Below are 144,179 nucleotides of genomic sequence, written 5' to 3'. Positions count from 1 at the left end.
CTCTATGACCCACCTCCTAGAGTAGTGGAAGTAAAAACAAAAGTAAACAGGTGGGACTTGATTAAACTTAAAAGCTTTTGCACAGCAAAGGAAACTATAAGCAAGGTGAAAAGACAACCCTCAGAATGGGAGAAAATAATAGCAAATGAAACAACTCGCAAATAGTTAATTTTCAAAATACATAAGCAGCTCATATAACTCAATACCAAAAGAACAAACAACCAAATCAAAAAGTGGAAAAAAGATCTAAACAGACGTTTTTCCATAGAAGACATACAGATAGCTAACAAATACGTGAAAAGATGCTCAATATCGCTCATTATTAGAGAAAAGCAAATCAAAACTACGATGAGATATCACTTCACACCGTTCATAATGGCCATCATCAAAAAGTATACAAACAATAAATGCTGGAGAGGGTGTGGAGAAAAGGGAACCTTCTTGCACTGTTGGTGAGAAAGTAAATTGATATAGCCACTATGGAAGACAGAATGGAGATCCCTTAAAAAACTAGGAATAAAACCACCAGATGACCCAGCAATCTCACTCCTAGGCATGTACTCTGAATAAACCTGAAATGAAAAAGACACATGTACCCCAGTGTTCACTGCGGCACTATTTACAATAGCTAGAACACGGAAACGACTTAGATACCCATCAACAGATGAATGGATAAAGAAGTGGTGGTACATATACACAATGGAATATTACTCAGCCATGAAAAGAAACACATTTGAATCAGTTCTTGAACCTAGAGCCTATTATACAGAGTGAAGTAAGTCAGAAAGAGGAAGATAAATATCATATACTAATGCATATATATGGAGTCTAGAAAAAAGGCACTGAAGCATTTATTCACAAGGCAGCAATGGAGAAACAGACATAGTGAACAGTCTTATGGACATGGGGAAAGGGGAAGAGAGGGTGAGATGTATGGAGAGAGTAACATGGAAACTTACATTACAGTTTGTAAAATAGACAGCCAACGGGAATTTGCTGTAGGGCTAAGGGAACTCAAACAGGGGCTCTGTATCAACCTAGAGGGGTGTGATGGGGAGGGAGATGGGAGGAAGGTGCCAGAGGAAGGGGACGTGTGTCTACCTATGGCTGATTCGTGTTGAGGTAGTGTCCCAACACTCTTGGGATAAAGTTCCACTTCCAAAACGAGGCTCACAAGACCCTTCATTAGCTGGCCCCTGGCTTGCCTCTTTCCCTCTCCTCGGTCCCTGGCTCATTCCCTACCCTCAATCCATATTGGACACAAGTCTCCGGCAGGTATTCCATTCCCCCTCTGGTGCCCACACTTCCCTCCCTGCCTGGACCCCAATAGGACCTTGAGCTTGGAGAAAGCTGCCCACAAGTGTGCAAGGGCGCTCACTCATCGGGGACTTTGTTCACAGATGGGGCCTGACTCAAGAAAGTCTGGGATCCAGGGGTCTGAGCAGGGCTCTGAGCAGGTAGAAACAGGGTCAGAAAGCCTCCCTCCCACCTCCCTCTGCTCCCAGCCAGGTAGCAAGACCGGCTCTCATCTCCTGACCCTTCTTGGCCCCCAGAGAGCTGATGCACTGGGGAGAACTCCAGGTGGGTGTCTGGTGGACTCAGAAGCAAGCAATAGATCCAGGTCCTGAGTCTGCCCTGGCCAGAGAGGGTGAGGGCCCAGTGCCCGGAGTTTCAGACTGTCTGTCATCTGCCAGGTGCCTTGATGGGAACTAGTGCGGGCGATGCCGGCTCCCAGCAGTGATGAAGCCGCTTGCGATTCGGAAGTGCAGACTCCATCTGTAGACTCCAGTAACACGTTCCATCACTTCCTGGTTCCTCCATCCCTAGGCGTCTGCAGAGCCTCACACAGCCCTGACCTCTCGCCAAGCCCCGGGAGGATGTAGGGGTCCAAGTTGAGCAAGCAGGTCACAGTTTAGCAATAGCCATGGCTGAAAGTTTAATGGTTTGTTTGTGGGTTTTTGGCTGAGGTTCAAGGGGCCCTATGCAAATATCTCACCCTCTACTGAGCTCTTATTTACTTTTTCTTTGCTGCTGTGGTTAACTACAGAATATCGAATATAGTTCCCTGTGCGCTACAATAGGACCTTGTGGTTTATCCATCGTTGAACTTTTTTTAGGCTTGACCTTCATGACCACTCAGGTAGGCAGGTGCCTGTCCCATTGCTGGTTCAGAATGTGGAAACAGGAAACAACCTGCTCAGGCCACGTGGTTCTTCAAGAAGGTGCTCAGAAGCCAGCCTGCTCTTGGTGTGTTTGTGACTTGGCAGGTGGATGCAAATTTTGTCACAGAGGAGGCTCCCGAGGTGCCTTCATGCATGAAGAGTATCCGAGCCTTAGCTTGGGCTGTTTCTGCCCCAATAAACAGACTTTGTGTCTTCTGGGGCTTGTGAGTTCTTGCTTCCTGCAGAATCGCCTCCCCAGAGGCAGGTGGTTGACACCGTACAATGAGATATTTACTGAGATAAGATTTCCATGCCTTGCTCATTCCAGTGGCTTTTAGTGAATTCACAGGGTTGTGTAACCATCACTGCCCTCTAATTCCAGATTGCCTGCCTCCCTCCACACCCATTAGCAGTCACTTCCTCCCTACCACCTCTGGAAGCCACTGATTTTCTCTCTGTCTCTAAATTTGTCAGTTCTGGACATTTCATGGAGCTGGAATCACACACTGTGTGCCTTTTGTGCCTGGCTTCTTTTACTGAGCCTACATGGAGATATAATGTTGGATTGTAGGGGAAGAACCGTGCAGGCCAGGCCTCGAGTCCCTGCCATGCCACCTATTCACCATGTGATCCTGGCAAACCATGCAACTCATTTCCCCCACACTGGCCTTTGGCCTCGGTTTTTTCATCTGTGAAGTGGGCAGACAGTACAATAAGTATACCTATGTCATGCAGAGCTACTGACTCCAGAAAGGAGGCTTTGGAAACTGTAAAGGGAGGCCCCAACTTGGCAGAGACTGCTCTGGACTTGGAGTCAGGGCCCTTATCCATGCACCAACCCTGTGATTTCTTGCCTGTGAGGGTTTGGAGAAAATTGGTTAACTTATCTGAGCTTCTGGAGGGTTTTGCCTATAAAATGAGGATTCGGGTGTTGTGAAGGTTAGTGTCTCCTTCTTTCCCCAAGTTCACATCCACTTGGAACTTTAGAATATTATCTTACTGGGGGATAAGGTCTTTGTGGAAGACCCTTCCCTGGTGGCTCAGATGGTAAAGAATCTGCCTGCAATGAGGGAGACCCAGGTTTGATTGCTGGGTCAGAAAGACCCCCTGGAGAAGGAAATGGCAACCCACTCCAGTGTTCTTGCATGGAAAATTCCATGGACAGAGGTGCCTAGCGGGCTGCAGTCCATGAGGTTGAAAAGAGATGGACATGACTGAGCGACTAACACTTTACACTTTCATTCTCATACTGGGTGAGGATGGGCCCTAAATCCAATAACTAGAGTCCTGATCAGGAGAGAAGAGGGTCCACAGAGACACAGAGACGGGAGAGGTTGGAAGCAGAGACTGGAGCAATGGAATGTCAGGATTGCCACCAGAAGCCGGGCAGAGGCAGAGGACAGACTCCCCCTCCAGCCCTCCAGGAGGAACCAAGCCTGCCAATGCCTTGACTGTGGACTTCTGGCCTCCTGCTGTGCAAGAGAACAAATTCCTGCTCCCTTAAGCCTCCCTGCACGTGGTACCTCCCTCCAGCCGCTGTAGGAGACCAGTTGCAGGTGTTTTCACAGCTCTGAGCGAGTGCTCACCATAGAGATGCTGGTCCCCGTCGACACAAAGCCCTTCCCCAGCAATGGAGGCAAGAAGCAGACACTCTCCAGGTTTCCTGCAGGCCAGCAGTGCTAGCTGGTGATAGAAGTTTCCTGAGAACGAAACTTCTCAGGGATGGGATGCAGCATCTCACAGAATTTCAGAGATGTCTTTACGGGGAAGATACTGAGGCCTCCCTCAAGATACTGTAGCGGGCTGGGGGCTGGCCCAGACCCCAGAGCGAGTGTGCCATAGGCCTCCACACCCCGTCACTGCTGACCCACCATCGGGACTGCCCCGTTTCTCTCCTCCTTCCTCAAAAGGCAGGCGATTCCGGGAGCCTCAGCCCAGGTTAAGAAGCAGCCACAGGGCCTGGCTCCCAGCTTCCCGGCAGCTCTGTGGCAAGCCCACCTTGGTGGGAGGTTGTTTATCAACAAGCCTGAAAGATGGCCCAAGACGAGCTCTGAGGCTCCTCTGAACACCTCCCTGCACGCGGAGTCACTGCACGGCCCGCTCAGTGGGCAGCCGGGCACTCCTGCCGGTTCCTCCCCGAGTCCTGGTGGAGACGGTGGACCTTACAAAGCCTTCCCGTTCTCAAGCTACCACTGGCCCGTGCGACAGGCAAGTGATAAAACCAGAGCCGCTCCCACCAGCTCCTGGTCAAGGGCCACGATGTCGCCATCATCTCCTGTGATCCCCAAACTTGGAGAAGAGGCCCACTTCACAGATTAAGAGACTGAGGCTCCAAGGCAGGTGAGGGGGTAGATAAACTAGGAGCTTTGGATTACACATCCCTCTACTGTATATAAAAATAGATAAACAAGGACCTACTGTATAGCACAGGGAACTATATTCAATATCTTATAATAACCTATAATGGAAAAGAATCTAAAAAATAATTATATATGCCTGAATCATATATATATGATATGTGTGATAAAACTGAATCACTTTACTGTACACTTAAAACTAACACAATATTGTAAATTAGTTATACTTTAATTTTTTAAAAATGGTTTTAAAAATCCAGAAAAAATAAAGAGACTGAGCCCCAGGAGGTGGTATAGGAAATGACCCAAGTTCACCCAGTTCAACAGGGATACAGCTGGGATTTAAACCCCTTCGAGGTGACTCGTTGGCCAGACATGCCCACCCAGATTTCCCCACCAGACCTCAAGGACTGGGGTCTTGCTTTGGAATCAGATTCTTTCACAAAGTACTGGTCCCCTTAGAGGAGGATAAAGCAATGAGACCGCTGACATCTTGACTACTGAATGGCCTTCAGGGTAGTCAGAGCCCTCCCCCTTCAGATCCATCATGGAAGAAGAGAAACTCTCGTTTGATGCCCTACCCGCTCCCCATTGGTTGCCCAAATTCTTCCTCTTCCACTCAGTACTGACCCCCACTTTCTCCTATAGCTGCAGGGCTCCCCTTCCAACGTTTAACCTATTTTGATGTTATTATTTATGTACTCATTGGAAAAGACCCTGATGCTGGGAAAGATTGAAGTCAGGAGGAGAAGGGGGTGACGGAGGATCAGATGGTTGGATGGCATCACTGACTCAATGGCATGAGTTTGAGCAAACTCAAGGAGAGAGTGAAGGACAAGGAAGCCTGGCGAGCTGCAGTCCATGGGGTCACAAAGAGTCAGACACGACTGAGCCACTAACACTTTCATTTTCAACTTAAGTCCAAAACCAGCCTTTTGACTGTCTTTGTAAGAACCACATTCCTGCCTTCATCTTCCCCATCTCCATAAGTGGTACCGCCCAGTCACCCCTAGAAAAATCTCTGATGCCCCTCTTCCTCATTCAACGCCAGGTTCTCCTGGTTCTACCTCCAAACAACATCGCAAATCCATCCTCACCTCTGGTTCCTTTTCCAGCCTTAAACCCTTCCAGCCACACAGGAGCATAGACTCAGTAGTTATGGCGCATGGGCCCAGCTGCTCTGAGGCATGTGGGATCCTCCCAAAGCAGGGATCAAACCTGTGTACCCTGCATTGGCAAGCAGACTCCCATCTACTCTACTACCAGGGAAGTCCCTCAAAAACTGTTTAATTTCCTTCTCTGCTCAAACCAAGAGCCTTTAGGGGCCACCTGCACAGGGCCTGCCCCAGCGTAGGACCTATGAGATCTCACAGAAAGAATAAGTAAATGGGGTAGAACAGAGGTAGGGGTTAGAATTGGGTTTTCTGGCTCCAAGTTCCAAGTGAGTCTTCCATAAATACATCTGTGTGCCTGGGCGTTTATGATATGCCTGTGGGTCCTTTCTTCTACAGTGTTTTTCTCAGCTTGCCTGCCATCCAAACTCCTATTCATCTCTCAAAACCCAACTCAAATATCCCTCCGCCATGAATTTTCCCAGCTCTCCCTTGAGCAGAATTAAATCCTTTCAGTCTTGACACTCACGGAACTTTGGCACTTCATTGCCACTTTGAATTCTGCAAAGGATAGTCCCCAGGTGTCTGTCTGTCTTTGTCCTCAGCCAGACCAAGAGCTGTTTATGGGACCAGTGAGGGCTTTGTTCATCTCTGTCTCTCCAGTGCCCACAAAGGGCCTGGCACCCACACGTAGTTTGGGACATATATGTTGATATAGAGGCAAGCTGTTGATATTCTTATATATAAATATTGTGTCATCCAAGAAGTTTATTTGGGTTTTTCCGTGAGATGTTGCAGAAAACTCAAATGAATTTTCTGGCCACACAATAAATAGGTTTATGAAGTCATTCAGCAAATATATATTAAGCACGTGAGCCCTGTTGTAGGAGTTGTGAACATGACTTTAATCAAAAGCAATAAACCCTTTGCTGGACGCAGCTCACGTTCTGGTGAGAGAAAGAGGAAGTAAAAGATAAACAGATGAATTGAACCAGGTAATGATAGCCACTGTAACAAACAGTGAAGCCAGGCACGTGGAGGAGGGATATTTCAGGGAGGGGCTCTCTGATCAGGGTGGGTGTGTGAGGACCACAAGGACCTGAGGGAGTGAGCGCGCAGGTCCTAATGAGAAGGGCACTCCAGCCAGACTGGCCAGTGCAAAGGTCCTGAGGTAGGAGACGAAGTGGCTTATTCAAGGCAGAGTGAGGAAAGAACTTCCCTGGTGGACCAGTGGTTAAGACTTTGCCCTCCAATGCAGGGGTTGTGGATTTGATACCTGGTTGGAGAGCTAAGATCCCATATGCTTCCTGGGCAAAAAGCCAAAACAAAAGAGAATGAATATTGTATCAAATTCAATAAAGAGTTTAAGAAATGGTCCACATTAAAAAAAAAAAAATTCTTAAAAAAAAAAAAACAGAGCAAGGATGCCAGGGAGCAGGCAGAGACAGTGAGAGGGGCGCTGAGAAATGCAGCAGGGGGTGGGCCACCGTGGCCTTGAGGACCTCTGTCCAATCTTAGTGTCCTCCTGGGCCTGAGACAGGACACGCCATGGTCCGACTTCGGCTTTCCAACACACAGGAGCATAGCCGGCCCCCTCTGGCCAGGCCCTTCCGAGTGCTGCCCTGGGAGGCTTCCTGAATGCCAGCACATGCCAGGTCTGGGCTATGTTAGCTCCTGGGATCCTCCCAGCTTCCCTAAGAGGAGGGTCTGGTGAGCCCACTGCCCAGCTAAGAGAACCTGATCTCGAGCAAGGCCAATGTGGGGATGGAGAGTTTTCCGTGGATATTCTTAAACATTCCTGGTCCACGACACTCCTGTCCTGACAGTTTTCTCTGCAGGGTGACCGGTGCCCGAGCCCTTGGCTTCTAAATGGCCACGAACTCAGGCCAGGACAGCGCCTGTGGCTGCCTGAATGCCCAGGACACACAGGTGGGCAGCTGTCTCCCCTGTAGATTTCTGGGTCTTTGTGCTTTGGTAAACCTACATGGAGGATTTTATTTTTATCCCCCTGACATCATGACCCCTTACTCTGACCCCACCCCTCCTGCCCTCCCACCCCTGGTGCTACAGTTGGGTTCTCTCCTACCGTGACGCTTGCCACACTTGGCTGCAAGTGTCTCTTGCACACCTGCCTTGTCCGTGTGAGCATGATCAACCCAGGGTGGACACTGAGCCATCCTCTCTGCCTCTGGCTCCCAGCTTGCACCTGGCTCCAGGGAGCTGCTCCCCACGTGTTTGCAGAACAGGAGGGAACGCGACCAGACCTGTGCTCACAGAGGAGCAAAGGTTTCAGTGGGATTTGAGTGACGGATGGACTTGAAGCAGAGACAGAGGACTGGGATGTGATTTCTAGCGAATGCTCACAGGTAGGCGAGTCCAGATGTATTAGGTCCATGGGACACCCCTGTCAGCTGGAACAAGACCCAGGTCGAGGCTGGCTCCAGGCAATACAGCAGGACCAACAAGGAGCCTGTGCATTCCAAACAGTTGGGCCAGTGAAGTGACAAAATCTAAGTGCTTCTGGAATATTCATCTCTCCCAAGGGTAGACTGAAAGGAGAAGAATCAGAAAGCAAGGAGATTGGTTTGGGGTTCTTTGCTGCAGACTTACCTGTTGCAGGAGTGTTTAAAACTCAGATGGGAAGGAATGCTCGGGCAGGGTGGAGCGCACTAGCTGGACAGAAAGGAGAGCACTGCCTTTCATCCCGGTGGGAAGTTGCTCCGTGGTGCTTTTCCTTTCTTTATCTGCAGTGGAGACAGTCAGAGAGATGCTGAGTGTTGTAAGGACTGAATGGGGACCCCCACCCCAGATGCTTAGCATACAGTTGCCATTCGTAAAGATGTGCTGGGTGAAATATACCAGTCTTTGACCTTGAAGAAGCTGCTGGATGTGACTAGAAAGGAGAAGAGACCAGTGACTCCAAGGTTTAGCTGCTGAAGAGCTGGAAAGTGACACTGAATGTCACAGTGGGAACATGAACTGTGTGTCCCCAACCTTGAACTCCAGCTCGTTCTTTCCTTGAATCTGCTTCGAATGTCTTCTGAGCCCACTGTACCTGCCTGGGGTCCCTCCGTGTTAGCATTAAGGACAATCCCAGGGAAGGTCATCTGACCACCCAGCTGGCTGGGCTATCCTCTGTTTGTGGACTGCAGCCCTGGGTCTTCCACTGGCCGCCTCTTTGTGCCTTAAGATGGTATCTATTGTAATGACTTAAAAAAAAATTATTTATTGGTTGCATCGGGTCTCAGCTGCAGCACGTGGGTTTAGTTGCTCTGCAGCATGTAGGATCTTGGTTTCCCTACCAAGGATCAGACCTGCGTACCCTGCATTGGAAGGCAGATTCTTAACCACTGGTGGTCACTGGACCACCAGGGAAATCCCTTATTGTAATCAATCACTTTAAATTGGTTACAATAATCGTTTTAAACCTGTTAAAATAATTTTAGGGGCTTCCCAGGTGGCATCAGTGGCATCAGTGACCCACCTGCCAATGCAGGAGATGCTAGAGATATGAATTCCATCCCTGGGTCAGGAAGATCCCCTGGAGAATGGCATGGCAACCCATTCTTGCCTGGAGAATCCCATGGACAGAGGAGCCTGGCAGGCTACGGTCCATGGGGTCACAGAGTCGGACATGACTGAGCACATTAAAAGTCAGTTTTATTAATTAATGTATAATAAATTCACAAACAGTGTGAACAAAGCCTTTCACAATCCACTGTGTGATTCTTGATCAGAATACAGACTACAGGAATTCTGAAGCATTCTTTATTCTTCTGATATAATGATCAAAGGATTGTGATTTCTATGGTTTATGAAATGGGGGCTAATTATTTTTTAGTAAACATGGATGTACATTAATTTTATGACCTTTAAGGGACGGGTTACCTATACTTATCTTGGATATCTGTGAGGATGTCTCCATGTCAGCCATGTCAACTAGTATTTATGACTTCTATCTGTTGCTTTTATGAATACCTACACCTATACCCACAAGGTCCCAGTACCCAGGGGGCTTTCACCCCGAGCAGCTCACACTAGGGCCCTGCCACACCACTGTCAGCCTCCTCCCATCTTCTCCACGTCCCAGCAATCTGTGGTCCCTTCCAACACGCGGAGTTCTTGCATCCTGTCCTCAGAATTCAGGCTCCCGCACCCCACAGCCCCAGAGGCAGAAGGAAATCCTGTCTTCCCCGGAAATCCACTTCCCTTTTTGCACTGCAAGCGAGTGACTGTGGGAGCATCCATTTTTTTTTTTAGAAAACTTTTCATCACACACATGGGTGGGGCCCCCAAGGCCTTGGGGCCACAGGGCCACTTACTCGGCCTTCTCTAGCCTGTGGCACACCAACAGTCTCGCCATGTGGCCCTGCCATACACAGGCCACTTCCCGCGGTCCGTCCTCGGCGTGAGATGAAGCCACGTCCGGGCCTGCAAGCCCCACCTCCGGGCAAGACTGGTGTCATCATCTCTTGTGGGTACCCCTGTGCTGGAGCAGGTGGACATCTCCTGAGACCAGATGCCTCTCAGAAACAGTCCTGTCTAAACACATAGCAAAGGGAGAAAAAACTAACCACCCTCTGTGGCTGGGAGGGCTGGCAGGTGAGACCCCGATTTACGTTACTAATCAGGAAGCACTGGGATTTGGGGAACTTCCTCTGGTCAAAATCTACCCCAAAATGATGACAGGCATCCTCAGGACTTTACAGTCTCAAATCTTTCCTGACACGAAAGGTCTTTCCCCAGAGATAGATTCCAGCTTCCTCCCGAAAATACACATCTGCTTCATGGAGTGTCCCTTTAAAAAACAAAACAAAACAAAACAAAACTCAAAACCTGCTTCCACAAGTTTAAGATGTCTGGCAATGTGGGAAAACCGCTGGCAAGTTCACAAGTGCAGTTTGTCCCCACTGAGATGTCATTATCAGAAAAAGGAGATGCGGTGAAAAGGCCAGATTCTGAAGACAAAGGGGATGTTCTCTGCTGCAGACACTCCAGGTTCACGGTCACATCAAGAAACACAAGCAGAGCATCCAAGAGGCAAGACTGGGGTTTGGGGAGCACTAGGGTCTGAGATTTGGGGGTCACTCCCCAGAAGCGGGAATCAAGCCCTGGTGTGGAGGCATTCTCCTGCTGTCAGAGAGGGAGCTTAACAGCATTTTCATTTTTAGGAGCTAAAATAAAAAGTATTTGGCATTTGGCCCAAGACTCTTGAGGTCTGACTCTCAAAGAAAGCCTGAAATTTCTGTCTGAACATGAGGTCCTGAATGGTTCAACTTGGCATCTGCAAATGTACATCAAAAACGGACTTCAGAACTGCTGGGGGGATTAGGGGAAAGTGCATCTGATCTTACTCAGCTCTGCATACCATATGAGTCAAGCTTTCTGTGGCTCGCTGTTTGCTTAATGGGGTCCACAGTGATGGATTCTTGGCAACACACCCTTCATGATCAAAATTCTAAAGGAGGCATTCAAGTCAGCTCCCAAGAAATTTGCTGCAGAACCCCAGGCATTCAGGTCCCCCGTGTGAACAGACCAAGTCATCACTCAGTGTCCATCAGTGCCCGGCGAGGCTTGTGGGGCTCAGTGATACCAAAATATGTTTCCAGGGCTGGTTGACCATTATACCATTCTTGGGCAGGATCGCAGGCCTTTCCAGATGTTGCCAAAGTAGAAATGGAGATGGTAGCTGAGTAATCGCTTGCCAGCCCCTAAGTGCAAAGCAGTTTTCATTTCAAAATCCTAGTTTGCTTCCTCCATCTGAAAGACTCATTTTTTTTAGCAGTCCAGCCAATGACATCATCATCAGAGCAGGGGTTATGTAATTTAAGGCCACCACGCTTCCACGGTGCTTCCCAGAACAGAAAACATCTCCAAAGACAGCTCTCACCATCAGAAAGCCCAGCTGAAGTTGTGATCCCTTTCATTTTGCCTGAGTAAGTAAATGAGCATCTTTTTTTTCTCTCTCTTACAAAAGTAAAATAGAAGATCCATATCTCAGAAGAACGTTTCCTTTTACAAATTATATTGGCAGAGTTTTCAACTTTCTTTGGATGTATTTTTTAAACATAATTTTAAATCAATTTAAGAGAACTGTATCCCATACCTCCTTTGGGTTTTAGCTGCTTTTCCAGAAGAGAGGAGAGAGGACATTTGAAATAGGAGATTATTTTCAGCAGCTCTTTACCGCAAACTCACACGAAACATGTAGAGGCTGAATACAGCCATCAGAGCCCCGTGTGGACTCTGACCAGTTACAGTCTACGAATTCTGATTTATAAAAATCAAATTGGTCTCCAAGGATCACTTACAAAATTTCATAACACTAATAGCTGGTTGGGTTATTTGCGGATTGAAAACAGCATCTTATATTGAACAAGCTATTTTATGTCAGGTAAATATGGGAGGGAAGGGAGATAACTTCACAGGTTCAACTTTATAAGAAATGTTGTGTGTTGGTTACTTTGTTAAAATGGAGATAGCCAGAAACAAACATATAAGGATTTTACAATGTTATAAAATATTAGACAAAATAAGCCTACTTCTCTACTAAGAGAAATTGTGTTATCTGGCCATTTGTGGTGGAACATGATCAAGGTTTTATGATTTTTTAAGTTAGATGAAGCCTTCTTGAAAAATTTAAAAAGGAAAATATAATGAATATTAAATATGTTTACTATTCATAAAATATTTAAACTTTTATTTTTTACGAAAATTGTCCTTTGAAAATATGAGTCTATTGTTATATAGATATTCAAAGATAAGGATTACATCATGTAAAAAAATTGAACAATTTTTTGAAGTTTTGATTCTAGTACATTTTCCCTCAACTTAAACGTTTGAAAAAATCAAAAGGCAGTGGAAGAGAAAAATGCATGAAACTGAGGAATAGTTTTGCTAAGTGATATGCTATGATGTTATTTTTCAAAACTGCTTCTTGCTGAATTAATAGATGAAAATTAAAGAGAAATTCAAAATAAAAAAACAGTATCTGATGATGTCACTGGGTTGACATCCTTTAATATCTGTGTCTGTATTTCAAATGCCTTTATTGTCACCTCACTGTTGAAACTGGAATTAATTTGAAGGAGGCTATTTTGTTGAAAAAGCAGCACATGCCAATATTTTCATGTGGGGAACTCAGAAAATACCAGATGGAAATTACAGAATAAGTCGTCTCTAACATATTTGCCCAGTATCACTTGTGAGTTTTTCAAATAGGATCAAATATGACTAATAATATCAATAGCTGCTGGATTCTGACCACATACTATGTGTCAGGCAAATATCAGAGCTAAAACTCGGAGCAAACAAAAGAAGATTTCTGCTCTCTGGCCAAGTTTACATAAACATGGGCAGCAGCTGGTAAAAACCTTCTGAAAATAAGCTCGGCTTGAGCAGACTCACGTTGTGGCAGCAGCAGCCACAGACACAGCCGGGTCCCCTGGGATGGAGGGGCTTGTCTGCTGAGCCAGTCAGATTCGGGCTGAAGTAAGAGGTCTCTGCAGGTGGCGCAGGTGACAGCCCCTGGTTTTCTGGGCGGGGTGAAGCCTTGCCTCCTGTATTAGTATCCAACTGGGGTTGGAACAAATTAGCACAAACCCAGGGGGCGCCAGTGGTAAAGAACGCGCCTGCCAGTGGCAGGAGACGTAAGAGGCGCAGGTTCGATCCCTGGGTCAGGAAGACTCCCTGGAGAAGGGCATGGCAACCCACTCCAGCATGCTTGCCTGGAGAATCCTATGGACAGAGGAGCCTGGTGGACTACAGTCCAGGGGATCGCGAAGAGTCGGACATGACTAAAGCAACTGAGCACATACGCATGGTGGCTTGAAACAGCACAAAATTATCTTACCGTTCTGCAGGTCAGAACTTTAAAATCAGCTGCGATGGACTCAAGTCAAGGTGTTGGCAGGGCTGGGCTCCCTCTGGAGGCTTTTTCCAGCTTCTAGAGGCCGCCTGTGTTCCTTAGCCCATGGCCCCTTCTCCGTCTTCATAGCATCTTCTAATCTCTTTCTGACTCTGACCCCCTTCCCCACCTCCCTGTTTCACTTATAAATGGAACCACTTTCACCTGTGATGACATCAAGCCCACCTCCATAATCCAGCATCTTCTCCCCATCTCAAGGTTCTTAATCCCATCTGCAAAGTCCCTTCTTCCATGTAAGGGGACATATCTGCAGGTCCCAGGGACCAGGATGTGAACATCTTTGAGGACTGTTGTTCTGCCAACCCCATGTCCCTGGGGTTTGGCCCCAGCTTTGGTCTGGCGGTGCCTGGGCAGCTCCTGCTTCTTGCTACCCTGTGGTCCCTGAGGAGCACACAGGAGCCGGGCCCCATCCACCGCTCCCCAAGGCCACCCTTTCCTGCACTGTCCCACACTTCAGAGGGGACTCAGGCTCCTGTCTCACATGTTCAAGGTGACCTGGAGGAGGAAGGGGAGAGAAGCTAAGCAGAGCGATCAGGGGGCTCTCTCGGTGCCCACAACAAACCCCTTCCCTCCTTCCAGCTCCTTCTTAAACCTCTCGGGGGTGAAGACTCCCAGGCGGGAGACGAATGAGAATCCCACTGCCAAGAAACCAGGCCTCCCAGAGCTCAGCTTTCCGAATTTAGTTGCTTAGTTTCCTAGTGTGCTGGGTGCCAGGTAACCCCTGAACTGGTCCACAGCTCTGAGAAAGCAGAAAAGGGCTCTCTTGATACTTTCTAACCTAGTGTTCCAACAGCAGAGTAGCCCACGTGAAGGAGAGGCTGCTTACACTGAATAGACCAGGATACTCCTCATCATCATTAGTAGTACTGTTATTGCTACTGTACTCATCGCTGTGATTATTGTTGTTGTGCGGTTTATCACTATTCGAGCCCGTATTGGATGGTTTGCAACCTGCAAGGGGATTCTACAGGCTGGATCTCATTCAATCCTCACCATGACGCTTCGTGTAATTGTTGTTACTCCCATTCTACAGATGAACAAACTGAGGCTCAGAGAAGTTACCTGGCTTGCCCCAAATCACAGTTTGGGGGCCCCAGGACCTAAGCCCAGGCTCCCTCACCCCAGGTGTGTTCTCTTTATGGTCACAGCACACTGGGTGAAAGAGGCCTGGACTCTGAGCTGAGCCTGGAAGAAGAGCCGTGCATAAAACAGACTGGCTCCCATCACTGGGTGAACCTGGGCAAGTCACTTCTCTTCATCTCTGTTTGCTCATTTGTACAATGGGCACAGACAGCTGTCCTCCTCCCAGGCAAGTTGTCAGGATTGGGCTACCTAAAGCCCAGCACAGCCCACAGATCACTGGTGTGGCTGCCAGTGAAGGGTCAGGTCTGGTGCCAGGACCTCACTCTGCACCCCAGCGTCTGCGGAGACGGTGGTGAGGCGATATGCGGGCTTTCCATGGCACACAGAGCTTCCTCAGCGTGAACAGAGAAGCACACAGGAAGGAATGGCATGACACCCAGTGGCGGTTTTAGGAGGCAGCTCCCACCCGTGTGTGTGGTAAAGGGGGCTGGAGGTGGGAGACTGTGCTCACCAAGTTCCTGAGAAGTCAGGTTTCCTGGGTGTGCGGCTTTCCTGTGGCTACAATAGCAAATCACTATAAAACACTCCCAATGATCGTATTATATTGATGGAGTTATAAAGCAGTTCAATCAAAAGCTATTTTCAACAAATATGCATATTTAATTACATTGGTTGGGTTGGTCAGAAAGTTCTTTCAGGTTACAGAAAAACTCAAACTTTTTGGCCAATGCAATATATATGTGCATGCATGCAGGCTAAGTCGCTTCAGTCGTGTATGTATATGTATATATACATTCACCAGTGAATTAGTTATATTAATACCGTTATAAAGTGCTTGTGTGCGTGCTCAGTAGCTTCAGTCATGTCTGACTCCGTGTGACCTTATGGAGTGTAGCCCACCAGGCTCCTCTGTCCATGGGATTCTCCAGGCAAGAATACTGGAGTAGGTAGCCATGCCCTCCTCCAGGGATCTTCCCGAGCGGGGACTGAGCCCACATCTGCTGCATTGCAAGTGGATTCTTTACCACCTGAGGCACCAGGGAAGCCAGTTATAAAGTAGTTCTAATTAAAAACTATCTTCAGGGACTTTGCTGGTGATCCAGTGGCTAAGAATTCACGCTCTCTATGCAGGCATCCTAGGCTCAATCTCTTGCCAGGGAACTAGATCCCAGATGCCACAACTGAGACTTGGCACAGCCAAATTTAAAAAGAAAAAAAATCTATTTTCAAAAAAATTATGTATTTAACTATGTATGTATGAATGTATATGCATATATACACACACACCAACAAATTGCTTCAGTCAGTCAGTCAGTCAGTTCAGTTGCTCAGTTGTGTCCGACTCTTTGAGACCCCATGAATCGCAGCACGCCAGGCCTCCCTGTCCATCACCAAAATTCCCGGAGTTCACTCAGACTCACGTCCATCGAGTCGGTGATGCCATCCAGCCATCTCATCCTCTGTCGTCCCCTTCTCCTCCTGCCCCCAATCCCTCCCAGCATCACAGTCTTTTCCAATGAGTCAACTCTTCACATGAGGTGGCCAAAGTACTGGAGTTTCAGTTTCAGCATCATTCCCTCCAAAGAAATCCCAGGGCTGATCTCCTTCAGAATGGACTGGTTGGATCTCCTTGCAGTCCAAGGGACTCTCAAGAGTCTTCTCCAACACCACAGTTCAAAAGCATCAATTCTTCGGTGCTCAGCTTTCTTCACAGTCCAACTCTCACATCCATACATGACCACAGGAAAAACCATAGCCTTGACTAGACAGACCTTTGTTGGCAAAGTAATGTCTCTGCTTTTCAATATGCTATCTAGGTTGGTCATAACTTTTCTTCCAAGGAGTAAGCGTCTTTTAATTTCATGGCTGCAGTCACCATCTGCAGTGATTTTGGAGCCCAAAAAAATAAAGTCTGACACTGTTTCCACTGTTTCCCCATCTATTTCCCATGAAGTGATGGGACCAGATGCCATGATCTTCGTTTTCTGAATGTTGAGTTTTAAGCCAACTTTTTCACTCTCCTCTTTCACTTTCATCAAGAGACTCTTTAGTTCCTCTTCACTTTCTGCTATAAGGGTGGTATCATCTGCATATCTGAGGTTATAAATATTATATTGATGGAGTTATAAAGTAGTTCTAGTAAATGTTTTTCCCCAAAAAAATCTAAATACATACATAAATATAATAGCAAAATGAAACATTTTCTTTATGTTAAAGATTACAAAATATTTTAAGCAAGATAATTAGTTTGGGTACATATCTATGTGCTGCAGTTTCTTAGGCTTGTACCTGACTCTCACATGTCACTGGCATTTTCAAAAGAATGTATTTTTCTTTCACTATGGTCTTATTATTTTAATGGTCTCATATAATTGCCTGAATTTTTTCTTCAAATTTTATGGTTAATAAATTGAAATTAAGCACCTTCAATTGTCTCTTCTCTTGGACCAGAATACATTTAATGAAGATGGTCTCTCTTCAGGTGTTGAGGTATCTGACAAACTCTGAGCAAATTCTGCCAAGCAGAAGCTATTCTCAAGTCTGATACTTTGCATATGGAATTATGTAAATATTTCAACCCAGATATTTTCACAGGTGCTGTCTTTTTGCCTTAATTTGAGCTCCTTCAACAAATATTTTTAGCACATTAGACTCTTCAAATAAGTTGTACCTACTTAAAAGTTTTGAATGCTTTGTCAAATTCAGATACAGCAAATTATGGGCTTTCTCAATTTCATCTCATTTTTGTACAGAATATGAACTTCTCCAATTGAAAAGATTCTTCCCATAAATTGAGATATTCCAAAGCTCATTATAGAACTCAAAAATTAAATTTTCTGTGTCATTTGACCTCTTCTCACTTAGTTTGATCATTTTCTCCTTTCCTCCTTTGGCTATAAATTTCCATTATATTCTGCATAAAGCTTTATTTTCATTAACTACACTCTGCTAAAAGCTCTAGAAGCTGTGGTTTGGTGCTCCATTCCTCATTGATTTAGAACAAATTCAGCAAAAATTCTCAACTCTGCTATAACAAATAGTTTAATAACATTTTAGGGCACTTAGAGTCCACATCTTTCTAAAATTGATTGATGAAGGACAGCAGAGAAAGAAAATACATGCTAAAGTTGTTTTTAATTCCTCATCAACTTCATCACAAAAGTTTGTAGTTCAGTAAGTCTGAACTACAAAACTTATGCTGTAAAACCTTGTAAATCTTGTCAACTATAATGAAATTTGGGGCCTCCCAGGTGGCGCAGAAGAATCCACCTGCTAATGCAGGAAATGCGAGAGATGCGGGTTCGATCTCTGGGTCGGGAAGATCTCCTGAAGGAGGAAATGCCAACCCACTCCAGTATTCTCGCCTGGAAAATTCCATGGACAGAGGAGCCTGGCAGGTTATAATCCATGGGGTCACAAAAAGTCTGACACGACCGAGCAACTGAGCATGTACACACACTTAATGAAACTTATTTATATGCGATTACACACTGGGTCTGCACTGCAGCTTGTTGGAAGTACATTTCTGCTTCACTGGTCTATTATTTTAGCAAGGGTATTGTTGTCTCTGGGACACTGGGCCTCACCAAAATGTGTGTGATCATCAGAAAAGCACAACTTTCTTTCCAATGTGAACAATTTAAACTGAATTTAGAATAGCATTCACAAAAATGTCCATTGTTTCACTTTGCCAGGGTGAACTTTCATAAGTTTTGGCTTTGATTCCATGAACTGGATTAAAAAATTGAATCGTGATTGAAATTGACTGATTTTTCTGTTTGAAGACAGTTATCAAACTGGCTCCGTTTCACTGCCTGTGGATTTCTTATGGGACTTTCTCATGAATCAGCTATCACTTCTGTTGTAGTGTGGGTACAAGATAACATGACGCTAAAAATGAGCTGACTTAAAGAATACTTGTCTGCTCTAAGCGAAAAGTCATCCTTCCAGGGTGACCTATGACAGTATCTTCTGCAGTGATAAAGTGAAATTGATGTTTTCGGGCTGATCTTTGAAAAACAACAGTTTCTGAAGTAGCAGCTTTGTGTCGGGTTTCCTTCCGGTCAGAGAAATTGCTAAAGGCCCCCTTTGTGACCTAAGCATCAATATTTTGTGCAAGTTACACATTCATCATCAATTTCCCAGAGACAGAAGTTCAGGGCTTAAATTGTCATTAAACTTTTCTTGCTCGTTGCTGCCAGAAGGGCTTACTGCTAAATTGAAAAGTATCACCAAATAACAAAATAAATATGTCGCTGTGGATTTATGCCCTGAAATCAGTGATGAAATAAGAGCATTCCTATTATTCTTTATGCTCTAGGTCAGAACTCTTTAAGCCGCAGACATCTTTAAGCCACCTCCTAACCCCTCACTTCCCATGTCCTCTGCTGACGGGTCAACTGGCAGCCTAGCAGCTGGTTCTCTTCTCTGCCTACACTCTCCCTTGGTGATTTCACCCAGTCCTGAGGCTTTAAATACCATCCATGTGATTACAACTCCCAGTGATGGGGACTTCCCTGCTGGTCCAGTGGCTAAGACTCTGAGCTCCTAGTATTTGAGTTTGAGGCGGTTTGAGCTTGATCCCTGGTCAGAAAACTAGATCTCCCAAGCCACAGTTAAGAGTTTGCATGCCATAATTAAGATCGAAGATCGCTCATGCCACAGCTAAGACTCAGTGAATCCAAATAAATATAATAAATATCAAAAACAAAAACAAAAACAAAAACCACCTCCCAAGGATGAGGATGTACCACTCTCTCAGACTTGGTCTCTTAACACCAATCTTGTGTAGCTTACTACCTTGACATCCCCACCTGATGTCCAACAGACAGCTCGTCTCACATGTCCAAAGGTCAAGTCCTGACTGTCCCCCCAAAAAACTTGCCCTGTCTCCACTCCATCATCTCCATCTCAGTTGATGGCAATTTCATATTTCCAGGTTCAGTTCAGTTCAGTCACTCAGTCATGTCTGACTTTTTGCGACCCCATGGACTGCAGCACACCAGGCCTCCCTGTCCATCACCAACTCCTGGAGTTTACCCAAACCCATGTCCATTGAGTCGGTGATGCCATCCAACCATCTCATCCTCTGTCGTCCCCTTCTCCTGCCCTCAATCTTTCCCAGCATCAGGGGCTTATCAAATGAGTCAGCTCTTCGCATCAGGTGGCCAAAGTATTGGAGTTTCAGCTTCAACATCATTTCCTCCAATGAACACTCAGGACTGATCTCCTTCAGGATGGACTGGTTGGATCTCCTTGCAGTCCAAGGGACTCTTAAGAGTCTTCTCCAACACCACAGTTCAAAAGCATTCTTTGGCGCTCAGCTTTCTTCACAGTCCAACTCTCACATCCATACATGACTATTGGAAAAACCATAGCCTTGACTAGATGGACCTTTGTTGTCAAAGTAATGTCTCTGCTTTTTAATATGCTATCTAGGTTGGTCATAACTTTGCTTCCAAGGGGTTAGCATCTTTTAATTTCATGGCTGCAGTCACCATCTGCAGTGATTTTGGAGACCCTAAAAATAAAGTCAGCCACTGTTTCCACTGTTTCCCCATCTATTTGCCATTTCCAGGTTCTCAGGCCCAAAATCTAGGCATCATGCAATCCCTCCTTTCTCATGACACATACACAATTGGAAAATCATGGTGGTCCTACCCTTGGAATATTTCTCAAGCCTGGCCACGGCTCACTGCCTCCACGGCTGCCCGTCCAGGGCTAACGAGTTTATTCACTGAGCTTCCTGTCTCCTCCCACAAGGCTAGAAGCACCTGGAGGGCAGGTGGGTTGGCTGTTTGCTGATACTTGGCCCAGTGCCTAGAACCGTGCCTGGCACGTAGTGGGTGCTCAGTACATACTTGTCCAGTGGATGAATGAGTGGAGGGATCCGTGGTTTTGACCCGATGTGAATGGTACAGCATGTGGTTTTCAGTGTCATAGCGAGAAGGTTGGATGAAGAAAGTCAGGCTCAGAGTCACAAAGCGATTACCTAAGTCTGCAGAGCCAAAGAGACTCTCTGGAGATCAGCTCTCTTATACGGTATCTTATGTTGGATACTGTGAGTTGTGCCCAGCTCAAGATCTCTCAAACATCACTAAGGATAAGCAAGATGATAACAATAGTTAACAGGTAGCAAGTGCCTATGGAGAGCCAGAGAGCATTTGAAGCACTGTGCATATATTAGCTCATCCAAATGGGGGGAGGATTTTTAGGTGTGAAGCCCCAGAAACTCCACATCTTCTACTATTGACTCCACCCTCTCCATCCTACTGGTCCCAGTTCCAATGGACCAACATCTCCACTGGCCAGGTCTCTTCCTTGCTTCATTCTGTCTTCAGCCATCAACCACTGTCTCCTGTCTGCCACTTTCAGGGGGCTGGGCCCTGTATCTCCACTGCCTGGCAAAGTGCTGGCACAAAGGAGGTGCTCATTAAGTATTTGTTGCACTGCTAATCATAATAGTATGGTTGTAAATAAGACTCATCCTCCCCTTCCACTGAGTGCTTCCTCTAAGCCAGGCGACCAGGTCAAGTGTTCCATAGATACAGTTCTAGACATAATCCCACAAGAAGGATACGATTAGCTCCAATTTTCAAAAAGGAAAATAAAACTCAGGGGGTCTAAGTGGCCCACACCACGTGCTTGTGTCAGGATTTGAATTTGGGGTTCAAAGCCTTGGTCATCTTTTCCTTTATATTCAGAGTTGGCAAGCTTTTTCTCTAAGGGAAAAGTAAAGTGTTAGTCATTAGTTGCTCAGTCTTGCCCGACTCTTTGAGACTCCATGAGCTATAGCCACCAGGCTCCTCTGTCCATGGAATTCTCCAGGTAAGAATACTGGAGTGGATAGCCATTCCCTCCTCCAGGGGATATTCCTGACCCAGGGATCAAACCCTGATCTCCTGAATTGCAGGCGGATTCTTTACCATGTGAGTCACTAGCGAAGCTCTAAGGGAATGGATGATTAATATTTGCAGGCCAAATGGCCACTGTGGCAACCACTGAACTCTGTACACCCATGGCTGATTCATGTCAATGTATGGCAAAAACCACTACAATACTGTAAAGTAATTAGCCTCCAATTAAAATTAATTAATTAATTTACAAAAAAAAAAAACAACACTCTGTAACACAAAATGTAAATGAATGGGTGTGGCCGTGTGCCTATAAAACTATTTTCCAAAACCGGAGGCAGACCGGATAGGTCACAGATTAGAGTAGGCTGCCTCCTGCATGATGCTCCGCATGCTGTTCCTTGCAGGTCACCGTGGATGGCGTCCTGGGCCCTCCTGGAGCTCCAGACTCCCAACCAGAGCCAGCCCCTGCCCCCGAATGCCACGTCCTGTGACGAAGCTTGGGAAGCCTGGGCCCTGCTGCACAGAGTGCTGCCCACCTGCATCCTCTCCATCTGCCTCTGCGGGCTGCTGGGGAACCTCTTTGTGTTGTCCGTCTTCCTCGTGGCCCGACGGCGTCTGAACACGGCAGAAATCTACCTGGCCAACCTGGCGGCTTCTGACCTGGTGTTCGTCTTGGGCTTGCCCTTCTGGGCGGAGAACATCCGGAACGAATTCAACTGGCCTTTCGGAGCACTCCTCTGCCGCCTGGTCAACGGCATCATCAAAGCCAACCTCTTCATCAGCGTCTTCCTGGTCGTGGCCATCAGCCAGGACCGCTACTGTGTGCTGGTGCACCCCATGGCCAGCCGGAGGCGACGACGGCGGCGGCGGGCCCAGGGCACCTGTCTGCTCATCTGGGCCATGGGGGCCCTCCTGAGTCTCCCCACGTTCCTGCTGCGCTCCATCAAGGCTATGCCAGAGTTGAATGTCTCTGCCTGCGTGCTGCGGTACCCCCACGACGCCTGGCCCTTTGTAAGGATGGTGGAGTTAACCCTGCTGAGTTTTCTCCTCCCCTTGGCTGCGATCGTTTTCTTCAACTGTCACATCCTGGCAGCCCTGCGGGGGCGGCGGCAGATCAGCAGGGCGAGGTGTGGAGGGCCCAGGGATGGCAGGACCACCGCCCTGATCCTCACCCTCGTGTCTGCCTTCCTGCTCTGCTGGGCGCCCTACCACTTCTTTGCCTTCCTGGAATTTCTGTTCCAGGTGAGGGCTGTCAGAGGCTGCTTCTGGGAGAATTTCATCGATCTGGGCCTGCAATGTGCCAACTTCTTTGCTTTCATCAACAGCTGCCTGAATCCAGTAATTTATGTCTTTTGGGGCCAGCTTTTCAGGACCAAAGTCTGGGAACTTTATAAACAATGCATTCCTAGGAGTCTTACTCCTGTAGCCTCGTCTCATAGGAAAGAGATCCTCCAACTTTTCTGGCGGAATTAACACAGTGGGGAGCCAGGAAGTGTGGCTTCCTGATCCATTATTACTGACATCATAAATACGGAGAAGGGGGCAACAGAGGGTGAGATGGTTGGATGACATCACCAATTCAATGGACATGAGTTTGAGCAAACTCTGGGAGTTGGTGAGGGACGGGGAGGCCTGGTACGCTGCAATCCATTCTGTCACAAAGAGTCGGACTCGACTTAGTGACTGGACAGCAACAGTAGACTGAATGATGCCCCCATCCACCCACCCACATAACCAGGACCTCATCCCTGGAGCCTGGGAATGTTTATGTGGTAATGGGGACTTTGCAGGCGTGATTAAGATAAGGATCTTGAGATGAGGAGGTTACCCTGGGCTATTTGGATGAGTCTAGTATCATCACAAAGGTCCTTACAAAGGGCAGGCAGAAGTGTCCAAGTCAGAGAAGGTTGGGAGGATGCAATGAAGGGGCCACAAGCCAAGGACTGCAGGCGCCCTGTAGAGATGAAATGGCAGGGAAATGGACTCTCCCTGGAGCCTCCAGCAGGAACCAGCTGTGCTGACCTCCTGACTGCAGCCCAGAGACACTACTTTGGAGGCCTGACCTCCAGAACCGGAAGATAATAAATCTGTGCTGTTTTTAATAAGTCACCGAGTTTATGGTTAATTTGTCACAGCGGTCGGAAACAAATTTCCAATAAGCATCTCTTACTGCAATTCCAACTGTCCTTCCAAAATGTTCTGGGTTAACTACCAGGAACAGAGAGATGATATAGCTAGAGATCTTATCTGCAAGGAACTTACAGAGATCAAAATAATTACAGTATAAAAAAAGTAAATGAGAAATCGCATGCAGGTGACACAGACCCGTGCCTGGGGCGTTCAGAGGGAAAGAGGATGGGCTCCTTCCAGGGTTACCAAAATAGAGGTTGCAAAGGCAGTAAACCGTAAGCTGAGTTTGACAAGAGGTAGAATCTGGTACGGGCGTCCCTGGTGACTCAGTGGATGCGGGAGACGCAAGAGATGCAGGTTCGATCCCTGTGTCAGGAAGATCCCCTGGAGGAGAAAATGGCAACCCACTCCAGTATTCTTGCCTGGGGAATTCCATGGATAGAGGAGCCTGGAGGGCTACCAATCCGTGGGGTCACAAAAGAGTCGGACACGACTAATTGACTAAACAACAACAGGAATCTGGTACACGGAGAGAGGGAGGCAGAACCAGGACACACAGGTAGAAAGTGTGGGCTGCGGGTGAAAGAGAATTGAATGCTTCCATGCCTTTCTTGCTGCGAGGGTCCCATTGGTGACCCTGAGAGGGTCTGCCTTCCAGGAGCTCAAGGCAACAGGGATGAGAGTTAGGAGAGCGTCACAGAGCAGGAGCATCCGCTGTCAGGTGAGAACACACAGAAGAGGCGTCCAGCCTCGGGGGCGGGGAGGGAGCCATCCAGAGGGGCTTCCTGGAGGAAGAGACCTAAAATTCCCAAAAGACAAGCAAAACGGGGGAAAGGAGTGCTCTCGAGAAAAGAAACAAATCAGACACAGAGGCAGGAGGGTTCACAGTTTAAGAGGGAGGAAGAAGGAAGGAAGGATGAGGCTGCCAGGAAGGGATTTGAGGTTTGAGGAGAAGCAGGTGTTGGGAGGATCTCTAATGGTCAAGGGCAGGAGGGAAGCATGGAGGTATTTCAGGGGCTGTGAGCACCTGGCTGGAGGTATGCATTTTTTCTAGATGATCATTTTGTTTGTTTTGGCCGTGCTGGTCTTCATTGCTGCTCTAGGGCTCTCTCTAGTTGCAGCAAGCAGGAGCTCCTCGCTAGTTGCAGTGTAAGGCTTCTCGTGGCAGTGGCTCCTCTTGCTGCAGAGCACGGGCTCTGGAGTGAGCGGGCTCTAGTAGCTGTGGTACACGGGCATAGCTACATCTCTGCATGTGGGATCTTCCCGGATCAGGGTTGGAGTCTGTGACCTCTGCGTTGGCACGTGAATTCTTAACCACTGGACCACCAGGGAGCCCGCATGCATTTCTTATGTGAATGAATCACTCTGGCCAAGCTCAGTGGGCCCAGGTATGGTGGACAGTGGACTGCTCCAGGGGTGGGATTTGTCAGATGGGCAGACATCGATTAAGGGTGTTGGGAATTTTGGTGGTACTATGAAAAATGGCTAAATTAGGGAAGTAAATGAACCTAGGAGATGAGGGAAGCAGTGACGCTGATATGGTTAAAGGACAGGGGTTAAAGGGAGCATCCAGAGCAAGATAGAGGCAGGAAAAATAGGAGGTTGTGGCCACAAAGTAGGAAGGTTTGCACTGAACGTTCCACAGGTGGGGCCACCCCAGGATAGCACAAGGATCAAGGGTGGCCATGAGGGCTCCCCTGGTGGCTCAGTGATAAAGAATCCACCTCCCAATGCAGGGGACACTGGTTCGATCCCTGGTCTAGGAAGATCTCACCTACCACGGGACAACAAAGGCGGGGAGCTGCACCTAGGAGCCCACGTGCCCCAGAACCCATACTCTGCGACAACAGAAGCCACCGCAGTGAGGAGCCCGCGCACCACAGCTAGAGAGGAGCCCCTACTCGCTGCAACTAGAGAAAAAGCCCGCACAGCAACAAAGGCCCAGCACAGTCAAAAATTAAATAAATAAATAAACTTTAATGGAATCTATTAATTAAGACTTACCTGGTGGCCCAGAAGGTAAAGCGTCTGCCTACAATGCATGAGACCTGGGTTCAATCCCTGGGTCGGGAAGATCTCCTGGAGAAGGAAATGGCAGCCCACTCCAGAATTCTTGCCTGGAGAATCCCATGGATGGAGGAGCCTTGTAGGCTACAGTCCATGGGGTCGCAAAGAGTCGGACATGACTGAATGACTTCATTTTCACTTTTCACTTTCATTAACTAAGATAAGACAGTCAAAGACCAGTGAGGTGGGGGGTGGGCAGTCAGACAGGCAAGGTGCTGGAAGGACCTGGGGAGGAGAGGTCAGTGGGCCCAGTGCCAAGGACAGTCTCCAAGGAAGGGTTGGGGAGAGGGGAACTCTCCCGCTGCACGAGAAGGACCCATTCTTGTGGGATGTCAAAGAAGACTCAGGTTCAATCAGGAATGGCAAGGAGGAGGTGTTTCTGGGGCCTGGTGATGGAGAGGCAGGCAGGGGGTGGGCCGCCAGACTGCTACGCCATCAGGGACAGTCCTTTCATCAGCAACCCAGCTCCTGTCGGCTTCCTGGAGAGCACAGAGAGAGGTTCAGAGGGCCTGGATTTAGGTCAACAGGCAGGATCCCGCCTCCCCACATATCTACTCTGGACCAGGAGGTGTTTAACAAATATTTAAATTCCATAAAAAGTCCCCAGCCTCGGGCTTCTCTTGAGCACTTGGAAGCTCTTGCAGTGCAGAGTCTGCACTCCTTTGTTCATTCAGCTGATGTCTATTAAGCATCTGCTGTTGCCAGGCGCTTAAGGCGGGATCTGAAGCAGGAGACAAGGCCGAGGCACAAGCCTGGTCCTCTTAGGGCTCACCTCCTGGGGCTTCCCCAGGACATCAGTTCTTTGGAGCTGGGTAGCAGCGCTGCTGCCAAAAGGCAGGCCCCCTCCCCAGGGGTGGAGGCTGGACTCAGCCAGCTTGCTTGACTCCAATGCAGTGCAGTTTCTGAGCCCCTGCATAGGACCCAGTGAGCAAAGCCCCAACAGCATAGTGGCCAGAATGGACAGAAGCATCCAGGCAGGCAGGGAGAGCTGGAAAGAGAAAATAAGACCCAGTCTCTCGTGCACTGACCTCAACATGTCCTCTTCTTTCTCGGGCCCTGATTTAGTTGAGGCTTCAAAAATCCTGACAGGGCTCGCGACAAACAATCCCACATGCTATGGAAGAGCGTGCTGGCCTGAGAAGTTCACGGCATTACTCACTGACCTGAAGTTCAACAGCAGATGGTCAACAGGGGCTCTGATAAGCACAGATGATTTATGGGACGCCTGTCACATTAACCAAAGCACAGCGCTCGCTCCTACAGCTGGGGAGGTGTACGCCAACCCCACCATAAGAATTCTGTTGTCCTTCTGCTGGGAAGGTCAATTACTCATTTGCACGTAGAAAAATTCCTACCTGTGTTAAAAGGATCAATGTTGAGGGAGAAATGAATATTTCTGAGTTCCCACGGCTCTCGTTGACGTGCTCGCCTAAGGTATTTCACACCTGGGTCCAGGCCCAGGCTCACCTTGTAGGGCTCACACATGGCATGGCCGGATGAATAAGCCATTCATCTGATGGGCTTTATCACTGATGGCTCAGTGATAAAGAATCCACCTGCCAATGCAGGGGACACTGGTTCGATCCCTGATCAAGGAAGATCAGGCAACTAGGAGTCCACGTGCCCCAGAACCCATGCTCTGCGACAACAGAAGACACTGCAATGAGAAGCCCGCGCACCGCAGCTAGAGAGGAGCCCCATTCGCTGCAACTAGAGAAAAAGCCTGCACAGCAAAAGACCCAGCATAGTCAAAAATTAATTAAGTAAATAAAAGTTAATGGAACCTATTAATTAAGAAAAGACCCACCCTCCCAGCTCCACGCCCCTGTTTTCTCTCTCTCTCTCTCCTGGGGGGCTGAGTACAGCTTCTTCTCCAGGCCACTTCCAGCTTCAAGCCTGTCCTGTGAATCCACGGCTGCCAGCCGCCCTCCCCCATGGCATCCATCACCCCAACTGTCATGGAAAATGAGCAGCGCTAAGCCCCCCTAAATCCCAGCCTGGGGAGTCTCCCAAGTGTTGCAATGGACACAGACGTTTTCTTGTTCTCTGGAGATGAGTCACGGGTTTGATGAGGGGCAGGTGGGAAGTTTCCTCCTGTGAACTAGAAGAGGCTTTAAATATCATCAAAATGAGTGCATGTCAAACTGGTGCAACCTGAAAAATTATATGGTCAGCTTCCTGGCTGTGATATCATACCATACTCAGATGTTAACCATAGCGGGTACTGAGTAAAGAGTACAAGGGATCTATGAATCTAATAACAATTTTAAAAAAGAAAATATCATCAAGCTCAACCTCATTTCACAGATAAGGATGGGTGGAAATTCACTCAGTGATCGGGAAACACAGCCCCAAGATGGGTGAAAACTCAGTGAGCAGGACTCCTGAAGCAGGGCTCGGTCCAGACCAGGGATGCCCATGGGACTGGGAGGTCAGAGAAGAGGCCTGAGCACCAGGGATCCTACCATCTGAGTTGCCTTGATAGTGGCAGAGCTCCCTGTATCTGGGGTAGGATTTAAGGCAGTGGGCAGGAGGCCAGGCTTACTTTCCAGGAGATCTGGGAGACAGAAGAGATCAGAAGGCCATGCCAGTCAACAGAGATGCTGAACAGGGATGTCACGTTCAGGCCTGCATTTCAGAGACATCATTTCACAAGAACATAGGACAATGGCCGGAAGAATGTATCAGTCATCTACTGCTGCATTAAACAAGAAAAGCCCAAACAAAGATTTAAAGCAAGCACCTCGGCTCACAGTTCTGCAGCTGACCACTTGGGCTGGGTGCAGCTGGGTGGCTCTTCCGCTGGTCTTGGCTAGGTTCACTGGGCCCACCTGTGGTCAGCAGCCAGTCACCTGGTAGCTCTGCTTCTAGGGGTTGAGCAGGGAGGTGCAGTAGACACAGAGCTGACCTCAGATGGAGTCAAAACGCACAATGGATTAGGTGTAATGAATGATGGGGGACTGGGGAATACCCAACTCTGACCTTCTCAAACTCAGACGGAATCAGAGCAGGTAATTCATTCAGTGCTTTGACTACACGAATTCGTGTCCAATATGGACACTTAAAGGAAATCAACCCTGAATACTCACTGGAAGGACTGATATTGAAACTGAAGCTCCAGTATTTGGGCCACCTGATGTGAAGAAACGACTCACTGAAAAAGACCCTGATGCTGGGAAAGACTGAGGGCAGAAGGAGAAGAGGGTGTCAGAGGATGAGCTGGCTAGATGGCATCACTGATGCAATGGACATGAACCTGGGCAAACTCCGGGAGATGGTGAGGGACAGGGAGGCCTGGCATGTTGCAGTCCACGGGGTCGCAAAGAGTCAGACACCCCTGAGCGACTAAACAACAACAACAACAATAATTGTGTGAGATATGGGGTGCAGAGTAAATAAGACCTTTCCTCCCTTCAGAGGGTTCACAGGATGTGGAAAAGACCATCCAGTGCAATCTGTTCAATGTACTGATGGAAAAACTGAGGCCCAGAATGCTTTTCCCATCGCATGGTGACGCCATCCATGCGGCGTCTGGGGTCAGAGCCAGCTCTTCTCCCGGTGACGCCATCCATGCGGCGTCTGGGGTCAGAGCCAGCTCTTCTCCCGGTGACGCCATCCATGCGGCGTCTGGGGTCAGAGCCAGCTCTTCTCCCGGTGACGCCATCCATGCGGTGTCTGGGGTCAGAGCCAGCTCTTCTCCCGGTGATGCCATCCATGCGGCGTCTGGGGTCAGAGCCAGCTCTTCTCCCGCCATGTCTATTCCTCCAGCCCAGGCAAGTGGCTCCCTGGAAAACGCTTCCTGAAAACTCCTTGTCTTTCCAGTGGAATTGGCCTTGCCCGGTGCTGATGGAGGTGGTCGATGGACAGGAAGTCCTTCTTCACTCTCCTGGGAGAGACATGACTGCTGGTCTCCAAAAATGCCAGTTCTACCGTCCTTCTGGGAAGTGGGAGGGTTGAACTTCCTCACCCTGTTGGAGTTAAGTGTGGTCTTCGCACTCCTTTGCCCAGTGTGAAGGCAGCCTGTGTGTCCGTTCTAGGCAAGAGCCTGTCAGAGCACAGCTCTCCTCTCCTCTGCTATAGCAAACCCAGACAGTGGTGTCATTAAGAGGTGGAGCCCATCAGCCCGGACCCCTGAGAGACTACCTACAGACAGCCATGTGTTAAACGCAAGTGCGAAATCTACGCTTGTTGTTTCAAGCCACAGAGTTGGGGGATGTTTGTTACTGGAGCAGAATATAGCCCATCCTCACTGATTCACCAGGTTTCGATGAGGAGGAGTTGCTCCCGACCTCTGGGCCTCTTGCCCACCCCTTAACTCCTCTCTGAGGAAGAAAACTGACTTATCTGATTGACCAGTTTCAAGAAAAAAAGAATTGAACTTGCAGAGCTCAGCGCCCCCGTCCATATTCACTCTTTGGAAAGTGCTGTCTGCAGACGCTGGGCTTCTCTCAGCCATGAGGCTGTGCCCCAGAAGGGGAAACTCAGCATCGCCTGGGCCTGTGTGGGTAAGTCCGCCTGACTCTGGGATTCAGAACTAAGAAGTCCACTGTGGCCACGCACCTGAGCGACACTGTTCGATCGAGGTCTTCTCAGAAACAAAGATAACATGTCAGCCCCACCTGCTGGCTCGTTGCCTCCTTTTGTTCAGAACTGAGACATGAAAATAGGACTGTCCTCAAACCCCAGCTCCTAGTTTCCTGCCCATCCCATACTCCAAGGGACTCAAATTCCAAACATCTTGGATAAAAACATGGACAACTCACAATTCCCTGGTACCATGGATAAGAATCTGTCTACCAATGCAGGGGACATGGGTTCAATCCCTGGTCCAGGAAGATCCCACATGCCGTGGAGCAACTAAGCCTGTGTTCCACAACGGCTGAGCCCATGTTCTAGAGCATGAGAGCCACAACTACTGAACCCCAAGCACCTAGAGCCTGTGCTCGGAAACAAGAGAAGCCACTGCAGTGAGAAGCCTGGGCACTTCAGCTACAGAGTAGCCCCCATTCCCCAAAACTAAAGAAAGCACACTCAAAGAAACGAAGACTCGGGGCTGGTGCACTGGGATGACCCAGAGGGATGGTACTGGAAGGGAGGTAGGAGGGAGGTTCAGGATGGGGAGCACGTGTCCACCCATGGCGGATTCATGTTGATGTATGGCAAAACCAATACAATATTATAATTAGCCTCCAATTAAAAATAAATCTATATTTAAAAAAAAGAAATGAAGACTCAGTGCAATCCCCCCAAAATGAAAGCCTGCTGTGTATGTCACTTCTGTCTTGTCCGACTGTTTGCAACCCCATGGATGGTACCCCTGGAGAAGGAAATGGCAACCCACTCCAGTGTTCTTGCCTGGAGAATCCCAGGGACAGAGGAGCCTGGTGGGCTGCTGTCTATGAGGTCACACAGAGTCGGACATGACGGAAGCGACTTAGCAGCAGCAGGATGGTATCCCACCAGGCTCCTCTGTCCATGGGATTTTCCAGGCAAGAATACTGCAGTGAGTTGCTGTGCCCTCCTCCAGGGGATCTTCCTGACCCAGGGATCAAACCCACATCTCTTACCTCTCCTGCTTTGGCAAGTGGAGAAGGAAATGGCAATCCACTCCAGTACTATAGCCTGGAAAATCCCATGGACAGAGGAGCCTGGTAGGCTACAGTCCATGGGGTCGCAAAGAGTCAGACACGACTGAGCTGCTTCACTTTCACTTTCTTCACCACTAGCGCCACCTGGGAAGACTGATGGTGAAATGCAAATCTGATTCCTGAGAGTTTCCACAAAATTTCTTGGCAAAGTTGGCACAAATGTTCTTGACACTAGACACTTAGGGCAGACAGCTCTTGGTTGAGAGGGCCGTCCTGGGCATTGTAGGCTGTTTGGCAGTGTCTCAGGCCTCTAACAACTAGATGCCAGGAGCACCCGCCGTCCCCAGTATGACAACCTCAGTCTCTGGATGTGACCAAATGTCTTCTGGGAGCAAAATCACCTTCCATCCCCAGCTGAGAACCACATTTTGGCTAATGTGATTCAGTTACATCGACAATGGCCTCAAGGAAAGGCTAGCGATCTGGGGGGACTTCTCGGAGGGGGAGGACTTCAGCCCTGAAGGACTGAACTTAACAAAGGGAAGGGGAGGGCCCATGGTCCTAGGAAAGTGTGTGCAAAGGGAGGCTGGAAGGCCAGCACTCTTGGAGATAAGGGGTTGGCAGACGGGTACCACACATGCCACCGTTGGGACAATTAAATTGCCAAACAGAGAATCACTCAGCTTTGCACACAGGGTCAGTGTTTGCTAATCTCACTCCAGCAGAGGCTCTCCTCCAGTCCAAACAGTGATATCAGTTGATAGCAACTAGCAGTCACTGATTCTGGCATTACTCCCCGGGGTTGAACAGTGAGTCCCCACCCGTGCCTTGTGGCTGCTCCCTGTGTCATTCTCCCTGCATCACATTATAGCCAGCCTTGTGATGGGCAGGGGTGGGTAAGATCGGGAAAGAGGGAGAAAAGGCAGGAATGCGATTCAGTCATAATGAGCAAAATACCACATTTTAAGGAAAGACAGGATCCGGCAGACTCGGCTGAGAGGGAGGCCACTGAGATGAGGAGGGAGGTGCAGGGGCCATGTTGTCTTTATTTAAAATGTTCCTGCTTTGTTCATCATGGGTGTTATGCATGCATTCTGAGTTTTTAAAAACATTGCATTCAGAGGCTTCTCTGGTGGTACAGTGGATAAGGATCCGCCAGCCAATGCAGGGGACACAGGTTAGATCCCTGGTTCAGGAGGATTCCACATGCTGTGAAACAGTTGGGCCATACACCATGGCTACTAAATCTGCGCTCTGGAGCCCACATGCCGCAACTACCGAGGCCCGTGTGCCTGGAGCCTGCGCCCTGCAGGAAGAGAAGCCACCACACCCAGGAGCCCATGCACGGCAGCAAAGAGTGTCTTCCACTCACTGCCACTATAGAAAAGCCTGCACACAACCACGGAGACCCAGCACAGCCTAACTGATTAAAAAAAACACATGGCATTCAGTTACTATCTTGGTCACTGCAGTGCCCCTGTACACGACCCCCTTCTTAAACTTTGTGCCCAAGGGGAGGACCCCGGCCGCCTCAACTTAGTCCCAGCCCTGAGTAGTGGGATTCGGGGACGGGGGTTGCATTTTCCCAGAGGAATGAATCAGCAGAGAAGCTCCTATTTCAGACTCACTTTTACGTACCCGCTCCCCCACCTTGCAAGGAAAACACAACAAAAGATCTTTATCTGAATATAAAGCACGTTTCAATTATCTCAGGTCCCAAATATTCCCTTATCAACTTTCTGTGAACGCTGGCAACTTTCACAAGCCCTGGGGATTGAGAGAGGGGCCAGGTGTACTTTATCACCCAACCTGGTATTTACAGGGAGAAATTAATCGTGACATCAAATGACATTTTTATATTCAATTTGAAGTCATGTCCTGGACTATCAGGAAGCTGCCACAGACTAGCCTTGTGAAACGGTTGGGATAATTAGGACTTTTCCAAAACCTTCCCACCCTTTGTGGGGCCAGGATTTGCTCAGATTCAACTGGGCTGCGGGGGCTTTGTGGGGCAAATTCAAGAAATCAAAGTTCCACTCAGAAAGGGAGCGGGCGCCCCCTGCTGGCCTCCAAGGAGGAGCACTCTTTCCCCAGAAATGTTTCTGCACAAATTTTTAAAGCTAAGTCCTGGAATGGGTTACAGCAGATATGTTCCAAAATGTAACAAAACACGAAATGTGAAGAGACAACAATTTCTCTTGAGCCCTGTTGGTGGATACTTATATAGGTACAACTTCTACAAAACGGAAATTGGCAACAGCCATTCAAATTTTAAATGGATGTCACATATCATTGATTCGGTGTTTCCCCTCGTTAGTGATCCATCTGTGAGATAAAGTAAGATGGTGCAGATCAACTGAGACAGGCTTGGACCTTGGACCTTTTGCTGCAGTGCTGCAAAACTTGCGTGTGTGCTAAGTCACTTCAGGCGTGTCTGACTTTGTCTGACCCTATGGACTGCAGCCTGCCAGGCTCCTCTGTCCATGGGATTCTCCAGGCAAGAATACTGGAGTGGGTTGCCATGCCCTCCTCCAGGGGATCTTTCTGAACCGGCGTCTCTTATGTCTCCTATAGTTGCAAAGCTTACACCAGGAAAAATGTTTCTTGAGCTACAAAATACAAAGAAACTATATGGGACTAAAAATAACTGCTTGGAAAAAAAAACCAAACAAACTGCATGCATGCTGTAGGCGGGGCAAATTCTGGACAAAAGAGAGAAAAGACCAAAAACTCAACTGCCACTTCTGAGCAAAAACAAGGTGTTGGGAGAAAAATCAGGGTCCTGCGATGCCCCTTGCACATACACCTAAGTGGGGGGCAAACCACCTAAACCAACCCTCCAGCTTGATCCCTGGACACACCCCTACCCTTCACCCCATATAAGGAACAAGCTTGCCCCCTCTTGAGAGCAAGCAAGCAAACCTGTTGCATGTTTTCACGCCCTCCTGCGACTGCAGGGGCCCCAATAAAGCCTTGCCTGAATTTCTACTGATTGGGGAAGGCAAGAATCCTTGTCCATGGCATTTTCCAGGCAAGAATACTGGAGTGGGTTGCTATTTCCTCTTCCAGGGGATCTTCCTGACCCACAGATCGAACCTGTGTGTCTTACATCTCCTGCATTGGCAGGCAGATTCTTTACCGCTAGCATCACCTGAGAAGCCCGGTTAGCGTGAAAACCACTGAGAAACGGAGGTGCAGCCAAGTTAGGGGACTAGCTCAAGGTCAGTCTTTGGGGTAGAGAGTGGGCTGAAACCCCAGTTCAGCAAACAGGACATAAAGACTAAAAAGATGACTTTCAAAATGAAATCCAGTATGAACGATTAAGGAGAGTTTTGAAGAAAATAGTATTTAAAAGAAAACAGGTGGGATGAGGTGGAAATAAGTAAAACCAGTTTAAACTTAAATAAAGGGAGGTATTTATTTGGCCTTAGAAATGTTCATTATAACATGTCTGTTACATATATGAAAAGAGAATCTCTAATAATTGAGCTATGATATTGATGAAATGAACTGAAATGAAAGTCACTCAGTTGTGTCCACCTCTTTGCGACCCCATAGATAGTCCATGACAGAGGATGAGAGGGTTGGATGGCATCACCGACTTGATGGACATGAGTTTGAGTAAACTGTGGGAGTTGGTGATGCACAGGGAGGCCTGGGGCGCTGCGGTCCATGGGGTCGCAAAGAGTCGGACACGACAGAGCAACTGAACTGAACTGAACTAAGATAGTCCATGGAATTCTCCAAGCAAGAATACTGGAGTGGGAAGACAGTATTGATGATATTGATAATGCTTTTTAAATAGCATAGCTTTTTGAGGGGTGTGGGGATTGTGCATAACTTTTACTAAATGTTAAGTGCTTTTCGAGTCATAGCCTTGAGGTCTTCATTGCTCTAAAAATAAATAGGTCACATCTGGGCTGACAACGGCTCATGTTAGGTTTTGGAAGCAACGTTAGTACTTGGCAGTGAGCACTCATGTTTTCCTTTATACCTCAACGAAATCTAAATGTAAGAGAATGTTTTGCCCTCTTCTGACAGCCTTAGAAATTCTTACTCTAAAGATGTGCTAATGTTCATTTTCCTCAGAAAACCCAAAACTGCCAAGACTTTGCCTCCAGCACCCTCCTTGACTTTTATTTCCACATGCTACCCAAGATGTACCCTTCAAGTCAAATTTCCCTGGAACCAGTCAATCCTGAACATCAGGCTGAAAAGTGAACTGGCTTCTCTGGCTTTCCCAAGGCTTCCCTGGCTCAGTGTTTAATGCCAGGAAAGCAGATGTCTGGATGGCAGCGAAAGAGGGGACCAGGTGGCATCTTCAAAATTAGGAATTCCAGTTCTAAGACTATTTTGAGTGACTTCTCCTTTCCTTGGCTTCGTAAAATGCCACCTAATTTCTCAGAAGCAAGACAAATTGATTTTATACGGAACAAAAGGCTGGAATAATTAGCCATGCCTAATCTGTCTTATATTAGATTTTGACATCTTCTCGGGGGTTCCAAGTTCCCCAAAGTCGAGGACCATATCTTTCATAGGACTTGCCAGGTGACGCTACTGGTAAGGGATCCACTTGAGAATGCAGGAGACACAAGAGATGCAAGTTCAATCAATCCCTGGGTCGGGAAGATTCCCCTGGAGGAGGAAATGACAACTCACTCCAGTATTTTTGCCTGGAGAATCGCATGGACGGAGGAGCCTGGTGGGCTACAGTCCATGGGGTCATCAGGAGTTGGACACAACAAGCGTGACACACACACACACACACACACACACACACACATGTATCTTTCATATCTACCCCAGGGCATTACTCCTAGTTGGCATTCAGGAAATAGTAACCATTATATCTAACACTTAGATGGTGCTTACTATGTGTCAGACACTATTCTAAGCATTTAGCATACGTGAACTCAGATAATCCTCATAAAATCCTATTATTAGCTCCATTTTATAGAGGAGGAAACTGATGCACAGAAAGGTTCAGCAACTTCCCCAAGGCCACACAGCTAACAAGCAGTGGAGCATGGTTTCATATCCAGACAGTTTGACTCAAAAATATGCATTCTTAGCCACTACCCCGGGGGCCCCCAATGTGTCTTGCACAGCAGTCACCTGGAGAGCTTCAAAAACACACCTTCAAAAAGGACATTTAATACATTAAACCGTGATTTAATTGGTCTTGGGTTTTGGAAGTTTTAAAAGCTCCTCAGGTGATTCCAATATACTGACAAGTTCTGAGAACCATCACATTATACTATCCTGCCTCATCCCGCAGCCCATGTTTGCTGAATTTAATTTGTTTGCTCCATGAGGAACTGCTTTCAGGCGGTAAACAAACAAGCAGGGGAAAAAAAAAAGTCCAACTTTGGTTGTATCAAATTACCTTGGAGTGTAACGAATTGTAGTTCCAGCAGATCATGTGCTAAGAGCACGGGTCTGGAGTCAGACATTGTCTGATTAAAATCTCTGCATGTAGCAGGGTGTGAGTGGAAAATGTTGCCTGCCGATCAGTAAACAAACGGTGTTACAGCCACCTAGTCGCTGCAGCTGCCCTGGTGGTGAGGAAATGCAGGATGCAGACAAAGGGGTTGCCTGTTGCCTTGCCTGTTGCCTTGCCTGCAGCCACTGTGGCTGCCCCTACCGTGTGTACCCCGAGGGAACTCAGGATGAGAAAACACCAGGCACTGACCCCAGACAGCTGAGGCGCACACCAAAGGAGTGACTGGAAGGAGTCTAGACTCTCGCACCTTTCCACCCCATACACAGAAAACTGCTAAAGTCCTTAACTTCAGACGTTTGTCTTCAATTAACAGCTATCTTTAGACGTCCAACCACCTGGTATTTGCAAAAACTTCTGTTTACCTTGGCTCCTTCCATACCTCTTTAGAGAAGTTGCTCAGAGCTATCTGAGAGGCTGTCTTCTAGGCTTGAAATGCTCAGAAAGGCTACAAAATAAAAAATAATTCTTGACTTTGAGGTTGTGTATTTTTTTTTTTTTCGGACAGGAGTCTTGCTAGCTTCTTAACAACCCCCATTTCCTTCCTGGGCACGCACGCAGCAAGACTACATTCCCCAGCTTCCCTTGCAGCTGGATGGGATCACATGATAGGATTCTGATCAATAGAACGTGGGCAAAAGTCTCCAGCCCAAGTCTCCTCTCTCTCCTGTGAGGCAGAGCCACAAGGTGGAAGGAGCCAGGGCTCCTCCATCACCACTTAGAGGAGGGCTGCCAGATGATATTCAGGAACACTAACTGGACTTGATGTAAATGAGAAATAAACTTTTTTTGTTAAACTGCTAGGATTTGGGGGTTTATCTGTCATCAGCATATTAAAAAGCCGAGACATTACTTTGTCAGCAAAGGTCTGTCTAGTCAAGGCTACGGTTTTTCCAGTGGTCATGTATGGATTTGAGAGTTGGACTATAAAGAAAGCTGAGTGCTGAAGAATTGATGCTTTTGAACTGTGGTGTTGGAGAAGACTCTTGAGAGTCCCTTGGACTGCAAGGAGATCCAACCAGTCCATCCTTAAGGAGATCAGTCCTGGGTGTTCATTGGAAGGACTGATGTTGAAGCTGAAACTCAATACTTTGGCCACCTGATGCGAAGAGCTGACTCATTTGAAAAGACCCTGATGCTGGGAAAGATTGAGGGCAGGAGAAGGGACGACAGAGAATAAGATGGTTGGATGGCATCACCGACTCAATGGACATGAATTTGGGTAAACTCCGGGAGTTGGTGATGGACAGGGAGGACTGGCATGCTGCGGTTCATGGGGTTGTGAAGAGTAGGACATGACTGAGTGACTGAACTGAACTGAACTGTTATCAGTGACTAATGTTTGTTAACTAGCACGTTGTATGGCTTTGGGTAGGTTACTTATCCTAAGCCTCTTGTGTTGTCATGTGCAGAATGAAGACAACAGTATAAATGCAAATTGTGTCTGAATGCTGGACAGCTTTCATTTGCCCCCCTCCAGATCCATTCTCCACCCCTCTGCTCTGTCTTCCACTGTGCTTTCTGCCAGGATAAGCTTGAGATACTGGACTATAGGCTCAACCTATGAGAAGCTCCAGCAGGAGATGGGAGGGCGTGAGCCTAAGGAGGTCAAATAGTTGTCAGACCCCTCTGGCTCCTTGGCTCCACCTAAGGCCACAGCCACTGCCCGGCAGCCCTGTCCTTCAGCTACAGGTTCTGTGAGTCACTGCTTTGTCCCTCAGGCCTGCGAGGAGGCTTAGCCTCAGTAACCCGAAGGATGGAATAGAGGAGGAGAAGGAGCCTCACATTCCTGCAGCCAAGGGGAGCAGGAAAACGTCAGCCATCACCTGAGTCACAGACCTGAGGCCCGGGGAAGACCCAGAGTCAGCTCTCAAGGTGCTTCGGGTCTCCTGTGCCCCTGTTCACCTATGCTAAGTCCCTTCCTTACACTGCCCTCGGTCACCTCAGTAGCCGTCTGCTCCCTGCCAGGACTCCAGCTGATAGTAAATGTGAATGCCATGTTGTTGAGGGCTGAACAAAGTAGTAGTCACATAGCAAATACTTAACACTCGTTGACTTTAAAATGAGAGATGTGCCACAAAGTGTCTTGACAGGAGTGTGTGCTATCGTAAAGAGGTGAGGGTGGCTGGGCCTATCTGAAAAATATAATCTTTAAGATGAGATAAGAGGAACCAGGCAGAATATTCTAGAACGTAATGTGGGGAAGCTCTTAGGCACTGTTCTCACTCCAGGTTGCACGTGATTTTCACCAGGGAAGCTTTTAACCCAGCGATTTGCACCAGGGTTTTTTTGCCAACCAGGGGACATTTGGCCATGTCTGGAGACCTTTTGGTTCACACAGCTGGGGAGGAGCTGCTACCTGCATGTACTGAGTAAGCCCAAAGGACGCTGTGAAACATCTCACAATGTGCAGGACAGACCCACAGAACGTAACCAGCCCCAAGGGCAAGATTCTTTAACTGGAAGGACTCTAATTTAGCCCCATTCCCAGACTTATGACTGTGACTGGAGCCCAACCAGGGGAGGGGAGAGAGGTGAAGATGCAGGATAAGCAACTTTGTCAGACTCAAGTATTCAAAGAGCCTTTAACCTCAACTTTTTAGCAAAACTTCTTTCTTGGTTTCCTTATTAGTGAAGAGTTTTCACTAATTTAGACAACTGCACCTCTTAAATGAAATCCTAGAATGAGCATGGGCTTTGGGAGTCAAACCATGAGACTGTGAGCAACTACCTTGACCTCTCTGAACCTCAGTCTCCTCCTCTGGAAAACAGACTATTATAACCACCCCTCAGAGGGGCTACGAGGTTATGCAAATAATACAATACCTGGCTCACAGCAGGCACCTCACAAAGCTTCGCTCCCCTCTCTCTCACAAGAGTCTGGGGGAGAATGGATACATGTATATGTATGGCTGAGTCCCTTTGCTGTCTACCTGAAACTCTCACAACATTGTGTGTTAATTGGCTATACCCCAATATAAAATAAAAAGTTTAAAAAAAAAAGTCATGTGTGAGGTGTGTTGTGACCCATGACTTTTCTCTGATGGTGCAAAGTCAACAGTCATGTAATGAGATCTGTCATCAAAGCATCTTTCAAAGTATTGTCTTTAAATATTTCTTTAAAATATTCCTAAGTAATAAGATTCCTCCAAAAAGAACAGATTTTTTCAAGTATTTATCTAGGTCCCTAAGACCAAAACTATGTGTTTGCTGCAAGTCTACATTTTAGAGATAAAATAACTAATGCAGCAATTAATATCCAAAAGGGGGAAGGGGTGGCAAACTCTAACAGAATATGCCCTATATACTGACATCTCAGAAACTGGTAGCAGGTAAGCTCTAAGTACCAGGATCAGAGGAAGACCATTTCCCAAGAACAGGATCTGACACAGACCTACCCTCTGCTTCGAAAAATGTTATACAGGCTTTTTATACAGGGAGCATTTCTCGGAGAGAGACCATAGTGAATTTGTTTAAAGCAAACTCCAAAGAGTAAATATTTTAATTTTCTTCAAGAATATCCTTAAATTCATAATACTTTAAATAGTCACACTAACAAGTTAACATTGCCACAAAAATACTCATACAGCATCAGTATTCTTAAAGTATTTACATTTAGAATTCCATGAGGAAACAGCAACGACGACAGTCAACATACACGACGTGTTTTTTACTTGTGGTGAGATCAATTCAATGTCCAAAATAAATCGGGATGGATTAACATTAGGAGCTGAAGTGGAGTCCCTACCAAATTTCACAATGGGAAAGCAAACAGTCCCGTGTGATGGCAAATTATACAAACAACGTAAGACACATCCAACTAGAAACTGGAAGCTGCCATTTCATATACACAAAATGCATGTGAAACAGCAAAGTAAACATATTCTTAAAGGAGGGGCTGCCATTTCAACCCCGCCTCCCCTCCCCTCCCAGCACACACAGCACTAGAGATGTCCTTGAGTCTGCCAATATCGTTTACAATCTCCTGAAATACATCAGATAGCACTCTGGTGTTTTCTATGAGGCTACGTGCTTGAAACCAAGGGGCTGACAGTGGGTACAGGAGGCAAAAAAATGTGTAACACCTCTGTTTATCAAAACTACTGACATTTCAAAATATGAATTGTTGAAACTCATTTAAATTTCTTATCCCTCGCCGCAAAGAAACTAATTGTGATGTACTAGACGGCCTTCTCTTTTGACTTGTAGACACTACTATGAAAAGGAAATTCTTTTGATTAAAACTGGCTGACTTGCAACTGTGCATATAAAGTCCATTACAGGAAGCAGAGTGCCTAGCATGATCCTGAAACTACTGCGATAAAAATAAAATGCATTAAAGCACTCAGTTATTCTCAATGAAAAGACTGACTGTATTTTCCAGTAAAAAGAAACAAGATTTCTTGGTAAGGGGGAAAAAAAAATCTTTTTTTTTTCCCCCTTCACTATCTACACACTATCTAAACAACTTTCCTTTTTAACCTGAGACTCACAAACTTGTATTTGATTTATTCAATTTGGTACCAATGGATCCGTCCAATTGATGCATCTGCCGATACCAAGTATCACTTTGTATTTGCATAGGGCCTTTTACTTTCAAGAGGCTTAAAGAACTTTACAGACATTTTCTCTCATGTCTTAGGTCATGTCAAGAGGACATGAAGGGAAGCAGGGAATAGACTGCTCACCACAGACCACTACCCCTGCCACAGTCCCCATGAAGCTGAGGACACACACCCCACGAAGGTCTGAGAAAACTGAAGCAAAGCAGAGTTAAATGATTATCCTTAAGTCAGGTCATGTGGCTTTTATATATATATATATATATAAAAGATCTAAATTAATGTTAAGATAATAAATTGTTAATCCTAAAACTACTTAGTGCAAGTGTAAGACTTCCAGTTTAAAACTGCTGAACTCCACCTCTGCCCTGTCCCTTGTCTCTGGTGAGGGCAAGCTCGGGGCACATGAGCCGACTCGACAGTGCCCGCGGGTGGCAAGCGGCCCCCAGGCAGCGGGCGTAGTTGTTTGGCCTGTTCGAGAATTGAACGAAGGCACCAAACCTACACGACACAGTTTTTAAGGAGATGGTTAAAAAGTTATTCCCTTAAAACTGAAACTATTTCAACAGCATTTAAAAGTGACACATAGCAGGAGCAAGAGATACTTGTGTTTTGTCTTTTTGCCATTTTAGGCACATGGCTACTTGGGAAGATTTTTTTTTTTCCTCGGGTTCTGTATTATAAAAATAGTGATGTTACATACATGTGCTTAATGGGAATCCAAATTGGACCCATCTTTACTAAAATGGAAGTCTTTGCTATGATATCTACAAAAAATATGCCATCCTATCTGTCCTAAAAGGCGAGTGCTGAGCTGACATTGTACTTGTAAACGATAGCCATCTGTGGACAGACAGGCAGGGAAACCAGGGGATCGCAATCAGCCCGAATCAAGAGAAGACGTCACCATGGCCCCTGCTGCCTTTATAATGTAAGGCGGTCTTACTGTGTTCCTGTAACCCTGTGAGGTTCTGAAACTCATTGATGCTTCCTGATCAAGCTTGCTTACCTGGACCCTCGGGGAGATACACACACGGACTCAATGCAGTGATACACGGACATGCTCAGTCTGCCCCATGCAGAGGTCAGCCTTGAAGGCACCGTTCAGAAACACATTAGTCTAAGAGATCAGAGACCTGGAGGAGCCGGGGCTTCTGTGGGTGCCATACGGCCAGGGCTCTTGTTAGACAATGTCACCTGTTCAAGGTGTCACAGGCCTGGGGCCCACGACTAAGTGCTACATCCCACACCATCATTCCCACTTGCATGCTTGCTCGCACACGTGTGCATGCTCCAATCATCTGAAAATCTCTGCTGTCGTAAGAAGCCCCTTCATTTACAGACGGGGACACTGAGGTTTAGAGCTGAATGTCTTGGCAAAGTCACCACTTGGTAAGTCACAGACCTGGCCACACAAGCATCCTGCCAACATTCTTTACTGTATCAGCGTGGTATAAAAGTTTGAAAAGACGCTATTAAAAAAGAAAAAAATTAAGGATATTTAACAATGGCAAAGTGTTCAAACACACACAGTTCTTCCACGTAAACACCTCAGGTAAACAGCATCTTGGTTAAAGTGACAATGAACAGACCCTTGACACTAAATCTTTCTGAGACACAAGGTTTCTGATCCCACAGGTAGATTCTATCAAAAGCAGGTGCAGGAGGGCAGAAGAGACAGCCATGGAAATTACATAATAAAGATATGCTTAATGGGACTTATAAACCCAATTTGTCAAAAAATCGGTCCATTTGCAACTCAGAGTACAGAGAAGAGGATGATTATTTCTCCCTATACTAATTAAGTGCAATTAGATACAGTATGGAAAACATATTTAAAAGTTAAGGAGATTTTATATTTTTAAATTTGAGCGTTTTTCAGTTTGATTACTCATCACAGATACCATACCCAGCATGTTCCATGTAAGGGAACATGCTGGGATTGATGCAAGGGTGCCCAGAGAGCGCCCCAGAAGCAGGCTGAAGCTTCATACAGTAAACAGCCGTGATTCGTGTGTACTCAGGACCACATTCTAGGTGGGCTCCATCCAGCTGGGGTCCAGTAACAAATGGTCCTCTGATGCTTCAGTAGGTGGTTTTCTGAGCACTAGCCTTTCAAGTTTTTCAGCAGTAAAAAGAGAACAAGACAGAATTACATGCTACTTAACAAAATTTTACAAATTTTAAATGTTCGGATTTTTGCTTTCTTGTAGAAAGTTTCAAGAATGAAACTGATTCAATGTCATTTTTCAAACTCCAAACTGAAAGTAGTTCTGAAATTCAACTTCAACTCGAATGCATCTCCCCATTCTAGGAAATTAGAGAGTTCACATCATGACACTTTAAATAGAGGATGAATACAAAGTCCTATGTTTTCTTTCTGCTAGATTAATCTAAAGTCAAAGATGGAGTTCTGGAGAACCATTTCCTTCTCACATCTAGGTAATGATCTGCTTAACATTAACCAACATCAATTTTGAGAAAGTGTTCCCAAGGATTTTGGAGTAAACCCTAGCATTGCATCTATGAATATGCTCTAAGAGAAGCAAAATATTCATGGAAGCATAAAACAACTTTACCTTTAAATAAAAATACTTTATTCATTCCTGACAGAATATCAAAATGTACACTGTTCACCAAGTAAAAATGGTGCTTCGAAATAGCTGACTAGGGCATATTTGGAGGGTTTTTGGCTAATTTCAAAAGAGTAAAAACCACATTCAATCTCCCTTTCCACACACCCCTAATAAGCTTGCACTATACCTGCTTAAATTTGAACAAATAAACAATTATATGGGCCCCAGTTCATCACAGAATGCACATTTTCATTACACTTAGAATAAACGAAAGTTACTGCATTTGAGTTACCTTCCTTTGCCAAAAACCTTCAGACTTTCCTCTTTATAGTTTGTATAACTCTTTAAATTACATGTAGAATATAGCACATGACTTGTATTAATCTAAACACACAAACACACACACACACATAATAAAGTGCAACACAACAGAACAAGTCTGCGACATTCATGTTCTCAAACTCCCATGGAAGGATTTTCTGAGCAAATGAAACGACGTTCTTGACTGCGTGAACACTAACTCCAACAGACTGGGATATTTTTTCCTCACTGATATTTATATTGAAAATCCTATTTGCTTTATTTTCCCTGTGGCTTCTGTCTCTCATTTTTAATGAAAGTTTTGAAGCTGTGATTCTCTTTAAACCTGGAGAAAAAATCAACTCCTTGGAGCAACATAAATATAGTGCTTTCAAAGTACTCAAAACGTTTCTGAGCACCCTGTACTGTAAAAGGAGGTTTCCAATGATAGCTTGTCTGTAACAAGGAAGATTACAGTCATTTTAATAAAAGCAAGCATTCCACTAACTTGGCAGCAAATGCTTAACGGACTTTCGACACCAGCCACCAAACATGTCTACTGAAAGTACCAACTAGCCCTAAAATGTCAAAAGGTTTTGGTTGCATGTTGCTTTGATACTATATTATCTCACTAAGAAATGGTTTTGTTCCTGAGATGAGCGCGGTAACAGTAAATGAGTTCCCTCTGAAGTTGCCGGTGGGGCACTCTGCTCCACATCTCCCCCCCTCGTCTTCATCAAGAACCTCGTCTGAAACATCAGTCGTCCCCATGGCGCCACTTCTGCGACTCGTCCTGCCGAACATCTGGTCTGATCTGGTTTCTCATGCCACCCAAGACATTCGATGTCGCTTCTGTGGCGACGATCAGAGGTTTCACCACAGCCGGGGGGAGCTGGCGCAGGACTTCCCCCACGGCGCCCGTCACCCCCCGGCTCTCGTGCTCCCGAGCCGCAGTTTCGTAAATGGTCTGAGCCGTGTCTGCGATTCCCTGAGGAAAGAGGGGAGAGAAGGGAGTAAATCAGTGCTCAGAAGACTCTCTAAATAATCTCGTAACACACTAACTATAGAGTTCATCAAGAGCAGGTTTGTAACCAAACGGAAATCAAAGCAGAAACTGTACTTTTGAGATAACCCAGGATAATTACTTTTATGACAATTCTAAGGGAAAGTGGTAGTCCCTCGGTTGTGTCCGACTCTTTGTGACCCCATGGACCATAGCCCACTAGGCTCCTCTGTCCATGGAATTCTCTAGCCAAGAATACTGGAGTGGGCTGCCGTTTCCTTCTCCAAAGGGAAAGTAAGGGACAATTACAATTCAGCATTTTGTTATGACACTTATGTACAGAAAGTGTAGCTAGACTACAGTTTCACACAGGGATGTGCACGGAAATAGTTAATACTCCAAGAATAGCTTCTCTGGCACAATTAATCACTCTGGTTAAATCAAATTAGCAAACAAAGCTTCCTGAATAAATATAATCACTAAATGAACATGGCGATAGCTCCTGTGACTCAACTGCAACAGGAAAACCTAATTCTACTGAGCTCCATAAAATAATTTAATTAGTTTTAAATTACTGGCTATGCACTAGAAAAGATAACTGGAACATTCAATTAAGATAAGAGACTAAATAGAACACTTTATTAAATAGAGAAAACTCTGAGAACACAAAGCAGGCACATGTTTAATAACCAGAAATGAAGTTTTTGTAGCATTTTTCATCCTTCTTACAACTGTGTGACATGAAAATAATCATGACTGCTGAACTTTAGAGCTGAATATGTAAATGTGTAGGTCAAGCCAGGGTGGTAAAACGTCACACTGTTGTCACTGGTCAGTCGTCACATATGGGTTTCAAATCTCTCCCTTTTGTCTAACTCAGGACCCCTAAGGGCCACAAAGCACTATCCTCTTGTGACGGTTTCAGTGAAGGGCCTAGAGAGAAGAACTTCACACTCTCAGGAAAATCAAGGAACCTCGTCCTGGCCCCAAATCTAGTCCTCACTTTCACAATCTGTGAAGTGTTAGTTGCTCAGTTGTGCCTGACTCTTTGTGACCCCATGGACTGTAGCCTGCCAAGCCCCTCCGTTGGACTGGATTTTCCAGGCAAGAATACTGGAGTGGGTAGCCATTCCCTCTCCCAGGGGATCTTCCTGACCCAGGGATCAAACCATCGTCTCCTGTGTCTCCTACACCGGCAGACAGATTCTTTACTACTGCACCACCCAGGAAGCCCAAAGTGCTACATACCCAAGTGCTATAATATTCTGCTGCCAGCCGCCCCTGCTATGCCTGAAAGCCCAGGATCGTTTTTACAGACCTGATTTCTAACATGTCTACTGATAACTGGCCCAATCCTGACATCTATAGGAACAGAACTGACAGGTAATCAGCTCTCTTTATTCTAACAACTAAACCTCTTCTTAAGAGAGGTGACTAATGGCCTTGCCTTTATTTAGCCACTAATAATATCCTTACTTCAATGGTCTTCCTGCATTTGGAACCAGAGAGGTTACTTTTGTCAGGTAAAAGACTGTCCTAAGGCACTTCTGTCTGTCGGAATATGACAGGGGAGAATATCGTTAATGAAATCCTAATACACAAATCATAAGTAAAATGACCTCAAACTTTCTCATATGTCAATGAAAAAAAGAAAAAGATTAAGACAGGGAGGGAATGCTCCTGTCAACATCCATAAAGAACCAGGATTCACTGGTGCAACTAAACTACAATCTGCCAATGCTTAATAAATCGGGCAACGTTTAATAAGTCTCAGGATTCAAACGGTTAGAAATCACCAGTTCTACCTTTAACAACCTCTTGCACATGTGAACAAAGGGGCATTTAAATGACATTCCAATAGAAGTATTTTAGGGGAAAAAATGGGAACTGTCCACCAACACAAAGATAAATAAATTATGCTGTATTCACACAATGAAACACAATAAAAGTTTAAATCAGACCTACATATATCAACAAGGATGTATCTTGAAAGACAAAATATACAGATATATATGATACCATTTATGCTAACTTTTAAAATATAAACAATAGTATTTGCTTATGATGCCATACTTATATGAAACTATAAAAATATGCACAGAAAAAAAATTTACCATCTTCAGGATTGTGAACGCATGGGAACGGAATTAGGGTTTGTGATTAACCTAAAAAAAATTTGCTTTTTAAACAAATCTGAGGAAACCAGCACAATACAAACATGGGTAAACTCCCCTGGTGAGTGCATGGTGTGCTTCTACCACCCCGTGCTGCTTCTGTCCATAAAGAGACCAGTCTTCCCACGAGACTGCTAATCTTCTTGAGAGCCTGCAGGCCAGGACGTAGCCCTCCCCTCTTCCCTACATGCACATCTGCACTCATCAGTGGCAAAACAGTCCCAAAGCCACCCTAGGGTTCCTTCAGAACAAAGCCCAAGCCCTGCTGCTCTTTAGACAAACTCCAGGAAAGGACGCAAACTGCTCCTGGTCCATCCCCTGGGGCAGCCACTCACCTCCTTCACGACACTGTAGGCCTTGGCCACCCCTTCCCTCAGGTCCACTGGCTGGTGGGCTAACCGGTGATGGGGGAACCTTCTGACCTTCTTGGGCTCGATAGAAAGGGTGCCTGGAGACACCATGTCATACGCAGTCTCCGCTGCTGCCTGGATCGTTTCATCAGAGAGGAAAGAGTGAGTCAGAACAAAGTCTGGGGAGTTATGCGCCAGCAGCACACTTCCTAAGGGGAGTGAGGAGCAGCAGAGGGACTTGCGTCCTCAGGCAGGCCCTTCTGCAGCAACGGAATTCTTTACAACCAGAACGTATTCCTTTTATAACAAGAACGTTAACGTATACATTAGTATCTGCATTGAGCAGCTGTTTTCAGTTCCTCATCTCTCTGAGAACACTCTGTTACCAGGCTAGACAAGAATGCATGGTCTGTGCACAACTGGGTAAGGCCAACTGGAGCTTAATAGTTACCAGCAAACCTGCATACAACTACTATCGGCTCTCTAGTGCCTTCATTACATTCAGCTATGATCTTTCCACATAAATGTGCTGAAATAAATCTTTGGCTAACTTAATAGTTATAATTTACCTGAAATAGGCAAACAAATTTGACACTGTAGTCCACCACTTTATCCTACTAATTATTTAACAATGGACAGCTAATCAAAAAAAATTTTAATGATATTAAGTCATTACAAATAAAATATTCTCAGTATTTTATACATTTTCATGGTGCCATTTTAAAACCAAAATAAGTCAAGTGTTCTAATGGCTCTCCCTCTTTCTGGAGATTAAGCTGGTCTATGGAAAGTTACCTGTATGGTTTGAACCATTCTGTTCGTGAGCTCGAGAGCAGCCATCGCTGTCGAGGTGCCAAAGGAGGCAGCCCCTCTCTGAAACCCTCTGACAATGCGGCCGTCCTTTCGGTACTGCTCAATTGGTAACCAGACCAAGTCCTTGAGGCCTTGCACTAGAACAGCAGTCAACATGCAGAAATTAATAGAGTGCTGGAGTACAGCAGGTGAAGACAAATACTGCTTGCTTCCATTTATACAAGGTGCCTAGAATAGGCAATGTATATTCCTCAAATTCATCGAGTCGGAAAATACAGTGGCAGATGTCGGAGGTGGGTTAGGCGGGTGGTGAGGAATGAGGACTTAAGTGTTTAATGGGGACAGAGTTCAGTTTAGGAAAGTGAAAAGTTCAGGAGACAGATGGTGGTGAGAGCTGCACAACAATGTGAACGTCCTCAGTGCCACTGAAGTGCACAGTTAAACACGGTTTAAATAGTATGTTTTATATTATGTGACTTTTACCACAATAAGAATACATGTAAAAAGAAAAACAGGAGCACTGGAGCCCAACCCTCTGCTATATCCTAACCCTAGGATTTTTAACCCCTAAAATGCGAGGCAATATTTTTTGTGTATCACTAACAGGTAGATTTTTCTAGAAAGATGATCCTCACATAGATTCTCGAAGGCATCCATAGTCCCGAAAGGGTAAAGAATCACTGATCAGGTAAAATAAATTATCTCCTAATTAAAAAAAGAACACTCACCTAGCTGTACTAGTGAATGCATAGGCCCAACACCTCCCAGGATTCCTGGCAGCTGGTTCTTCTTAATGTCAGTAAGCCATTCGGTGATTGCGTATGAGAGTAATTTGTCCACACCTAGCAAACTAGAGAAAATGACTATTAGTATATGGGAAGAAGAGTGAAATTTATAGGTTTATACAGTTTGGGGGATTTTTTTTTTTTTACTTAAGACAAAAAAATCTACAAATTACATGGATGAAATTTTATAGATTTTGAATTTTACTATATATATGTGTGTATATACGTACATTTAACCTAATTGTAATGCTAATAATTTCTATAAAAGGCTAAGGTAATATATACAAGTGTGCATTTCCACTGTTTTTACTTCTTGAACATCTAAAGCTTTGGCATAGGATTAATTCAACGTCTATAAATTGTCACACAGTTCTTAGCTACTAAGCACCATTACCTTGTGAACTTCCATATAGGCTAATTTATAACTTTGGGAAGATAAAAAAAGTCCTAACTATAGCTGCTTTTGGGGGAAATGCTCTCTTCAAACTGCTACCATTCTCTAAGAATAAAAAAAATAGCCCCTAGCCAGTAAAAATCCTCTGAAAATGAGCTCTCTGCAAATAACATTGTAAAATAATTAAATTATGTATGTTGGCTAGTTGTAAACTAACTTTAATAACTACATCTTAAAGTCTCATATGATAAATCAACTTACCCGTGCCGATAGAAAAGCCTCTTCAGCTTTAGTTCAGAGCAGTTTAACTGGGCGAGACCAATCAAAATCCCAGCTAATGTACCCTTTAAAATTAAAAAAAAAAATTCACTAATTAAGCTAAATCACCTAAAATATGTATAGCAAAAAAATATATGTATTTTATAAAACCCAACTGACATCCAAATTGGATTCTTAAGTAAATTATATTTACTTTAAAAATAGAATTAAATTTTAAAATCTTACACTTCATTTCAAACACATAAACTACGATCAAAAAAGTTTCCTAAAAACTGAGTCCACTAGAAAAACAAATGAGATAATTCTGTAGAGTATATTTGTGCAAAATTTCCAGACCTGATCCATTGATACGTGTTTCCCATGATAATCAAGTCGAATAGGAACTTCTGATGTGAATCTAAATTCTCTGAAGATAAAGAAAGGGGAGTTATTTATATTAAAAATTACTAATAGCTGAAATTAGATGTAAATTAACCTTTTCAACTGGAGAATAAAAATCACAAAATAAATAATGTGGATATATTAAGATCTAAATAAAAGAGAATGTCTTTCAGCCGTATACCTTCTTAAGACAATATAACAACTAAACAATGTTAATCTTATAAATTTTATTTATTTTATTTTAAAAACCCTTTCCTTGTTTACTGAACAAAATTTAAGTTAGAGAAATTTATTCTGGCAGGTATTCAATTCCTACAGAGAGTAAACTAACAAAAATAACTTTCAAGATTAAACCAAATAATATAATCATCACCAAGAAGTAAAAAAGAAGAGCTAAGGTATTTATTTTAGTTCCATGATGAAACAAACCTCCAGAAGACCCAGACATGAACCCTAGTTTTATCAGTTATATGGGATACAGTCAAGGCAAGTAATTTAAACTCTCTGAGCCTAAGTGTCTTCATCAGTTAATTTTTAAACCCCATCTACATTGGTGAATTTTGACACTCTTGAAATTAATGCTTGTAAACGGGATACTGACACACTTGGGAATTCTGAATGAAATTACAATTATACACATCAAACAAAAGCAGTTGGCTTCCAAAAGTTGGACTGTAAATTTCAAGTTGAAACACATTTTATTACAGAATTAATGTCAGTGGTTATATACTAAGTTATCCCAAGTCATCCTGGAAAAGTCCTTAACTGACTCTAAAAAGGAAGTGCTAAATCTACATCAGTGACTACAGGAAGTCTGGGGTCCAGGTCATCCCTCATCTTCCAAACACCCGTCTGTATCTGGTTCTATAGCAACAGCCCCTCAACACCTGTGTCACCTTTCTCACTCTGTTCCTCCAAGGCATGTAATAGGGTAGATCAAATATTTTAATTATCTGTAAGCTCAACTCAATAGAGATTTTTCTCTACTCTGTTCACTGTACCTAGAACAAAATCTGAGATACATATACTGTGTTCAATAAATATTTGTGGAGTGAATAAATGTTTGTAGGAGAAGAGACTATTATGTCATTAATTGCAAAATGTACTGAATTTGGGATTAAGAAAACCTCCATTCTAGTCCTGGCTTGGCAACTGTGTGGCCTTGAGCAAGTCACCTCTCCTCTCTTGCATTAAGCTCCTCACCAGTGAAGTGAGTAATCTAAACCACATCACTAAGTACTACACCAGGGTCCGAGGCACTCCAGCAGTTGTTGAGAGTAGAAACAGAAATCTACAAGCTATTAAGTAGTCTAATGGAAAAAAACAAATATTTACCTAAGTAAGTGAGGCTACACAAACTGATTAAAAAGTGCCAAGTTTCCATGTTCTCAGACCAAAATTGTAACGATTTGATTTTTTTTTATAACAGTTATCCAGTGTTCACAAAAAACAAAAATCGGCAGCTTATACGTGATTAATATAAAATGAGAATTCAAATTATTTCTTAGGATACACAGTTTTTTGGTAGAAAAAAATTTTACTAAAAAAGCAAAGTAGGAAAATAATAAAAGAGGCTCTTCCTTTATGATGGAAAAGTTAAGAATCGCCAAAGAACCTCTATCTCAGGATCTTCCCAATTCTCATATTCTATTATATTTTCTGACTATTTTCATCAATACACAAGATTATTCAAAACATGAAAACACTTTAAAATAGTTGTACTGCCTACTTAGAACTTCCCAGGTGACTCAGTGGTAAAGACTCTCCTGCCAATGCAGGAGACATGGATTTGACTCCTGAGTAAGGAAGATTCCCTGGAGAAGGAAATGGCAACCCACTTCAGGATTCTTGCCCGGGAAATCCCATGGACTGAGGAGCCTGGGGGGCTACAGTCCATCAGGTTGCAAAGAGTCAGACATGACTCAGCGACTGACCAACAACAACTGCCCACTTTGGGCCATACCTAAAGTCTAACCTTAGAGAGAAAGACAGAACTTGGGGAACACTGATGTCAGCAGGAGAGGAGTACAGAAAACCCGGAAAGGGAGCTGTCTCTCGTAACAGAGGTGGTTTTGATCTTTGACCTCTTTCCTTCCAACAGAGATCCTAGGCTCCATCCCCACCATCAAGGGCTGGGAAGGAAAGAAGGGAAGAATGGATGGAACTGGAAACGGCAGACAACAAGCTGGTGGTTGGCTGTAGTCACAGCAGCCAGCAGCAGTATAGGGACCTGGGTTTCCCTACGATGCCAACTTAGCCAGAGGGCAGAGGGTCACAAGAGACACAGCAGTGATAGGGAAGGGCAGAGAAACCAGACAGAAAATCCCCGTAAGGGAAAAGGGAGGGGTGCTGAAGGTGAGGTGTGTAAGGGAAAAAGACAGCATCATGGTCATGGAGACACCAACAGGCTCTGAGAGTGATCAGGAAAAGAGGGACAGAAAGAGGAAAAAGGAAGAAACTAAGTGAAGAGAAAATTTCTGCTACAGGTTCAACAGGAGGCTGAGTCCTGAGCCAGGGTTATTATGTGTAAATGAGAGGTGCATGTGGTGGGGGGGGGGGGGCCCACATATAAACGTGTGTGTGTGTGTGTGTGTGTGTGTGTGTGTGTGTGTGTGTGTGTCTGTGTTTGTGCGTGCTCAGCCATGTCCAACTCTTTAGAGTCCTATGGACTGTAACCCACCAGGCTCCACTGACCATGGAATTTCCCAGGCAAGAATACTGGAGTGGGCTGCCATTTCCTCTTCCTGACTCAGGGATCGAACCCGCATCTCTTGTGTCTCCTACACTGGCAGGCGGATTCTTTACCACTGACAGCACCCAGGAAGCCCCATGTAAATAAGTATGCATGCTTGTATGCTAAGTCGTTTCAGTCATTCTGACTCATACCCACTGATTATTTGCCAGTGCAGAGAAAAGCTAAAGTAATTCCACGATTTCTATGTCACACAAACACATTAAAGAACAACTTTCAAACTCTAAAATAACATATTTTGTTATCAAAATTAAATGATTTACCTAAAAAACACAGGCTGATCACTAAACAACGCTTCTTCAGGAGAGAAGTCCTTCTCTTCTTCCCCATTAACCGCTTGCACTGAATTGGCACTGCCATTTGGGGAAGGCTGCTTTGGCCCAGGGAAAGAAAGAACTAGATTTGGCTCTTTTGAGGCGCTTAAATGCCTTGGCAAACTGCAGGTGACATCAGCCCCTGGAGACTTTTTAACTGAAAAGGTAATGTGCACATTTGGAAAATTAGGTATATGCTTTTTTAGAGCAACTTAAACCAAGCTACAGTTAACTTGTTTTACAGTATTTCGTTTAATAAATATAACTACTGCTACAGATAAATCTTTCACAGTAGCCCCCTCTCCATCTTTAGTTTCACTTTCCAACTATGGTCCAAAAATATGAAATGGAAAATGTCAGAAATAAACAACTTCTAAGTTTTCAACCGCATACCACTGAGCAGCACGATGAAATCTTGCACCACTTCCCTGCCCCACCGGAAGGTGAATCAGCCCTCTGTCCAGCATATCCCGACTGTGAGTCACTGGGTGGACATCTCAGTGATCAGGTCGGTGCTTATGGTAAGTAAGCCTTATTTTATTAATAATGACCCCAAAGTGCAAGAACAACGATGCTGGCAATTCCAATACGCCAAAGAAAAGCCATAATATATTAAGTGAAAAGATGAAAGTTCTTAATAAGGACAAAAAAATCATATGCTCAGCTTGCTAAGATCTACAGTAAGAACAAATTTGTAAAACTGTGATGAAGAAAAAAGGAATTCATGCCCATTTTGCTGTCGTACCTCAAACTACAAAGGTTATAGCTACAGTGCATGGTAAGTGTTTAGCTAAGATGGAAAAGGCATAAAATTTGTACAAGATATTTTGAAAGAAAGAAAGAGATCATACTGACCTAACTTTTATTATAGTATACTGTTACAATTGTTCTTATTAGTTATTATTGTTGGTCTCTTACTGTGCCTAATTTATAAATTAAACTTTGTCATAGGCTAGTATGTAAAGAAAAAACTTAGTGCATTTAGGGTTTGGTACTATCTGCAGTTTCAGGCACCCACCGGGGGTCTTGGAACATACCTCCTGAGGATAAGGGGGAACTACAGTACTTTTACGTAAACTGCATATGCACAACTTTAGAAAAATAATCATGGAACACATTTATATAAATGAGAGAAAAGATCTGTAAGTACATTCTCAAAAAGGTCTCATAACAATCAAATCAATCCAAGTACACATTACAGACTTTTTCAGATTCTACATATTTAATACCTTCTGGATCTGGAGTCATGAGCAGCTCTACTTCTGTAGAAAGACTTGTGAAGAAATCCTTCAAGAAGAACAAGGCATCCTAAAATTGAGAGATGTAATTATAACTAAAAGGGTTTAAAAAGGTGCAGCTATTTTTAAAACTGTGAAAGGAAGTAACGTGAAATCTCTCATTTCACTCATTGTTCATATACAGCTATAATTTATCCAGTACCCACGCTGTGCCTGGCGCTGTGCCTATTCTCAATTCCTTTCTCTCTCACACTCTTCCTTGTTAATTCTCACAACTCTCAGAAAATTAATTTATAGATGTGGAAATTAATGTACAGATGAGTTAGAAATTAAATGGCTATTTCTAAATCAAAGAACATTTTAGTTTTCATAGAAATATAGAAGTCTCTTTCTTATTTGGCATTGGGTCTCTGAATTGGTAGCAGTAGTATTACTAACAATAATAATAGCAGCTAGCAAGTACTCAATACTTAGACGTGACTTAAAAGTTCTTAATGTCTTATTTCTGCTTTTAACACTATGTTATATTGCCTGAGTACATTTTCTTCACTGGACATGATATTCAAAATAAAAACAAAAGTAAATAAAATCACCCAGTGTGGTCTCTTCTGAAATTGGACTGGTCTTGATGTTGTATATGCAAGCCATATTTGCCCATTATTAGCAGCTTCATAGCAACTGACAAATCCATTTTCGAGAATATGAAAATTAAATACCTGAGCCTGTTCCTTCTTATTCTTCCTTTCCATTAAAAACAATCAATTAAATTAAAATAAAACATTAAAACTGCACCAAAACACAACGTGAAATTGAATTACAGGGTCACAATATGCCACAGCACACTGAAAGCCTGAGTGGCATTCCAAAGGGTCTGATCTACTGATCACACTTGTCAGAGGTATCAATGATGGATGTTAAAAAGGTATTTTTTAGGTAATGCTACATACAAGACACTGAGCGCTAGACTGAAGGACAAGCAGACAGCTTCAACAGTATTAGAATATTCTGGTTCTGCGGTCGGGGAGGAAGTTGGTGAATTGTTCATTACATTGTTACTCTTTACACATATGTATTTATGTAGATGTTTATATGTTATTTACATTTTATACATTTATTAGAAATCGCTATATATGTGGTATATGTGCATGTTAAGTCACTTTAGTCATGTCCGACTCTTTGCAATCTTATGGTCTATAGGCTTCTAGGCTCCTCTGTCCATGCGATTCTCCAGGCAAGAATACTAGTGGGCTGCCACGCCCTCCTCCAGGGGATCTTCCCAACACAGGGTTTGAATCTGCATCTCTTACGTCTCCTGCGTTGGCAGGCAGTTGTTTACCATTAGCACCACCTGGGAAGCCCAGATATGATATATACATGTATCAAATATTACATGTTAATAGTATATAAAATGTTATCCTTTTGCCACCAGATGGCAATATTTTAATACTATAAATGTTTTCCCTCTATGACTGCCTTAAAAAAAAAGAGAAAAGGACAACTAACAAGGCAGTGGTTTTTATATGTTTCTACTACAAACAACAGACAAAGATATATTAATCATCAGCTTTTCAAAATGTTTTCCAAATGACGGATTGTGGTATTTATGCTGAACTCTTTTGTTGTTCAGTGGCTCAGTCGTGTCCGACTCTGCAACCCCATAAAATGCATGCGGCACGCCAGCTTCCGTCCTTTACCATCTCCTGGAGCTTGCTCAAACTCATGTCCATTGAATCAGTGATGCCATCCAACTATCTCATCCTCTGTCACCCTCTTTTCCTGCCCTCAATCTTTCCTACAACTCAGTAAGACAAACAACCTAACTTTGAAACTAGAAAGATACAGACACTTCAAAACAGATGTACAAGTGTTGAATAAGCTCATGAGATGCTGCTCAGCATTATCAGCCATCAGATCAGATCAGATCAGTCGCTCAGTCGTGTCTAACTCTTTGCGACCCCATGAATCGCAGCACGCCAGACCTCCCTGTCCATCACCAACTCCCAGAGTTCACTCAGACTCATGTCCATCGAGTCAGTGATGCTATCCAGCCACCTCATCCTCTGTCGTCCCCTTCTCCTCTTGCCCCCAACCCCTCCCAGCATCAGAGTCTTTTCCAATGAGTCAACTCTTCACATGAGGTGGCCAAAGTACTGGAGTTTCAGCTTTAGCATCATTCCTTCCAAAGAAATCCCAGGGCTGATCTCCTTCAGAATGGACTGGTTGGATCTCCTTGCAGTCCAAGGGACTCTCAAGAGTCTTCTCCAACACCACAGTTCAAAACATCAATTCTTCGGCGCTCAGCCTTCTTCACAGTCCAACTCTCACATCCATACATGATCACAGGAAAAACCATAGCCTTGACTAGACGGACCTTTGTTGGTAAAGTAATGTCTCTGCTTTTGAATATGTTATCTAGGTTGCTCATAACTTTCCTTCCAAGGAGTAAGTGTCTTTTAATTTCATGGCTGCAGTCACCATCTGCAGTGATTTTGGAGCCCAGAAAAATAAAGTCTGACACTGTTTCCACTGTTTCCCCATCTATTTCCCATGAAGTGATGGGACCGGATGCCGTGATCTTCATTTTCTGAATGTTGAGCTTTAAGCCAACTTTTTCACTTTCCACTTATACCTTCATGAAAAGGCTTTTTAGTTCCTCTTCACTTTCTGCCATAAGGGTGGTGTCATCTGCATATCTGAGGTTACTGATATTTCTCCCAGCAATCTTGATTCCAGCTTGTGCCTCTTCCAGCCCAGCGTTTCTCATGATGTACTCTGCATATAAGTTAAATAAACAGGGTGACAATAAACAGCCTTGACATACTCCTTTTCCTATTTGGAACCAGTCTGTTGTTCCATGTCCAGTGCTAACTGTTGCTTCCTGACCTGCATACAGATTTCTCAAAAGGCAGGTCAGGTGGTCTGGTATTCCCATCTCTTTCAGAATTTTCTACAGTTTATTGTGATCCACACAGTCAAAGGCTTTGGCCTAGTCAATAAAGCAGAAATAGATGTTTTTCTGGAACTCTCTTGCTTTTTCCATGATTCAGGGGATGTTGGCAATTTGATCTCTGGTTCCTCTGCCTTTTCTAAAACCAGCTTGAACATTAGGAAGTTCACGGTTCACATATTGCTGAAGCCGGGCTTGGAGAATTTTAAGCATTACTTCACTAGCGTGTGAGATGAGTGCAATTGTGCGGTAGTTTGAGCATTCTTTGGCATTGCCTTTCTTTGGGATTGGAATGAAAACTGACCTTTTCCAGTCCTGTGGCCACTGCTGAGTTTTCCAAATTTGCTGGCATATTGAGTGCAGCACTTTCACAGCATCATCTTTCAGGATTTGAAAGAGCTCAACTGGAATTCTATCACCTCCACTAGCTTTGTTCGTAGTGATGCTTTCTAAGGCCCACTTGACTTCACATTCCAGGATGTCTGGCTCTAGGTCTGTGATCACACCATCGTGATTATCTGGGTCATGAAGATTTTTTTGGTACAGTTCTTCAGTCATCAGGGAAATCCAAATTAAAATGGCAATGAACACCAAATAAGATAGCCAAAATTAAAAAGACAACACCAGGTTTGGTCAGAGCATGAAGCAGCTGCTGCTCTCATCTGTTACTGCCGAGAACCTGCAATGGTACAACCACTGTGGAAAACTATTTGGCAGCTTCTTATGATCGTAAACACACATTCACCCTATGACCTAGACATCCTGCTTATCATTACCCAAGAAAACTGAAAAATATGTCCATTAAAAGACTTTAAATTTCATAACAGCTTTATCCATTAAGAGCCAAAAACAAGGAAACAATCCACTGTAAATTAGTAAGTAAATGAATAAACAAGTTGTTGTACCCATACAATGAAACACTGCTCAGGAATAAAAATGAATGGACTGCTGATACATGCTACAACACAGAAAAATCTCCTGGGCATAATGTTGAGAACAGGAAGCCGGATACAATTCCATTTATAAGCTGTAGAACAAAAAAAGCTGCTCTACAGTGATGAAATGAGATCAGCGGTTGCTTTGGGATGGTGGACTGACCACAAAGGGACACAAGCGAATTTTGCAGAGTAAAAAAATTGTTCTATATCTCAACTGGTGCGGTAGTTACTCAAGTGTATATATCTGTCAAACTCAAACTGTATACCTAAAAATCTCTGCCAATTATTATATATAAATTATACCTCAGTACAATCATTTTTTTTAATTTTAAAAAGTATGGTTTATTTATACTAGAACTATAAAAGTTATTTCTAGCTTTAAGGTCCTATGATAAAGGCTACTATCAGTGAGATATAACTTAAGGTTTAAAAGAATTACTTTCAATGTCATACTCAGGTGATGCTGAAAAAAATCACAAACATGCAAACTGGTGCTGCTACATGCTCACCATTTCCAACCTCCATTGGGCACCTGTCCTACCCAACGGCCTCACATCTCATCTCATAACCTGCATTAGGCCCTCAATGCCTTTACAAATATTCATAGTTGTACATTCCTTAGGACCAGCTTGAGTGTTACCTCTAGAAAGCCTTTCCTGATCGCCCCTCATCTTCCAAACTCCCAGCCCAGGCTAAAAGTCCTCTTTCAGTGGGACTTATCTTTATGCCTACTTCACATCACAGGGTGTTAAAGTCCTCTGTTTTTTTGGCAGTCTCTCCATTACATAGAGATCTCTGAGGAAGGGATGTTTCTTCATCTATGTATTCCCAGCATCCTAGTTCAGACCTGGAACAGTCACTCAGCAAATGATTTGGAATTAATGACTCATTGGAAAAGATCTTGATGCTCAGAAAGATTGGGGGCAGGAGAAGGGGACGACAGAGGATGAGATGGTTGGATGGCATCACCAACTCAATGAACATGAGTTTGATCAAGCTCCAGGAGATGGTGATGGACAGGGAAGCCTGGCATGCTACAGTCCATGGGGTCACAAAGAGTCGGACATGACTGAGCAACTGAACTAAACTGATGTCTTCCCTACACAGATTTACAGGCAGTTCAATACTAAAATGATCACCAGACTAAGAAGTCAGGAAATCTGGCCCCTTCAGATTTTGAATCTCAAGCATCCTACTTACACAACCTCCATCATCTCCTTACCTCCCTACATGGAAATCAGTCCATCTTAGTGACCCCAGGGTCCTGCCTGTCCTACAGGTACCCTGAGCTTTGGAATCAATTGCACCAAATGTCAACAGCAATGCAGCTTTTTAAAAACATGAGCAAACAACATGTTGCTCTGATCCAGTTAAGATAAAGTCAGAGATATGCTTGGTAAAAAACATATTACTCAAAACATTATCATCATCAACTGATTTGTTTTTAAAAGAAAAATACAAATTTGGCTTGCTATTCAAATGACTGCTTGGCATAGTATGTCGGTCTTAGAAGAAAGGACTCTTTTGTATTGTAATATTCCTCACTAAGTCATATACATTTGTAGCATGGCTTCGTTTCCGTAGGTTTCACATCTTGGGAAATGATTTCCCATTCCTCCTCAGGTTAGTCGTAACATTTATTTCCCTGATTTTTTTTTTTCTAAGATTAATATTTCTCCATTTTAAAATTATACTGTTTAATAGTTCTACAGAAGAAATTAACATTCAATATTAAAGAAAAGGCTTATTAGAGAAAATTGGGCTTACTAAGTCTGGTAAAGTCATGCCATAAAGATAAATCTTGCTCAAATTCTTGCTCACACTGGTGATTTTTCAGACTGAATTTCCCATAAATATTGCATCATATTCCTACTAGGCCAATATGGATAAATTAAATTAAAATACAGATTTCAAAAGATTGTTATCATAATGAGAAAACATAAATCTAAGTACCCACTGGCAAGTCTGACCCAGCTCAGAAGCTACACATAGTAATGTAAAGTTGTGCTACATGTCTGTGCTTCACAATACATTTTCTCTGAGCTAGGCCTATAGTTTGTTTACAATATAAACATCATTTAAGATTATTCCTGATATATCTGCTACTTATTTAATAGTGAATCAGCATTATTTAATCAATATTATTGAGCAAACAAATAATATTACCCAACATATACGCTGCTTCCAAACCTGAACTCACACCAATATATATGATACAACAGGAAGGCTTTGTTATTTCAAAAGCAGATCATTATAAAAACTCCATTTATTTTATATAGTTGTTATATGCTTCGGTTAATGATGGTAACAGGTAACACTTGTGATCTTTAACACTGTGTGCCAGGCACCAAGGTAAGTGTTTTACAGACGCTGCTGCTGCTAAGTCGCTTAAGTCGTGTCCGACTCTGTGCCACCCCATAGATGGCAGCCCACCAGGCTTCACCGTCCCTGGGATCCTCCAGGCAAGAATACTGGAGTGGGTTGCCATTTCCTTCTCCAATGCGTGAAAGTGAAGTCACTCAGCAATGTCCAACTCTTCGCGACCTCACGGACTGCAGCCCACCAGGCTCCTCTGTCCATAGGATTTTCCAGGCAAGAGTACTGGAGTGGGGTGCCATTGCCTTCTCTGTTTACAGACGCTGCTGCTGCTGCTGCTAAGTCGCTTCAGTCGTGTCCGACTCTGTGCGACCCTATAGACGGTGGCCCACCAGGCTCCCCCATCCCTGGGATTCTCCAGGCAAGAACACTGGAGTGGGTTGCCATTTCCTTCTCCAATGCGTGATCCTCATGTTTTAAAAAATGATGCTAAATGTACTATGTTTTCCATTTTATCAGTGGAGAAATTGAGGCTTAGAGAGTTAGTTACTTACCCAAAGCCACACAATTAGTAAAAGAGAACTGAGATGTGAGCCCAGGTCTGACCACAAACCCATGCTTTCACCACTACACTGCAAAGCATCCCATCTTCAGAGGCCTTGAACAGAGCTTGTAGAGGAGGCACCAACTATGCCTTAGACTGCTCTCTGGGTGAATGCAAAACCCAGAACTGTTTGATGGGGTGCTTGCTAGAATATAGGAAAATGAATTTCTTTATTTCCATAAATCTGTTTCGTTTGTGACCTGTTTAAGTGCCAATCTACTAATTTGTCATTTTGCCCAGGAATTCCTTTACAGGTTCTGTGATTATAGCCCCCTATACCTTTCAATAATATACATCAGGGAGTCCTTCCATCTCCTGAAAACACCTGTGTATCTGCATCAGGAGTATGTGTGTAAAGATCAGAGAACGTAAGAGGCAAGTATTAAGTGCTCTGTCACGTAGACAGCAAGTAGGAGACAGAAGGATAACATCTAATGTTTACTCACAGTTCACATTTCAAACACCGAATGAATTTGTCCTGTCCTTTACCAACAGAAGTCTGTTTTAATTATGCAAACTCCATAAACTTTAAATAATAAACAACATAATAATTCTAATAAATTAAATTTCTCACTCTGAACACAGGATATCTATTTAATCATACCTCCATGCAATTCTGCTTGCAATACAAACCTGGTCAATATTGAGGCGAAGTGGCATTAGTGACACTCTTAGGCAGCACTCCTGTGGGGACCTGCCAGACTCTGGACGCACGTGCAATGCTTTAATTGTCAACTGCAAGGCGAGAAAGAGAAACACGTTTTTCTCCAATGACATTATGACCTTGTTTTCGTTAAAAAAAAAAAAAAGAGAGAGAGAGAGAGAGAGAGAAAAACCATCCTATATCTAGTCCCTATATTAGACAGAAAGTCGGTTTACCCTCTTTCCTTAGAATCCGGAATCTAACTTTTTTTCGTCAGATACTCTTTTAAGAATCTGATGAAAGATATGGATTCTCTTTAGCGGGAAAAAAAGCAAATGATAATGTCGTACTTGCAGTCTCAAAGGAGTCTGCTAAGCCCCTGAATCTAAATCCATAGATCCATACTCCAAAGGTAACCTCTATAATGTTTTCTTCTGAAAGCCCTGAGCTGAGAATTTCTATGCTACTAAAATTGTAAAAGTTATAAATCTGGAACACTGCTAGCAATTCTGTGTCAATATCATATGTGTGTGTGTGTGTGTGTGTGCGCGCGCACGCTTGACCACACTGTGTGGCTTGTGGGGTCTTATTTCCCTAACCAGGTTATCAAACCTGGGCCCTTGGCAATGAAAGTTCAGAGTCCAAACTATTGGACCACAAGGGAACTCCTTGTGTATGTGTTTTGTGTAGATCACAATGGACTTCTGGTTTTCCTCAGGTAATTTGTTACAACAGAGTTTCTGTTTCATGTTTTGGTCTTCTGGCTGTGAGGCATGTGGGATCTTAGCTCTATGACCAGGGATCACACACACACACCCTGTGTTGGAAGGCAAAGTCTTAACCACTGGGCCACCAGGGAAGTCACAAAATAATTTTTTAAAAATAAAACTTTAAGCAGCATATTTAAAAGGGATTTTAATAGTAAAATGAAAATCTCATAATTTTCCCCAACTCTTCTGCAGTTATAATAGGTATAATTTATATATATTTTAGATATAATAGAAATACTTTTCCTAAACAAATATAACAACAAAATATATGAAGTTTTAAATTTTACCATGTTGGAATGAGCTTTCCGAGGCATTTCTTTACTGCAATACAGGTACAAAAATTTATTCATTTGTGATGTTGCCAGACGATCTCGAATTTCAAGATCCTGCACGATGAACACCTGCCGGGACACGGGGTGCTCCACAAGGCTCGACTCGCATTCTGGTTTGCAGGGTGGGTAGACCTCGTGCTGAAACTTCACCTTCACAGATGGGAAAGAATATAGAACCACCTCTACACTCCATTTAAAACAGATTTTCTCTTTAAAATGTAAAATATCACACATTTTCATTAAATCCTCAGCTTCTGATTCCACTTTCAGAGAACAGTGTAACAGTCCTCCATTTGTTCACATATTTACTTATTAATCCACGTGTACTGGATCATATAAGGATAAGCCTGACTGACATTTCCTATCTGACCTTGGTAAAATCCCCATCCTTTTCAAGCAAAACCTTCAATAGGATTAACTCATAAAATTATCATCTTGTTCCCCTAATGAAACTGCTTGGAGGCAAGGTTCAAGTTCCAAAAAGGGGCGAGGATCCAGTTCAGTACACGGAGCTGTCACCACTGCCATATTAAGCACCCTAACATACGCACCTATCAGAACCCCAGACAAGCCGCCAGAATTAAATGCATCAGTGTCACTGGCAGCCTGGCCCTACTGGTCTCTAGATGTTCACACAGGACCTGACCTGTGTGCTTATTCCATGGCAGGCCTCCCCAGAGACACTTCAGGGTGGTGGTTCCCCAAGTGTGGTCCTGGGTAAAGTAGTATCAGAATCACCTGGGAACTTATTAAACATGCAAATTCATGGGCCCTTCTGCAGCCCTACTGAACTAGAAACTCTGGACCCAGCAACCTGTGTTTTACTAAGTCCTCAAGGGGATTCTGGTGCTTGTTCAACTCTGAGACATTGCTCTGGAGGGTAGCCTGGAAAAACAAAAACTAAATCTTTTCAGAATATCTGAAAAAGAGTAAGAGGTAAGATTTATACAAGTCCGCTGCACTTTTCCACTTAGGCTCCAAGATCACACAGGGCAGGGGGCAGGATAGAACCAAAGAACCGTCACTAATGCTCCTACTTCAGTGGATTTTTCCTTTTAAAATGCCATCTTACCTTGCTTAACTGTATTTCCATTAAAAAGTCATGGTTTCTTCCTTTTCCCCCACAAACCATATTATGTCCATGTCTTGTAGGTGTGTGAGAAGGTGAGCTATGGGGACTACTATAAATGAAAAAATAAAACCTTTTATTAAAGGAATAGTCAAAGGAAGGCAACGAATGACATCAGGAAAAATAACAAGATGAAAAGAGAAAACAAGATTACAGACCTATCAAAACATTGCCAAAAACTGTATTGTTATACATTACAACTGCATCTTTTATACCTTGGAGGCACTGAGAGCATCAATTTTATTACTGTCATCACAGCAATCATCTACTTGCTAAGTATTTAAAACTACAGAAAAATCTAACTATGATGTTGGTGTGCATATCACAAGACAGACTTGGAAATGAGACCTCCTTATAAGTTCCTATTACTTCAGAAACCCCTGAGAATCATAAGACAAGTCCGAGAAATTCCAATTAATACATAAAAGAATTACAGTAAAGTGTCAAGTTTTTTAAAAAGCACTTTTAAATAGAAAAAGTCCTCACAATGTTGTGTCCGAGGTTCCCGCTACATGAAGCCTTTTCTGACCCTCCCACCCCAATGAGAACGCTTGCCCCAGTCTCCACCTAGTCTCTCTGTCTAGTTTTCTTTCAGAACTAAAGGATAATGCACTCACTTTTAATAGGTACTTCAGAGGCATCAACTCTGTGCTTGGTACCCTGCCGGGTGCTGGATGCTAGAGAACCTGGGGCACGCGAGGTCCCTAACTCCTGACAGACCCTTCATTCACTTCACTGCCCTCATTTGCTCATGTAACTGTTTCTCCCTTTTGAACACAGACAGGCTCTGGGTCATACTTATTAATAATTCTTGAAAGAATAAATCCTATGTATTTTTAATGAAAAGAATATATTGGCCTGCCAAATAGATGTATGTAGAAATTAACTTACATGTAACTTTTAGCTGGAGAAGTAGGAGGGGCTGTTCCAAAATCTTTTCCTCCATAAAGATGCCAAACAAGAGAGACTTCTTTAACCAGGTACCGAACGACAGGAATGGGAAAGTGTAATGGGGCTTTGCTCGTATCTGTCTTCTTAACAGGCAGACTAAAATAATTCTCTTTTATCACAATTGGATCATCAACCATTATTTTTACAACTGGTTCTTCTTCCTTCTCCTAAGACAAAGGAACAATTAATACATACTCTCTTATCTAAGTAGAAACCATTGAGTACCATTCCCCTCTCAAGGGAACTTCTTGACTCTGCATTCTTTTGAATAATTTCCTTATATAAAGTGGACACTAAATACTGACAATAACTGTCACATAATACACTTTGCTTCATTCACTACAAAATGAATTTGCTCTTCTATGTGAATCATTCCTAAGAATTTTTTATAGTCTACAATTTGGCTTTTACTACTTGTTTGATAATAAAAAGGTATAGAGTCAGTGCTTAACCATTTTGTTTAGTGAACTGTGGATTCATTAAATCCAGACTATGCTTTTTAAATGTAAGCATGACAATAAAGTGGAAATTATATATATTAGTCAACCATCAGCCTTCACACAAACCACATCTTATCTTTCCCAATTCTTGTGTTAACACCTCTGTATAGAACTCGTCTGCCATTTAATTTCATTACCCTGAAGAGGTACTTCAGGGTACAAACTACACACTTCCTCTGTAGTTCAATAAACCATGCAGGAGATTTTACAAATAGCATTCTTCCGAGTCCCTTACAGATGTGTCATAAAAAGGGTAAAGTATAACAAACATTTACAAAGCATCAACAGTAAATTACAAAAGGAAGTAATTCTGAATTGTGAAGCATTAACAAAATCTAAAGAATCTTTTTTAGGTGACCTTTGGTCACTTCTATTTGTAACATTATTTCAAGACTTTTAATTTTGTTATCAATTTACTACCTGAACAGTTGCTCTTGGTGCAAAAAGAATGCAAAAGTCGTCATTTTCCGTGGGCACGCCTGTCACTGCATCACTAATCAAGTGGTGGGTGAATGAGGCGTAAGTGGGGCCAGGCTCCTGGGACACGTTTCCACTCTCATCAGGAAACAGGAAGAGGTCTGAACAACATGGTTCCTGAACTTGAGATTTTTCATCAGAAACACCTAGGGGGAAAGATTACAACAGTCAATTTCGGCACATTTCGGAACATCAATAATAACAACATTTATTAAACACTTTAGTCATGAGTCAGTTATGCATTATGTTAGCGCTCTCACCCACAGTATCTCATTTATTTCTTACAATAATCTTCTGACTTCTAATAAAAAGACTAATAATAAGTTTGAAGTTTCCTAAGAAAACAGCAAATGATGAACTCATCAAGTTACAGACATCTCCTCAAAGTTATTCAGTGTCAGAGAGGTTCAGGAATTCGGCAGCAGGCAGTGAGTGTTGACTGCAGTTCTATTTTGGCCAGAATTGCATACTGAATTATGTCCTGTAGGTGGCGTTCTGGAAGAAACTCTCCTTGGACGATATAGCAAGGGGAAGGGAAATCGCTGCACCCAGTGGTGCCTCACCTACAACTGCGGGAAATCTCTACCTGGGGTCTGGGGGGGTGGGGGGATTGGAACAGTTCCCGAGCATGTCTTCAGCCAGGCAATGATTCTGAGCAATAAAAAGACTCCTTGGGGCACTGGATACACAAACAGGACACAGATCAGCTATCTCAATATAAAGACAAAAAGTTGCATGTGTACAAAAATCTGTATGTAGGAAATTTCCTGCTGGTCCAGTGGTTAAGACATGCTTCTACTGCAGGGGGCACAGGTTGGGGAACTAGGATCCCGCATGCTGCAAAGGTGCACCCAAAAAATAAAATTAAAAAAATAAATCTGTATGTGAACACTTATTTTTATACATTTATATCACGTATTAGACACATTAATTCTTTCCCCATTCACTCATTCAAACCAAATCCTGTGATATGGACTAAAGACACTAAGATGAATATGGTGACATCTGAGCTTCACAAGGCTCACAGACTAGACTTTAAATTCTTCTGTGGCAGCATGTTGAACCCGTTCACCCTTGTAAGTGCCCAGCACCCAGTATAGAATCTTGGGTAATGAAGCTGCTCAATAAATACTCATTAAATGTTCTTTCCAGTATAAGTAGGTTAGCTGCAAACATTTATTACAAATAATGCCTACTACATAGGGAGCTAAAAATTCCCATTTGCTTCCTTAGCTCTGATTTATTCTACATTAGAATGTAAGCAACATTGAATGCGAGACTTTTATCACATTATGAAACAATTTTTTAAAATTAAGATTTCACAACATGTAGAAATAAGAATGCTCATCTAAACAGAAAAAAATGTTTTCTATATAAATACTTCAAAAATATTTAGACACTTTCACTTGGCTTTCAGAATTCTCCGTCTGGCACCTCCCAATTATCTAATGTTATTAGCTAATTCTTCTCAATAAGGGAACTTTTGCTACAGTATTAATAGCCTGAGTTACTACATCATTAAGGCTCACACATGCCTATCTGTGATTCTTGGCATTAATGACCTTGCTAAAATTATCTTCTCTCTCCCTCTACACACCTAAGTCATATCTACTTTTTCAAAGCCAATTCATCTCAGCTTTCACGAGTCTAAAGAGAGGATTCCAAATTTTTTCCAAACTGATTACAGAGTATATACTACCTTTTGAAGTGTTTTCTTCGATCATTTCTCAATCATTCTAAATACTAGCATCAGTCTGGTTTAGCGCCAGTTTGTTTTACTAAACTATAAGCTACCAGAAAACATAAGCTTTGTCTTGCAATTTATCTGTGTCTCCTATAAAAATCTGTTGTTGTTGTTGTTGTTCAGTTGCTCAGTCACGTCCGACTCTTCGTGACCCCATGGACTGTAGCCCGCCAGGCTCCTCTGTCCATGGGATTTCCCAGGCCAGAATACCAGCCGTGAGTTGCCATTTCCTCCTCCAGGGCATCTTCCCCACCCAGGCAGCAAACCCACATCTCCTGCATTGGCAGGCAGATTCCTTACTGCTAAGCCACCAGGGAAGCCTCTGCTAAGTCACTTCAGTCGTGTCTGACTCTGTGCGACCCCATAGACGGCAGCCCACCAGGCTCCGCCATCCCTGGGATTCTCCAGGCAAGAATACTGGAGTGGGTTGCCATTGCCTTGTCCAAGGGAAGCCTCTAGCCAGTATTATTTATTTATTTACTAGATACTCAATAAACACAAACCGACTGACTAATAAATGCCCACCAAAACTCAGACTTGTCTTTTAGTTACTTATTGAGCAATCTGTAAGAATGCAAACAATGTCAGCCTCAACTACATCACAGCTCTCAGGGAAAAAGTCCTGGGTCTGTCTCACCATTAGACTGTGGTTTTACAGATGAGGCTGCTTCTTGCATGTCAATCTCCTCCATAGCATCACTCATCAAATCTCGTAATATCTGTTGATCTGCTTCAGGAAGTACTGGACCGCGTGAGGATGATCGACCAACAGAATCTACCTACAGCCAAAAACACTAATTAGAAACAATTGAAAATGCTCTAAACAGCACACTACTTGAAAGTTATTTTGTCCTGGAAATAGACCACATTTTATACAAACATCAGAAACAGAAACGTATTCATTTTTCTATATTCTACTCAACAGCTGTTACATTTTTAAGCCTTCAGTATCATCGTTTTCACCCCAACGACTGCTGGCCAATAGAAATAAGTGTGTTATCATCTCAATGCCAGCACAGTTTAACTGAATTTTGAAGAGGTACAGATTAGAAGAGAAGAAAGGTGAAAAACGCTGCACTGAAGCTGGGGGAGAAGGGATCTCTCTGCAGAGTCTGATCTGCTCAAATCTGCCTGCTGTCATGACCTTCATCTTGGAGGCAAAGCCACTGCAGACCCAAGTCTCATTTCTTGGAATAAACATATACCTAGAGACAGTAGGGGGAATACATGAGAGGGGAGATCTACTAAATGGTGGTTCATGAGGATAAATTCTAGCACCAATGCTTAACAATTTATGTTAACGAACTATGGATTCATTAAATCCAAATCATGCATTTAAAATGTCAGCATGACTCTAAAATGGAAAGATTTCATTTGGAAGTGAAAGTGAAGTTGCTCAGTCGTGTCCGACTCTCTGCAACCCCATGGACTGTAGCCTACCAGGCTCCTCCGTCCATGGGATTTTCCAGGCAAGAGTACTGGAGTGGGTTGCCATTTCCTTCTCCATTTGGAAGGGATAATTTATAATAATTTCTAATAAACTGTAGATTAACTTCTATGCAGTGTACATCATGCAAAATGCTGGGCTGGATGAAGCACTAGCTGGAATCAAGATTACAAGGAGAAATATGAAAAACCTCAGTAATGCAGATGATACCACCCTTATGGCAGAAAGCAAGAGGAACTAAAAACCCTCTTGATGAAGGTGAAAGAGAAGAGTGAAAAAGCTGGCTTAAAACTCAATATTCAAAATGAAGATCAGGGCATCCAGTCCCATCACTTCATGGCAAATAGATGGGGAAACACTGGAAACAGTGACAGACTTTATTTTCTTGGGTTCCAGAATCACTGCAGATGATGACTACAGCCATGAAATTAAAAGATGCTTGCTCCTTGGAAGAAAAGCTATGCCGAACTTTATTAGCATATTAAGAAGCAGAGTCATAATTTTGCCAACAAAGGTCCGTAGAGTCAAACCTGTGGTTTTTCTAGTAGTGATGTGTGGGGGTGAGAGCTGAACCATAAAGAAAGGTGAGCATCAAAGAATTGATGCTTTTGAACTGTGGGGCTGGAGAACTCTTGAATCCCTTAGACAGCAAAGATACAAACCAGTCAATCCTCAAGGGAACCAACCCTGAATATTCACTGGAAGGACTGATGCTGAAGCTAAAGCTCCAATACTCTGGCCACCTGAAGCAAAGAACTGACTCACTGGGAAAGACCCTGATGCTGGGAAAGACTGAAGGTGAGAAGAGAAAGGGAATGACAGAGGACGAGATGGTTGGATGGCATCACCAACTCAACGGACATGAGTCTGACCAAACTCCAGGAGACAATGAAGGGAAGCCTGGTGTGCTGCAGTCTATAAGGCTGCAAAGAGTCGGACATAAATGAGCAACCGAACAACAACAAAAAAACTGGAAATTGTTTTTAAAAAGAGAAGAACCAGTAGGGAGAGTATGTCATCAATCACTTTATTATCAACGAGACAATAGCAGGAACAAGGAAACAAAAACAGAAGTGTCACCTAAATGAGGAGTAAGATCAGCCTGAGCGAAAGGTGAAACGAGGCCTGTCAGATCGTTAGTGGAGACTACTGACCTGAGGGGGTTGAGAATTCTGTTCACACAAGAGGCCATGAAGAAGAATGAAAACACTGAAAAACAGAAAACGCTAAACAAACCAGACACTGTTCAATCTGGACATAAGAGAGCAAAGAAGTGACAGCTGGGGGCACAGGAAAGCACTGAACTGGGAATCGAAACATAGGCATATTGTGGCTGTATCTGCTCTTAATTAGGGTAAATTCCCTAAATTCTCTGGGTGTTGACTTATTCATCTACAAAATAGAGATAATAACCTTTAACCTGTTGACTGTGCTGGGTAAGAGGAAATCACATTGAGAAAGTATACTCAAAAATGGATCCTTTCAAACATGAAAGATAGTATCATATAAATGAGTCTTCTGGTAATAATACTAATTCCTGCCATCTACTTTCTCATAGCATTTTTACATACAACTTGCATATAACAGGCTCTCGCATGATGATAAATGTTTTCTTTCTTCCCTGAGGATACAAAAATAACGTAAGTCTGGGGAAACGTTTGCTGGTTGAGAAGATGAACGTTCTAAAATCAAGAGCATCAAACAGCAGAACTGTTTTCCCAAAAGGCCCGTGGAATCACCTTTCTAGGCCCCACTGCCTTAAAACTAAGGAACAGACAGATGATTTTTCAGTTTCCTTTTTACCCTACAACTGCCAAGAAGACCTTGCTAATGTCCCCATGCCACTCATCTGCATGGAACAGGGCGGGGCTAGTGATTTCTTAAGAATAAGGTTGGTGGCTGTACCTTCACCTTTCTTTGAGGAGCTCCTGGCTTCACGTCTGCCTTGTTAGTGGCATGTAAGTCCCCATAGCTTGCAATATATTGAATTAGATTCATTAGAGCAGCACAAGAGTCTGAGCACGTTCTAACATGGACGACATCACTCGAACAGTGCAATTCAAAGTGCGGTTCAGTCTGGACAGGAAAGAGGGAAAAAAGGATATGAACATTTACCAAAACAAGAGAAAAAACATTTTCACAGAGGTTTACATTAAATAAAATATAATTTGTTTTGCCACAGGAAATATGTATTTATAATAACTCAATCTTAATTTTAAAATATTTTATCTATTTCTGACCAAATTTAGGCAAGTGGAAAAAAGTTCAGTATGTTTTTAGCCTCTTCTATAAAATAAAAATACTCAAGTAAAAATATCTATTTATTTTAATAACTTACTTGCTCTCCATCGGAATCAGACTTTACTGCAGTTATGGTTAATTCCAAAAGTCCCATATCCATCACACGAACATAATCTAAACAAATTTTAATTAATAAAATATCTGAGTATAACTTTTAAAAAATGCTTATCCAACAGACATCTAATAAAACTAGCATTTCTTTAAAATTTGTGGCAGGCAGTACTGCAAATACTTATAATGGAAATATAGCTTCAACCTACAAAAATCCTACAGTTCTCTTTATTTTGAGTTAGAAACAAAATTTGCCTTATATTAATTAAGTATATATAATTTGATACATTTCATCAATGTTAGTGATATTACAAACTGGTATTACAATATTCAAACTGATAAGACCCTTCAGTTCAGTTCAGTCACTCAGTCGTGTCCAACTCTTTGCCACCCCATGGACTGCAGCACGCCAGGCCTCCCTGTCTATCACCAACTCTTGGAGTTTACTCAAACTCATGTCCATTAAGTTGGTGATGCCATCCAACCATCTCATCCTCTGTCGTCCCCTTCTCCTCCCGCCTTCAATCTTTACCAGCATCAGGGTCTTTTCAAATGAGTCAGTTCTTCGCATGGGGTGGCCAAAGTATTGGGAGTTTCAGCTTCAGCATCAGTCCTTCCAATGAACATTTAGGACTGATTTCCTTTAGGATGGACTGGTTGGATCTCCTTGCAGTCCAAGGGATTCTCAAGAGTCTTCTCCAACACCACAGTTCAAAAGCATCAATTCTTCGGTACTCAGCTTTCTTTATAGTCCAACTTTCACATCCATACATGACTACTGGGAAAACCATAGCCTTGACTAGACGGACCTTTGTTGGCAAAGTAATGTCTCTGCTTTTGAATATGCTGTCTAGGTTGGTCATAACTTTTCTTCCAAGGAGTAAGCGTCTTTTAATTTCATGGCATTATTTCAGAGTTAAAATATTTAAAAAATATTGAGATACAAAAAATAAAACTGCATTCATCTATCCTAGATACTGTTTTTTTAACTCTTACCTCTATTCAAATTTATAGTAACAGTATTACACTTGTCAGACAGGTGTAAAGCAGCTTCATCCAAAATTATTCTGGGGAGAAAAAAAAGATAAAATCAAGACCTGAAAAACTAACCTCAAATATATGCTGCATGATCACTTAGTTGTACCATTCTATCTCATATAAATGTTATCAAAGTGATATGAAGACTCTAACTTATAAATGTCATCGAACATTTTCTTTAAAACTCACTGTTTATGAGTAACAAATATTTAAATGGTGTGACTGAGATTAAACATCTGCTCAAATTAATTCTAAATTTTTAGCAGTTTTAATAGATGACCAAATCACAAAGTTTAAATTAGGAAAATAAAGTGCATCAAGTATTATAGGAAGTTTATACATAAATGTTTTAAAAAGTAAACTAACAATCTCAAGAGTTAATTTTCACCCTAAAAAATGAAATACAGTAATGAACTGAAGAGATGTGATGAATCACCTGAGAAAGAAAAATGGAAAACTTAGATAAAGGAACATGACTAACAGTAAAAGAATGTTGCTTTTAACACACAATTGAGACTTTAATTAAAGGTATGTTTTGAACAGCTGCATTCAGTGGACAGTGAGGTTTACATGGTACCTGAGAGTAGAAGATGATTTATCCAAGGCAACACTACTTGAAACGCTGAATGTTTCAACAGTAAGAAGAGATCGGATTGGCAAATAAAGAGGCCTAATATGACACAGAAACAAGAGAACATTAGTCTGTCACAACAAAAGAAACCTCCTTTAAAGAGCATTTTGAACCTTAACTCTACTGAATATTTTTTTCAAAACTCAGTACATATCTTAAAGAGTAAAACTTTATTTTGCTCCACTTATGAACTCACCTATAATCAAGTGCACAGCTCCAGAGATGAACATGAAAGGTTGTAAATGAAGTTGGAGGATTGTATCCCAGAACAGGTTCATCAGCAATATTCAAGAAGTATAAAATCTATAATCACAAAAATATAAAATGCCCTGCTTTAGAAGAAAAAAAGAGTTTTGATATGATATCCTTAATACCAACATGAAATAAAATAACATAAAAAAATCAACCATTTAATGAAAAATCACAATGTTAGAAGAAAAAAAAATCATCATTTGAAGGAATTTACTTCAAAAAGTATTTGCAAAACTAGGATTTGAAATGAAGAGATTCATCTAACAATCACACTGCTACAGGGATCTTGAAAAAATCATCTCCTATGAAACTACAAAAGTATGTATAATCTACCATCAACATGATTTTGCTTGGAATAATTAAAAAAAAGAATTTTTTTTCCTAAAGTCTGTCTAAAACTCTCCTTCTGGTTTTTTATACACCCACTGTGGGGAGAAGTTCCTTTCCCTTTCATTTATACCCAGCTCGGTCTGAAAACCAGTCCTCTCACCACCATTTACCCTCCTACTATATTTCTATCTAAATAAAAAGGTTAGGCTGAATCTCTCTCTTACCAGTCAGCCAGCAGATTAACTATCTCTCTATCCCCTCTCTATATACACTTTATGTTTCAGGATGTTTCTGAAAGCATTTAAGTTTAAAACAACTTATTTTCCAAAAGCAAAGAAAAGGTTTCTCTTTCTAAGAAAAATGAACAAGAATTACATAGAGTACAGTTTTTATTCTCAGGTAAAGAAGAGTGAACTTTACCCAAAGTTTCCTCTGAAAAAATATAATTAACCAAATACAGTTATTACATTGGAAATTTATTACACAAATCCTTATAAATGCCTCAATGTATGTTGTTGGCCTAGGGAATAATTCTGAAACTATGATACTTGAAAGGAAAAAAAAGAATATACAGTTATAAGTGCTAGTCAACACATCATTTATTTTCCTCTATGACAGGCACTGTATTGGTCCTGTCCCTTTAATGACATAAGATAACTCTGTCTTCGAAATGTTAAAGAACCAAATAATAAGGTAAAAAATCAATTACATTCTGGGGTGGTGATAATGTCCTATTTTCTAACATAAGAGGCAATGTTTATATAGGAGTATTTACTTCATGAAAATTCAATGAGCACTGAACATTTATGATTTGTGAACTCTTCAGTAAGTGCAATACATACTAACAGAATAAAAAATAAATCAATACATACGTCCCAGCTCTCTTACCTGCTCATGCCAGCTAAGCCCAGAAGGAAGCATTCTATGCTGGAGAGTAGCTCCTTTTAGCCCTACAGCAATGAGAAACTCCTACATAGAACAACACAAAAAGGTATGTTTATCACCTACATGACCTTCTAGTTCAAAACTTGAAAAGTTTTTCTAAGAAAACAAATATCTTATATTTATGCAATCATTTTTATTAGCTAGTACTTGAATCAGCTGAGAGCTGAAGAATTGATGCTTTTGAACTGTGGTGTTGGAGAAGACTCTTGAGAGACCCTTGGACTGCAAGGAGATTAAACCAGTCCATCCGAAAGAAGATCAGTCCTGAATGTTCATTGGAAGGACTGCTGCTGAAGCTGAGGCTCCAATACTCTGACCACCTGATGTGAAGAACTGACTCATTTGAAAAGACCCTGATGCTGGGAAAGATTGAGGGCAGGAGGAGAAGGGGATGACAGTGGATGAGATGGTTGGATGGCATCACCGACTCAATGGACATGAGTTTGAGCAAGCTCTGGAAGTTGGTGATGGACAGGGAAGCCTGGTGTGCTGCAGTCCATGGGGTCGCAAAGAGTCAGACATGACTGAGAGACTAAACTGAAGTGAATCAAATCAAGAACAAGTATTTGATGGTATAAAATACATACCTTTGTATTGGACTCTGATTTATCAGATACTATTTTAACTGCAACAGACAGCATATTCAAAGTGTCTCCTCCAACACCATCTGAAGAAGCTCGACTGAGGCCATCTTCTTCAGAGGAATAAATAGTAGGTTCTAACCAATGTGGGCGGGTTGAACTAGGCAGTCGTGTTTCTGTAGAAGGAACTGCTCCATCCACTATGCCTATATCCACAATGAGGGGACAATATAACAGAATGATGACATGAAATTAACTCACGAACTTCTGTAACCCAAACAAAAATCCACGTTCTTCCACTGAACATAACATAACCCTGGAGGCAAAATGACCAAGAACTAGCTTGGCATTAATAATTCATTCTTCTCTACTAATGTTGGAATAAGTGAATCTTCAAGTTTAAAAACAAAAAATTGGGATTTGAAATGTCAAGGAAGTTACATTTAAATAGGGAAATCTGATAAACATTAAGAATGTGCAAATATCCCACTTCTATTCATGAAGTAACACAAGGAATGTACTCAAAGACCAGTATATTCTGTATGTACTACCAAAAGGAAATACCACTTGAGAGAAAATAATCAACTGATCAGTGTATAATAAGATATGGTATATCCATAAAATGGGCTATCCCTTGGCAGTAAAAAAGGAATGAAACACTGGTACATTTGGATTAACCTTGAAAACATCATGCCAAGAAGCCAATCACAAAAAATCTTCTATTGTGGGATTCCATTTACATGAAACATCCAGAATATGCAAATCCATACAGACTGAGAATAAATGAGTGGTTTCTTAAGGCTGGTTTCCCTGGTGGCTCAGATAGTAAAGAATCTGCATGCAATTGAGGCAACCCAGGTTCGATCCCTGAGTCGGAAAGATCCCCTGGAGAAGGGAATGGCTGGAGAATCCCATTGACTGAGGGATTTCTTGCCTGGAGAATCCCATTGACAGAGGAGCCTGGAGGGCTACAGTTCACAGGGTCACAAAGCGTTAGACATGACTGAGTGACTAACACTTCTTAAGGCTAGAGGGGACTGCAGGACTTCTGCGGTTTACAACTGAAGGTTACAGACTTTCTTTTGGGGGTGATGAAAATGTTCTCAAGTTGACTATGATAATGGTTACACAACTCTATGAAATACTAAAAACCATTGAAATGTATACTTTCAATGGATGAATTACATGGAATATGAATTATATCTCAATAAAGTCATTGCAAAAAAAAGAACATAAAAGCCAACTTTTAATTTACAATAATTATTACTTTGCCAGTGGAATAGGACACCCCATGGAAAATAATTTCTAATATCGATTTCTGTTCTCAGTACATTTTCTTTATTAAGCAAGATGTAAATGCGTCTAACCAGCAGTGAACAAGCCACCTTCTCCACACTTGCCCCACCTTTGTGGTAGAGGCTGAAACTGCCGCAGTGGAGGCACACGTAGTGCTTGTCGTCAAAGCCTTCATACTTCGTCACACAAAGTAACGAGCCGCTGCTGAACTCTAACCAGAATTCACCATGCTTGTTTTCCAACAGATCTCCGTTATCTTGCTAATAAGAAGATCAGAAAACACAGAGAAGTCATTAGTTAAGTGCAGAAAAGTAAGAAGGACCCTCAAGATGCTCCTTGATTCAGGTCAGGAGGATCTCCCCACTGCGGCAAAGCTGTCTGGTTCCTGAACCATCCAACATGGCGGTATGAAAAATGCTAGGTCAGGCCTCTTCAGCCAAATGATCCCGTCCTGCATCCTCCTTTACAACAGGTAAATTACTGTTACCACTTCAAGAGTACAACTGCCATGTTTAGAAGGTTCATATCATGTTTATCTTTTGATCTGCCATGAAAGCTAAATTTCCAAAGCTGCTGTCATCATGGCACACCTCAGAAAACTGACTTTTATCACTCACTGAAACAGCCTCAAACTACCTCAATGACTGACTGAGTGTATCATGGTAGTTTTAAAATGAGATGCACTTGAAAAATCACTTTAGATTTGTAAATCCTTACCTTTACATCTGTAAACACCGCAATTAACCCATGATTAATACTCAGAAGAACTGAGAGAAAACTCTGTGAGTTCTTGTTCTGGGAGTCTAGTTTTTTTTTCCTACGAGAACGATAATTGGGATCAACAGTAGAAAAATACTGCAAAGTCTCCTCCTCAGATCCACTTTCCTCATCTATGAGAAATAAACGGCACAATTACAGCTGTTCTAACAGCTTATTAAAATAAAAGGGCATTCAAACTTGAACATCACAAGAATATTCATTTTACCTGTTTATTTTTACTAAGAATCAGGTATAATAATAAAAATGTACCTTCTACGTTTTTCTCTACCACTGAACTTCAGACAGTGTATATACTATCACTATAAATATAACATTTAATTAATAACATTATTAATAAACAGAAGTGGGAAAATACTATGTCAGTAAAAGATATAATAAAATATTGTTATAAATGGGGAACACCAAACAAACATTTTTAAATCCATCAATTTAAAAGGTTACTACTTTGTTTACTGGTAAACCAGGCATTCTAATTCAGAAGAAATCTAAAATATATTACCATAGTGAACTGTAGATTTAAACGGACTAAAACTATCCTTGCTGAAGGTATTAATCAGCTGACTGGCTACTGAAAGCCCAATACCATACGAAATATTTTCAAATGTCTCTACTGGCGAAGGAGCTGTTGGTTCCCATAGCAGCAAATCATTGAAGATCCTATAAAGACAAAAGTTGAAAAATAAATACATAACTCCTACTTCAACTAAAGGCAAACCACAGGATACTCCTTTAAGAAGTCACATGAATAGCAATTTTTCTAAAGGGTGAAATGAAATTTCTTTCAATGGAAAAATAATTGATATACTTTTCAGGGTAGTGAGAAAGGTAGCTGTACAATTACATACCTAGTTAGCTATCTGCCTAGCTTCACCAGTGTTAATACAGATCAAATTACATACATCTGAACGCATTTAAAGGAGGTTTATAAAAAATAAAAACACATAAATAACAAAAGGAAGACTACTCGTGTATATGAAAACACTCTGTAAACTACAGCCTCAATCCTATGGGACAGCCAAGGGAGAATTATTTTCATTTTACACTTGAAGAAACTGCCTCAGAGCGGTGCGCGCGGCAGGTAAAAAAAAAAGAAACTGCCTCATAAAGGTTAAGTGACCTGCCCAAGGTCACAAAGCTAATTAACAGGAGAGCCAGGACCAGAGCCCAGATTACGTCCGGCTCCCTGCTCAGTTCTTTCCATTGCTCATGGTCTCTAGGGATATCTGCTTTTTCTTTCTTCAAGAGAAAGCACAGCTTCACTGGGAAATTTGTATGAGATGAAGAAGCATATAGAACAGGGAATAAAGAGAGGAAATTCTTCTAACTCACGGAACAGCCAAGTTAATACTGATAACTACTGAGGTGATACATGTCCAGCCAGGCTAATATCACATCCCACTTTTTGAAAGAGATATTTGTCATTTCTCAGATATCCCCAGCCCCACCACTCACCTCCACGTTGTCATGAAAACTGAGACTTTATAATGCCCTTTACAAAGATTTTTGTTAGGCCTGGACCCATTGCGTATCCTTCACAGGCATAATGCAGTAGTCACTGCACCTAGAATACTCTATTTTCTTGTTTCCCTTCCCTAGACTGTAGCCCCTCAGAGAGAGGGACTTGTGCCTTAGTCATCTTTACATGTGCCGAGCACGGTGGCCGTGACACAGCGGGCACTGAAGGTTTGAAGGGAGGACCAGCAGATGACTCACATGAAGGACTGCCAAAAGCACAGGCTCATCGTAAAGCCTAGTGTGAATACCAATCAAGGTGACAAGCGATGACGCAACCCTGGCCCCTTCCTGCGAGAAGCCACTGGTCTAGAAACTTCCTGGGCCAACTCCTGAGCTTCTGAGGCCCTAGAAAGTATAAGCCAGGACTGAGTACTGTCACTCTCCATAAACTGCAATCCCAACCCAAAAGGGCTCTTTTTGGAAGCATCACTGGGTAAAGAACACCAGACACTCAGGGCAGAAGCATGTCATCTCAGACACAGACAGTGATGCCCACATCTGTTCGGTACTCATGTGGCTCATCATCTCTTGGGCACATTATTCACAGGACAAAGAAACAAGAGTCTAAATTCAGGTCTTAGTCTAAACTCCTATATGAAACAACAGTGAAAGTATAAAATGAAGAATTTTCTCGGGAAATTTTCCTTTACCTTATTCCCTACAGCTATAGGTTAAAGAGAAATTATTACTTTGAATAAAACCTGGAGTTTGTAGTATGAAACCTGCAAACCTAAGTTTCATATGATTTTACTGTTTTCATATGATTTTACATTTTGGTCTAAACACAGTCTTGACACCATTAATACATTAGGTGATGTTTTAAATCAAGAAAGGAAACATTTAAGATATTTAGAGATATCACCGTGGTTTTGTGGCTATGAGCCTGAAACATAATGAAGGCTTGGTAAATATCTGATTTAATAAACTAGGTAGAGAATTTTTTGTATTCTATTCTAAAGGACTTAAGACATAGGAGAAAAAAAAATCTTCCTGTATCTAAGACTGTCTTTCTAAGAAGAGTGAGAGCACTAAAGGAATGCATGCTCAGTCACTCAGGCATGTCCGACTCTACAACCTCATGGACTGCAGCCCACCAGGCTCCTCTGTTCATGGGATTTTCCAGGCAAGAACACTGGAGAGGGTTGCCATTTTCTCCTCTAAGACTAAAGGAATAAACCATTATTTTAAATGTATGCAGTAAAGGCAGAGTTGGTTATAATTCCTGCTCAGAAAGATATTTTTAAATTTTATATATAGTAAAGGGCATTACTGAGACATTTAGCAAAATGTTAATGGGGTCGGAGAGTTAGATGTTAATGCATAATATTAATTTTCTCATTCTGATGGCTGAACTATGGTTAGGTAGAATAATGTCCCTGTTTGTGAGAAATACACATTCAACTGCTCAAGGCTGAAGGGACAGAAACTCAGCAACTTACTCTTAAATTATTGAGGGGATAAAAAGCTCTTTATACTGTACCTGCAACATTCCTATAAGTTTGAGAATGTCTGAAAATTTTTAAAATAAAAAAATGTAAATACAAAGCCAAATGAAGGGCAAAGAATTCATACTGAGTAACTGAGATACATGATTTCTATGATCCAGAGGGTGGGAACACTGCAGTATTTATACAACTCTAGGGGCCTGGGAGACAGAGAAGTGAGCAGAGTAAGAGAGAACAGAAGCTCTCTTAAGCAACCCTACCTAACCAGCTCCCCAGATGAACAGGTGATCTCCAGTTTGCCAATTTACTACCCCAGCTGCCAGACTGACCAGCCCTCTAGATGCTACCTGTCTACTGCTGGTGGACAACTCCCCAGCTCACCTAAGAACTTCTGCCTCCAGAGCTGTACTGTATGCTTCGTCTAGTCACCAATGACTATACTCCTTGTATAGTCACCTTGGGTCCATTGCATTTGGCCCCAGATCTGCTCATACCAGCTATATGCAATTGTAAGCAGTTTAATTCAGTACTGTGCTAACTGATGACTTTTAAGTATATAGAATGAAGGGAAAACATCTTAAAAACCTGAAAGGATTCTGCACTCAGACTGGCTTCAAACTATTTTTTCACTCTACTTTAAAGAAATTGAAACTGATAGCTGTAGCCAAAGCCTTGGGTATATATCAAGAAAAAAAAATTCTAACCAGTGGCTCATAATCAAAAAAGGCCTGGGCCTGTATTTTAAGAAGAGGTGGTAAATGAACAAATATTTTTAAATGCAATGTTTCAGGTGTGTATTACAATTTTGATGTCCCAATTTAACCTGCTCAATCAATGCAGGAGACAGAAGCGGATGAAGGCCTCTGACCTCTGGGCTGGACCTTGCACTAACTGTTTCATTTTGCTCAGTCTTAGCCCTGCACATTAGTTAGTTTGGTAGACATTCCTCAGCCAAAAAATAAGGAGAGTGATCTAGAGATTAGTGATTTCCAAACTTTAGATCATGTATAAATCCAAATCCTATTTGGCACTAAGTAAATCTACAGCGGACTCCCTTGATAGCACAATGGTAGAGAATCCACTTGCCAATGCAGGAGACGCAAGAGATGAAGGTTTGATCCCTGGACTGGGAAGATTCACTGGAGGAGAAACAGCAACCCACTCCGGTATTCTTGCCTGGGATCCCATGGACAGAAGAGCCTGGCGGGCTACAGTCCATGGGGGTCACAAAGAGTTGAACACAACTGAGTGACTGAGTACACATACACGCAAATCTATAGCAGAAACAACAGTGTGCAGTTTCAAGATTAACAAAAATGTGGAAAACTTGTTTACATGTGGGAAGCTACAATAACAGACATTAAGGACATCTTTTTTTCTAGAAACCCACATCGCCACCTTTCCAGCTATGCCAGTGTGGATGGGAATGACAATATTAGAGGACTACGGGGTGTTTACTCTTTGCCAGGTGCTGTTCTCAGAACTTGCCAAACGTTATACCATTTAATGCTCCAAACCAGCCTCTGAGGCCTGTACAAGACTCACTGCCATTTTATAGGTGAGGAAACGGAGCTCATGGGGACTAGGTACACTGTCCAAGATCTTCATCTATGATCTTTCTACTCTAGAAGGCCATTTATTTCAACATATTTGCTTGGTATATATGTTTAAGGGTATTTAAATATGGTAAATTTAAGTTTTTATACACAAGTTGTAAGTTAAGAGTTTCTAATTCTAACAAGATGTGTGTGTGTGTGTGTGTTTTAAACTCTCAGGAGGGACACTCCTTGTACAAAGACTCTAGGACTCTGATTCTACACCAGTGTCTCTTGGCCCTCTATCCAAGTATCTTCCAACTCTTTTCACATCACTGTCAGTTCAGTTCAGTCGCTCAGTCGTGTCCGACTCTTTGCGACCCCATGGACTGCAGCACCCCAGCCTTCCCAGTCCATCACCAACTCCTGGAACTTGCTCAAACTCATGTCCATCGAGTCGGTGATGCCATCCAACCATCTAGTCCTCTGTCGTCCCCTTCTCCTCCTGCCTTCAATCTTTCCCAGCATCAGAGTCTTTTCCAATGAGTCAGTTCTTCGCATCAGGTGGCCAAAGTATTGGAGTTTCAGCTTCAGCATCAGTCCTTCCAATGAACATTCAGGACTGATTTCCTTTAGGATGGACTGGCTGGATCTCCTTGCAATCCAAAGGACTGGTTAAACTTAGAAGCTCTAATTTACAACTTGTGTATAAAAACTTAAATTTACCATATTTAAATACCCTTAAACATATATACCAAGCAAGTATTTTGAAATAAATGGCCTTCTAGAGTAGAAAGATCATAGACCCTGAAGAACTTGGATAATTTACCTAGTCCCCATGAGCTCCGTTTCCTCAGCTATAAAATGGCAGTGATACTTGTACAGGCCTCAGTGCATTGTCGTATCACTGTACACAGAGGCATTTTCTCAGTACTCTGCGGTAAGGGGACAGAGGGCAACCAGGCAACCTAGGGTGGAGGGAATAAATACTTCACACACAAGAAACCCTGTTACCGGATGCACTGGTTAGGAAACTCTGCTGTGACAATAGCCCACCACAACAGTACTGGTTCTATAATCAACACCATACAAAGTACACTGAACGAGTCGACAATATTAAAACAGGAAAAGAAAAGAGGGAAGAGGGAAATAGCGAGGTAGGGTGGGAGAGAGGCAGTGAGGCAGGAAAGTTCAATCCCAAAGATTTAAATTAACATGTTTAAACTTACCTATTATAAAGCTTCTCATAAAAGCTTTTATTAGGTAGTGTTATATGAATATTGGGTAATGTAAGTTCCAGCACATAGTGAGAATTGCTGATTGCTTTATTCTGAAACTCTGTCATTTCTACAGGGTCTCCTGGCATCACCATCTAGAACATAACAATTTAGTGCAAAAAAAAAAAAAGCATCAAATAACCATTTTATATTTAAAAGAGTAATAGTATCTGCTTATCCTACCCATATGACATGGTATGTGAGCAAATAAATAAGCATGTAACTTTTAACCAAGGAGGGAAAAAAACATATATTATTCAATTTTGGAGCTAAAAATCTAGCAAAAACTGTATACAAAGTATTTTTTTAAAAGATAAAGCATTAAAACCATGGCTATCTGACAGAGGGCAAATCTGTTGTTGCTTGCTCACACTTTTACTTTACCTGTTCATTTTCAAACATTACTCTACGGGAAGAGAAGGGAGACGGGGCTGGCCTTCTCAGATCACAGACATCCTTCAGGGAATGAGCGCCTCCCTCCTCTTCCTCCTGATAGTGGCCATCACTTTCCTCTTCCTCCTCAGCTGCTATTCTCTCCAAAATGGAATGCATGGCTGGTGGGTTCACTTTCAGTACAATTCTGACAGCAAAGAGGATTTTAGAAAGCAAGATCTAAGTGTAAACTGCAAAACTAACTTGTATACAACTAACACAAAGGCCACTGATTAAATCATTAATGACAGGCATAAAGTTTGATTATGTCGAATGTAACCCAATCCTGTAATCTTAAAAGTGGAATTGATGAAATAAGCAAATAAAAGAAAGGCATTAACATTTTACATTTGAATAACCGGAAACACTCATCTTTTGAGAATAAAAGGGATATTGAAAATTTCATTAACAAAGTTACAGTTACCAAAGGGGTAAGGAGGTGGGGGAGAGATAAATGAAGAATTTATGATTAGCAGATACACACTAATATATATAACATCAAGCTCCTACTTATAGCAAGGACAACTATATTCAATGTAATAAATTGTAATGGAAAAGAATATGAAAAAGAATATGTGTGTGTGTGTGTGTGTGTGTAACTGAATCACTTTGCTGTACACCAGAAATCAACAGAATATTATAAATCAACTATAAATCAATAAAAATTTTTAAAATTTCATTAACAACTAGCACATTACCTTAGAATTCTATGTATTATCATTAAACCAAATCCTGCATGCCAGCTGTTTGGCTATCATGGAATACTCTCGCATACCTAAGAAACCTCATCTTATATACACTGCTCAAATGGAAAAGGAGAGATTGGTAGGGGAGTATTTTATAACTGCAATAACAAGAGTAACCTTCCCCTTTAGAAATTTCAGTAATAAAAGGCTAGTGTTATTGGGGGTGTTTTTATTACAGCTACAAACCCCAAACATCAGGAGCTAACAGTTTTTGAAGACAGGCGCGTCTGTCCAGAGTAAGGCCAGTCCTTTCCCAACCCGCTGCGGCACATCACTAGCACCAGGCTCTGTGGTCTCCTTCTCACCACACCGGCCTGCGCCACGAGGCACGGCTCTCAAACAAAACAGCTCTGCTGCATCTACAACAGGTCCCTTGTTTTTCCTAAGAAGGCAGTGCCAGTTGCTACTAGTTATAAATTAAAACAACTGGTTCCTAATTTATAGATATGCTAATGTGAACTGTGCTTTCAAATTACCTAACTGAAGTAGATTCATTCATGATGAAAACCCCTGGTCGTTACCAGCCATGCACTGACGTGCCTGTCCTAGGAGTCTGACGGGTCTCATACACAGGGCATGGGGGTGTGGAAGAAGGCAGGTAGAAAAATGGCACAGGAACGAGCACAACTGTTTGCTTTGTTTGTTTGTCTTTGGCTGCACCATGTGGCTTGGGGATCCATTGGGATCTTTAGTTCCCCAACCAGGAACTGAATCTGCATCCCCTGCAGTGGAAGTGCAGAGTCCTAACCACTGGACTGCCAGGTGAGTCCCACGATCACTGTAATTTTTTACTCATAGACTCAGTTTTCTTTATTCACATACTAAGTTTTCAGTATAATAAAGGATCATTCCTGCTGCTGTATTCCTGCTAAGTCAATTCAGTCATGTCTGAGTCTCTTCAACCCCATGGACTGTAGCCCGCCAGGCTCCTCTGTCCATGGGATTCTCCAGGCAAGAATAATGGAGTGGGTTGCTATGTCCTTCTCCAGGGTATCTTCCCGACCCAGGGATCGAACCTGCATCTCCAGCAGCTCCTGCACTGCAGGTGGATTCTTCACCGCTCAACCACTGGGGAAGCCCACTATCAGGCTAATTTAATTTTAAAAAATCATTTCTCCTGCCTAAGAAATCCTGAAGCAGGGAGGGAGGAGGGAGGAGGGTTCAGGATGGGGAACACATGTATACCTGTGGCGGATTCATTTTGATATTTGGCAAAACTAATACAATTATGTAAAGTTTAAAAATAAAATAAAATTTAAAAAAAAGGAAAAAAAAAAAAAAAGAAATCCTGAGGCAGTAGTTCTCTAAATCCAACTGCACTCTGGAATCACCAGGTATACTTTTTTCCCACTCAAGTATAGTTGATTTACAATGTTGTGTTAATTTCTCCTGTTCATCAAAGCGATTCAGTTGTACATGTACATGCATTCTTTTTGTATATTCTTTCCATGATGGTTTACATAGGATACTGAATACAGTTCCCTGTGCTATACAGTAGGACCTTGTTTATCCATTCTGTATATAATAGAATCTGCTAATCCCAAACTCCCACTCCATTCCTCCCATATGCCCCTCCCCCTTGACAACCAGAAGACTGTTCTCTGTGAGTCTATTCCTGTATCCTAGATACGTTCATCTGTGTCATATTTTAGATGCCACTTATAAGTGATACTATATGATATGTCTTTCTCTTTCTGACTTACTTCCCCTCAGTATCTCAATCTCTAGTTCCATCCATGTTGCTGCAAAGGGCATCATTTCATTCTTTTTTACTGAGTAGTCGGAGGTATACAGGTGGAACGTCTTTTTTAATCCATTCATCTGTCTATGCACATTGAGGCTATTTCCATGTCTTGGCTATTTTTAATAGTACTGCTATGAACATATCACCTGGTATAATTTTTAAACTATACTGATACACAGCTCTATCTCATAATCTCAAGGTGGGGCCCAAGAATCAGTGTTTTGAAAAAGCTCCCCAGATATGAAAACACTTTCCTGAAATAACCGCTGACTACAAAATTCATCTGACAATTAACCAAATAGTGCTGTATAATTTCTCTTCTACTAAAGCCCTTTATAAAAATGAACTATTTTTAGAATGGTTAATGATTCTTTTGTCCATCTAATTAGGCTAGGTAACCTGAGGCAGAGAACATACTATGTATGTCCATCTCTGTCAGTTATCTCACAGTCACCTCTGATAAAGGAGTACTCACTACATATTTTTAATTTTTCCATTTTCCTCTGGGTTCTCTCATCAAGGCTGGATACTTTTAGCTTAAATTTATGGCCAAAATGTCAGTCAAAAAAGCTACAGTAATTTATTTTTAAAAGAGAAGTCTCATTAAATGCGTGTGTCATACACACTGGCTTACTCACCGCGGCCAGTCAAAGTCATCTGATGACGTTGTATCTCCATCTCCTCCACTAGCCACATGGAAAAACTTAATAGATGGTTCTCCTTTGTCTTCCTGGAATGACCCTAATAAAACAAGACTGATTAATGGAAATGCATTTCTTCTCCCACATTAAGAGAAAAGATACTTGCTTCCTTAGATGAGCACAGATCCTCTAAATCAGGGACATGGTGCAGCATTAAGTTCAACAACATGTATTCATTTGTTTCTGTTGCACATGTACACATGAGGAGACAGGATGAGCAGATAAATTAAAGATGCTGTATTCTGTACAAACTCAAATTCTTATGCACTGATGGTTAACCAATGGTGTAAGGTGCATAATCATATTAAATATAGTAATTGCCACTTACTGAGTGCCACTTATGATCATTCTACATAAAAGTTTATGCCGTTAATCTAGGAATGCAGAGATAATAACTACATTTCTAAATGTTTATTTTGACAAGCGCTGTTTAAGAATTACCTCTTCACAATAACCTCATATATGCTTTTTCATTCCATTTTACAAAGAATGACTTTCTACCAGAACAATGAGTTCCTTATCACTAAAAGATAAGGGAAGATTCTAGATACCCCTTAAACGTCTTTTCATGAGATGATAATTGGTAACAGTCATTTTTAAATATCTCTAGCTGCTAAGCCGCTTGTCATATCCGACTCTGTGCAACCCCATAGACAGCAGCCCACCAGGCTCTCCCGCCCCGGGGATTCTCCAGGCAAGAACACTGGAGTGGGTTGCCATTTCCTTCTCCAATGCGTGAAAGTGAAGTCGCTCAGTTGTGTCCGACTCTTAGCGACCCCATGGACTGCAGCCCACCAGGCTCCTCTGTCCATGGATTTTCCAGGCAAGAGTATTGGAGTGGGGTGCCATTAAAGATATGTAAAACTCAGACAGAACAAGGGAAGGAAAACTGCAGCCTACAGAGAAGGAGGCGAGCAGAAGAGAGGGGGGTGAGGTGGCAGGAGGATGTCCTGGCGGAGGCTGAGAGGGTGGGGGTGGCGGACATGGGGAGGGGGGTGGGCAGAGGACAGACTGTTTAGGAACCACAGAATATGTCAGGATTTCCCAGAGACTTGGGTCACTCCAAGTCCATATATTGTCTTCATTAGCTGACAAAAGCAAAGTAATACAGGAAAACTTAGAACAGATACACAAAGAAAACTCACTGGAGATTAGTATGATGGTTCAAAGTTCAAGCTCTAGAATGAGACTTGGGTTTGAATCTTGACTCTGCCATCTACTACACTGACCTTGGGAGGTACCTCTTAAGAAATCTGCAAATTCTTCACATATGATAAAAATAATTGGAAATAATAAGCCTCCTGTAACTATGATGATTAAAGCAAACAAGATCAGGTGTGTGCAGTGTTCAGCACACAGCAAATAGAGTGACAGTGAAAAAAATCTGACTACTATTAACCCTACAATAAGAAAGCGGTAGGTGGTACTGAAAGGCAGGCTACGGGAGCAACTAAGTCCGTGCACCGTAACTGCTGAGCCCACGTGCCGCAGCTACTGAAGCTCACGCACCTAGAGGCTGCGCTCCACAACAAGAGGAGCAATCACAGTGAGAAGCCATGCGCCACAACCAGAGAGCAGTCCCCGCCCGTCGCAACCAGAGAAAAGCCCAGGCAGCAATGAAGACCCAGCACAGCCAAAAATAAATAAATCTTTTTTAAAAGCTGCTGTTGCTGCTGCTGCTAAGTCGCTTCAGTCGTGTCTGACTCTGTGTGACCCCATAGACGGCGGCCCACCAGGCTCTCCCGTCCCTGGGATTCTCCAGGCAAGAACACTGGAGTGGGTTGTCATTTCCTTCTCCAATACATGAAAGGGAAAAGTGAAAGTGAAGTTGCTCAGTCGTGTCCGACTCTTAGCGACCCCATGGACTACAGCCCACCAGGCTCCTCCATCCATGGGATTTTTCTAGGCAAAAGTACTAGAGTGGGGTGCCATTGAAGCACTATTATTCACAAAGTGAATAATCTCATGCACTGTAGTTTCTTTTAAAAAACTGACCTATATCATATTTGTATACGATAATGGAAAACAGTCATTACTCTTGTTTTCTAACATATGTCCTTTAATTTTATTATATTTGGGGACTGTCATATACTTCTTACTTTAAGTTTCAATAGCAATTGTTTCTATTCTGACTCTTTTAAAGACATAGTCAATCTTACCAACTAGTTCTCTAAATGTAAGTTCCAATTTAACTTGTTCAGGGGTTGATCCTCCTAGGAATTCAGTTTTAAACTCTAGATCTGTGAATGCTAAATGAAGAATCTCCTTCTGAAGTGACTTCTTAAACCATGGTCCCCTCTCTTGATCTGATCGAAGATCAGGTATTGGGAAGCGAACAGAAAGGTTTAATGCTGGCGTGGCAACTTGTACTGATACCCGGCAGTTTGCAGGATTATGTGAATCATCTAGAAATACTTCAGTGAAAGCTTTGTGCTGAAATACAAAAACGTCAAAAATATGCCAAAATGTTAAATCAAGCAAATAAACACAAATGACACTGGCATTTAACATTACGATGTATATAATCACTATTTCCTCATTTAGGTTAATGCATTAAAATACAATTAATAGTACTATATTACTTTAGTGTAATGAAATTTATAATGCAACAGCTACCAACAAAAGTCAGAACTATTGGCAAAAGTTACACCCTCATATAAAGAAATTAATTCAAATAAAAACTGAACCAAAGTGAAGATGCAGGTGCTTTAGATGTATATATTTTACTACAGACTAAGGGGCAATGTGTAAATTAGCTTATCAAAAAACTCAGTATGATTAAAAATCACTACAGAACTGAGCATTCAATCTGAAGGATTTCCCCACCAATATGCTATTTCAAAGACTCCAATGTAAAATCAGGTGAATTATGCCAAATGCAAAGGCCCATTCCTGATTCATCCTTGTATTTCCAGAACTAAGTCCAAGCCTGGCACATCAAAGGTTTGAAATAAATATTCCCTAAATGACTCACTCTGAGCTCCCATCCAACCCAAGGATATGACCCCATCAAATGACCCTTAGAAGCCAAAACATGCATGCAACATTGACTTAAAGCCACATTATAATAAAACAGTCAAAGTACATGCCTTTCAGATAAAAGCCTATTCATATTTTTTCTCTGCAATGAATCACAACTTGTAAAGCTTTAGCCCAGAGTACAGTGTAGATGATAACACCCCTCAGTTTCGTGGATCAGTCTCTGACAGCCTAGAGTAGAAAGTTCTGCTTTTATGCTAAGACTTGATCTGATTCTTTCTCTCCCCTATTATGACTTTCATATATTAATCCCCACTCTCAGCAAAAGTTGCTCAAGAGAGTAGCATGGAAACATATACATTACCATATGTGAAACAGATAGCTAGTGGCAAGTTGCTGTATAATACAGGAAGCTCACCCAGTGCTGTATGACAACCCAGAAGTTTGGGAGGGGGTGAGAGGGAGGTTCAAGAAGGAGGGGACACATGCATATTTATGGCTGATTTACGCTGTCATATGGTAGAAACCAACACAATACCGTAAAGCAATTAATCTTCAATTAAAAATTTTTTTAATTGCTTAAGAGATTAAATCATCATTCCAACGTATCTATGGCTAACAGCAAATACAGACACTAACCCACAGAACTTAAAATAACTAGCAATTGTTGGCAAGAAAAGTTAAAGAATCTTGATTTAATGTGAATACCCACTGATAATTAAGGGAGAGGCAATACACAGAAAACTATCTTTTCCTTTTAGCCAAAGTTGTCTCTATTTGTGCACAGTCCTAAAATTCCTAACAGACATCTTACAAATCTGACTTACTTGCTTTGCTTAGAAAAGACACCAGGCACCAGATCTAAGTAAAAGTGACACAATGTGATGCTCAATAACCCAGTATGATAAATGATGCTCCCATTTTCAAGAGTATATCCTACATGATATGGGCTACCTTTTATAGGAGATTCAAGTGGTTCACTATAGGCATGAACAAATGAAGTTTTGTGAAGATATTATAGTCACAGTTTATAAAACTCAGATAAACACAGAAAAGGAAATCTAATTCTACTACTCTACTGTAATCGATGCTACTGAATGGTATATACTTCCATTCAGTCTTTTTCTACACGATCTTACTTACACATTTATAATAGAAGTTTATGTGTATTCTACTTTTTTCACCTCATATTTCTTTAGGAGTCGTCTTCCTGTTGCTATACCCTCTTCGTAACCATCACTTAAAGAGGCAGCATAACATCCCATTCAGTACATGATCACAACTCATTCAGCTATTCTACTACCTAGACATAAAAGATGCTTCCATTTTTTCATTATTACATATAATGCTATTTTAATAACAAATGCTACTTAATCTATTAAGACTACTTAACTCAGAAATCATCTCAATAAGTCTGTTAGCTGGTTATAATTATGATGAGTATTTGCAACTTTTGAAATACTTACCAAACTAACATGCTTATTATATGAAGTATACATATGCGATGCCATCATCTCCACTGTAGTGAGTTTCTGCGGTTGAAGCAAGGAATTTAACCTGTCCACAATACTGATATCCAGCTCACAACACACTGGATTTAATTTAACCTGTAATTCTGCCTTCTGAGGAACGGAACTAAGTCTTGCTTGACTAGCCTTAAAAAAAAAGAGAGAAGAAAAAGAAAGAATTAATATGATCACTGATAATTCTATAAAATTAAATCCTTGTGATTATGATACACTAGACATCAAATGAAAATTTACCGGTGGTAATCACACAAAAAGATCTCTTACCTGAGGTCCTTTATTCTCAGAATGCTTATAATGAAGGTGAAGACACACAGGGAGGTGAGAATCAGTTCGTTCTTTGGAATGGAACATCAAAAGCTTAAAAACAAAGAGGACGATAACTTAAATGTACAATATTAAGATGAATTAACAGAGGAGATAATATAATAGTGGGGAGAGTTTTTTGAAGTTGGAAAGGCTGGTTTAAGCTTCAGTTCTGTTGCTTACTAGCAATGTGACTCTTAAACTAGTGAGCTTCTGCGATCTTCAGCATCACATTTGCAAAATGTATGCAAATGTTCAAATAAAACACATTGAAAATAAGTCACCAGGACAAGGTAAAAGCAATAAAAATGTTACTTTGATAGCTTTTAAGTTTCTCTAGGACATGCTTTTAAGGACAGGGGAAAAAATCAGATTAATAATAAATGAGCACAAGGTATTCCACTTATCTTGCACAGTGCTTAGCACATAGTAGGCATTCAATAGTATTTGTTGAATAATAGAATCTTCTAAAATTAAGCATTCTTGAAAAATGAGTGAAATTAAATCATTTGTCATAAAACTGTCTGACTCTAGAACAAGTCAACTCTAAAAATGTAACACATTCCAATAGTGGCCTTGAATATCACACTTAAAAATCTGTTTTCACAAAACACAAATACAAACACACACAATAAACTTCTGCCAATACAACTTCCTATGCCTTTTTAAGAAAATCACTGCTGTTCACACAATTCTTAAAAAGCAAGACAGATGTAAAGAATAACCCTAAAGGAAAAGTATCAGCATTTACCTCTGTATAGTGAGGAGGAACAGAATGAGAATCAGTTGGAAACAGGCATTCCAGAAGTTCCATTTGCCCAATGGACATATCAGTACTGAAATATCGGGACGCCGATCTTTGTCTTTGTTCATAGGACACTTTGATGCCAGTGCCTATAAATCTGTCATAAAAAATGCAGTATTTGAGAGTTTCCATATAATTCTAGATTAAATGATGTGTCAAAGAATACTGTACAGCTGTTAATGCCTACCTGTGCTGCCAAGTTCAAACAGTTAGTAATAACTAATATTCTTAAGGATATTAACCAGAAAGATTGCTTTAAATTCCCTGTTCCCTGATATAAGATAAAAAATCGTATCTGTTGATAGGAAATTATCCAGGATTTTTTCCCCCAACATTGTCCTTCCCTCTTCTACATTTTAAAATTTACACTGCAGTGAAAAATACCTTTCAAATCTGGAAAACATATGCATATAGTTTGTTAAAAATATCTAGAAGGATCATGCAGTATTTTAAAAACTTTATAGTCAGTAAAACTCAAATGAAGGCCTACCTCTAGCTTTTTTTGCTTTTATTGTATTTCCTACTGGTAGATATTTGCCACTGTCCAAAATGGGAAGGAAAAAAAACACTTGCAGTTTTATTATAAATATCATGATTTTAACCTATTAATTTTAATACTTAAAATAGTTAAAGATAAAACAAAAGCCCAAAGTGTTTTCTAAAAATATTAATATATGTCCCTAAGTCATTATATATGACAGGACAATTTATAGGGTACTTTGAAGTTAAAATAGTAGTTACATGCTAACAGTATTACACATAGTATAAATTTCGTTATCTCCTTATCTATTAGCACTCAACCTATGGAAAGATAGGTGGCTATTTAAATAGCTTTAGTTTTTTTTTAAGCAGAAGTTGAAAATGTAGCATCCAAGCTCAGGATGAGCCTCAGTTATCATTTCCCACCCAATGGTTAGTGGCACAGGAATCACTTTCGAGTCCCTTTTCACTAGTCCATCCACTCTCACCACCACTGCCATCTCTGCTACGCCAGTGACAGTAAGAACTGTTTTTATGATCATAATGGTGTCAGTGGAGAATGATGGCAAAATGTGGTCAAAGAAACCTGAGAAGAGCACCTCAGGGAGCTAAAGATAACTTAGACAACTCCAAACAAATAGATCTTACATCTGTATATTTCATATGCCAAATAACCTGAATGGGAGAGTCTATGGTAAACATCTTACAGTATTGCAAGAAACCTTCATTCATTCCACTCATTTACAAATCAAATGTGACTTAAAAAAACAAATGGAGATAGGTAAATAGATAAATGTAAAAATTCACCTCTGGTTCTTTTTCAAGGATTATTAACAAATGTAAGACTTTACCTAAGGTGATCATGTGAGCAAGCTTCTGCAAATACTGCTCGGAAAGACTTAAAATCTTCTGTTGAAAATTGTGCTGGATCAATCTTTTCTATACAAGTAAAGAAAGCTATCGCCATTGGTGTCAATGGATTAACATTCAATGATGATTCAGGTGGAGATAAAGGATCAATGTGAAGCACAGAGATTGAAAACGTTCCCACAGCTACTCTAAAAATAAGTTCAGGCCTGGATTCATCCACTGAAACAGACCTAGAGGGGAGAGCTGAAATACATGTGTTAAAATTATATTCAGAAAGTTAATACGTAAACAATCCATTATATCAAAGCTATAAACCATTTACTCATGTGTTAGTTTTAAAACTAAACTTGAGATTTTAGTCTTCAAAACATATGATCACACAACAGTTTCAGTGATATTAAAAAAGGAAAATAATAAACTGTAATCTTTCTACATTTGATATGCAAGATCCTTGATATGTGAAGTACAAAAAAAACCCTGCTACAATACAAACAAAACTTTTGAATTAATAAAACTATACTGTGGAATAAGTCAGAGGTTAACTAGAAGCTGCTCATCAAATTTTCCTTTAATCCTGTGTCTATTTCAATTATATTTTGCCAAAAGGAAACCTGAGGTTCTCTTTTAAGGGATGTGTAAACAGAGAAACAAAAATTAGACCAGTTGATTGAGACTCCTAAATTATAATAATAATATGAAACTTAGGGTGTACTTTTTACTAAATTATTTAATACATGAATACAATAAATAGGCAACTGTTCTAAAACATTTCATAGTGAATTGTTCAACAGTGCTTCATTTTCTTTCTAAACTTTGTTAAAAGGTCTGCACCAAAAAAATATTTATGAAGAAAGAGAAAAGAATCAGTAGAATGGCATATTTTTTTAATAATTATTTTTAGATTCCAGTGGAAACTATCAACAAATGTCTTTTTTTCTTTTTTCTTACATACCAGTCTTTTGTAAAGATGCTGGGTGAACTAGGTTGGAGGGTAATGCTGATCCTCTGACTGGCTGTTCCTTATGATGATCAAGGAAGTCTCCCCACGTTGGCTGAAGCTAAAGTATAATTTTTTTAAGCATATGAATAAGGTGTAAAATTTTAGAAGTAACTTGTTAAAGAACAGAACAAAAAATTAAATACTTTACCACAGTAGTACTTAATGGAGATCCTGCTGGGGTGTTTGTATATGTACTAGTTAATGATAACTCAAGGTCCATATTTGGGGGTTCCCCAAGGGGTGGAAGAGAAGAGAGACTATGCGACATGTCCATATCAGCCATGGAAAAGAAAACTTCTTCTTCTAGAGAGAATTAAACTTTGTCAGTTTTATTATAATTTCACCAATGCACATCTTTAAATAAGATCTTCACATATATTAATGTATATTGTTCCCTCAGATTATCTGAGATATAGTGATGTTCTAAATTTTATGTTACTTCCAATGGGGTCACTTCTTTGCATTCAAGATATTAATGTCATAGTAAAAACTCAGCTGAACATAGATTAACAAAACGTTAAGCTAGCCCACTGGTGAACTTTTTAAAAAAATATATGATAAGCTGCTTCACATGGTATAATGTAATGTCATTAAGTGTCATATGATTTTCAGATAGTATCTTGTAATCTCTGGTGTCATGGATACAGCTATTTCTTGAAAAAAAAAAAAAGAGTTGAAAATTTTATTTACAATTCTATTTATGTTTTACTTCTTTCTGCAAATTGTTTTACCTTCAGGCAAATGAAGTTTGTTATGGCCAAAATTTCTTGAATAGATTTTAATTTTTTATTTAGGTCAACATTCCATATTGAAATTGATTCTTATTATTTAAATTGATTTGTATTAGTGCTTACACATTAAGACACACCTATAAATGCAAAGTAAACTGGGTAAACATTATGTTGTTGTTTATTTACATATGATTGACAGAAAGATTAATGGACAAAGGTTTTTATTTAAAGGAATCTACTGTGAATCATTACGTAAGCACATAATATGACAAAATGAACAATTATTCCCATTTTATCTTTTGCGTAAACCCACATTTTTAATTGACTTTCCTTAGAATAAATCATGTTTTACAAAACAAGACTACACAATCAAAAAAGGATCCTGCACCACTTGTGTGCCAGTCACTGTCAAGCTGTGGTTCAATCAACTTATATATTTAAACGTTCTTAAAGTGTAGACCGTTGGTTTTTTCATTACTCAACTCCATTTTATGGCGGCCAAAGTCAAATGTACTTTGCTCTATGATGATGACGTATCAATATAGAGTCAAGTTTTTGAGTTGCTTACCCCGGCTAGAAGGTGTACGAGCCGTTTCTGTCTCATAAAAGCTTTGCTCTGAGGACACGCCAGCAGAGAGGGAATCTTTCCTCAAATAATACCGGTTCAATTCCATTTGAATTCGATATTCATCTTCTTGCTGCATGGGTCGGTTTTTTCTATCTTTATGAGCTAATCCAATTTTGCTTGAATTTTCTACATGTATACAAAAGAAAAGCAAAAGAGTAATTAAATTTGGAGTTACTTAACTAAGCATTCTCTCCCAACCCACTTATCCAATGCCAATGGCAACTTAGTACCAGTCAGTGCAGAACCACCAGTATTTAATGTTAATCGGAGATCTAGGCAATAGCTCTAAGCAGCTAGCTAGGAATCACAAGATCTTATCTATTATTAAATATATATGTCATTAAAATTTTTTTAAGTGTGTGCTATTTACTGAGTTTAACAATTATACTTTCTCAGTTGTATGAAGTACTACCTCCAACCAAGGAAGTCAGTCAGTCTGAATGCTAATCTGTTGCATCATAATGCAATTTGTAAGAATCAAATTTAACTACTGAGGATTCTAATTCACAATACATCTTTAAGTTCATACATTCCTATACAATAATATAATTTCCCATTTCTATGTTATATATTTTAACTAAATTTTTTTAAAGAACTAGAAGTAACAACAGTTATACTTGCCTGGCCCAGCAATAGCTGCTAACATGTCCAAAAGCAAGTGCACCTGCCTGGGTGACAGGAACAGATGTATAGAGTCTATCTGCCCATCAATATCCAGCTTCAAAAAAAGAAAGAAAGGAAACTACTCAGAATGAACACTCTTTATAAACTCATCACCATAAATCCCAGTATATTTCAGAACACCGAGAGGAATACTAATTAGCCTTGGATTCCTTCACCTCAGATTCTCTCTACTAATTCACACAATCTAAATGAAAAGACATATAAGGTCATCAACTTTTATTTTAAGAGGGAAAATCCTCCTGAGAAATTCCATGTCAGAAAGACCAATGTCACTCTTTGTGTCTCTGAGTTTTCTGAGTATTTAAGGTGCTTGAGGAGGCCTTAAGACATAGTCTCCAAGAAAATTAAGATAGCAACAATCTAGTATTCATTCCCACTATGGTTTCAAAAGACTCAAATCACAATCTTTAAAGCTTGATTCAAACCAAGGACAAATAAATGTAGCCTTCCTAAGTTTGCCCATGGATCAATCACACTCCTATCTAGAACAGCAAGGACCTTCTCTATCAACAGTGTGCCCCTCCAAATGCCCACGAAACCTCTCCACTGCATGAAGCCACAGCAGAGAGGATGCTCATGTGGAATTCCCTTCTCTTTTCCAACTCTTTGTCCGTTTTTCCTTCTAAAAATAAAAGCCCAATCCCACTCTCACTCTTGACTTCCATAGCATACACTCTGACAAAAACAATCACTCTATTCCCTAAGTCACATTCTGAAAAGCTCAATATTCCTGCCTTACTTTTCATTCGTCTCTTTTTAGTCCTAATGTTAATACTGACTCCTATGATCTTTATGCCATTTTACAATTTAAAAATAATTCAATTAAGAAAACACTTATATTCAGGATATGGCATCTTTTACAGGAGAAAAACAAATTTCCGATTCTAAGAACATAAAATAAATTACATAGTGACTTTGAGAAATTTCCATGGTATAACTCATAAAGCAACAAATTCTCCAATAATAATCATTATTATCACCTTTTTTTGAGTATTGGGACACTGTGTTAGATGTTTTTATTTTATTTCCTCTAATTCTTAGTAGTTTTCCTGCTTTACAAATGAGAAAACGGGTTCACAAAGATTAATTGATTCACACAAGGCCATATAACAGATTCAGGGCCAGGATTTTAACCTAGGCTGACCCACAAAGTACTGGTTTTACGGGGCTCCTTCCTAACTGCTGACTTCCCAGCCCTTAAATCAGCAAGGAGTTATGGCTGGGGACAGTGGGGAAATCTCTTTGTGATTATATGCTGAGCTTAAAAATTGATTTTTAATTTCTTAGCATTGAAAACATAGTCTCTAATATGCTTTTAGAATACATGATTAAGAGTTTCACTTCTAATTGTCATAGAAATATGTCATTATTAGTCATTCTAAGTTTGGCACACAAAGAAAAAAGTACATATAACTTTCCTCTGGAAATATAAAAGATAAAACATTTTAACAACTAAAATTTGTTGTTGTTCACTCACTCAGTCGAGTCCAACTCTTTGTGACCCAGTGGACTAAAGCATGTCAGGCTTCAAATTTCAAACTCAGTGTAACACAGCAATTGAAACAGAATGTCTCTAAATTCAATTGAGGCAGGCCCCTATTTTCATATATAATGTATTCCTGAAGACATCTGATAAAACTAAATATGTGAAACACCAAACTTACACACAATTTGAGTGGTGAATAGTCTCAGAGAACTGAAAAAGTAACATGAAATCTCTCGTAACACTTTGATCCCATAGTTGAAAGACGTAAGTGCAAAGAAAGAGACTAAAGATCTGAAACTTGAGGCCCCTAATTAATGCCATCTTTGTTTACACTGTATTAAGTTCAGGAGGTCTGTTTCTGGATGCTGCTATTCAGAACTTTAATTTCTCTGTTTAGCACTCATTTTCATTAAGAACAAAATGTACTCAAATATTCCAGTTGCTACAAAAAAAATTACCCTATAGGCAAGAAGAGTTATCTCCAAATATTAAACCCTGGCTAACAGCAATACAATAGTTCCAGAGGTTCATCTGTCACCTGATACACAGATGTTCAAAAGTAACACCTAAAAGGCATTTATATAAATCAGTTCATAATGTGCAATAAGTTTGGATATGCACACAAATCAAAAATACAAATGTTGAGGACTAGCAATAATTAACCAAAACAACCCAAGAAGGTATCGCCATGGTTCTTCCTTCTTAAAGGATTAGAAAATGCATTCTACAGAGACATGGATGTACTCAGTTTCCCAAGGATCTTGGCACAGAGTAAGGATTCCTGTAGTGTTTACACATACCCGTGGCTCTCTGCTCCATTAACCATTCCATCCTGTTATGCTGTGAAGAGGCTTAAGACCTGTGAAAGCGTTTCATACCACCTGAGGTAGAACAACCATGAAATTAAAAGACACTTGCTCCTTGGAAGAAAAGTTATGACCAACCTAGGTAGCATATTAAAAAGCAGAGACATTTTTTTCCCAACAAAGGTCCGTCTAGTCAAAGCTATGGTTTTTCCAGTAGTCATGTATGGATGTGAGAGTTGGACTATAAAGAAAGCTGAGCGCAGAAGAATTGATGTTTTTGAACTGTGGTATTGAAGACTCTTGAGAGTCCCTTGGACAGCAAGGAGATCCAGCCAGTTCATCCTAAAGGAAATCAGTCCTGAATATTCTTTGGAAGGACTGATGCTGAAGCTGAAACTCTTAATACTTTGGCCACCTGATACAAAGAACTGACTCATTTGAAAAGACCCTGATGCTGGGAAAGATTGAAGATGGGAGGAGAAGGGGACAACAGAAGGATGAGACGGTTGGATGGCATCACCAATCCAATGGACATGAGTTTGAGTAAACTCCGGGAGTTGGTGATATACAGGGAAGCCTGGCACGCTGCAGTCCATGGGATCGCAAAGAGTCAGACACGACTGAGCCACTGAACTGAACTCTACTGAAGTAGAACAGAACAGTAATCAAAGAGGAGGAGGGATAATCAGTAAGAATAACATCAGGGAATTTCCCTGGTGGTCCAGTGGTTAAGATTTGGGCTTTTACTGCCGTGGACCCAGGCTCAATCCCTGCTGTGGACCGGGGTGCAATTCTTGGTCAGGGAACTAAAATCCCACAAGCCACGTAATGTGGCCAAAAAAAAAAAAGAAAACCAATCATAGTAATAGGAACATCAACATTTCAATCTGCACCTTCCTCCCCCTCCAACTCTAATCAGGTGCTCCGTTCCAGAGAAAGATTTCCAGGGATCCTTCAATCTTCTGAAAACCTTTTTATGCGTGTTCACATGTATAGAGTGGTTCCCTCTTACACATTCCCACAGCCATGTCTATGCCTCTTATACTATCTTTTATTAAGACAAAGATTGCATTCCTTTCATTTCTGTCCCAACAACCAGAACAGGCTCTGGCATACAGTAGTCAGTCAAATGTCTAGAGCTAGTTATATCTGTGAAAATACAAATGAATAAATCCTGATATTTTCCTAAAGTGCATTTTACACAGATTATATGGTAAAATTAGGTTTCAGTTCAGTTCAGTTCAGTCGCTCAGTTGTGTCCAACTCTTTGCGACCCCATGAATCGCAGCACGCCAGGCCTCCCTGTCCATCACCAACTCCCGGAGTTAACTCAGATTCACGTCCATCGAGTCAGTGATGCCATCCAGCCATCTCATCCTCTGTTGTCCCCTTCTCCTCCTACCCCCAATCCCTCCCAGTATCAGAGTCTTTTCCAATGAGTCAACTCTTCGCATGAGGTGGCCAAAGATAGGGATCAAGACCATCCCCATGGAAAAGAAATGCAAAAAACCAAAATGGCTGTCTGAGGAGGCCTTACAAATAGCTGTGAAAAGAAGAGAAGCAAAAAGCAAAGGAGAAAAGGAAAGATATAAGCATATGAATGCAGAGTTCCAAAGAATAGCAAGAAGAGATAAGAAAGCCTTCCTCAGCGATCAATGCAAAGAAATAGAGGAAAACAACAGAATGGGAAAGACTAGAGATCTCTTCAAGAAAATAAGAGATACCAAGGGAACATTTCATGCAAAGATGGGCTCAATAAAGGACAGAAATGGTATGGACCTAACAGAAGCAGAAGATATTAAGAAGAGGTGGCGGGAATACACAGAAGAACTGTACAAAAAAGATCTTCATGACCCAGATAATCACGATGGTGTGATCACTCACCTAGAGCCAGACATCCTGGAATGTGAAGTCAAGTGGGCCTTAGAAAGCATCACTATGAACAAAGCTAGTGGAGGTGATGGAATTCCAGTTGAGCTATTTCAAATCCTGAATGATGCTGCTGTGAAAGTGCTGCACTCAATAGGCCAGCAAATTTGGAAAACTCAGCAGTGGTCACAGGACTGGAAAAGGTCAGTTTTCATTCCAATCCCAAAGAAAGGCAATGCCAAAGAATGCTCAAACTACCGCACAATTGCACTCATCTCACACACTAGTAAAGTAATGCTCAAAATTCTCCAAGCCAGGCTTCAGCAGTACGTGAACTGTGAACTTCCAGATGTTCAAGCTGGTTTTAGAAAAGGCCGAGGAACCAGAGATCAAATTGCCAACATACGCTGGATGATCGAAAAAGCAAGAGAGTTCCAGAAAAACATCTATTTCTGCTTTATTGACTATGCCAAAGCCTTTGACTGTGTGGATCACAATAAACTGGAAAATTAGGTTTAAGAACCTGAAAACAATAACCTGAAAGACACATAATTAACTAAAAAAATGCAAGTTTCCTGACTCTCCAGACTGTTCAGTATTGCTCCCTAAGAAAGAGGTACAGTTGTCTTTACAGTGACTTCTACAAGCTATGCAACATCATGGAAAAAACTCATCTCTTTTCATAAATATTATACAATTAAAAAAATGGACATTCTGTTCAAAATACACATAGATGGATAGGTTTATATACACATAATTAAACATCTCCCTCAGCTAACATGGGGGCTTCCCCAGTGGCTCAGATGGTAAAGAATTTGCCTGCAATGCAGGAGACTCAAGTTTGATCCCTGGGTCAGGAAAATACCCTGGTGAAGGAAATGGTAACCCACTCCAGTACTCTTCCCTGGAGAATTCCATGGACAGAGGAGCCTGGCAACTGTAGTTCATGGGGTTGCAAAGAGTTGAATATGGCTGAGCAACTAACTTTCACTTTCAGCTAACATGCTTTCTTAATTTCTCCTTCTTTTAACTTTTTAATTTCATGATGAAAAAGATTCTTTAACAAACTCCTAGTTATCTGAACTAATGAACATTTTTGAAAGTGGGGGAAAGTTGAGCACAGGAGACAGTTTCAAACCCTGAGCTGCAGCAGATGGGCAAAGGTAGGCCTCAGGTGAACTCCAAGATGTGCAGACAGAGGCACCAACTGCGGGTAAAAATGCTGACTCCAAGGCAGTGGGTAACCTGGTCACAGGACAGTCTATGTGAACCAGTCAGAGGGCCACAGCATAAAGAATGCCTCCAGGTTTACTTTATCTACAGAAAATAAAACAAATACTGACCTTAGCTCCAGGAAGTACTTCATTCTGTTTCAACGTGAGACTCAATTCCAGCCTACCATTGAGCCCTCCTATCTGCACTGGGTCAGAAGGTGCTACTTCTGGCAAATTCCTTGTTAGTTGTGGGTGAGGTTCATACACAATTTTTGGATTCCAGCTAGGTGACAGCTTTGGCTCTGTTTCCTACAGTAACGCAAGAAGAAAAAATGTAATTCCTTCAAAAACTTTAGTGTAAGTAAACTGAGATGTAAAACACGACTGTTAATTTAAGAAGAATACAGTATTTACATGAAAACTGTATTGTGACAATGGATAAACCAGTATTGTAGAACTAGTATAAAACAGCACAGTAGCTTAATAAAGGCAAATTATGGAAAAGTACTTTATGAAAAAAAGCACAGCATCTGTTCAAATTACATAATAAGAAAATTTAATATACATCCAATAATTAAGAAAATACGATTTGTGAAATAAAGTAAAAGACAAATTATGAAGTGATTGATTTATAAAAGGGCTCTCCAATCTAAGAAGAGATGAACACAGTTCTTTTTCCTTAATTATAAAATTCTTACAAGATAATGACTTGTAACATAACATTTTCAACAATACATGCATCATGGAAGGTAAATGTGAACATTGCTTAGTTGCCTGTTTTTATTATAAAAAAGATATTAGATGTTAATATGCCATTTCTCCCTAGGACATAAAATCCAATGTTTCTCTATTAAATTAATACACAGCAAATGTATTTCTGGAAGAAATGGCATTAATTACAAATGTATTTTTTTTACAAATGTATTTTTTTTACAAATGTATTTTTAAATCTGAAATATATGTCCCCATTACTGAATATTTGTGTTAGCTCTCAGATCACAAGGAAACCCATCAGCACACATCACACATCCTAGGAAATTTTAATAGTCCTCAAGTAAACCTTCTGAAAATCTGTGATTTCATTTTCTGGCTTCTCTGATTTGTTTTCCTTACCACTGGCGCAGCTGAACACACTGGGGAGGATTTTGCAGATGCAGAAAACTCATCCCAGAAGAGAGACACTCCAGAGAGCTGAAGTAACTTGTGAGCAAAAGCTGTGGGTTGATGTACGTTAATTCCTGAGGACTCGTCAGCAGTTTCATCACAGTACATGGTTCTGAAAGTTAAAAACAAAAAGAGCATTTGCATAAAACTCTTAGGAAGACCTATTTGCAATTATAAGAAATACACACAGCTGCTGAAATTAAAGAAATTTTTTCAAGTGTTAGCTCTTCTTAGAATATACCTATCACATATGTGTCAGCATTATCATGCTTTACTCTCGTAAATATTTTCATGAAGAAACATTAAATTAACCCCAAGAAGGTACTATTTTGAGGTTCCTAAATTTGGGGGAAAAAATGAATAACTTCCTAAAGTTAGCTCCAAGGAAAATAATTCCTGTGCTTCCTCACAAACATCTCTTGTAACACTGAGACAGCACTTGACTCTAAACACGAGTGTGATGTGTCATTGCTTGAATTTCTGTAACTATTCTATGAGTCCTTACCACTCATCTTCAGCTTAAATTAAACTGTTGTTGTTGTTGTTCAGTAGCTAAGTAGTGCCTGACTCTTTGTGCAGCACATGCTGTGTGCCCTGCAGCATGCCAGGCTTTCCTGTCTTTCACCATCTCCCAGAGTTTGTTCAAACTCATATCCATTGAATCGGTGGTGTCGTTCAACCACCTCATCCTCTGTCATCCCCTTCTCCACTTGCCCTCCATCTTTCCCAGGATCAGGGTCTTTTCAAATGAGTTGGCTCTTTGCATCAGGTAGCCAAAGTACTAGAGCTCCAGCATCAGTCCTTCCAAAGAATATTCAGGACCAATTTCCTTTATGATTGACTGGGTTGAACTCCATGCTGTCGAAGGGACTTTCAAGAGTCTTCTCCTGCACCACAACTTGAAAGCATCGATTCTTTAGCACTCAGCATTCTTTATGATCCAACTCTCACATCTGTACATGACTACTGGAAAAACCATAGCTTTGACTAGACGGACCTTTGTCAGCAAAGTGATATCTCTGTTTTTTAATATGCTGTCTAGGTTTGTCATTGGAGAAGGCAATGTCAACCCACTCCAGTACTCTTGCCTGGAAAATCCCATGGATGGAGGAGCCTGGTAGGCTGCAGTCCATGGGGTTGCTAAGAGTCAGACACAACTGAGCGACTTCACTTTCACTTTTCACTTTCATGCATTGGAGAAGGAAATGGCAACCCACTCCAGTGTTCTTGCCTGGAGAATCCCAGGGACGGAGGAGCCTGGTGGGCTGCCGTCTATGGGGTTGCACAGAGTTGGACACAACTGAAGTGACTTAGCAGCAGGTTTGTCATAGCTTTTCTTCCAAGAAGCAAGTGTCTTTTAATTTCCGGGCTGCAGCCACCATCCACAGTGATTTTGGAGCCCAAGAAAATAAAATCTGTCACTGTTTCCAAAGTAATACTGTTCTAAATGCAGAAGATTTTAAATACTTTTTAAATATACCATTTTAAGGTAATGCAACTTAATTTCAAAGATCTGTTAACAGTAACTGATTCACTAATAGGTATGTTTTGTCAAAGACAGAAATCAGAACATATCTGTTTAAAGCTCAGTAAAGGTTCCCAACATATCCACAAACAAAGTGTCTTTGGTGCTCAGTGTACGTACTTCACTCTGCTCATCTCTGCTGGCAGTTCATGTGGCATTAAGACACTGGTGAAGAGTCATAACCTCAAAACAACACTCTGCAGTGTGTATGTAAATCAATCCCTGTTTTAGGTCTATTTATAGGAGTTCCAGGTGGTCATACAGTGAAAACTAAAAGTGATGTATTTATATCTTTTTAAGTAATCTCTACTGTACATACTGACCTTAAAATACCCTCACAGAATCCTCCAAGAAAACAGTTGTCTTAGCCTAAAGTGGAAAATAGATCAAAGAAAGCAACGCAAAAATCCTTTCACAGTAATGAGACACATCTAAATAGTACATTGTTCATATGAAAAACCTGAAATACTCTAACAGGGTACCTTAAATGTAGTATCACTCAAAGAGTCATTATTTTGACTTGGTATCAGCTAAATGAGAATTACTTTGTGAATTCAAATATTCAAATAGTTATACCCCAACTGGTACTTTGTTTTTAATAACTGGATTGGAACACAACTTGGAGAACAACACTTTACTCCGAAATAATGTAATATATTAACTGAATATAATCACATCTAATCTCCTAACAGCATATTAAAAAGCAGAAACATTACTTTGTCACAAAGGTCCATCTAGTCAAGGTGATGGTTCTTCCAGTGGTCATGTATGGATGTGAGAGTTGGACTATAAAGAAAGCTGAGCACAGAAGAATTGATGCTTTTGAACTGTGGTGTTGGAAAAGGCTCTTGAGAGTCCCATGGACTGCAAGGAGATCCAACCAGTCCATCCTAAAGGAGCTCAGTCCTGGGTGTTCATTGGAAGGACTGATGTTGAAGCTGAAACTCCAATACTTTGGCCACCTGATGCAAAGAGCTGACTCATTTGAAAAGACCCTGATGCTGGGAAAGATTGAGGGCAGAAGGAGAAGGGGACGTCAGAGGATGAAATGGTTGGATGGCATCACCAACTCGATGGACATGGGTTTGGGTGGATTCTGGGAGTTGGTGATAGACAGGGAGGCCTGGTGCGCTGTGGTTCATGGGGTCGCAAAGAGTCAGACACAACTGAGCGACTGAACTGACTGACTGACTGAATCTCCTAAAGTATCCTGAACCTGATGAGTCAGATCTTACTATTTATAAAGAAAAGAACTGGGTAATTTGTTTTCAGATATAAGAAGTCTTACCTTTCTATTCGAATTTCAAGTGCAGTTCCAGTTTTGGAATTTTCTGGCACGTGTTCAATTCTCAAGACAGTGTCTATAAAAGTGACCTTTACTCTTCTTAGTACTAGAATAAACCAAATAAATACTAAATTAGTTTAATAAGAACTTACAAAATAAAAGTTGAATTTCGTACCTTAAAAAAAAAAGCCCCAAATTTTGAGTTTTGTAATAAATATTTTGTGGGCTGAGAACATACAGCGTGTTACATCTCAGCCTGGGGCAATGACTAACACTGTCTGTTGAATTCTAATCCCTTCATTATGCAAGCGTAATAAAATAAAGGAGAAACTAGGGTAAAAAAACAACATGAAATTAAACTGAATACTGTGTAATTTTTTTAATTATTTGTTTGATTTTGGTGGTGCTGGGTCTTCAGTGCTGGGCTCAGACTTTCTCTAGGTGGGGCGTGACGGGGCTCCTCTTCATGGCAGAGCACGGGCTCCAGCAGTTGCAGCACACGGGCACAGGAGCTGTGGCACAACAGCCTAGTTGTTCCGCAGCATGAGGAATCTTCCTGGGCCAGGGATCAAACCCATGTCCCCTGCACTGGCAGGTGGGTTTCCATCCACTGTGACACCAGGGAAGTCCAAATACTGTATAATTTTTTAAATAACTTCAATTCTAAAGTTCTGAAGTAAGAATAGCAATTTTATAAAAAAAACTACTCCAATGAGTTTTTCTTACACAATACATACTAAATCAAGGTACTAAATTATTAAATACAATCTAAAATTTTTTAAAATACTCAACAATGCCAAACCTGTTTCGATGGTTTCAGCAAACTTTTCAAGTCCTTCAAAAGGCTGAGATCCTTCTCCTTGTTCATCTGTTAGTTTCTGGCTAAGACATTCTTTTGCCAATTGCATACTGCTGGTCATGAAGCTTGACCAATACATGGGCTCAGAAGCAGATGCTGCAGAAAATACAGACAAATCCTCAATAACTTCTCATAGTTACAACTAAGCCATTCCTTAAAATTACACATTTCAAACTAGTAAGTTCTTAATCCCCTAAGAGATATTTAGCATCATGGTATCACCCAGGGATACAGTATTCTAGGACTTACTCCTGAGATTTAAACATCACCTTATAATATCCAAGAAGGGAGGGAAAAAATCACAGAAAGAAGTTGAGACACATGTTCTCATTACATGGTATATATCTGCCAAATACTAATTCACATATTTACTCAAGTATTTAATGGATATTTTATATGGGTGGTATTGTTCAAAATGCTGTAGAACAGAGGTCAACAGAATTTCTGCAAAGGATCAGATAACAAATATTTGAGGCCATATGGTCTCTATCACAACTACTCAACTCTCTCACTCTAGTACAAAAGCAGCCAGAGAGAATTAATGAATGAGTGAATATGTATACCAGGTGATATTCCAATAAAAATTTATTTATAAAAACAGGTAACAGACCAGATTTGATCTGCAGGCCATAGTTGGCTGACTCCGTTTATAGGGTAGAAAAATACAATAATTATTAAATCTGCCCTCAAAGAGACTACAAGATAGTGGAAGAAATGAGATATAAATAAGAAGAATTAATAGACAACAACAGAGTGTCAACAGAAAATATCATATCAGGTAAGAGAAGAGGCTAAATCTTCTAGTTGAGGGAATTCAGCGGAAAGTAGAGGTAGCAGCTGACGTGGGCTTTAGAAGGTTAGTATAAATGTAGACAAACCACAAGAGCAGCCTTGGAGAAAGAACACACAAACTGTGTAAAGTCCTTTCCAGGTATATCCTTATAAAAGAATTCTATCACACTTCCTTATGTTATCTAAAACAAACTGGCAAGAGATTACTAGAATTATTGCCTTCTAAAATTAAAGTTAAAAGTCCTTCTAATGAAATATTTTTAAAATAAGGGTAAAATATTTCACTTTCCATAGGAATGTACTAGTATGTCTCCTCAGCTTGGTTAAAGTATAAAGTATTCTTGTTAATTAAATACCAGGTTACTAATAATTTCCATGCACAGATGTTTTAGGCAGCACTTGGGATTTTAACTCTTCAAACATAACATCTTTACAAACATCAATTGTCACTGGAAGCGTTTACGTTCATAATTTAAGATGATTCACCATCATGACCTTACGAGCTTATAACATGCCAGACACAAATACTCTTCAGTAAATCCAGCACACAGCACAGCACAGTGGTAAGAACAGCGGCTCCAGAACTAGACTCCCTGGGTCCAGACCCTGTCTTCTCCACTTAACTAGCTATGACCTTGGTCAAGTTATTAAACGACAATTTATGCATCAATTTCCTATTCAGTCCAATGAATACAATTAAGAGGATCTATTTCAAAGAGTTATTGTGAGGATACTACTTGTAAACTACTCAGAACAGTATCTGGCATGCAAGAAGCACAATATACAGGTTTGATAAATCAGAACCCATCATATACATAATTAAAGCTACTATGTGTATATACTTATAAACAACGACTTACTACTACTTTAAAACTTTCCCTCCCAAAGTTTTCTTTCGAAAATGTTCAGTCCTAAGATGTGTACAATGCATACCCTGCACCTAGATTCATCAAGATTACACATACGTGCACACACACTCACAGACTCACACACACAAGCTTTCGCTAAACTAGATTTTGTAACACTCATCCCTAACAACTGGAGCATGTAACTCCTAAGAATCAGATCAGTCTCCTGCAAAAGCTCAGTACCATTAACACAGCCAAGTGATGTGACATCAACACAATATATTATATACATTCAGTGAGGTGGCTCAGCAGTGAAAAATCTACCTGCAATGCAGGAGACATGTGTTCAATCCTGGGTCGGGAAGATCCCCTGGAGGAAGCAAGACTCCTGCAACCCACTCCAGTACTCTTGTCCGGAGAATCCCATGGACAGAGGAGCCTGGCAGGCTACAGTCCAGGGGGTTGCAAGAGTCGCACACGATTTAGCTACTAAGCCACCACCATCACCACCATACATTCAATACCCCAATCTTCCCACCTGCCTCAATATACCCTCCACAGGAAAAAAAAAGAAAACACAGTTACATATTGCAATTAGTTATCAAGTCTTTAGTCTCCTTTAATCTAAATAGTTCCTCTACCTTCACTGTCTTTCGTAACTGAACCTTTTTAAAAAAAAAAAAAACAGTACCGACCAGCTAGTTAACAGGCTTTCTCTCGTTTTGGATTTGCCTGACTGCTTCCTCAGTGTCCGACTCAGACTAACCACTTTTAGCGAGAACAGTACATGAGCGAGCCCCTCCTTCTCGGTCATCACATCAGAACACATGTGCCGTAGTGCGACCCACTGGTGACGAGACCATGTCTGCTCGCTCATGGTAGTGACTGCCAATTTTCTCCACTGAGAAGAAACTTTTTCTCTCTGCAAATAATATGTAAATGGAAGGAGATATTCTGATACTGTCTAAATATCAAGATCCTCAACCCTTCAGAATGGTGTCAGCATCAACTGATGATCCTCACCTGCATTAATTTCTACTATGGTGCTTGAAAACATGGTGATATTCCATCTTTTATTTTTTATATGTTTATCAGTAGTGGCAATCCTTCTCCTTTCCCCCCTTACGTACTTATTTACTTATTCGTAGTAACATGGACTTCGGGTTTTGGTTTTTCTTTTAGTGTGTTATAATTCATTATTGTCATTATCCTTTCTGATACTCAAATTTTCCAGACTTGGCCAATGGGAGCCCCTTCAAACCCAATCCTGTGTCCTTTTAACATTTCTCCATCAGTCCTTGAGCACTTCCTTGCTTCTGGCACAATACTTTGAATTTTGAAAACATAAATCACTTTTTATTCAGTATCTTAAAATAACCTACAATGGAAAAGAATCTGAAAAAATATATAGATCTATATAAAAGAACATGTATACACACACACATAAATGAATCATTTTGCTGTACACCTGACATTGTAAATCAACTATATTAAAAAAAAAAAGCATAAGTCACTTTAGATAACTGGTAACCAATAACTAAACCAATCATCTATATACTAAAGTTCTTATGGGTAAGGAGAGAGAGAAATAACTCTGAAGATACAATCACACCCACCCCCCCTACATGGGCCACATCCTAAAATTTTACCTACTGAGAATCTTACAAATACATGCAAGGTACTAAATTAAATACTCAACTTAATGCAATTAGGCTACTTTCCCAATCTCTGAAAAGTAAAAATAGAAACAAACAGAAATACCTAACACACCTACCTAGGCGGGGTCGAGGTCGGAAGACCATTTCTAACCCCCTCACTTCCAGTGCACAATTGTCCTGCAACAAGGAGCCCCATGGAACGGACAGAGAAATGGACTGTATGAATCCTTCTGTGACTTCTAAAGGTGCATCTGCTGACTCCAGGATCTCATTGAGACACTAAAGAGAAAAAACAAGTGCATTTTGAAATCACAAGAACAAGAAAGTAAAACTGTTAACTTACTCAAAGAAGAAAGAGAAGGGTGAAAAAGCTGGCTTAAAGCTCCACATTCAAAAAACTAAGATCAAAGCATCCAGACCCATCATTTCATGGCAAATAAATGGGGGAAAAGTGGAAAGAGTGACAGATTTTATTTTCTTGGGCTCCAAAATCACTGTAGATGGTGACTGCAGCCATGAAACTAAAAGATACTTGCTCCTTAGAAGAAAAGCTATGACAAACCTAGAGAACATATTAAGAAGCAGAGACATCACTTTGTCAACAAAGGTTCATATGGTCAAAGCTATGGTTTTTCCAATAGTCATGTATGGATGTAAGAGGCAGAGCACTAAAGAACTGATGCTTTCGAGTTGTGGTGCTGGAGAAGACTCCTGAGAGTCCCTTGGACAGCTAGGTGATCAAACCAGTCAATCCTAAAGGAAATCAACCCTGAATCTGCATTGGAAGGACTGATACTAAAGCTGAAGCTCCAGTACTTTGGCCACCTGATGCAAAGAGCCGAGTCACTGGAAAAGACCCTGATGCTGGGAAAGACTGAGGGCAGGAGGAGAAGGGGACGACAGAGGATGAGATGGCAGGATGGCATCACCAACTCAACGGACATGAGCCTGAGCAAACTTTGGGAGACAGTGAAGGACTGGGAAGTCTGGCATGCTGCAGTCCATTGGATCACAAAGAGGTGGACACGACTTAGTGACTGAACAACTGAACAACAAATATGTTTATACATGTCTCAGGCACTAAGGATAAAGAAATCAGAGACCGAGACACAGATGATTCCTGGTCCTCAGTAAGCTGACAAAATAGCTTACTAAGACATATGTGATGAGTTGCATGACAGAGGAAATACACTGTAGTACTTTAGCTTGTAAAAGAACCTAGTCTGGAGATTCAAGGCAGGCCACCTGAGGAAGTGCTATTTAAAGCTGAGACCAGAGGGCTGAGGAGTTAATTGCACACAATGGTCCAGACAGATACAGTAGCATGTAGAAGGATTCAAGGAAGGCAGAGGTCAGTATGTGCAAATACATATATCTGAGACACAAGAGTATTTGGGCAGAGGGAAAAAGCTGCTTTAGGCTTTAGTGTAGCATGCCAGGCTGATGAGCCAGAGATAAGGCTACACAGATAAGGGTGAGCGGGATCCAAAAACCCTTGTAATTAATGTTAAAGAGTCTGAAATTTATCTCAAGGGCAATGTGAAACCACTGAAAGGTTTTAAGCAAGGGCGCCATGATGAGAAAAGAACTATCCCGTGGGCCACTCATAGGAGGAAGCAAAACTCAAGCAGAAAGGCTGTTACAAATAAGAGAAACTAAGAGAAATTGGCTTGGCAAGGATAGGGACTATGAGAAGAACAAGAGGTGGATGAATTTTTTTTTATAACATATTAGGAAGTAGAAATAACTAGCATAATGAGTGGAAAAGAAAAGAAGGAATCAAAAATAATTCCAAGTTGCTGGCCTGGGCAACGGCTTTGACAGTGATGCCATGTACTGAGTTAGGGGAGGGAGAGGTGAGAAGCTCAGTTCCAGAGAGTGTATTTGAGCAGACTCCCAGGTGGAGATGTCTAGGACACAAGTGGGTGCTCTGGTCTAGAGTTCAGGAGAGCCATGTGGGCCTGTTATACAGAGGGGCTTTACAAACACAGAAGGTAAATGAAGCCACAGGAGTGAGGAGAGACAGATTTTTAGAACTAACGTAGAGTAAAAAGACCAGAGACCTAGGACAGAATCCTGATAAACACCAACATTTAAGAAACAAGTCAAGAAAAAGGAACTTGCAAAGTGAACAACAACAAAATAATAACAAGCAGAGAAGTAGAAAGAAAATCAAGAGAAACTCTTGTCCCAGAAAACTGTGGAAACATAACATAAAGAATGATCAAGTGCAACAAAAACTAACAAGAAGTCAAAGATTTTTTTAATGTCCACTGAATTTAGTGACAGGGTTTAGGTGATCCCACTGACAGCAATTTCAGTAAAGGGTTAACTACAACAGAAGGATGACAGATGGATATAAACACAGTTAGAAGAATAATTAAATGGGTTTTTTTTTAACAGACAATATACTTTTACATTAAAGCAACAAGTATTTATCAAATGCCAGTCTACATGAAGATGCTTCCTGTATGCCATGTTGCATAAGGGTAGTGTTGTAATTCTTCATCTACAAAGCTCACATTGAACGTGGAGATTTAGAATGGCGCACATTATTTCACTGGAGGTTACTACTTTAACAGGCTTTCTTCACACTGGTATTTGTGTGATCCTACAGATTTCCTAAAGAGTACATGAGCCTGGCTGGTTTTAAAGTATAAGTATCCTCTGGATGCTTGGGGCTGGTGCACTGGGACGACCCAGAGGGCTGGTAAGGGGAGGGAGGAGGGAGGAGGGCTCAGGATGGGGAACACATGTATACCTGTGGCGGATTCATTTTGATATTTGGCAAAACTAATACAATTATGTAAAGTTTAAAATAAATAAAATAAAATAAAAAATAAAGTATAAGTATCCAGATCCCTAAACTCCAAATGGGCTTTCCTGGTGGCTCAGTGGTAAAGAATCCACCTGCCAAGCAGGAGACTCGGGTTCCATCCCTGGGTTGGGAAGATCTCCGGGAGGAGGAAATGGCAAGGCGCTCCAGTATTCTTGACTGGGAAATCCCACAGACAGAGGAGCCTGGAGGGCTACAGTCCGTGGGGTTGCAAAGAGCAGGACATGACTGAGAGACAGAGCACACACGCAATCTCCAAATATGTTCTTTCCTAAAATGGACCTTCTGAGAAGCGGCATGGGGTTGGGTCCACTTTCCCACATTCCCTTGTACAGTCCCCCTCTCCCACTGAGCCAAAAAAACGCGCTATCTTTTCCCCCTCCTGAATCATCCCTTAGGCACTGCCTAGGATATAAAAATCTTCAGCAGAACCACCAATTAAGTCTTCTGGCCTTTCCCCATTTGACACACATTTTTTGGCATTGCCATAAAAAAGATCAAAGAACTAAGTGATTTTGTTACTGCAAAATCCCTACAATTCTCATCTACTTATTAATGACAAGTGTTTCTCAAGTTTATGACTATCTTAAAAGTTTAGAATGCAATTTATGCTGAACCCTATCAAATTCTAGTTGTAAGTGTATTCATCCATGGATACCTGAAGAAAGCAGGGGAAAGGAGAAAACACACCCAAAACATCAATAAATATATTTCTAATAAAAGTTCTTATGTTTAGTTATTCAAATGTATAATATATTTATATTGTTTTGATCAACTGCACTTATAACTGTAATAACAAAACAATCCAGAAGAAAAATTTAATACTTAAAAGTTTAATGATATGTGAAGGAGATACTGGTAAAATCAACATGGTAAGTCCTGGAGCAAACCACTTAAACGACCAAAAAAATTCAAAAAAAGGAAAAATAAAAAATAGTGAAGAAATCATTGTGGGAATTAAAATGTTACACTAGAAAAATATTCACTTAATGCAAAAGCTTAATTGTGACAAAAATTTTCAGTATGATAATTTAAATTTAGTTACATGTCTTAGTATAGAGAAATGACAGCATGATCAATAAAAGATACAAGAACAAAATACATGAATTAGGATAAAATACATGAATTATGAAAAAACTGTGCAGAGAAGTTGAACAGACATATGAGTTCAACAGAAAAATATACACTGTTAAATTTCCAGCTACTAATGATGACCTTGTTTAAATATGTTTATATATATAATGGTGGGAATTTAGATCTTACTGGGTTAAAAAAAAAACTATATTTTTGTTATATAAGTATTTACAACACAACAAAAATTATCCTCAACTATTTAAACTTATATGGAGAAGGAAATGGCAACCCACTCCAGTACTCTTGCCTGGAAAATTGCATAGATGGAGGAGCCTGGTAGGCTACAGTCCATGGGGTCGCAAAGAGTTGGACATGACTGAGTGACTTCACTTTCTTTCTTTCTATAGTTCCTTTTGGAGAAGTGGCAACCCACTCCACTGTTCTTGCCTGGAGAATCCCATGGACAGAGGGGCCTGGTGGGCTGCAGTCTACAGGGTTGCAAAGGGTCGGACACAACAGACACACACACATTTAAATTTATAATGAAAACGTTTTAAGTCAATTTAAAAGTGGACAAGGTATATAGTAGTTTTAAGACACAGTAGCTCAAAAACAAAACAAAACAAAACACAGTAGCTCAGTCACTTACGAGCTGGGTTGTTCTGGACAAGTTTTTAACATGAGTCTCAATTTCCTTATCCATAAAACAGCCAGCCCTCCTGCCAGCGCATGCTCAGTCATGTCCGACTCGCTGCAACCATTCCGGCAAGAATACTAGAGTGGGTTGCCCTTTCCTACTCCAGGGGATCTTCCCAAGCCAGGGACTGAACCGGATCTCTTGTGTCTCCTGTACTGACAGGCAGCTTCTTTACCAACTGTGCCAGCTGGGAAGCCCCATCCATAGAACAGGGAAAACACCAATTTCTCAAGGTTACTGTGAGTGTAAATGAAATAACACGTAAAGGTACCAACGTGGCTCCTGGTACCAAGTCAATACTTTATAAGTGTCAACTATTGTTCCTTGTCTTCCCCAGTGCCTAGCTAGCACAATGGTAAGTAAGCACTATTAGGAATTTAAGGTGCGCTTGGCAGAATGAAGAAAAGCAAACAGTTAAGTTGTACACTTCTTTTTAATACGTATAAGACTAACTCGGAAAAGAATACATCCTTATTAGTTTAAACCCAGGCATCACCATTCAAATAAAGTTAAAGCAGATGTAAAAGTGGTACTATACTTAATATACAAATAGATATGTGCATTCTGACTCAGGCCTCACATCAGACCGGCACCAAGAGAAGACAATGGGAAGGGTGAAGAGCGGCACCCTTGGTTGGATGTTCCATTTCAACACACTGACACTTGAGCATATAGTCTACATAAAAAAACAGACCTTCACACAGTAGAATCTCTGTGACAGACAGGAAATGACAGTAAGTTTCTGATTTTCTTATGATCAAACATTTAGAAGTTGACTTTAAAGATAATAAGCAATTTTCCTCTTCACAAAGATTAGAATTTTAAATACACTTACCTTTTATGTGATGACACTTGACTATCAGTAGTATATGCCATTATGCTCCAATAGCAGTTATACTCCAAAAAACCAAACATAACTTTTTTTTTGATAGGTTAAAAAGTGGCTTTATTTAGAGAGAAACACACTCCACAGACAGAGTGTGGGCCGTTGCAGAGGTTGAGTCTGGCAGCCCACAATCTGTCATTTAAAAGTAAAGATACCACTTCATTAATGAGTGAGAAAAGTAGCTTCTTTTCAAAGGGTATTTCTACTATGGAGAACATTTTTAAAACTTACATTTGGAAATGTTTCCACTGTTATATGATTTTGTAGCTGAAAAAATATCTATTAAAACCCTATTTTTTAAGTCATCATCTAGACAGGTTACAAAGGTTTGAAAACTTGAAAAATTATCTCAATAAATTTAAAGTCTTTTGAACAAAGCTCTTAAAACGGGGTTTTAAAGTTTATAATATATAGATACAGATATATAAATACAACATCATCCAACTAATTAGCAAGAATAATTGATTGAGATCAAGGAAGAAGGGAATGTCGACAGTGATTTCAACACAATCTTGTGCATAACTGACAGTTGAGAATTGAAACCTCAGAACATTGTCAGTGACAGTATTCTCCCATTTGGATCTATGAATCTCTGTGAGGTATCTTTTTTTTTCAATCATGAAAGTCATTAAAATCAAATGTCAGAAGTAAATGAATTTGGAATCAGAAGTTTAAATAGTTATATCTAAATGTCACACCAGGATTTATCTTAGTCATGAACACAGCACATGATAATTAAAGAAATCAGCAACAGCCAGTGTGTACTGGATATTTTATTCGACATTATCATTTTGGCTGGGCATATTCTTCACCTTCAAAAAGCAGAATAAAACATCACCTTCGGATTAAGTCCAACCATAAGTTATTTTTTCAATGATCCTGAAGTCAAATTGCAAAATTCAAATGTTACCACTTGTGATTTTCCTATAAGGATTAAATAAAACCTCACAAATGAGAGTGCCCAGACAGTGCCTGAAATAAACAAATACTCAATTATATTAACTGCTCCTTCCTTGGCTTGAAGCCATGTGATTAATGAAGAAATAGTAGGCTTAAGAATTAGACTTGAATTCTCACTATTCTCCTTGCTATATGTGTGATATAATAATCTCAGGCATATTATTTACTTCCATCTGTAAAACGGAAATATGAATACCCATCTTACAGGGTTAACATGAAAAGTCATTAAAGAATAATGCATACATACAGCACTGTAAGTCAACTATAGTTCAATAAATAAATGAATACTAAAAATTAAAAAATGCAGCAAAGTCATTTGACCTAAATAAGACTGTTAATAAATGTCCAACCTTCCTCCTTCAAGATAGCCTAGTCATAACTCTACCAAAAGGACAGACTTACAGGCCAATGAATTTTAAAATATTCATCAGAATCCCTATCTTTTGGTAAGAATTACGGCAATGGAGTTCCCTGACACAGCGCCTGGCGAGGAGAGGATACTCCACTAATATTTACTGAGCTCAGGTGATTACTATACCCACTGTCACGGTGCTAACCGTGGCAGCATGGGCTGGCCTGGGAGGGTGGGAGGAGGACGTGGTCCTTCTGTTACTCAAGCCAGGATTCTTCCCACTCTTCTGTGTGTCCTCTCCCTAGTTGAGGTCATCCACTTGCTGATAAAATTATATGCTTATTTATACCAGCACAAATTCATTCAACAGTCATAATAAGGTGTTACCATAATGTGAGTTTTTTGGCTTTCTATGACTAAGAAAGTCATTACTCTGTTAAAATGCTTTTACATAAAAGGAAAAGACAAAACACTTGAGCTTTTTACACAACTTACACTAAAAAAAAAGTCTCCTTTTCTTTTGCCCAATTACCACAGAAAAGTCACCTATATTGATGATTTCCTTAATGTAAACCCTGTTGGAAAGGTTTTAGAATAGTAACAGAACAGTGATACTTCAGAAAAGTAAAACCAATTCAAACTGTGAGCAGCAAACTCTAGTGGAACAAATAAGGAGTTGGGAAACGTGGAAGAACCCCTTCATTCTTGCCAAACTCAAAGCTGAAATACACATGAAGTAAAATACTATGCGCTGAGAACACGGATGCAGGAACAACGATACATGAAGCACCTGTTAATATGAGTCAATTCACAACCTCTGGATGGCAAGCAGAAGACAAGAGTGCAGCTTCAGCGCTTTTGCAACACCCGCTTTTACGATCTGTCACAGTGAAGCAAACAAGCACAACCAAGCATCCCTATTAGGGCCACACGACCATCCTGCGATTGGCCTTTACAGGATCCAAAGCAAACAAACAGGTAAAGGAGACCTAACTTTCTTCTAAATGCCAGACGCTGGACTGAGGCCGTGGGGTGAAAGCGACCAACCCCAAATAAATAAAGGAATACCCCAGGCATTCTGTCATCCCCACAGGTACTCCCCACCCTCGGTCTTTCTGGGGAGTGTCATCCCACGAAATACGACTTGTCCGCACACAACCCCGAGATCCCTCCTACCCTAAAGGGGCAGCAGAGCACGGGTCACTTCCTTCCACGGACTCCTTTCAGCCAGCCTCACAGACCCCCCACCCCAAACCACGGATTCCACTGATTGCCACAGTGTGGACTCCATTACCTCTGCTAAGTTTCTGGAACACGTGATTTGGAAGGGCAAACTTGCTAGAAACGGACTGAACGACACTTGTTAACACATTTCTCGGAGTCCTACCCTACCTGGAGCCAAACAACACCCAGGGAGGGACGGAACGTCACACGTCCTCGATGACACTGGTTCAGATCGCCCTGAGGAGGAGACTGTGTCCCCCTCCCTCCACCCCGGCTGGCCGCCAGCACCTCTTACCCATTTGTCCAAGGGGACCTGAGCGAGGGACCCGGTGCCCTGGTACAGGTCCAGGCTGAGCTGCTCCAGGCTCAGCTTCTCCTGCAGGAAGTGGCCCAGGTACCTCTGCAGGAGGTACCGACAGGCCCTCTTCTTGATGGACTCCGAAAACGGCCAAGGCATGGTGAGGGCTGGCAGCTGGGCTGGCAGGGCAGCGGGCGGCTCCGGCCTGGGGGTTCCGGCCAGGCTCCGGCTCCAGGCCGCGGCGGGGACAGCGGCGGCGTTGGTGGCGGCGCCTCGGATCCCGGGGCCGGCCTGCCCAGGCCTCGGCGAAGCCTAAGCCCGGGGAGGCCCCTCCATGCCCGTTCGGCGCCGGGCGTCCCTCAGGGCGACCCCATCGCCTGTGCGGCGCCGCTCGCGTTAGGCCTGGGGGGGACAAGTCGCGGAGGAGTCCCCGTTAGCCCCAAGACCGGGGGGGTTTCCGAGGAGGGTCCTTGTCGGCAGTAAAGAAGGGTACAAGAGAGCACGCGGGGAGACGGCAGGGCCTGAGGCCACGGTGAGGCGGACACCTCCACAGCGCCCGTGCGACGAATTTGTTGTCATCCGCGGGGCGCGCGCTCCCGACTCTGGGACGCTCCCGGCGCGGCGCGTGCGCGAGACCCGGACAGCCGGCGCGCCGCCGGGCACAGGCGGAAGTGACGCCACACTGGGGGGCCAGGGAGGCGGGGAAAAGGGCCCGGAAGGGAGCAGTTCCGGCTCCGAGGGGGCGGGGCGAGGGCTGAGAGGGCAGGGGGCGGGGCCGCGGGTCGGTTCCAGACGCCCGGGGAGGGAGGAGACGAAGGACTTGGAGCGCGCAGGTGAGCGGGCTCGGGGCCGGCGGCGGGCGTCCGGCGACCGGCCAACCGAGTGGGAGGGCTTCGGGGATGAGCCGAGGGCCTTCTGAGGGGGACGCAGCGCGGAGGACCAGGCCGTGAGGGGACGGCTTGCAGAAGGGGGTCCTGTGCCCGGGCTGAGGGGGCTCTGGGGACGGCTCTGGCCTGGGCTGTTCCCGCTCACCTTAGACTTGGACGCAGGAAACGGGCGCTCGGAGCGCCGCCGGTTCCCCGGGGAAGGGCTGCAGCCTCTCGGGAGCATCCCTGCCCCCCCTCCCACCCTCCCACCCCCAGTTATTGACCGGTGCCCGTTGTCAGCAAGTTATTCGTCGCCCGCCTCGTCCAGGTATTGTTTTCCGAAGCTTCCTGTTCTCTACCGTCTTGTCTGGTGGCTTGCAGCTTCCAAAGCGCTTTATTCATCCCTCGGTGTGTGCTGCGCCAGCACACACCCCAAAACTTGAGTTTCCGAGGCGTTTGTGGGCAGAACCGCTTTCTCGGATCCATGCCAAAGCCTTCCGACCCCGCGGAGACCTGGGCAAAAGTACTTGTGCTGGTCTGGCAGTCTGCGCAATCGTGTTTCTGCCTTTTAGGAGGCAACTCCTGCAGAGGCGGAGCCGGCTCCCAACTTGGTCCACCCCGAGGAGGCCTGCGTGTGTCGGTCGGTATTCGGTGGCCCGAAAGCCGGTGTCCCGGGTTAGAACCCTGTGCCCGGCGCTTGTTAGCCCGGCGTTTGTTCAGGAAGCTCCTTGAACCGGCCACCGCCCGCCCTGTCTTAGTCCTTGCCAACTTTAAGCATGTTGTTGTTCAGTCGCGTCCGACTCTGCGACCCCATGGACTGCAGCACGCCAGGCCTCCTTGTCCCTCACCATCTCCCGAAGTTTGCCCAAGTTCATGTCCATTGCATCGGTGATGCCATCCACCTTCTCATCCTCTGACGCCCTCTTCTTAAGCGTGTTAGTAATATCTTAACTCCAGAGATTGTTAGGATGCTTAAACGATTTCCGTAGCGTCCCGATTGTTGTTTAGTCGCTCCCGTCCCTCTCTCTTGCTACCCTATGGACTGCAGCACGCCAGGCTTCCCTGTCCATGGGATTCTCCAGGTAGGAATAGTAGAGTGGGTTGCCGTCTCCTCCAGATCTTTCCGACCCAGAGATCGAACCCGCGTTGGCAGGCGGGTTCTTGACCACTGAGCCAAAATAATGGGAAGATACCCATTATTTTGATTTAAATCAGGAACAACAAGGAAAAATGTGGGGTCACGAGCACAGACTCAAGGAAGAACTGGAGGAAGTAAGATGAGCATGTAAAAATGAATGTATGAATTAAGAAACCAGGCTTGATACATGCAGTTTAATCAAGAATAGTAAATTAAACCCTTCTTTCCCTTTGCCAAGTTATGTCTTTATTGGTTATTCAGGTGGGGTAAATGAAATATCCTTTTAAAACTCAAGCAGTCTGGGGGCATTCCTGGTGGTTCAGTGACCAAGATTCCTTGCTCCGGGTGCAGGAGGCCTGGGTTCAATCCCTGGTCAGGAAGCTAAGGTCCCACGTGTGGCAACTAAGACCCAGTGCAGCCAAATAAATAAATATCTTAAAAACTCAAGCAAACTGGATGTTTGTCTTATAACCTGTCAGAGGAAACTAATTGTATAAACTTACTGGAAAGTCTTGTGGGATTGTCACTAAGAAGTTCTAGTTTTCAGAGTGTAAAAAGTTTAATAAGTTATAAATTCTCTTAGAGGCCTGGTTTTGCTTAAATTATTTGGTATTTCAGAATCTATCACTTCAGTAAAAGAGAGCTTAAAAGCTGGGATGGTTGCCTCAAGGCCTGCTTCAGTAAGCGTCAGTAAATGATTGTAAATTTGCCATCACTTTGTTGATTTGTCCTGTCTGTGAGTTAAAAGGATCCTGGTTTCATTAATAAATACCAACTGTGGAAAGAAAAAAAAAAAGATTAGTGAATTAAGAATACTGGTTTAAGATTTTATTTACACATGGATAACTTTCACAATTGCCTTGAAAGTGAAAGAAAGTGAAAGTGAAGTTGCTCAGTCTTGTCCGACTCTTTGCAACCCCATGGACTGTAGCCTACCAGGCTCCTCAGTCCGTGGAATTTTCCAGGCAAAAGTACTGGAGTGGGTTGCCATTTCCATCTCCAGGGGATCTTCCCAGCCCAGGGATTGAACGTGGGTCTCCCACACTGCAGGCAGACAGGATAACTTTCACAATTGCCTTAGAAATACTAATGGAGCCCAGAAATGTTGGCAGGTGGGGAAAGCTCTGGTTTCCCTTCCACAACCATCTTTTCATTTGCGAACCAGTGTGCTTTCCAGTGTGTGTAGGTGCTGGGATTCTAGTCTCCCTGGTTCTCTGTAGATTTGTCCCATGCATTCTTTTCTTGGTAACTTCAGTTCTTTTGTTCTTTAGTTTTAAATGTTTGTTCAGGGTCCACTGAGTTAAAGTCTTCACAATCAGTGATGTGAAAAAGATACAGAGGAATTCAGGGAGCTATGATCTGTAGTGAAGGGGTCATTCCTTTATTCAGTAAATATTTATCGATTGCCTACTGTGTGCCAGGGATTGTTCTAGGTGCTGGGGGGTATAGCAGTGAGCAGATTAAGTCCCTGCCCTCATGGAGTGCTTACATTTTATTGAAGCAGGGGGAAGCAAACAACAAATATATGCAGTAGTAAACGCCATAGAAAAAAATAATATAAAGGAGAGGAGATAGGTTTGCCACTTTTATATAGGGAGTAAGGGAAGGCCTCTCTTGTTTAATAGGTGACATTTTGGCAGAGGCTTAGAGAAAGCTGGGGAGCAAGGTAAGTGATGCCGGGAAGAGTTTTCTGGGCAGGGGGAATAGAGTGCAAGGCCCTATTGCAAGAGATGCTTAGCGAGCTCAAGGAACGTCGGGAGGTAGTGAAGGAAAGAGGAGCAGCTGGAGGCTTGGGGGTGAGGGGGCAGTCTCTATAAGGACTTTGCCTTTTTACTCAGTCAGTGAATGGATTTGAGGAAAGAAGTACAGTAACCTGGCTAAAGTCTTCACAGATTATGCTGACTGCTGTGTTGAGAATAGACTTATATGGAGGTAAGAGGCCCAGAGATGAAAAAGCAAGACCAGTTTGAAAGATATTGCAATGATCGAGGGCATCCCTTGTGGCTCAGCTGGTAAAGAATCTGCCTGCAATGAAGGAGACCTGGGTTCTATCCCAGGGTTGGGAAGATCCCCTGGAGAAGGGAACGGCTGCCCACTCCAGTATTCTGGCCTGGAGACTTCCATGGTCTGTATAAGTCCATGGGGTCGCAAGGAGTTGGACACGACTGAGCGACTTTCACTTTCCGACAGAAGTGACAGTGGCTTGGATGAGAGCTGTAGAAGTGAAGATGGGGAAAAAACAGTTGGATTCTGGATATATTTGAAAGATAAGAAACCGTACTTAAGAATAATTCTAATGCTTCCCATAAAAGCAGAGTAAACAAAATAATACGAAAGTGCAGGAGCCAGCCTGACAGGGAGTCAAGATGTGGGGAGGTTTGAACCAGACTTTTGATGAATGGACAGAGTTTACTTTTTCAAGTTGAAATGTTAAATAATTGATTTCTTTTTGGAATGTAGAATTACATTCAGACTGTCCACAGAATGTGTGAAATTTCAAATATCAGAAAAGGAAAATAAAAACTGGGAGATTTTGTAAAAGCAAACATACTGTCTTCAGAGTGTTAAGTGTGTTGCTGGGTCCATTTTATGCTTCCTAGGAGAAATTCAGCATAAATTATTAAGGTTCAAGATCTGTCGTTAATTCTACCTCTAGCTGAAATAGGGTACAAACTCATCCTAACAGCGTTTTATGTTTTATCAAAGACAAAGAACTATCACAAAATGTTAACAGTTAGTCATTAATTAAGTGAGGGTGATGAAAGTAATTAGCAACCAAACATTGTAATGACAGGTCAGAGGCTACATACCAGAGGCTGAAAGGTCATGACAAAAAAATCATCCTTACAAGGAATCCATGTTAACATGTAAAAGAAAAGAAAAGCTGAGATGATTTTGGCCTTTTAAGACTTGTGCCTGCGGTGACAGGAGTAAGATGGTAGTGTTCCGTGTCACATGCTTCTCAGAGCCACAAGAGGCCAAAGCCATAGCCACTTCACATACTGTAAAGAGCCCTGAAAGTGGAAATGATAGTCCATCAATCGTGTCCGACTCTTTTGTGATCAGGCTCCTCTGTCCGTGGAATTCTCCAAGCAAGAATACTGGAGTGGGTTGCCATTCCCTTCTCCAGGGGATCTTCCCAACCTAGGGATTGAACCCAGATCTCCTGCATTGCAGGCAGATTCTTTACCGAATGAGCTACCAGGGAAGCCCAAAGAGCCCTGAACTTGGAGTCAAAGAGCTTAGGTCACAGGTCAATCTTGGGACATCACGGGTGGTCCAGTAGCTAAAACTCCAAGCTTCCAATGTGGAGGGCCCAGGTATGATCCTGGTCAGAGAGCTAGGTCCCACATGCTGCAACTAGGACTGCGCAGCCAAATAAATTTTTTTTTTTTAAAAAAAAGGTCAGTCTTTCTTCTTTAAAGATATGTAAGTCCTTTTATTTTTAATGTGTAATAGTTAACATAATATTTCTTGCTTACTGTGCCCAGTACCATGCCAAGTGCTTTCCGCATAGTCACTCATTTAGCTCTGTCGGGATCCCTTTAAGGTAGTTGCTCCTGTTGGCTTCATTTTAGGGAGCAGGAATGTGTGACTAGAGGGATTAAGATCTTTCCCCAAGTCTCCAAACAAGTGACAGAGCTGAGATTCCAGCCCTGATCAGTCTGTTCAGAAGAGCCCTTTAACCATCACACCATGTGGCCACTTCTTGTTCACAAGAGGATTTTTGCAGACTGTGATGTGTGAGACAAATAAAAGTACAGTTGACCATTGAGCAACACTGTGGTTAGGGACACCAACCCTCCCAAAATTCAAAATTCACCCATAACTTAAATCAGTTCTCTAAATATACAATTGCACATTCGCCAGTTCACTTAGCACAGATTATGTAGTACTGTGGTATTTATTATTGAAAATAAATCTGCACATAAGTAGACATGTGCAATTCAAACCTGTGTTGTTCAAGGGTCAACTGTGATCATGATTAAGATATTACATTCTAGCCCTCAGCTGACTGTTGTAATGGCAACTGGAAAATCAAACTTTGTTTCAAAATGTAAGTTTCATGTCTGTATACTGCCTTGAAATCATTCTGGCTCTGTTCTTTTATTATGCTGTATATATGACTCTTTCTAGGCCCATTCTTTTGCCATCAAGGAAAAATCTACAGCCTTTTGCTGGCTCTTTGATGCTATAAATTTGTGATGAAACAAAGTCTACTGAATTAAGAAGTGGAGAATAAAGAACTTTGTGATCTTGATATCTTGGTCTTAGATATCTTGATAACTAGTTTCATGAGTTCTCCCCAAACTGCTAACACAGCCCCCAGATTATACCAATGGATGAAGTAAGAGCTGGTTCCTAAATAATTTATGTATGATGTTATAAGGAATCATTTGGAAACTTTATGCAAGGTGATGCAATGTACAGATTAAAATGCCCGTAAGGTATTCCAATTTTTGAAGGTGCTGGCAACAGAATATTGCCCAGAGTCTGGTAGACAGCCAGATTTTAAATGGAAAACAAAGGGGTTTTCTATTTTTCTCTCTATCTCTTTAGATATAAATCTCTTTTAGTTAGAATGTACCTTATATTAAATATAGTACCAATCCTCTGTATAACCTAGAGAGTTATATAAAAACAAAAAGCTAGTTCCCAGTGTTATCTTGGTTTTGGTGGTTACACATTCATTTTTTAGTCTTTTCTTAGAAATCTCATTTAGTTTCTGGTTTTGAAGGAAAGGTTGTTTACGGGGTTATAGTTTGGTTGCTTATTTACAGTTTAAAAAAACTTCTCCAGGAGTGTACTTCTCGTTGCCAGATGGAATTCTGCCTGATTCGTGAGCTGCCTAATTAAATTAAATCTTAGGAGAGAAAAAAAAAATTCTCAAATGAACACTATGTATTTCTTTACCCTCACCATCTTCCTTAATCAGCTGAAGCACTTGGCTTGATTTTTTATTATTTCTAGGTTGTGTATGTGCATCTTTGTTGAAAGTAGGGTGCAGAGTAATTTTATAAATGAGTGTATAAGTGGAAAAATAAGCCATTTTTATCTAAATTACAAGTACTGTGTGTTAGTAATGCTGCAAGTGATACTGATTTAAATTTTTTAATTTCAAAATAAACATCTCAGAGCTCTTTAAATCATTAAATGTTATGTGTTATGGAAAATAAAGGTTAAACTAGCTTTGTTGTTATTGTTTAGTTGCTAAATCTTTCTGTTTGCAACTCCATGGACTGTAGCCTGCCAAGCTCCTCTATCCATGGGATTTCTCAGGCAAGAATCCTGAAGAAGGTTGCCACTGCCTTCTCCAGGGGATCTTCCTGACCCAGGGACTGACCCGTGTCTCCTGCATTGGCAGGCGAATTCATTATGCTGAGCCACCAGGGAAGCCCAACCTAAAGAGGACGTGGCTTGAAACTGCCATTTGCTTTAAAATTAGGCAATTTTGCATCAAACTTCATAATATTGTTACTTTAACAGTGATACGTATTTCCAGAAGTGTCTACCATGTTTATCCTGTAGCTTTTTGCCCCATGTCACGGAGCTAACTTAAGTACTATAGCTTGAGAAGCAGAAAGTACTTTTTCTATGGTTTATTCATCCAGAAAGTATTCATTGAAGACCTGCTTTATGCCAGACACTATGCTCATGATAGTCATACCACAGACCTCCATTTGCCATGAAGTACGATATGTACAGAAAGGAAGCAGGATATAGTGGTTAACTCCACCTTAAGATCAGATAGAGAATCCTAAAATGCATGTGTCAGAGCTGAATTTGGAAGGATTAAAAAGTCTTAAAGCGGTGTTAAAATACAGTTTTTTAAGTAAAATAGTATAGGTCTTATACAAATATGTAGTAAGCATGTGTCAAAAATGTAATTAACTCATTGATGAAACAACAAACAAGATGGTAAAGTTGATTCAAAGTCATATGAGAGAGATGAAAATCAATGAAAGAACTGATGAAATAAGACTGCAGGGACTTCCCTGGAAGTCCAGTGGCTAAGACTCCAAGCTCCTGATGCAGGGGGCCTGGGTTCAATCCCTGGTCAGGGAACTAGATCCCACATGCCACAATTAGGGTTTGCATGCCACACCGAAAACCCAGTACAGCCAAATAAATAAAATTTTAAAAATAAGATTGCAAAATTAGCTCAAAACTGGGTAATAGGATTCTACATCTGGCTAAGATAAAGTGACAGGGACCAGATTTACCCTTCCCCCTGAATCAAAACAGTGGGCAGAAATATGTGAAACAATGGTTTTAAGATTTTGGACGTTAAGCAGCGAAGGACAGTGATGCCTGGAGAGAATGTCTAAGCATGGCCTTGGGAGGAGAAGCCCAGGTAGAACCCAGGGGTCTACTTGAATTGAAGATATGAAGCTAGGAGTGCAGGAAGGCCAGGCAGCTGGGAAACAGTATTAGATGGTAGAGAGCTTCTTAGTGAGTGCCATGGATATGTACAGAGGATCCCCTCCAGTCTGCAGCTAAACACACTGATAACAACTAGGTGTGAAGAAGCTACCCAAAAGAATTAGAGGAATTTTCACAGTTCAAACAGGACCAGCCATAGTTCCAGTTCCTCTCACCCAGAATGAAAAAAAAATGTCATAATTCATAGACCATCAGGTAGAGTACCCAAAAAGGTTTTACCACCACAGTGGGGAAAAAATTAACCAGAGACTAAATCAGTTTTGCTGCTGCTTTAAAAAGCCTAAAAGCAGAACCTGAAAGGATCAAGCTTTTCACAGATAACTGCATCCCAGAGCAATGCTCAATAATATTTATAGGAATAAAAAAATATATCCAGCAAATACCAGGTAAAATCCGTGAAGTCTGGCATCCAGTCAAAAAATATCAGGCGTGTAAAGAGCAGTATGCAACCCATAGCAACTAGAAAAACTATCAGTTGAAACTAACCCAGAAATATCCATGACATTAAAACATTTATTACAATTATTCCATATATTCAAAAAATAGAGAAAAGATTGAACAAATTAAGAAGAGACATGGAAATTGTGTTGTTTTTTAAAAAGGACCCAAGTAGAAGAGATTAGATACTGCCAAAAAAAAAAAAAAAAAAGAGATTAGAAAAGAATGTGAATACATAGCAATAGAAACTGTTCAAAGTGAAACACAAAGAGGAAAAGAGTAAAAAATGAGCACAGATAAAAATAAATTTTTTTAAAAAAATAGAAACTAAGAAGTTAATTCTAAATAAAAGAACAGTTGAAGATATTATAAGTTAAAGATGTATACTGTAAACTCTAAAGCAACCACCAAAAACATTCAAAAGTTAAAAGCCATCAATAGGTTTAAAATAGAATCCTAAAAAGTGATCAGTTCAAAAGTAGAAAAATAAGAAAAGGAAATAAGGTACAGGTAGGACAGATAGAGAACAGCAAAAGAGATAGTAACCACATCAATCATAGTATCATATTAAACATAAATGGTCTAAACAGTCCAATTAAAAGTAGAGTTAGCAGTTTGAAAAAGCAGGACCAAACTCATTGTTGCTTATAGGAAACCTACTTTAAAGACACCACTCTTCCTGTTGTCAAGAGCTTAAAACAGCCGATTATATCAAAATCAAATTCTGTTGTTTTAGGTATTAGCTCCCTCTCAAATTGGGCCATTCACATTTACTACTCCCTTAGCATTTTCCTTGTTGTAGACTACCTAAGTTAGTCTCCTTACAGTTCCTGGCACTCCCTGGATTTTGGTTATGCATTGTTCCCTCTGAAGAATCCTTCACAACTCTCAAGTCTTCTCTGCCTATTAGTATCTCTTCATCTGTGCTCCTTCAAGCCCAGTTTTGACTGACCTCTTTCATGAGTCAAGCTCCATAGTAACTAACAATTATGTAGTAAATCATGGAATGTCAGAGCTCTCAAAAACAGTCAAGAATTTCCTGCTCATTCCCCCTTGTTCTATAAACGAGAAAACCATGAACCCTTTGAGGTTGTATAGCCAGCCCAAGTTTATACATGTTTAGTGGTAAGTTTGTAGTAGAACCAAGGCATATCATTGTGTTCTCTAATTATACATTTCTTATATTATAATTATATTGCATGTATATGGCATTAATATTTGTGTACATATTTGATTGCTTGTCATATATCCCAAATGAGGCTGTAAACTACCAGTGAACATAATTAATCTTCTAAGGCTTAGAAAAATGCTGGATACATAGAGTCTAAATTGACAAGAATAAAAACTAGAAGTAATTCATTAGTTTTTACCATTTGAAACACTGGTGCTTAATTTCCCTCCATAGAATAGCTAAGATAGATTTTCTAACATGCTTGTTTCAAATTTTGCGACTCATATATAAAATAAGCTGAATTTAGTACCTTATGTCTATTGATTTTTTTCAACAATGTCAATCCTAAAGGAAATCAACCCTGAATAGTCATTGGAAGGACTGATACTGAAGCTGAAGCTCCAGTACTTTGGCCACCTGATGCAAAGAGCCGACTCATTGGAAAAGACCCTGGTGCTGGGAAAGACTGAAGGCAGGAGAAGGGGACGACAGAGGATGAGATGGTTGGATGGCATCACTGACTTAATGGACATGAATCTGAGCAAACTCTGGGACATAGTGGACAGAGGAGCCTGGCATGCTGCATTCCATGGGGTCACAGAGTCAGACAGGACTTAGCAACTGAACAACAACAAATTCATTATGTTATCCACAAGTATTCACAGAGGTCTAGTCCTGTGCTACCTGATACAGTAGCCACTGGCTTTTTAAATTTAAATGAATGAAAATTAAATAAAATTTGAAATTCAGTTCCTCAGTCACTCTAGCAAGACTTCAAGTGAGTAGAAGCCATATATGCCTGGTAGCTACTGTGTTGGACAGCACAGGTAAAGAACTCAAAACATAGAAATATGAATTTAAAGAGAAGGTAAAAATATGAAATTTTTGAAATTTTCATATGTAAATATGAAATGTGAAATTTTTTACCTTCTCTTTAAATTCATATTTCTAAGTTTTGATAGGCTAATTGTGGTAGTAAATATAAATAAAAATACATATAATGAGGTACCTGCTCAAAATACTTTTAGTTACTGGGATGCATAATCAAAATATAGAAACCTCTTCTCTAGTGCCCCATCCATAAGGCTCCCTGCTACGCTTCCATGGCTCCTGTCATCACACACTGAGTTCATGCTTTTTGGCTCTGTGTTCACTCTAGAGAGGATCTGGTTGGATGAGCCAGTCACCATCCAAATCAGGTGACTGAATAGAGCTCCTGATTCAGGGCAATTCATAAACCCCTTACCAGCCTCAAAATGTTGCCCTTAAGTAAAACAGGCATCCCCAGTACGTTTCTCTGTGATTATGGTGCTGGAGTTAACAGAATGAAACCTGTGAGTAAGGAACCTTCCCAAAGAAGGCAGTGGACTGGACAAGTACTTCTTTTGAAAGTAACTTATGACTGTTCCGAAAAGGAAAGTTAGAAAATGAAGATTCTTTGCCTACCTGTATACTCCTTTCCCTGCTTATAGGATATGGACAATGATAGGCAGGATAATGACGACCCCCCCCCCCCTCCCCAAAGATGTCCACGTCCTAGTCCCCGGAAACTGTGACTATATTACTTGCTATGACAAGAGGAACTTTGTAGTTCCTTAACCCTAAGCCTTGGAGAAGGCAATGGCAACTCGCTCCAGTACTCTTGCCTGGGAAATCCCGTGGACAGAGAAGCCTGGTAGGCTACAGTCCTTGGGGTCGCTAAGAGTCAGACAGGACTAAGCAACTTCACTTTCACTTTTCACTTTCATGCATTGGAGAAGGAAATGGCAACCCACTCCAGTGTTGTTGCCTGGAGAATCCCAGGAACAGAGCCTGGTGGGCTGCCATCTATGGGGTCACACAGAGTTGGACAGGACTGAAGCGACTTAGCAGCAGCAGCAGCAGCAGCAGCACCAGCCCTAAGCCTCGGATGGGGAAATATGCTGGATGTTCAGCTGGGCCCAATATAAAAGGGAGTACAGGAGAAAATGGAGATATGACCACAGGACCAGAGACTGAAGTGATGTGCTCTGAAAGTGGAGGAAGGGACCATAAGCCAAGAAATGCAGGTGGCTTCTAGAAGCTAGAAAGGCAAGGAAACAGATTCTCCCCCGAAGGCTCCAGAAAGACTGCAGCCCTGCTAACACTTTGATTTTAGATTTCACACTTCCAGAATCCAAAGACAATTTGTATTTTAAGTCACTAAGTTTGTGGTAATTTGTTACAGCAGCAATAGGAAATTAATACACATGTTGATACTCACATTCTACAAAGCTTTCACTAAGCACTTTCTACATAACAGGCACAAAAATATCAGGGTTCCTTTTTTAAAAAATATTTTTAAAAATTTATTTATTGGCTGTGCTGGCTCGTGGTTGCCGAGCAGGCTTTTCTTTAGTTGTGGCGAACAGTGGCTTCTCTCTAGTTGCAGTGCCTGGGTTTCTCATTGTGGTGGCTTCACTGTGCAGCACGGGCTCTAGACACACAGGCTTCAGTAGTTGAGGTGCGTGGACTCAGTAGTTGTGGCTCCTGGGCTCTAGAGCACAGGCTCGGTACTCGTGGCACACGAGCATAGTTGCTCAGTGGCGTGTGGGGGTCTTCCCAGATAAGGGATCAAACCCCAGTCTCTTGCATTGGCAGGCTGATGCTTTACCACTGAGCTACCAGGGAAGCCCAGGGCTCTGTTTTTTGGGGGTTTTTTTAAACCTTTCTGTAAAGCTGTTGAAGAGCTGGGTTATGCGTGCTTTTCATTTGGGGGAGGCTCCTAATTCAGTGTGCTTTCAGTTGCCAGTAAAGTAACAGGAATTTATTGGCTGCATTAACTGAAAAGTGCAAAGACTGGGCAGCACCAGGGCTCTGGCTTCGTTTCTCTGTGCATCTCTTGCCTCTGTTCCCTTCCCATTGTCAGCAGCATCCTCAGATTTCCCTCGTCTTGGGGTGCGTACCAGGAGCAGCCGCGCCCGGGTGCTGCCAACTATTCTGCATGAAAGTGACTGGGAAGATTTCTGTGTGTTAAGTTCAGGACAGTCTTCAAATGGGATTGGGGTCAATCTTGCTCAAATTTCTTGGTTACTCTACTCAGTAGGGGAAGGGGAGGTATTATAATTCCACTTGGAAAATCTGGGTACTATTCGGAAGGGGAAATGATATTGATGAATAATCAAAAGCTTGTCATAACCAACAAAAGATAGTTGTAATAATACCTTAAAATAATGATAGCTTAAAATGTTATTAACTTATATAATGCTTCAGTATGAAAATCTATTGATTTATATGTATCATCGAAAGTTCTGGATATGTCTGCTCTTTTATGCATCATTCAGAAGCATTTCAGAGAAACATCTAAAAGTTACAGTCTTGGGAAAGGTGTCTTTCTCTTTTTTTGCCCCCTTGGTGCTAATTACTCCACAACAGTTTGATGACCTGCTGTACTGGCCTGTGAGGGTTTCCTACATTCTATACTGGAGTCTTCAGCTTTCCGTGTCCTCGTGGTCCTAGCTGCGATGAATTAGACTCTTTAAAAGCTTGGCTGTTGTCAAGCTTTCTCATGTAAACATCTTTTTCATGTAAGTTATTATTTCTGACATCTGTAATTGAGATACTTGATTGCTTGAGCAAAATAAAGATGTCTGGCATTCAGGATGTTGAGAAATTTATAGTAGACAGGCATGTTTCAAAATCTTCAAACCTGACTTTGTGGGGGAAAAAAAAAATGGGCTCATTTCTTATACGTAAAGCCAAATAAAATATTAAGGAATATAATGATTATTTCTAGAGAAGGGAGAGATTTTTAGAAAATCAAATATTTTCACTTTCATATGTAGCAAGTCAATGTGAGATTTCAGTTATCTGACAAATTCCTCTAGCAATAATTGATAAATTTATAATTGTATTGTTAGTGACTAATTCTGTCAAGTGTTGTGGTAAACAAGATAAAGGGCCAGTTACAACATATCATTACTTGAAATAGGGTTGAAGGATTATATTATTTGTGCATTTGCTAAGTAGTTTTTTGAAATAGCTTCATATAGTTTATCATAAACTGTCTTTAGCAAATAGTTTTGACTTTTATAATATGCAAATAACCTGCAGTTTTAGAAACTCTAGTCCCTTAAGAGGTTTGCTAATAATTCAGAGCATTGGCCTGACAGTAGAATCACCCAGAAACTCTGAAAAAATACCCAGAAATATCTCCCAGAGGTTTTGATTCAGTTTCTTTGAGATGGGGTTTCTGCCACAGTTGAGAACCACTAATTTTGAACATTACACAAGTAGAGCACAAGTTGGCAACTTTAGGAAAAGGGATGGAATTTGTAAACTAATAGACAAACAGTACAAATAAATGTTCATAGCAAGTTGAAGAGCCATCCTACAGTTAGGACAGTGGATACTTAATCCATGTAAGAAAAATATCGTAATTTACTTTCATAAAGTCTACTGGTAAAAAGAAATTATATGTTATTCTGAAAAGCTGCTTTTACATTCCAAAGCAGTTTCACATTTATTCACTTTACTTATTCATATATTTCGAATTTTTAACAGTCCTCAACTGTTCCACTAGTCACAGAAGAGAGAGGCAGAAGCAGACTGGCAATAATATTGGATCAAATTAACACAGGAAATAATATTTTTGAAAGTATAATATATGAGCCAATTCAAGCAAACATTAAAAAAAAAAAAAAGTAGTTATTCAATAAGTGGTGTTGGGACAGTAGGCTATCCACTTGGAAAATAAAGCTATACAGAATAAATTCCAGACCAATCAGAGAGTTAACTATAGAGATAGAGAATGAGAATTCAGAAGATGATGATTTAGAGGGCTTTAAAACGTAATCATGGAACGGGGCAGGTTGCTTCTTAGGCAAAACCCCAAATCCAGAAATCACAAAAGGAACTATTGAGAGTGTCCTGTAGTAGGTAAAGACTTAAGCTCTGACTTAAGGCAACTTTAGTTCATTTCCATTTCTGTTTTGTATTTTCACAGCTATATGATCTTGGAACTAAAAATATACCATAAAAAATAACTTTAAATAAAATCTTATAAATACCCTAAAAGTTGTTTAATCAAGGAAATGCATATTCAAACAATGAGACATCATTCTTTGTCTCTCATACTGGCAAATATTAAAAAGAGTCGGAAAGGGTGCCGTGAAAAAGAACTCAGTCCCTCGTACTCTGTTGGTGGAGTATCAATCATGCAGCCTTTTTTGAAGGTGAATCAGCAGTATCTATCGAAGGTTAAAATGAGCATGTACTTTGACTCAGCAATCCAGCTCTAAACATCCTTCACATTTATAAAGAAATAGGTACTAAGATTTTTACATTGGCATTGTTTGAAATAGCTAAAAGCAGTCCAGTTCTAAACATCCTTCACATTCATAAAGAAATAGGTACTAAGATTTTTACACTGGCATTGTTTGAAATAGCTAAAAATTAATATTCTGAATTCTTACCAATATGGGGTTAACCTTTTGGGAAGAAGTGGAGAAGAGATTTTTTTTTTTAACCTATAAGTGTCTGTAGTGGTGCTATGAAAAACTACTGAAAATTGTTTTAGGCAATATTTTCCCTAAAAATTGTTAGCTCATTATGATGTTTTCTAATAAATGGCAGTTGCAAGGCACAACTGCTTTTTAATCAAACATTAATGTGTGAATATCTTTTTTATAAGCCTGTTTCATACCCCGTTTTCTGCAGAATGGAAACAGACTGTAATCCCATGGAGCTGAGCGGCGTGTCAGGATTTGAAGAAGAAGCTGAGCTTAATGGCTTTGAAGGAACTGATATGAAAGACATGAGGCTGGAAGCCGAAGCAGTTGTAAATGATGTTCTCTTTGCTGTTAACACCATGTTTGTCTCAAAAACCCTGCGCTGTGCAGACGATGTGGCCTATATCAACGTGGAAACAAGAGAAAGGAACAGATACTGCCTGGAGCTCACCGAAGCAGGGCTCAGGGTAAGTCCCTTTTCCCTTTAGGAAAAAAAAAAAAAAACATCTTTGCCCACTTGATCCAAAAGGTTCGGGAATCAGGGAATGAGAAAGAGTTTTAGGTGAGAACTTGACACCCAGTAGCTTCCAAGATTTTTTTTTTTTTTTTTAAGAAAGTTTTTTTTTCTCCCCCCTAGGAATTTTTTTTATTAATTCTGAAGTCTTTCAGTCAACATAAGAATGGATTTTTTTTGGGGGGGGGGGGGGGGGGGGAGAACAGATTTGATTCTGAGTATTTTGTTGTAACTGTCTTCCCCCGAATAAACTGATTTCTTATCTCTTGCTAAGTATGTCTACCAGAATTATGCATTCTCTGCACTGGATGAATTTTTCAGTCATTGTGTTGAATCTTTTTCCACCTCCTATAAATATCTCTTCTAAAACAACATACTAGAAGGAATTCCCTGGTGGTCCAGTGGTTAGGACTCCACCCTTTCACTGCTGGGGGCTCGGATTTGATCCCTGGTCAGGGAAGTAAGATCCCACTAGCTGCTCAGCCATACATAGAGAAATAGATAGATCATACTTGACTCTACCATTCACTAGCTGTTAGATCAGAATTAAGTCACAGCAGAATGCTCTGCCTCCAAATTTCCAAGAATAAATTTCCATTTATTACATGTAAGCTTTTCTAGGCAGAACGACCTCTCTGCGTCCTTTAAACCAGAATCCTGACTTTAGAATAATAGAAAGCACTACCTGAGAATAACTTTTTATTTAAAAAAAAAATTTTTTTTTAACCTGTGGAACAAAGGAATGAATATTAGAAATGTCTAGTTTAATGTTGCTGCTGCTGCTGCTGCTAAGTCGCTTCAGTCGTGTCCGACTCTGTGCAACCCCATAGACAGCAGCCCGCCAGGCCCCACTGTCCCTGGGATTCTTCAGGCAAGAACACTGGAGTGGGTTGCCATTTCCTCCTCCAATACTAATGTCTATTTAACTTTACTAATTAACCTTGGGAATTCCCCACACAGTCCTGTGGTTAGGACTCAGTGATTTCATAGCCAAATTCAACCTCTGGTCAGGAACTAAGATCCTGCAAGTCACACAGCACATCCTAAATAAACAAATAGCCTTCGAGCTTGGTCAGAAATCTCTGACTTTTCTGTTTCTAAATCCATTAAGAGTAGTTCTCCCAAAGTTGCACAGGATCATGAAGTAGTAGAGCACATGGTTTAAGCAAGTAAGAATGTCATGTGATACATTAAACAAGCATGTGAATATCTCTTTATTTCACTGGATTCAGTTTCCCTAAGATGTGTGTGAGTCACATGTTCTGTGTATCCCCTGGTGGAGGCTCACTTACGTTGAAAGCCGAGTTGTAACTACTCTCATTTCCCACACAACTGCATCTTGGCTTTGAGAATAATCCTGGAATTAACTAATCTTTATGCTTCTCTTCCTAAATCCCTAAATTTGTACCCCAAACTTGCAGTGTTTAGAAGTGGACCTTAAATAGAAATAGGCAAAGCAAAAGTAGAAATAAATAACCCTAGGTAAATTCATTTTCTCTGACACTGTTTAATTCTGGTAAGGTAGGAAAGGTTTTATTGACAGTTAGAAATCTTTGTGAATTAGTGACCTTGGGTGAGTCAGTCAGCCTGAGTCCCTGCTTCTTTATCTGTAACTTGGAGATTTAAAACAAAAACTGAAAAAAGATTTGGGGGATGTTATGTGAATAAAATTTGCACAGAGATCTGGGTCAGTTATAAAACCTGGCATGTAGGTACTCAAATATTTATTTTTTTCTGTCTGATTCACTTGACATTTATTGAGTAACTGTCCTGTGTCAGAAATTAGACATCAAACCATGTAAATAAGACATGATCCCTGTTCCCAGGAAGACCACAGATATCAGGGATAAGAGAGGAACAAACAAAATTATAGTATGCTGTAGACTGGACTGAGACAGGGCGTGGGTCCACAGTGGTGCAGTTCATCTTAGGTGTCTGCCTCTGCTTTTCATTAGAAACAACAGCACTGCTTCTGTTTCTAGCATAAACATCCATCTCCTATGGCTTGAGTACATGTCATAAAAATTTAGAGTTCGTATGAGGAATTCACAGGCTTTAGTGAAGTCAGCAAAACCGACGTTGATTTTGCCCTACACTGTGCTGGTGAACCAGGGTATAGGTCTTATAATCTTGTTGGAAAAAAAGCTTTAGCTGTGTTTAAAGGAAAAAACAAACAGGAAAAACACACACACAGGATAGCATTGCCTTTTATCTCACAGAATTGAGCAGATAAGTCATGTATTAGTAACAGGAAAGTGGCATTTCAGATAACTAATTATAAACCAGAATTAAAACTGTAAGTAAATTTTAGAATTCTTTATTTAAAAAAAAAAGCCCAAATCACATAAATAATGATAAAAGTATGAACTAATAGGGACGTCCCTCATGGTCCAGTCCACTTGCCAATGCAGGGGACACAGGTTCCATCCCTCATCCAACAGGATTCCTCATGCCATGGGACAACCAAGCCCATGTCCCACAACTACTGAACCAGTGTGCTCCAACTACTGGAGCCCAGGAGCTCTAGAGCCTGTGCTCTGCAACAAGAGAAGCCACCGCAATGAGAAGCCTGCATACTGCAACTGGAGAGTAGCCACCGCTGACTGCAGCTAGAGAAAACACACTTACAGCAGTGAAGACTCAGCACAGTCATACATAAATAATTTTTTAAAATAAGAATAAAAAAGCCCCATGGTATTATAATTATTAATTATAGTAAATATAATTATTATAGTGCCTTTATAAAAGACCCTCAGTATATGTAGAATTATGTAGAAACATGTTTTAGACTATGAAAATGAAGTACTGTTTTTGTATAGCTTTTTCAACTCTTTCTGTATTTTCAGGATCAGTTCAGTTCAGTTGCTCAGTCACGTCCAACTCTTTGTGACCCCATGAATCACAGCACACCAGGCCTCCCTGTCCATTACCAACTCCTGGAGTTCACTCAAACTCATGTCCATCGAGTTGGTGATACCATCCAGCCATCTCATCCTCTGTCATCCCCTTCTCCTCTGCCCCCCATCCCTCCCAGCATCAGAGTCTTTTCCAATGAGTCAACTCTTCGCATGAGGTGGCCAAAGAATTGGATTTTCAGCTTTAGCATCAGTCCTTCCAATAAACACCCAGGATTGATTTCCTTTAGAATGGACTGGTTGTATCTCCTTGCAGTCCAAGGGACTCTCAAGAGTCTTCTCCAACACCACAGTTCAAAAGCATCAATTCGGTGCTCAGCTTTCTTTATGGTCTAACTCTCACATCCATTCATGACCACTGGAAAAACCATAACCTTGACTAGACGGACCTTTGTTGGCAAAGTAATGTCTCTGCTTTTTAATATGCTATCTGAGAAGGCAATGGCACCCCACTCCAGTACTGTTGCCAGGAAAATCCCATGGATGGAGGAGCCTGGTAGGCTGCAGTCCATGGGGTCGCGAAGAGTCAGACACGACTGAGTGACTTCACTTTCACTTTCCACTTCCATGCATTGGAGAAGGAAATGGCAACCCACTCCAGTGTTCTTGCCTGGAGAATCCCATGGACAGAGAAGCCTGGTAGGCTGCAGTCCATGGGGTCGCACAGAGTCAGACATGACTGAAGCGACTTGGCAGCAGGCAGTGGCACCCCACTCCAGTACTCTTGCCTGGAAAATCCCAAGGACAGAGGAGCCTGGTAGGCTGCAGTCCATGGGGTTGCTAAGAGTCAGACATGACTGAGTGACTTCACTTTCACTTTTCACTTTCATGCACTAGAGAAGGAAATGGCAACCCACTCCAGTGTTCTTGCCTGGAGAATCCCAGGGACGGGGGAGCCTGGTGGGCTGCCGTCTATGGGGTCGCACAGAGTCGGACATGATTGAAGCGACTTAACAGCAGCAGCAGCAGCAGGTTGGTCATAACTTTCCTTCCAAGGAGTAAGCGTCTTTTAATTTCATAGCTGCAGTCACCATCTGCAGTGATTTTGGAGCCCAGAAAAATAAAGTCTGACACTGTTTCCCCATCTATTTCCCATGAAGTGATGGGACCAGATGCCATGATCTTAGTTTTCTGAATGTTGAGCTTTAAGCCAATTTTTTCACTCTCCTCTTTCACCTTCATCAAGAGGCATTTTGGTTCCTCTTCTGTCATAAGGGTGGAGTCATCTGCATATCTGAGGTTATTGATATTTCTCCTGGCAATCTTGATTCCAGCTTGTGCTTCTTCCAGCCCAGCGTTTCTCATCATTTTCAGGATCAAGAGTGGGTAAATCAAACCTTTTAATTTTTGAGGAAAAAAATGGTAGAGCATTTTGCTGGTGATGTTCCTTATGTTATAAATTACTTAAATATTATAGGTTGAATGGATATTTAAAATATGTGTATTCTAACTATTGATTGAGAAATGCATAATGTCATTAGAGAACAACCCATGTAAAAACTTGTGTTTTTTTTTTGCTTTCTGTACCAAGATGAAATCTGATTATTTAATTCACTGTTGCATTTTTCTCATAGGTGGTAGGGTATGCTTTCGACCAGGTGGACGATCATTTACAGACTCCCTACCACGAAACAGTTTACTCCCTGTTGGATACGCTCAGCCCTGCGTACCGGGAAGCATTTGGAAATGCGCTCCTTCAAAGACTGGAAGCTTTGAAAAGAGAGGGACAGTCATGACTAAGCTTTTTTCCTGTTAGAGGGGGCTGCTGCTGGTACACAAGGTTGACATACAGCTTGAAACTGCTGCATATGGTCATAGCAGAAAATGCATCTTTGATTTTGTATCTTTTATTTTTTTTTGCTTCACATGTAGGCTTTTGATTGATGATTGATCAGTGAATTGTCTTTCTTAGTTTCTGATTCATTTAGGAAATAGAAATCCTGAGGTCACTGCTGTGACACCATCATTAAGACATTCAGATTTCTTCATGTAGTATCTCTGCATTTCAGAAACCTAAGCAGTATTTCATTAGCTTATTACAGGACTTTGAGGCTGCCAGCGCTCTCTCTTACCTAGGAAATTCTAGATTTGCACAGTAATAGAGGAAGTAAAATGATCTAACTTCAGACTTGGATTCAGCTCGCTAAATCAGGGGTTTACTACTAGCTCAGACTAACTTTGTAGTAATTATCTTGCTACTAGCCTTATTGGAAACAAATTATCAACTAGTTTCCCTGGCACAAATTTTTAAATTCACTGCTTCATTGAATCTATTTATATTATTAATATGGACTGATAAAAATGAGTTCATTATATATTACGTAGCTAGTATTTACATGAAAAACAAGTACTGAAATAGTACTGTATTCCTTGTTTGCAACAGCCAGCCAACGAAGAGGACAAACCGTTAGCAAATGAATGTAACAATTACTTGTTTCCAAGATATTTAAGCACATAAACAAATACAGGAACAGGCTCCATTCTCTTCCTAACAAAAAGCATCTTCAGCGTGTGTGATTTAAAAGAAAGGAGATTCTGATTTCCTAGAAAATGATATTTTGGCCTGTGTTGATTCTTATTATGAATGTTTGTTTACATGATGTAGAGTGTATATTCAGAAAGTATTTTTGCTTCAGCGTTTACTTTCTATGATGTAGTGCTTTGGTATTCCCACAGCACCCCTCCTTCCCAACAGATGTACAGTGTTATGTCTCGATGCAAAATCTACAATGTCACATGAGCGCATTGTATAGGTTTGAAACCAAAGGATGAGTGAAGCATTCAGAGACTTACTATTTGAAAAAGGGAGACTCTGTATTTTATATTTTATTACAGGTACTAATATTTATAATAAACTATACCATGCTGCTACATCTTTTCAAGTACATGTTGAATATTAAGAATTGGGAAGTTGTTTTTTTAATACTAGTCAAAGCAGCAGCTATACAAATGTTGAACTAAAATTCTGCATCTGGACATACCTTCATAATTTGTCATTTGAAGACTTTTATAAATCATTATTAAACAATAGTATTTTAGACTCTTGAAGATCATGTAGACCAGAGCAAGTTTAAAGTTTGGTTTGGGTCATTATTCATTGTCAGAGTTCGTTGGAATGCTTAAATTATGTTTGACAAATGAATATTCATCCTCAGCTTTATTTTCACATGCTTAAGTGTTTGGGTAAGGAAGTCTAACTTCAGCTTGAACTTTCTCATGCTTAATCTCAGGCTAAATGTAAAGGGTATTTCTACAGTTTGAATAAAATTCTGTTTACTAATTTTGAGTGAAGTACGGAGAAAAGTGATTGTACGTTTAAAGTTGAAAGTGTTCATTTTGTGATAAATATTTGATTCCAAGAGCTTCCATTTTTGAATTTGATGTTGTTCCATTTCATTGTGAAGTGATTATTACTATGAAAGAGCAACAGAGAGAGAAGACATTAATAAAACTACAGATATTAAAACCTCCACTAGTTATTAAATCCTTCATTTTATTTAGGTTTTTTAAAGACTTTAACCAGATAAATTAAGCCTTAATTTCACTTCCAAAAGAAAAAGAACCTCCAGATAAGTAACTATTATAAATCAATAAAGAAAAGAAAGAGAATAAGGGCAAATAATATATGATCAACTCAGGAAAATATATAAATGTCCAGTAGCCACTTGAAAGACATTCAATCAAACCAGTAACTCAGGAAAGGAAAATAGGTTTTAGCTATTTGAGTCATTTTATCTAATAATTTAATAATGTGTCAAGTTTAAATTATATCAATAAAGATTTAGTGAAGGACACACAGTTACCTTCTCATGGAGGCTATGTTAGTGAAACCTTTCTGGAAGATACTGGTAATAGAGCCTTTACAAAGCTTATAAATCACATGCTGGTAATAGCCTCGCAGGCTAGAACAGGGACATGATTCAGCAGAATATATACAACAAGGATGTTATTTTCACTAATGAAAAATTGAGAAGTCTCTAAAAAAGTGGTTAAGCTATGCCAGATCCTCTTGATGGAAAAATATGCAGCCATTAAAAATTGGGGAAAGTTATACTACAGGAAAAAAATAAGCTTTTAAAAATATTTGAAAATAATTGTATACATAACAAGGAAAATGGAATAAAAATATTCTACAGTTAATATAGTAATCACTAGGCGGTAAGATAGGTTATTTTCACCTTCTTTTGCATATATTCTACGTTACCTTAAGTATACTAATTAGAGAGGGGAAATGCAACAGACGATGGTGTTTAAACCAGCTGAAGAACTCTGCTTTCTGGCAAAAGCACAAGTTGTGCTGAGTTGAACCTGCTCCCAGGATCCTTGAAGAGGCAGTATGTTTGTGAAGAGAATGCACACACCTCATTTCCCACGATAACTCTTCGCACCTTTCCTCCAGGTCCAGAATCAATCTTTACACATCCCACACAGCTCAGCAGCAGTTACGGGAGTTCTGAGCCTTCATTCGCATCTTCCGACCCAACGCTGCACTGTTCTCTCCCCCAGTGCTCAAAAACCACAAAATACGCAGTTCGATTGTTACAGGGGAACAGGATAGGAAAACGCGGAGATTCTGATATGTGCACTTTAACTTCAGAATTCTGTCTTCTACCCCTTCATTTGTGCATGACATGTTCAACTGAAACTTGGACCGATTGTGGCACTTGCTCAGCAGCCTACCTGTGAGCAGGAAAGGAAGGTCAGAACCCAGGTCTTCTGACTCCATCAATCATCCCCATACAGTATGTCAATAAAAGCCTCCCTGGAACTTTGTGGTTGTGTGAAAGCTAATTTTGAAGAGGAAAGGAACAGGGAGCTACACTCAGTATCTTGTAATAATCTATGTATGTAACTGGATCACTGCTATACACCTAAAACTAACAAGATTGTACAGTAAATCAAGTATACTTAAAAACTAAAAATATATTTTTTTAAAGGAATAATAGTAAAAGATAACTGGCGTAATAGAATTGATAATAGAATCTCCTTTCCTAACCTACCAATATGCTATACAATTCTCTGGAAGCCATCCCCTTGTAACTATGGCACTAGCTCATTTACCTGTTACCATAATGTAAACAGAATGAAACAAGTCAGTTATATTTTATAGTAGCATGACCGGTTGAATAAAAGTATTTACCTGCTTAACAGCATTTCATTCGGGACAAACTGAAAATCTGGAAATGAGGCATCTAGTGAATTTTAGAATATTCCATCTAACAGGCCTTTATAAAAAATGAACAATACTTATTCCAAGTTCTGTACTGGTCTTGCAAGAGTATTTTTACATTTAAATTGACAGCACTTTCATTTTAATAATTAAAAAGAAAAAAAAAATGTTGCTGTGAGCAAGCTGTTCCCAAATTGTTTCCAGAATTTCAAAGTGTTATCAAAACAAGTAAGTTTCAATGAGACCAAGGTATAAAAAGGAAAGGGAGTGGGGACAAAAAAAGGAATGAAAAGGCTCCTATTTGTGCAAGTGTGCTTTAGCATCACAGGAAAAAAAGCAATTTCACTTTTGGAGACCATTTCAGAAAATGCTTATGTATATCTTATTTAATCCTGACAGCCCTGTTAGGTTGGTCACTTTAACAGCTCATGTAAGGTTAAAAGTTTGGCTCCAGTCTCCCACAAATAAGTGCCGAGGTGGAAGTCGAAGCCAAGTCTCCCAAGTGTCCAGAATCCCCAGGCTGTCCAGCTCCCTGGCCATTTCCATTTTTTGAGGCAATTAGTATTTTTTTTTTAAGTGAAAGTAAAGTGTTAGCCACTCAGTCGTGTCCGACTCTTTGTGCCCCAATGGACTGTAGCCTGCCAGGCTCCTCTGTCCATGGAATTCTCCAGGCAAGACTGGGTAGCCATTCCCTTCTCCAGGGGATCTTCCCAACCCAGGGATCAAACTCGTGTCTCCTGCACTGCAGGCAGATTCTTTACCATCTGAGCCACCAAGGAAACAGAAAAAAAAAAAAATCCATGTGTTACATATTTACATTTAAGAAGTTAATATTTAAAGCACAAAAATATCTACTAGTCTAAGATAACAGGCTATATATTCAGTCCACCATGACCTTTGTGGTTCTGTGTTAACATCTTTTTAATTCGGCGGCAACCTCATGTACAACCTGATTTGGAAAGGGCAGTCTACATTCTATCCCTTTGTGAAAGAGGGTGAATCCCAGCACAAATGGCCTCCCGCTACCCCCACCGCAGCCCCGGGAACTGCTAAACCACTAAAGCCCAGCGGACTACCACCACTGGCAAGAGCAGTGGGGACCACACTCGCT

General features: G+C 41.6%; 3 protein-coding genes across 6 annotated transcripts; 2 read left to right on the top strand and 1 right to left on the bottom strand.

Moving 5' to 3' along the window:
- The first annotated feature begins 21,912 nt into the window (after nucleotides 1–21,912).
- Nucleotides 21,913–22,971, top strand: BDKRB1 (bradykinin receptor B1). Its single transcript, XM_044932977.2, has one exon. It carries the CDS (start codon nucleotides 21,913–21,915, stop codon nucleotides 22,969–22,971), a length of 1,059 nt encoding a protein of 352 aa, XP_044788912.2.
- A 17,296-nt stretch (nucleotides 22,972–40,267) lies between these two features.
- On the bottom strand, nucleotides 40,268–119,542 carry ATG2B (autophagy related 2B). 3 transcript variants are annotated; one of them, XM_044933130.2, is made up of 42 exons: nucleotides 118,942–119,542; nucleotides 110,734–110,896; nucleotides 107,263–107,415; nucleotides 106,464–106,566; nucleotides 103,600–103,762; nucleotides 102,616–102,795; nucleotides 97,049–97,145; nucleotides 96,368–96,553; nucleotides 95,217–95,371; nucleotides 95,021–95,126; nucleotides 94,050–94,311; nucleotides 92,665–92,815; nucleotides 91,875–91,967; nucleotides 91,548–91,736; nucleotides 89,262–89,535; nucleotides 87,040–87,142; nucleotides 83,864–84,059; nucleotides 83,432–83,574; nucleotides 78,207–78,364; nucleotides 77,645–77,817; nucleotides 77,037–77,187; nucleotides 75,638–75,837; nucleotides 74,994–75,074; nucleotides 73,720–73,826; nucleotides 73,470–73,562; nucleotides 72,851–72,921; nucleotides 71,841–71,917; nucleotides 71,414–71,578; nucleotides 68,693–68,834; nucleotides 66,255–66,457; nucleotides 65,275–65,501; nucleotides 64,327–64,435; nucleotides 63,210–63,404; nucleotides 62,143–62,244; nucleotides 54,696–54,774; nucleotides 53,416–53,623; nucleotides 50,356–50,425; nucleotides 50,002–50,084; nucleotides 49,290–49,411; nucleotides 48,544–48,698; nucleotides 47,734–47,883; nucleotides 40,268–45,209 (listed from the first exon to the last, which is right to left on the bottom strand). In XM_044933130.2, exons 1-42 carry the CDS (start codon nucleotides 119,101–119,103, stop codon nucleotides 44,979–44,981), a joined length of 6,231 nt encoding a protein of 2,076 aa, XP_044789065.2. In that variant the 5' UTR covers nucleotides 119,104–119,542; the 3' UTR covers nucleotides 40,268–44,978. The 3 variants fall into 3 exon arrangements, with proteins under 3 accessions (XP_044789065.2, XP_006076988.4, XP_044789066.2); XM_006076926.4 differs by having other exon boundaries at nucleotides 71,408–71,578; nucleotides 118,942–119,541; XM_044933131.2 differs by lacking the exon at nucleotides 110,734–110,896 and having other exon boundaries at nucleotides 71,408–71,578; nucleotides 118,942–119,073.
- LOC102392619 (GSK3B interacting protein) lies at nucleotides 118,966–141,368 on the top strand. 2 transcript variants are annotated; one of them, XM_025271332.3, is made up of 3 exons: nucleotides 118,966–119,104; nucleotides 134,678–134,936; nucleotides 139,473–141,368. In XM_025271332.3, the coding sequence occupies exons 2-3, from the start codon at nucleotides 134,679–134,681 to the stop codon at nucleotides 139,632–139,634; spliced, it is 420 nt and encodes a 139-aa protein (XP_025127117.1). In that variant the 5' UTR covers nucleotides 118,966–119,104; nucleotide 134,678; the 3' UTR covers nucleotides 139,635–141,368. The 2 variants fall into 2 exon arrangements, with proteins under 2 accessions (XP_025127117.1, XP_025127116.1); XM_025271331.3 differs by lacking the exon at nucleotides 118,966–119,104 and adding an exon at nucleotides 119,665–119,777.
- The last annotated feature ends 2,811 nt before the right edge of the window (nucleotides 141,369–144,179 follow it).

This window comes from Bubalus bubalis, chromosome 20 (assembly GCF_019923935.1).
Source record: "Bubalus bubalis isolate 160015118507 breed Murrah chromosome 20, NDDB_SH_1, whole genome shotgun sequence".
Taxonomy (NCBI): domain Eukaryota; kingdom Metazoa; phylum Chordata; class Mammalia; order Artiodactyla; family Bovidae; genus Bubalus; species Bubalus bubalis.
This window is presented reverse-complemented; position numbering and strand designations above follow the sequence as displayed.

What these genes read in the sequence shown, in the direction of transcription:
- LOC102392619 (XM_025271332.3), top strand. Translation starts at nt 134,679, where the DNA reads ATGGAAACAGACTGTAATCCCATGGAGCTGAGCGGCGTGTCAGGATTT. An exon ending in TCACCGAAGCAGGGCTCAGG is followed by an intron (nt 134,937 to 139,472) that starts GTAAGTCCCTTT and finishes TTTTTCTCATAG; the next exon opens with GTGGTAGGGTATGCTTTCGA.
- BDKRB1 (XM_044932977.2), top strand. Translation starts at nt 21,913, where the DNA reads ATGGCGTCCTGGGCCCTCCTGGAGCTCCAGACTCCCAACCAGAGCCAG.
- ATG2B (XM_006076926.4), bottom strand. Translation starts at nt 119,103, where the DNA reads ATGCCTTGGCCGTTTTCGGAGTCCATCAAGAAGAGGGCCTGTCGGTAC. An exon ending in AGCAGCTATTGCTGGGCCAG is followed by an intron (nt 96,554 to 97,048) that starts GCAAGTATAACT and finishes GTATACATGTAG; the next exon opens with AAAATTCAAGCAAAATTGGA. An exon ending in TGTAAAACCACAGTCTAATG is followed by an intron (nt 66,458 to 68,692) that starts GTGAGACAGACC and finishes CTTTCCCCCTAG; the next exon opens with GTGTTTCTGATGAAAAATCT.